Source organism: Psittacula echo (assembly GCF_963264785.1).
Source record: "Psittacula echo genome assembly, chromosome: 1".
NCBI classification, from domain to species: domain Eukaryota; kingdom Metazoa; phylum Chordata; class Aves; order Psittaciformes; family Psittacidae; genus Psittacula; species Psittacula echo.
Genome location: NC_137735.1, coordinates 112,679,230 through 112,823,408, shown reverse-complemented (window position 1 = coordinate 112,823,408; position 144,179 = coordinate 112,679,230). Strand labels below are relative to the sequence as shown.

Here is a 144,179-nt window from a genome sequence, read left to right as displayed (position 1 = left end):
CAGATTCAAGTGCATGAGGCAGAGACATGTGAACAGAGTCTGAGGAGATGAAGCCAAACCATCATACCTGTAGGAAACTTCATATATGGCAGCAGAAGTTGGGCTGCTGGGAGAATAAACAGTCTGTCCCTAAGAGAAGAAACAAGAATGAGTTAACTGACACACAGCATTTTCATTAGGGGTGCTTAGGCTGAGTTTCAGATTCACTAACCTGGCTATTTTTCATGCGAGTTTGAGTTTCAGAATGAAAGCTTGCATAATGGTAACAGGCCTGTGAGAATAAAGAAGGAACTTGCCTCTGCTGCAGGCTGTGAAGGGTTAGTACTTGAAGACTGCAAATTACTTACATGTGCATGATGTGTGTGAGTGGAGGATTTTTTTAATCTTAAAACCAAAACATGTATCTGGGTCCAGTCTGTTGGGCATGTAAGTACATCGTATCTAGGAAGTTTTTTCTCTTGGATGTTGCAGATGAGAGAAATCTGATAAACCTTGGAATGCATTTCCAAGCAAAACTTCCTAACTTTGAAGGGCCACAGTGATTCTATTTTGTGTTAGGGCCATGTGTTAAATATAGATCTTCTATTTCTAGTTCAAGCTCTCTTCTCACCACCCCAAATGAGTTCAGTATATTTTCAAGGAAAAGAGATGGGCTAAGCACAGTTCAGATCAAACATAGCATGGGTTTTATGCTTTTCCTCATCCTTTTTGGAAGGTTCAGACATTTCCAGAGGAGAGGGGTGGGAGACAGCTGCATTCCTCAGACAATTGAATCCTTCCCTTGCATGGCACGGGCTTGGGCTCAGCAATCTGTTCAATGCAACCCTCATGAAGACCATGTTTGAGGAGGCAGTAGAGCGTGGAGATGGACATCTACAATGTGGTGTGTCTCCTTGAGGTGAGAATCGTGTTCGTCCCACAAATCACACAGCAGACCTCAGAAACAGCAACTGACTCTCGTGTATGTTACCTTGACACCTTGGCATTCACACAGCTTTCATTCTGTGCCACCCCCCCTTCTCAAGGCTGCAGTCCTGTTAGCTCTTGTACACTAAGCATGTTTGGGCCTGAGTGGAAAACCAGCAGAGAGGAGACAGCACTGGAGGAAGCGGGGCTGATGACTCATTGGGTAGCATTCTTCCCTCTGAGTCAGTATTGAACCAAGCACCCACATGTGGTGCTAAGGGGGGCTGTTCTACTAAAGCTGCTGACTTTTGGACACGACTAAGAAACCAAAGTCCTAACCACTTATGGCTATTGAAACATCTGTGGTCCTTTCTCAGCAGCAGTGGCATTTATCCAGTATCTTGATCACATTCCAGTGTGGAAAATGTATTTCACTCACCTCCAGCTCCCTCTGTTACTTGAGTGAAACACTTCATTCTTCATTATTGCAGCACAATGCGTTAGTAAGAATATGTAGTATTCCATGTTGCTCTTTGGCTTTAATGCTGGCCAAAATGGCTTGGATACACATGACAAAACCTTTTTCATATGCCATTTTTCTTACATAAGGGGTATCCTGAGCATGCTGCCCATACATGCACAGTTTTCCCAAAAATATAATCAGAAGAAATATGCATAGGTAAAAAGAACATCACATTCCTCAAATCCCAGGTTGTCTCAGGACATAAATGCCAGGGGGGTAGCTCTTGACTTGATCATAGAGAGTCCCTTTGTCCCCGTCAGTTCACAGTGAAGTGCAAGTACTATTTAGCGTCACAGAGGCAACAGCCTTCACCACATGAAGCTTCTAACAAGGCAGCACGCCTGGTCTGAATAGGACCAGATTCTCCTCTGTGTCCTGTTGCCATTACCATTCACAGCAAAAGCAATCTTCAAAGGCAACCAACTCAGAAACGTTTGTGCTTGAACCCACTTTGTACCCGCTTTTCTCACTTGTCATGACTGACGTGCCTCACTACATGCCTCCCAGTGATGGAGGAAGAGGCCTTGTACGCCAGTATGGAAATGCACTTGCTGCCCAATACTTGCTTTGTTTGATATGTGATGACAGCTCTTTATAGGTGTCTGAGAAAAACAAATGAATGAAGAAGCAGTTCCTGGTGGCCTCTGCCAGCTGTTGACAATACTGAATCATTTGCTTTTCCTGAAACAGACCTGATGCCTCTTGTGGGTGATGTAGCGCGTAGGTGTTGTGTCAATCAATAAAAATTAAAAGTTGCTGAAGGGCAGGAACAGCAGCTGTGAGATTTCTTACTGCTTTTTGTTCACAGGGAAATGTATCAGACTCTGCCTAGCGGCTTGTGTGATTTACTGTTGCATTTATCTCACGCGCTTTAGCAAGGACTTTCACAAGCAGATTGATTTTAGACCACAGCTTTTAAAGGTGTAAGATAAATGGTTCATTCATAATAAACTTGTTTGTGAAACCTTGTTTAGCACCTAAGCAGGTGTCCTGATTTGTAAAAACTGCTAAGACAGTTCGCTCTGTGGGAACATTTTTATTGTTCAGTCCAGGTCAGTTTCCCTCATTATGAGATTTTTGCTTAGAAATCACATGGCTTCATAATTTTGAAATTCACAGGCATAGAGGATAAGGGATGAATGGATGAATGATTTCACTCCATTTGTGTCACAGGCAACTGCATCTTTTATAACAATAACAAGCTCTATATAACAGCGTAGATCTTTATAACAACATCAAGCTCATCTTAAAAGTAAGTAGGGTTTTTATCCATGTGACTCTGCTCAGAAGTCTGTGCCAGAACTTCATGGGTTTGATGATTGTGCATTTCTCCTCATATGCTTTAATTGATGTTTGGGGGTGTTTGGACTCTGTGCACCAAAGGGCTAAGAGTCTCTTACAGTAACAGGATGGACCAGATGTTCAGGTAAAGTATATTTCCAACAGTATCAAGAAACACTTGCTAGCATGGATGAATGTACAGTCTGGTGATGTACAGAAGCCGCAACTGCTCAGAGACCCTTCTCTGGGATCAGAGAACAATCAATGTGTTCATATTCCAACAGGACATCTAGCTGCTTGCACTGGCCAGAAACCCCATTCTTCTTCACTCCAGCACCTTCCCCTGAACCACAAGCAGCATGAGACTTGCAACATAATGCTGGGAAATAGAGTCAGAGGTAACCAGCAGTTCTGGAAGTCAAAGCTGGTGATGCAGTACTTCTATGTCTATGAGCCCCAAGCAGTCAGGAACTAATTTCTGCAGTCGGAGTGTCATTCATTGTCAAGGCCTGGGATTGGCAGCTTCTTCTGCAGCAGCTTCCTGCATCCAAAGGGGGCACAGACCCCTGCAGGAAGCAGTGGACACCAACCATGGGATGCCTCACAATTCTTATTTCTAAAGTTAAGCAAGCAGGGAGAGAGTAAAGCAGTGCTCCCCTCCTGCAATGCTTCAATGTTAATACAGCAGCACACCCCTTATGCATGAAAACAAATAGCTATATTTAAGTATTCGAAAGGTTAAAAAAGGCTTGAAGCCTCTTTACCATAAGGTCCAGTTAAAATATTTGTATTAAAAGTGTTCTTCAGCAGGAAGAAGCATTTCAGATAGAGCAGATCTAACAGAAGACTGAATTTGGTGAGAAAATATCTTCATGCCTCGGAATATTTAGACATTTCACTGGGAAACAGAAATGTCACTCAGAAAAGGACACATGCTATGCAACATGTTATTCTAACACAGCACAAGAACTTCTGCCATGGAGCCGCGGAGGTGATACCCCAAGTTGTCTAGCATTGCCATGTTGCTTTGTCTTTACAATAACTTCCCTAGAACCTCCATGCTCCAAAAAGTAGCCTAATGATGATCCACAGCCAGTAGGGTACAAGGGGCAAATGAGGCACCCAGGATTACACTGTCATAATCTGGCGTATCTACCTCATTTCATATTTCATTTATTGGGCAATGTAGCTGAGGTTTTGGCTTTCAGTCAAAAAAGAGGATTTTCCCAAGAGGAGAAATTAGATGAGGAATTAACGAAACCCCATAAAATGACCAAAACACCTCCCAAGCACTATTTTCCACTATTCATATTTTAAAGAATTAATCGCTGTTTTAGTGCAAGGAATAACTGTACTCTGGCCCTACGGTTATGAACTGCATAAGCTATTAGGAATTTTCCATTTCTAACTGATTGTGATCTCACATCAGTGTAACTCTGCTCACTTTAATGGAATTAGTTCAGAATTACTCTGATGTGAGAGCAGAACAAGGTCCTGTGATTCTATAACTATTTATACTACACATATGCCTCTGCAAGAAGCAGCTTTTAAGAGAATATAGTGGAATTTAGAGGCCATTTTTCATCAGTTCAGTTAATCATTTTACTCTGGCCTACTGATCACTTCTGCTGCTTTGCATGGGATTGGCCTTATAAGTGAGGCCAGCTTTACAGGGAAAGGAAATATCCTTTATAAATCCAGCTGGCATCAGTAAGAGAAAACAGGCAAGTTGGGCATCTATAGAGTTTTTTTCTAATATTTTTAAAGACAAAGTTTACCTGTAATGAAGCATTTCTTGTTCTATGATATAGTTTTTAAGAAAAGATGGATTGCAGTTTAAAGATCCTAAGTGGAGCTTGATTACTTCCACTTCTGTCAACAGGAAACTAGTGCTGAAGGTTTGTAGAAGCACCCTAAGGTCCTCACTTACAATAAGACATATGTTTCTCGTCTGACTTAAATACATAAGCCTGTGCTTAGCTTTAAGCATCATGAATAGTATCACTGAGACAATGAGCATGTTTGCATGGTCTGAGGCACTGTGGTCTGGTTGTGCATCCTCTTCCTCTATTGCAGATTCCCAGGAAGTGTCAAGATGATCCACTGCCTGGCTCTTCCCTTTTGCTTCAGCCTTATCGCCAAAGGAACTTCTTAAATGTTGTGTTAGCAGAGTTGTTAGGCTGAGAAGTGGTCTTCAGTGGTTTCTTAGCTGCATTGTAAGCATGGGGAGATGGGGCTAAAGGGGTAGGAAAGGCTAAAAGCTCCTTCTCACTAGGTCCTTCCTGAATGGTATGTCTAGCCTACATACGAATGGCAGAATGTAGGTCATACAGTCAGAAAGTCACAGAACAATTTAGATTGACAGACATCTCTGAAGTCCAATGTTTCACTTAAAGCAAAGCTAATTTCACTTCTATTAAAGGTTTTCGGTATCTTCTCTAGCCAAGTTCTGAATATCCCAATATTCATATGTAATACACCAGTAGGTGCAGGACCAGTTATCTGTAATGGAACAAAGTAGAAATAGGCTTGAGAGATGGAATGAGATGTGGTTCAGGGTTGGAATCAGATTCGAAATGTACTTAAGCTTCAGGGATTTTGTACTGTTGCCTTGGCCTTTTTCTTTAAGGGTCTCTTAAAATTACTTTAAATGGAGAGGAGCAGTTTAAGCAATCTAGTTCCATGGGGCTGAATCCAGCAGTTATCAATATCCCCAGAGGAAAAGAAGTAGCTTCTGCAGCCTCTTGATTAACTGAGCATAAAATGAGCCACCCTCCCCTTGCTGTTTTAATTAGATATGAATGAACTAGTTCAAACCACATAAAAATTGACATCTGACTCCTCTGTGTGTACATTAACCAGTAGGTCATGGTTTTCTTTTCTTCCCTGAGAAAACCAATTTTCTCAGAACGGGAATGGCATTTAGAAGTACTCCCACCATATTTTTCTCCATGCCGGCACTTCCTTATGTAAGGGACGTCCAAGAGGCGAGAAGACCGGTGTGGAAGCAGTGGACGCTTCTAGGTGGTCATCTGCCGCCCTGAGAGCTGCGAAGGAGCGGGAGAGGAGCCGGGCTCTCCCCATGCGGAGGCAGCGCGGGGTGGTTTTGGGGGGGCGGTGCGGGTGCGTTAGCGCGGGCACCGCTGCCCTCTGCTGGGGGGGGACACGTCCCGCCCGGCCACTCGCCTCCTCCATCCATCCGGGAACAGGCACCTTCGCTGACGGCTGAGCTCCAGCGGGGTCTCTGCAAGCTGCACGCTGCCTTTAGGTACCTCCAGTCCAGGGGCACAGCAGCGCGCGGCTTCTGCAGGAGTGAAAGAGCTTACAGAGAGTGCGAGCTTCCGTTGCACCAGCTTAGCAAGCACCCGTGTCCTGAATGATATCCCAGCATACCCTCCAGGATGGCAATGCAGCTTTGCTTCTTCCTCATAGAGGAATGAAAGAGTGTGTGTGTGTGGTTTTGCTGAGGAGGAAAAGTCATACTGCAAATTTATCCATCCCATGGTAACTTCTATGATTCGTACCACAGAAGTTTGTCTTGGAGGAGCTCTGATTTCAGTCATTCATAGAATCACAGCATGGTTTGGGTTGGAAAGGACCTTAAAGCTCATCCACTTCCAACCCCCCGCCATGGGCAGGGACACCTTCCACTAGACCATGTCACCCAAGGTTCTGTCCAGCTTGGCCATGAACACTGCCAGGGATTGGGCAGCCACAGCTTCTGTGGGCACCCTGTGCCAGTGTCTCAGCAGACTCACAGTGAAGAACTTCCTCATAGGCAATGCTTCAAAAGAGGTAGTTTCACAAAGAGGGAGGAAAATGAGGAGACAAGTCTAAATTTACCACTTAACTTCAGAGAAGTCAGTAAAAAACCCAAATGTGAATGAAAGCCGTGGGGGTTAAACTATCTTATTATTGATTATATCTAATCTAAATCTCCCCTCTGTCAGCTTAACGCCATTCCCCTTTTTTCCCGTCACTACATGCCCTTATAAAAAGTCCCTCTCCAGATTTCTTGTCGGCCCCTTTAGGTGCTGGAAGGCTGCGATAAGGTCTCCCCAGAGCCTTCTCTTCTCCAGGATGAACACTTCCATTTATTTGTGATAAATACCTAATGCCAATGTTCCTACTGATGCTCTTGCAGCAGTTGGAATATACGCTTGATCTGGTGCATCCTGCATTTGAGAGACATGCAGGCTGGAATCACATCCTACAGCATCTCATTTGACAGTACCCATCATATGGGTGAAATACTGAAGTAAGAAGAGAAAGAAAATGGTGCGGCAAACACCTTGAGACAGATCTGAAGACAAGCTTCCATAAAACCATTTTTCATGTTGTCTGAAGCAGAAAATATATGTAAATCCCTGTATCACCAGGATGTTGCCCGCAGAACTAAAATGCTGTATTTAGGAACTGCACAGGAAGAGTCAAGGTAATCCTCTTCACCCTAGACAAGGGAAATTGTGTTGGGGTGAAAGTTCTCTGTATTGTTAGTAAAAATCTCCCTGTGGAGAAGGGTATCTATTGAGATATTAGGCATCTTTGTAGAAATTCAGCCAGCCTTGATAGCAGTGCAAAGTGGATGGTCTTTTTAAAAAGATGAAATTACACCTGTATCTATACCAGATAGGTATAGAGCAGCCTGATGAAGAAAGGAGCATCTGTCATACAAATAGTGTGACACCTGTGACAGTTTGGCTCTGTCACAGGCCAAGGCCTGAACTTCGGTTTCATGCTAAGTTAGTAGTAAGACCCCATATGAAATCATCAGTCCTTTAGGCAGAGAGACCAAGGTGCCAGCAGCTACTTTTGGGAAGCTGATGAAGATTCTGTGAAGGGTAAACAAGACAAGGTGTCAAGAGTGTTTGACATTCAGAAGTTCATTCCTGGTGGTCTGCTAGCAGGCTCATTCAGTCTCCTGTGGTTAGGTCACTATTTCTTCTGTGTAAACTGTTGCTGGCTCCCTTCTGCAGTCAAATGCGAGATGCTCTGTCTGAGTCACTCACTATGCTGGGCTTGGAGCACGCAAACTGTACAAGGGTGTAGCTGGGACGTGCCAGAGACCTGTGGGGAGATGGGAGACACTCTGCTCCAGGAAAAGGAGCCAGAGACCTTGGGCCCCTTGGGACGTACAAACTCTCCCACAGGCTACCTGAAGCACAAGGGCTGCCAGATGTCCAGCACTGGACCAAGGGCTTGACCCCCTGCCCTCCAGTACTCAGGCATGCAATCACTTTGCAGGTCATAAAATGAGCTATGGTGCCTGACATGCATTCACATATGGAAAGGGAAAACTGACCTCGGTGTTGCCTGAAGGAAATGATGCAGGCTGCTCTTTTCTGAAGACCTCTTGAGTTTTGACCTCCCATTGTAAAGAGGCCAGGATGCTGTGGAGCTCTAGCACACTCTCTCTGTCTTGCTGCCTCTTCCAGTCTCTTCCAATGTGAAAAGTAAATTCAGCCTAGATGGGTAGTCAGATACATACAGGGAACTGAAGGTTGTTGCTCAAAGAGTAGTAATTAGAATGTACTGGAGTCAGATAGCAGTCAGAGACAGACTGCTGTGTCTGTACAGAGGTGTGTGTGTGGATGAGCAGTACTGCAAGGCTATGCCGGTGCCTCTCTGCAGTGCAGAATGGATATAGAAGGACAACTTGAGCTACTGAAACTTCCGCAAGCAATTGCTAGCTGATATGAGTAGGAAGATCAAAACTTTGGCAGATTATACAGCTGCACAGTGGAGGGACTGGGCAGACAGTACAGCAGGAACTGGAAATATGGTTAGTTGAAGAAAAGCTCTCACACATCTGGGAGAAAATATTTAACTACTCAGCGGGAGGGTGGAATTTGGAAAGCAGTCACTGCTGAGGGACTCCAGGGTGATAAGGGCAAAATAGACAGGAGCTTCTACTGGCAGAAGAAATAAATGCATTATGGGGCTTTACATGAAGAGTCAAGCAAGGAGATGAGGTAGAGGAGCTGGGCAGATCTGTGAAAGGCACCAGAGCACTGCATTGTAGTAGGGCTTGTGAGCAGCCATGAGTTCCTTATTTAGCCAGAGATTCATGTGTATCACAAACTTGAATTCTTAAGAGTTCAGGGGACTAGGGGCACATACGAAAAGCAGAGGATTTTGGAGGCATTTAGGCACATGTGGGTAACTGGAATACCTTTGCCCTGGGAGTTGTACTGCTGATGGAGAATGGCCATATATCTATTCTTTAAGATAAATACCACCAGGATTCCAACAGTGACAAAAAGATGGAATAATCTGAAGTGCTACTGTTTAATATCAACTGAGGAGAAGGAAGAGGAATGGGCCAAGTTCTGACTTCGGTTTTTGCACCAGAATGGTTTCCAATAAATCCCTGGAAGGCGGTGCTCTACTCGTGAGAAATGTGGCCATGGGAAGCAACTTGTCTATCAGTGGCAGCCTTTGGAGGGGTCTGAAGTTCCGCCTTGATATTACACCACAGCATTCCCAAGTACTAATGAGACATGCTACGTCTCCCAGTTCACCCAAGGGGAAAGTAAGGTATGGAAAGGTTAAGTGACTTTCTTTACGTTGCGCAAGTCTGGGGATGTGCTTGGTATGGAAATACCACTCAGCCCCTTTATTCTTAACAGCATTCAGCCAAGGGAACCTCTCCTAGGATCTCCAGGGATTTCCTCCTACGGCAAAAGGTTTCAGTTCCAGTAAAGCGGGAAGGCCTGGGAAGAACAACCAGAGGAATACCACACATTATTCACGTGCTTGCAAGCAGTGTGGAATGCAAAGGCTGAGATGCAGGAGGCAGCAGTGCCTGGCTAGGAAAGTGCAGGAGCAGTTCAGGTGGCAGGCTGGCAGGGATCCACACAGCAAACCATGGGTGACTCAACAGTATCAGGGGGCAGTTGGCAAAGCTGTGCTGTGCCTCCTGCCTTTCAACCAGCTGGTGTGGCTGGTGGAGAGCAATGTTGCGTTCCAAGGTCACCTCCGGGGACCTGAGTTTCTGAGCAAAGTGGAGGCACTGTTTCTTGAATGCTAAACCTCCCCAGATACGTGGCAGGAAACCTGAAACCCAGCTCACCCAGCAAACCATTTTATTTTGTGCTTAAGCCAAGTCCTGTATAAATACATATAAAATACAGTTTTGGGCTCAGCCACGCTAGAGGCATGGGGGTAGAAAAGTCTAACTAAGATGTTTAATTAAGATGGTGTTTGATGAGTTTTAGGAAGGAATTTGCCTGGAATTGCAATGAGCAAATTTATGCATCCATGAGATCCCTACCTGTCCTAAGTACTCTGTGTGTCTTACAGCAGTCATTTAACACTCCAAGGTGCTGGTAATCTTAACTACAAAATGTGAAAAATGTTCATTTTCCAGGTGCTGAATAATGAAACAGCTCTATAAATGGAAGATTCCATGAAAACATATTCTGTGACTATTATTATTATAAGTAGTAGGCAAAAATTCTTATTAATGGTGAATCAGGAGTAATTGCTCAGTGGCTTAAAGCCTCAGAAAAAGAGAAACCGACTACTTTTGCTGATGGATTTCAATTATTGTTAAAGAACAAGTGCCTGAGTAAATTCCCAAAGTCTAAATAACTTGAGTCCAGATTTTTAGCAACAGGAATGCTTGACTTCTATTGAAACTGATGGAATTAAGTAACTGCAAATTTGGCCCCACAGCTTTTCTTAATACCTGAAATATTTGTGGGCAGATAGGTGTAGGTTTCTCGGTAAGTCACCTTCTTCCATTCTCCTGAATCCTGCAGAATAGAATCTCGAAATGTGCTTAATATTGTCTTAACTCCACTCTTTTTTTCTGCTAGTGTTAATACAAGCCCAGTGGGACCTGCATTAGCATTGCACTAGTGGTATCAGCTGAATTTAGACTCCTAAGTGGCTTTTTAAAATTGGGCAAAAACTTGTGGGTTCTTACTGTGTGTGTCCTTCTATAACTCCAGATTCTTGCCTAAGTGCAACTTTGAAGTTGGTTAATACTGGAGAAACTGAAACACAGTCTCTAGGATATTCATTGAAAGCAAACACTCAGTAATACAGCTCTCCAAAATGCATTATTTTTTTTTCTCAGTAAATATTGTAAGAACTTACTTCAGTATTTATGTAGTGTTACCACCATCATTGCAAGAATCCCAAAAGTTTAAAGGGATAGTTGCACCAAATATGCTTTGAATCTAGGAAACAATTTGGTTTCTGTTAACTAGGTCATATGCACATTCTGAAGGCATTTCTGTTCTTTTTCACTGATTTAGTATGTCTAATTAATAAGTATTTAACAGATTGAAACAATTATTTAAGACTTTTTTCATCATATATGACTAGTGGTCAGCTGTTGAAGGCTAAAAATAACATGTATAAATAAGATAAATTACATTAAGTTATTCTGACAGTGATTATAATCAGGTGATGCAGCTACTGAATGTTTGAGGCTGATTATTATTTCATTTGCATTGTAAAGTATCGGAAAGCCATCTCAGAACGTGACCCTGCTGTGTGAAGCAGTGTCTAAAGACAATACAAAATAATTCCTGCTCTCAAGGACCAGCAATTTGAAGTGTCTTTTGCAGCTTATTGCTTTTCACCATTTCTTTGTTCCTCTCATGTTTTCTGTTTCTAAGCTATCCATGCTATCTTCTGTTATTTTTTCTGAAGCTTGAGGTTTTACTACTTCCTCTGTATTTATTTTCCTGGTAAGTTAGCATGTTTTATTCTTATTCTTTCACATTCAACCCACCTGAATGCGTCCATCTCTTCCTCTTGAAGGAGTCCTACTTTCCCTTATTCCTCCTCTGCTACTCTTCACTTTTTCTTCACTGAAGTCAGATGTTCAACAGGCTTGAATCAGCAGTTACCTTATGCCAGTTTACTTCTGCTGAGTCTGGTCACTTGTTCTTCTCTTTGATCTCAATGGCATTTTACGATCTCCCACCTCTGTTCTACAATACTTAGCAGCTGCATAACATCGTGCAGACACTATCCAAGGAAACATCACAGTGATGGGATAAGGTAGATAAATATTATGCTTATTACACAGATGGGTAAATATAGGCAAAAATGTAACAAGGATGACATGAGTTGATGTATGAGTTTATATTAATCCCCAAATCCTTTATTCTTAACTCTGATACATTAGCTTCATGTCATGCTAACGCACCACTGTTCTTCAAGGCCAATGGCCAGAATAGATTCTTACCAGAGCATCCAGACTAACGTTCATTAAGTCAGATCTGTCTTGGATGTCTGTCTCTGCTCTTCAGTGACTCCAGTAGACCCATAAGCTGCCTTCATTTCCAAAGACAGAGTAGTTCTGATACTGATTTCCATGTGGCTGAATGCAGTTTTGTTTCTGTGTAGAGATGCCCCTATTATTATCTAAATTGTTTCAAAGAGCCAAGGAGGCCCACAGTGCCGTGCTGTGGAGGGTGTCTGAACAGCAATCAGAAATCTGGTGGGAATCCTGCAAATCCACAGAACTGTTGCCAGTTGGACATGTGGGATGTGGTTTAGTATGAGCCACTCCCTGGGCTGCTATGGACAGAGGGAAAATTAAAGAAACAACTCTGTTGACTACCCTTCTCCCCCCCCGTCTTGGTTTGCTTTCCAAAATGATCATTTGCAATTGAAGTAGGTAGTTTCACGGGCATTCATGATGATGTAGGTTGTGCAGCACTGAGATGAGTTCCTGAGCTCTCCCAACGATTCTCCCATGGCAGGAAAGCTTTCCATGGGAAGAATAAAGGACATTTCCCTTTATGGATGGTCTTATAGCGATAGAGATAACTCATGGCACTGGATTCAGGAATCTTGTTCTCCTAGCAGCAAATTGCATGGGTACCTTTGAGAAAGAGAGGCATGTATTAGGAAGATATTATAACTGCACTCTGTTTGGCGTGGAAGGATAAGAAACTAAGAAAAAGGCCACTGAAGCCAGCAGGAGGATTTCATTGTTGACTTTAGGGAATGTAAAGCTCAGCTGAATAATGATGTAGGTAGATGTGAGCAAGTATTTTTAGAGAGTAAATGACCCTTTAGAAACTATTTTGAGCGATGAAGAGCAACACTAGGTATGACCAGCAAACGAAGTAGTGGAAGTGTTAGGTAAAGTATCTGGGAATGATTCCTTGTAGTGAGGTCTGAAACTGGAGCTGCTTCTCAAGGGAGAAATGAACTCTACACCACTTGGTGAGTTAGGAGTGCATGTTCCTTTCCTGCCCTCTTCCCAAGGGAGTGGGGCTTGTCTCACCGATCTAAAGTAGCCTTTCCATCTCTAATTTCTTCTTAGTTTGTTTGAATAGGTTATCTGATCTAATTATGTAACATTCAAGTGAACAAGTGCAGGAAGAAGTGATAAAATCAAGAACAGCTTTAATGAGGCCAAAAAAGGAAGAAAAATGGAGTCAGCTCAGGGGACCTCAGAGGTCCTTTTGGTGCTATTCAAGCAAAGAAATTGAAACATTGCTAAGACAGAGGAAGCTGGTTCGTGTCAGAAGGTTGATTTTGAACTAGTAGAGCATTCAGTAGTTTCAGTCTCCAGAAAGAAGTAGGTAGTCTTCAGATTAGACAGTGTCAGGAAGCATATCCCCTATGATATTTATAATTAAGACTGCAGTCATTCAGAGAAGTAGTCCTGCTGTGCAGACATGCATCCCTGCCTGCTGTAGGCTGATGTATCTCTTGCAGTGGGGTGGGACTGAATGGAGAGACTGATCAGGAGGAAGGATGGATGGCCACAGAGGAATGGCTGAACACAGACATTCACATACAGGTCTGGGAAAGACTGATGATGACAAGGAAGTGCTTAGAAACACACTTTCGTACAGAAAGTATCCATTTTCTTCATTCAGTTCTGTTAGCTTATCAGTTAAAATTAAACTTCATAGAAAGGTGGGAAAGGAGGGGAATTGCATCTTAAGTAAAGGGGGTGTGATAACATCCAGCTATTCCTCAGAGGATGGTGACGGGTTGTCATTGCCTGCTAGACAGAGATTTTGAAAAAGCCTGATGTACATAGTGGTTCAAGGTCACTAGAAGAGCTCTAGGGCCTGAGGGGGAAAGCTAGTCCCCGGCTGAGTAACCTGGGGTGTTGCTCCAGTTTGCTTCCTCCTTGGATGGTAGATAGTCTAAAGCTTCTCCCAGTGATTAGGTACTGACTAGAGGCCCCTTCTGATGCCCAAATGTGCTTCAAAGGACACACTGTGTAAGCAGTTTAGGAATTTGGCCACGATCCTATGGCTTGAGGCGCTGAATGAGGAATAAATGCAGGTGATGTTTTAAATGGTGGAGACTGCCATGGAAATGGAAAGAAGGTGGTGAATGAGGAATTACCTGAGCAGAAGCATAAATAAGAAATAAAGAGAAACAGCAGTGGGTATCAGATATACACAAGCCCCCAGGACAGGTGGAGGAATGGTTACATGGCTGCATTCCATTTCCAGCATAAGATAATACACTCAGGCCCACTCAAGATATCCCCATGCCTAACGGGAAAACAGCACATCTAAACATTCTGTCACCACAGCTCCTAAATTAATGAGGAGGTGATTCATGGTCTCGGAAACAGAGACATGATCACTGGAAAGCCACTTGGAACCTTTTTTTCTCAACAATGTTACCGGCAGTTTACCAGTGACCATGGTTTCCAGGACAGATTGGATACGACTTTGAGCAACCTGGTCTAGTGGAAGGTGTCTCTGCCCATAGCAGGGGGTTGGAACTGGATGATCCTTCAGGTCTCTTCCAATCCAAACAGTTCTATGACTGTATGATTCTATGGGTACATAGATTCAACCTGCTGTTACACTGAACAACAGACCTCATGTATTACATCAGGAAAATATATTGGAAATTAAAAAGAAACAGTAGGTCAGACTCAACATTTAGTTATACAACCATGAAGGAGGAGCAAGTGATGGGCTGGGCCCAGTTCTGTTGCTTTGAAGCTGGTCTGTGATGAGAATCAAGTCCTCATGGGTTGATTCATGGGTTAGTGCTCCCTGCCCTTCTGCTCCAGCACAGAAACTCAGGGAGGTTGAGGTGCTGTGTGGGATGGGCTGGGGAGAAACTGGTCATCTAATACCAGTGGATGCCAGTGAGAGGATCTGCACACAGGATATGGGAACAGGGCTCAGAAAAACATCCTTCCCCATTCATTGTTGTGAATCACTGACTCATTAAAAAAGGTGCACTTCTCATTCAGTGCAGAGTAATATCTAGGGCAAGCTTTGTTTGCTGTGGAGTCAAAGAACGAGATGAGTTTCTCTTGTATCACCAAAATGAGATACTTTCTTGGCTCAAGACTTGTTTTCCCAACACATTAGTGTGCAGATCTTCAAACAGAGGCACTGGCAAAGCAGGCTGTTACACAGGGCAGCAGGCTGGGATGTGCAAAGTGTGTGTGCAAAATATCAGTGCCCTTGCTGCCCGTTTCACTGATATGAAAGAGACATGATGGCCTCTGCTGCTGCTGTCACTGAGGGAAAGGACAAGGGAGCAGCTGCTGCTGTTGGAATTTGTCCCTTGTATCTTCCTTTCTGCCTCCCCTCTGCTCCTCTCTTTCCACTGTCAGAAGTGAGCATCCTTAGAGCAGCAAGGTCAAGCTGGGTCTCTGCAGCTGAGGAGTTCTGGTTATCTCCTTCCCTGCTGTCATGGACAAGGGGAAACCTGGCCAGCTTCTTTCCCTCCTTATTTGTACCTTATTTGAGGGGCTTCACCATGATGTGGTGAAGGAAGATCATATTTGAAAGTTCTTGCAATCTATTTATTATACAATTTACTGGTGGAATCTGTTATACAACACACACACATACATATATATAGCTCACAACTGTATACATAGCTAGATATTATTCTGACGTGAATGTCTTCCTAAAGTCTAGATGCAATTCGCAGTCAGCTTTTGAGTGATGATAAGGAAGCCCAGCCCTTTCCTGCAGACAGAAATGCTGCGCTTCAGTTTTGGTTGTGCCCATAAGGCATTACTCTACTCACACTTTTACCTGCCCGTAACCGAAGATAAGTAGCTAGAGCAACAGGTTAGGAGTCAGTACTGATACCTGGACTTGGCTGCTGGGTCCGTAACTCACTTCTTGAGGTCACATAACCTCTTTGCTCCTTTTCGTCCCTGGCTAAAGCAGGAATAATTTTTGCATCAGGCTACAGAGGTCATGGTCCTTCCTGTATTTTTCTCAACTATTTCTATTCATCCAAATTATTGTTGCAGCTTAGACCTCACAGGCAAGATATTATTGTTTCCAGCCAGAATAAACAAAAATAAGGAAAAAAGAAAAGAAATATGTGTAGCATTTACCTGCATAGAATATCAGGACAGGCATCTGCTTCCAAAACAAAGACAGTGTTTAATTTAGAGTGAGAACATTGGACATCAGAGTGCTGCCTAACCACTGTCAAAACAGATGTTAAACAAAGGTTTTCCTCACCAATATTTTCCCTCTGAGTAGAAAATGAGTAAAGGATAATATCCATGTAATGAACCCCAGTTATCACAACTGCACACTGTGCATAAGATTTGCAGCTGGAAAATTAATTTCATTTTTCCTGTGTTCAGCACCTACAATATTTTGGCTCAAACGTTTTTCTGCTCCAATTAAAAAATATTTTTCTATAAACCTAAGAAAGGTCTCACGCAATGCTGTTCCCTGTTATCCTACATAACAGGCCAGGTGTCACCCTTTTTACTGGTGTTTTGGTTCTGAAACTGACTTCATAAAAAAGCAGCCAAAATTCTTGGAGATACAATCAAAGCTTGGGCAAAAAAGAAAACATTCGGCTCATGTCCCCGTTAGTGACAACAATCGATCCCCAGAAAAGCATGGGTTAAAAAATGTGTCAAGAACCCACTTTATATTTTAAATAGGCCACGAAAGATATTCAAATTCTTCATCTGGAAGAAAAAACAGAGGGGGAGGAGACGCAGGGAGGGAGAGATTTCCTTCCACCAGGCAGTGAGAGATCACTTCACGCTTTCCTTTGCTGGGTTACAGGGGCAATTGTGAAGCCATCTCATGTGAACAGATGGAGGCAAAGGATCTCAGCTTTCACCGGGAGCGGGTTAAAGACCTGATGCCTGGGATGGTGGGTTAGACAGGGCCCAGCAGCGGGGGATTTCTGCCCCTTGACAGTCAAGCGTCTCCAGGGCCTGCTGGGGTGGCAGCAATCCTTGGGGAGCACCTCAGCAAGTTCTCAGCAGACCGGCACCAGCTAAGCCTTAGACTTGTATAGGCACTTCACATTTAAGAGCATGTCTAATCCAATCACTGGCAGATTGGAAGCTATCTATGTACCTCCCATATAGCATATTCTTGTCGGCTTGAAAGCAATCTTCTCCTTGTCAGCGTTCTCCCCTTGTCTTCCTATCAGTCTGTGCAAGCAGTGGCCTCCCCCCTTGGGCACACGGAGCTAATCCTATTTACTCAGCCCATCAATTTAACAGCTTTAAATATTCGCATGGGTTAGATGGATGCAGCTGAAAATGTTTGCAACATCTCTGGGCCAGCAAGTGAGGGGGGAGAGCAGTGTGGTGAGCAGTGGGAGGTAGCCTTCCCATGCTGGCAAATGCAGAAAAAAGTCATTCAAAATGATGAAGGCTGAGGCATGTCTCATGCTCACACATACACACACACATACGCACACAGAGCAGACTACACATGTGCAACTCATTACACACACGTGTATACACTAGCAGAGTGACCCTTTCACACACCGTGGTCCCTGCTTCTGCTAGTTAGCTGTAGACTCAGGTTTTGACACACTCTTACGCTTGCTTTACGTGCGCCCACTTGTACAGCCACATGTGGTGTTGGCCAAGTGCTGCCTGATCCTGCTTGCTGTGCTGTTTCTGATATTGGTCTGAGTGGCATGGTCTGGTGGGATTTAGTCCCTGCCTGTATTAGCTCAGGCATATGGTCTCAGACATGCTCATTTTTAACTCTTGTTTAAACTGGAAGATGTGCGTGGAAGATTCGATGCAAGGACAAGCACAGAGGGTACCCTCTGAAGAGAGCACTGACCATGTGTGCCTCCTACGTGAGCACAGACACGCATGCCAGTTGCAGAGAAGTTCAACCTGACACAAGCAGGCTTTACACTTGACTCCATTCTCAGCTGTTTACAGATTCCTGAACTGAAATTCTTCCCTTTAGTTTATCTGACCTGAGCATTCTTTAGCATCCTTTAGCTATACCTCCTGTGCTCTGGCTATAGATTAGAGCAGTCTTGAGGAGACAAGTCCTTTCACAAGTAGTCAAGAGGACAATTAAGGAACTCCTGAATGCTCCCAGCCTCTTGCCTCTGCTCAGAATGATAGTGGACTTCAGCAAGAACCAGCACCCACCTCTGAAAACCCAGTGGAGACCGTGGGGAGTTTTTGTTGTGCCCCTCCTCCAGCACTTGTGCTTTTACTAATCACTTTACTACAAGTGTGGAACAGCCCTTGGCTTGTGGTTTAACTCACCTGCATGAGTCACACCTGAATTCCTGTCTTTAACCACTGGAGGTTATATAGAATTGGGGTGGCTGTTGCCTTCTGGGTATTGCAGTCTTTGATGTGCAAAGGACGTGTATTTGTCTGACATTTTGACCTGGCACATTTTTTACTTTTAATCTGCTCTTTTCTTTTCTGTCTGGTTCTCAAACTCTTAGAAATGTTTGGGTTTTTTTGTGGTGGAGATCATGTATGCTAACAAAAATCTCAAGAGGTTTCTAGTGCAAGCAGGAGGCAAACTTGCAGATTGTCTTTGATGGGGCTCTTCCCCTAAACCAGGCAGACATATTTCCATCATTCTGAACTGAGGCTGAGGGCTGAAATGGAGTAAGAAGAGGATGTGCGGTGGATGCCCTCTTCCCTCATTCCCATTCTCAAGACCTAAAGGTACTTCTCTAAAGAGATCACTTTCTCTAAAGATGTTTTGATGTAATGAACGACATCATTTTTTCTCAGGCTAAGAGCGCTCTGGGCAAAACCTATGCAGTAACTTTATGATTCAAGAGGGGCATTCAAGGCTCACACCAATAGTAAATCAGATGAAGCGAAGGTCGTTTATTCATCCGATTAGCGATGGGAGGTTATGGCAAAGAAGAGCACTCAGAGTGTGCACTTTCCAGCTGCTGGCATGCTGCGAGCCTGACACGCCCCGAGGAATCCAGAAAAATTCTTGAAGCATGAGAATCGTTTTTCCCCTAACAACTCTGCCTTCCCTTCTCCTCCAGGGGCCAGGGCATTCAAGCAAGGTCCAAGAGGCCCTGAAATCATTGGCATTCCTTCTGGTGACTTTGCAGGGCTTTGGATCAGGCCCTGAGTGTTCAAAGACGGCAAACTTGTAAAAATGTTTGGAGAGTGAGAAAGCTGAAAGTTCCCATGTGCTGTTTAGGGCTACATCTTGATCTCCCTGTTGTGCTTATCAGCAGTATATGTCATCACTACATATTGACGGAGACACAGACATTATCTTTTTGCAGTAGACCTGTGTTTAGCCTGATATCCTGGGGGTTTGGTTGGTTTTTTGAGTCTTATCCTTCTCTTTCATTTCTTGGCATTAATTGCTTATACAGTCCTCTAGCTTGGTACAGTAGGACCAAGTATTCTTTTGTCCTTAAAGCATGGGGGTGCTTTTGGTAAAGAACAGCAGAAAATTTAGCCAGTGCAGCTTCAATTAATTATGTCAGCCATGGTGATACTCAACTGTCAGGGAGTAATTTCACTAGAAAGGATTGAGAAGAACCGTGCGTCAGAAGCCAAGATCTAAGGTTAGAAGGCAGAAGATTCAAACCCACAGGAGAGTGAGCTGTCTAGAGCAGCTGGATGAGAGGACAGACAGGAACCTGTGGAGAGTGGAAGCAGGATTCAGGATTTAGGGTGTTCAGAATGAAGGCCATAGCAAAGGACACAGTCTTCGCAGCTGAGATAGAACAGTTTTTAGCTAGGAAGCCATTAAATGTGGTGGTCCTCTCCTTCTTTCCCTTGGTTCTGGTTGCTTGTTCCCACTGCCCATGTTGTAGCTCTGCGAGAACTCAAGCTGTGACAGAGCCAGCTGAATGGGAGAACTATCCTGTCTGAACACAATTACCACCCCACGTTTATCTGTCAGTGGTCCCAGATTTGACCCACACAGCACTTCAAGCAAGGATGCTGGCGCAGCGCAGCACAGGGCTGTAGTCAGCCAGAGAGACAGGGCGACCCACATTTCACACACTCCCTCCCTGAAAGTGTCAGAGTAAACAGCTAAAGGATTAGCAAGAGGAGGCTGGTGCCCACCCTGGTGCATGTGCTTAAGGAGACTGTGTGAAGAAGCAAAATAAACTTTAAAGACTGAGCAGGCCTGGGCAAAACCAAGTAGTCATTTAACTACCACAAGCTGCTGCTCTTCAGAGGCTGTGGGCTGCGCAAGTCATTGCAGAGCCCTAGAGGAGCCCACACGGGCAGCCAGGTCAGAAGGAGCTGCAAAAGGTGGTCCACAGGACCCAGCCTCCTAACATCTGCTTTGGGCATCCACAGTCTGCACCCCCTGGCAGCTTCCCACCAGGTAGCAGCATGAGCACAAGCACACGTATTTCTACCTAGATATAGTTAAATTGATGAAAAAAAAAAATAAAATAAAAGGAAAGGACTATGGTTAGACCATAGCTTTAGATGGACGCAGAGATAGAGAGAACTATATCCCAGCAGGCAAGATTAGCGAGACAGATAGACAGATTAGAGGCGAGACAGAGATTTCATCCAGAAAGGGGGAACTCCTCAGGACATGCTTTATCAAATAGAGGCTATGTGGCTTTACTGAATGGATAGCACAGGAGGTGAGCCAAATCCTCACCTGGAGTGAAATGGGAAAGCCCTCCTGCCAGTGGGGCTAAGCACTCATCCCAGCTGAGAGCTGACCTGGTGTGCTGATAGCAACAGCCAGTCTTTCCATGTGTCTTCTGCACACTGCTGCTTCTGTCTGAGTCTCTGGCCACCCCCTACAGGGGGAGAGGTCAAGGAGCCATGCGCTTTGGAGGCCACACAATGATTTCATAGGAAGTTCAACCCCAAGACATCTTCCCTCAGCTGTGTTCAGTCGCCCTTGCCCTGGTCAGCTGTCTTTTGTTAGAAGCGCTTGCTCTCCGTAGGAGAGGCACTGGGGCACTGTTGAATTACCCTCCTGTATTCTCAGGATGCTGTTTTTTTCCTTAACAGCTTTGATGTGGAGAGGTAAGGGCCAAATGTCCCACACCCACCCTGCCGCTCATCAGCTGCTGCAGTGCCGTTCAGGGCTTCGCCGGGCTTCAAGCTGAGTTAATCTCCTCTTCACTCCCATTTCCTTCCACCCCTCCTCAGGCTGTGCTATCCGCCATGAGTTTAGCTGGAGCTAGATCACACACACGCCCCTGGACTCCCCTTCCCTGGAAGCAGAAACCGGAGTGACCCCGGCTAGCTGCGGGAGAAGAGAGACAATCTGCGAGCCCCTGGCGGCTGCGGTGGTTCTGCCTGCCGCTGTGCGCCAGCACGAGCAAGCAAATTCCAAGAAGATGCAGTCATCAGCAGCTCTGTGAAGACAGGAAAGTGGTTACAAATGCTCTCTGCCTCAAAGAGAGAGAAGAAACCGCAGTCTGGCTGCAGCCTCACCTCGTGCGTTCTGATAATCTGCTGTTTAGAAACATTCACTATGGTACCCATGGCTAGGCAGTGGCGAAACCAACCACGCCAGTGGATGCAGAGGAACTGGTTTATCCCTGGCCAGCTCAAACAAAGCCTACTTTCAGCATGCATACAATAGCCCTCGTACAAAAGGGAACAGAGACAGAGGTTTCTTGCTCCCAGCTATCTACATGGCATGTTTTGGGAGAGAAAAATTTGCTAGGGCATGCTGTGTGACTGTCCACTTCCAGTTGAGGCAGGACTGGTTTGCCCCAGCATAGGCTCTAGGGTTTTACATACTGAAGTTCTCAGTGATTCATGTGCAGTGTCTTTATATACTGATGGCTACTCAGCAGGCACGAACATCTTACCATCAGGTGGTTTTCCCCATTCTTCTGCCTAAACCGTCTCAATTTTGATAATCTGCTGCATTTGCATCTGTTTGCCTGAAAAGGAGGGAGCAAGTACCCCCAGGTATCCCTACCATGATCGTAAATGGCAGAATTAATAAAGTTGGAAGTTTTCTGAAATATTAATTAGGTGTTTAGGGACCAGATTCTCCATCCAGCCCACTGTCCATGTATTGTCCAGTTGGAAATTATTGGGTTGGGTGGGGTGGTGGTGCAAACAGAAAATATTATTGATTCCTCTCTGACCAATTTTTACCAGTCCTCCATGAGCTATTTTACCAGCTGAAGTTACATGTTCCCATCACATCTCTGTACCTCCCCAGTGAGCTCCTTGTTTTGGTAGCTGTAAGGAAGGGCACATCCCTGAGCTTTTCTCCCACCACTCCGTTGCTGCAAAGCTGCATGGCTTCTTTTCTGCCCCAGTCTGAAAGGCCACAACAAAATGCAGAATCTGGCCTCCATTATCGATATCTGACATTTCATATTTTCATTATCAAAAGGTTTTACTGAAGCCTTGAATTTGCCACAGTGGGTGTCCTTTCAAAATCTGCCAAGTTTGCTTTAGAAAAAACAGATAACATTACCTTGGTATTTGCAGCATTCCTTGTGCTGCTCTTCCCACTTCAGTGGAAGGCTGCTGAGGATGTTTAGGGAAAGGCTAAGATAAATGTACTTCAATATCAAAATAAATAATAGAGGCTAATGTGCAGCTTGTATTATTCATGTTCATACTGGATTCCAGTTTGGGTTTAAAGAGAGCTGCCCCAGAGCTTTTAGGCTGCCACTCCCAAGTCTGGAAGAATCAAGGGAGCTCTGTTGTGTATAACATCTGGTCTTGTCCCTGTGGCACACATGGTTTTGAGCACAGTACTCTGAAATTACAGCAGGCGTAATCTGAAGCCTGTGCTGGTAAGAGCTGTTCCACTTCCCACCCTTCCCCATGTTGGTTTCCAAGTGTTGTGGGACTGTTGCATCTCCTCAGAGAGAGGTGCACAAGGGGATTGCCATTGTTCTTGGCATGAGGCTGGAGATGGGCAGAGTGGCCACATCTGGCATGCAGTCAGCCATGACTGCACAAAATGTGGCTCCTGTTTGGGCTGCTCCGCGCAGCTGGAGGAGGCAGATCTGATGAGTTTCTCCCACATGAGAGCACTCATTCCAGAAGACAGACACGTTCTTGATCAAGTCCATACACACCGTGTTGGCCTGTCACTCCATTCAGGCACCACTCCTCTAGGGGCACTTCATGAAGAAACAGAGAAGCAAGACTCACTAGAATTTGAGGTAGAAGTGAGGGCATATTCATGTATGTATTTATGTACACATGCAGATAAAGAAGTTTCCCCTGTAAAGTAAAGCCTCTTTCAAGATAGAAGCATGTTGCCAGCTCTCAGCAAATAATAAATAATAGTAACAGCACAAGAATTCTTCCACAGAATAATTCATCAGCCACAAAAATTACCATAACTATTCACCATCCTCTGGTCTGGCAGGGCAAAAGCCAGAAGCTTAACATGCTGCATAAGGGGAAAAGATAAATTCTCCAGGGCAGTCCTTTGGTGATCTGGAGGGATAGTGGTTTTCCTGCTTTGAACTGTATGCAATGCAGACAGTGAAGTTCAGAGTAAACCAACTGATTATTCAGGCCTGATGTCTGAAAAGGCCAGATATTAAATCATTGATATTTAGTCTCTTATGCTAGGTTATTCTTGCTCCCGTGTATTTGTTGCATCAGGAAATGATGAGTATAGGATACAATCCTTGCATAAACCACATGGGGTGTGACAGTCTAGGAGAATAAGGTTAAGGCAAATGACTGCTAATTCAAGCCAAAATTTGGTGGAGCGAGTCACCATTTCACAGCAAACTGAACAGACAGAACATAAAATGCTATTGTTCCTTTACGACATATAGCATTAACTGCTCTATAGCCTAATCCTGCAACTTCCACGGGATACACTTTGATGCCTCAAATATCCTACTCCTATTGAAAAGGCCTCCAAGAAGCATCTGATGTGAGACACTCATCATGCAATCTGGAGCAAAACAAAGAAGAAAGAGCTGCAGAGCACTGGAAGCACTGTTGCAAAACACAGCTGTGCAAAACACGTTCACATTTAATCTCTTTCTAAGAAGATATTACCTTAGAAACATCTCAGTGCATAAGGCACTAGGTTGATAGCTTGCTGCTCATGCAGTGCCTGAAAGACTGAGTTGCTGAAGACTTCATCACAGGCATTATCTTTGAGACATGCTGTTTTTCTCCATTGCCAAATCAAAATACTTGGGTTTAGTTCCAGCATGGCTGCTATTGCCCCTGCAATGCTTACCTGTGGTCCTGCAGAGAAAGCAGGAGACTGGGAGTGTCGTACTGCCCTGGGGGAGCACAAGTGTCCATGTTCAGTGGTATTGTGGGAGATTCTGGACTTTTCCGGACACTGTCAAGGAGCTTATGATTTTCCTGCCTGTTGCTATAACACACGACCTAGTTTATAACATATATGAAAATTAGGGCTTTGTTAATAACATGATCCAATTTCTGTTTGCCAGAAATTGAATCTGGTCTCTTTTGTATATTCAGGATTATCAGCAGAGATCCCTGATAACCTAAGGAGAACTTCACTTGCCCATTTTGCCTCATTTCTGAAGTCCCAGATGTGTTTATCCTTAACCATAATTCTTTCCCCAGCCTTGCTCCTACCCCTAGCCCTGACCTTATCCCAGGCTGTCAGAATAAAAGTTTAAAAACAAATATGCAGCCAGTTTCCTTTCTTTGTTTTGTTTTGATTTGTTTTTGAACACAGCTTGATAGGTTTAAAATGTGCAACACAGGTCTTCCAGTTATCACAGACTTCCGTGATTGCCTATCTGCTTTGCATGATTTTATGCAGATGTCCATACACACATTCTAATCTAAGAGGAAAAAGGTGACTTTCTTCTATTTGCAGAGCAGACATGGTAAAAGCACAGGTAGGCTGGGATTTACTCATAGCCTTCAGACATGGGATAGCCAAATGTTAGAGAATGATAAAACATTAACATCCTTGTTGTTGTTATCATTTATTGTAATGGCTGTATTGCAAGTGGTGGTACAATGACTGTAGTAATTGCTACACGGTTGTAGTAGGTCTTACATGAGTTCTTGGGAAGCTCAGGGTGGGGAGAAGGACAAGGAACAAAGGTGTAAATGAGCTACATATTGTCCCATGAGCTGCTGAAGTCATAGAGCTTTAACTGAGGAACAGAGGATAGAAATTTTCAGAATCAGCCACTTTACCCTGGAGCTCAATTACCAGTTTCACATGTGACTCAGGTTATTAGAAGCCTACATTTCACAGACCTCACATGGACCAAGACTGTTCAGAAGCAAGGACAAAAGAGTTTTGCTCTTAACCTGAACGGAGAGAAAATCTGGCCATATCTGCAATCAGTTCTGAGGTACTGTGAGGGCGGTGAGGTCTTGCCACAGGTTTCCCAGAGAAGTTGTGGCTGCTCCATCCCTGGCAGTGTTCAAGCCAGGCTGGACGGGTCTTTGAGCACCCTGGTCTATTGGAAGGTGTCCCTGCCTGTGGCAGGGGGCTGTAACTGGGTGATTTTTAAGGTCCCTTCTAACCCAAACCGTTTTATGATTCTGTGATTCTATGGTGGTGAAGCAGAGGCTAAGAAGGACTCAGAAGCAGAGAAATTCCAACTCTGCTTCCTCTGTGGTGGGAACTGCCTGTTGGCTCCTATTGGTATGAGCGAGGAGCTGACTGGATGGGCCAGACTTTGGCTGCATGGTTAAAAGCTGGTTATGCTGCTTTTTCACACACTTGTGCTAGGATGCGAAATTGGATTGAACACAGTGCTGTTATTCACACCACATATGAACGGATGGAAAAATTCTGTCTAATGTATCTGGCAGTAAAGCTCATCACAGCCTATATGGCACTCAGGGAGTCCTGAGGGCAGCAACCTTGGAAAAAGGATGGTAGAACTTCTACCCAGGAGTATTTGTGCTAAAGACTCTTTTGAGGACTTCTGTGCCATTGGAGTTGCTTTTGTCTACAGAGCTGAAGTAGTGCACAGCGTGTGCTGAGGTACTGAGGAGAATCATGGCTCTTTTTGTGCTGAAAGCAATGTTGCAGGCAGAAGGCCCTGCCTAGGCTTCCACTTCGGTGCTGGGGCTGTGGTCTCTACTTTGGCTGTGTAGCACAGCCCTGCTGTAAGCTGTGCCTCCCTGGAGGTAAAAATTGGCCTAACAGCTGGACTCCGCAAAGTCTGGATGGAGAGTTTGTGGGGAATAATTTGGAGAGCCCTGGCTGGATGCCCGAGCAGTGCAAACCAGGGGAGCGGGACAGCAACCAGTTTCATCAGCAGGCTGTGGAGCATAACAAAGCAGGGAAGGTGCCTGGTAGCTGCATCCGTGACCACTGACAGTGACAACAGGATGGCTGGTACAAGATGCTAGAGCATGTTGTGCTGGTGGTACAGGGCTAGGGCTGACAGTTAGCTAACATAGCAGTGGCTCATTCAGCTCTTTCGAGGTTGCTTTTTTGTTTTCCTGTCAGGTAGTTTTGTTTCATCCCTCTGCTTTGCATTTAAAAGTGGGAATTGCATCAGAACACAGCTGGGGATATGGGGGTTGATTTGTTGTTATTTTTAAGGTTGTGACAGGGAGGGGAAAAAAGGATTTTGAAGGTGACTCGGTTGCCATTTTCTGTTCTGTATTTATCTTGTGTCAGTCACGTGCTTCATGCTTCTGCTGGCTGCCTGAGGACTAGGAAGAAATTGTCTTCATAACTGCTATGATTTATCTCCTGCACTGTAGAGTTTAATTTTACTTTTGAAGCGCCGGTGTTGCCCTGGCTGAATAAGAGGAGGCTGGACAAGCATGCTTATGCTTGTAGTGGTATTGGAAAATCTCTCAAGTACCTGTGGACAGGTGTGGCTCACATACTTGGGTTAAACCAACCGCCAGATCTAGGGTCAGGAAGGAATTTTGCCCTAGGTCACATTGGCAGGGACATGTGTTAGTTTTGTTTCCTTTGCTTTGCAGTGTGGGTTGTAGTTGGCTTCCTTAGATTATCTACTGCCATCTTAAGAAATGCTAAAGACCCAGGTTTTAGGCTCACAAGTGGAAAAGTAGATCCAGCCTTTTAGGTCTCAGGCCTGCCTCATGATTGTGCAGCCAGTTTGTGACAGTGTGCAGAGATTCCAGTCTCAGAAGCGTACAAGACGTCCTCAGGGCTGCCAGCATCCTTCAGATTGCCCTGTCATCTGGGTACCTTCATCTAATAAAATCCCATTTGTATGTGATTTGGAAATCTGGAATTCTTTCCCTATGACACAGCAGGTCTGGTGGCAAAAGTTTTCAGACTCTTTTGGGTGATGGAGCATTTTGTGACACATGCTGTGGGAGAACAGGGCACAGATGTTCCCTTGAACTTGTCAGGCTGCAGGATGCTTGTGACTGTGATATCCTGGACTTGTTGATGTGGATGATCTTGCCTTGAGTGCCACAGAGCTGCCATTTGGTTTCTTGTGTTGCTGAAGTGGGGGTGTGTTGGTACTATTCACTTTCAAAGTGTGATCTCGTATAAATTACTAGAAGGTTTATATTTAACAATTACTATTTCTCTACCACTTATGCGGGGTGACTGGAATCACATTAGGAGCACCATTGCATGATCCCAGAAAACCAGAATGAGAGACGTCAGTCTCATGAGCAGGCACTCTTCTCTGTTAATCAAAGCACTCCAGGCGTAACTGCACTGTTAATTCATTTCAAATATGTTGCTGCATCTAAATTTCCTAACTAACCAGTGATTAAAACAACATGCTTGTTAGAAGTCTCTTGGGGAGTGGCATGTGTGATGTTGGTATTAATAGGATGAAAACAATCAGAAAGTTAGGGCATTCTTCTGAGGTATTGAAAACCCTTAATGAGGCCCTTAGTTATGCAATAATTTCTTTGCAAGCAAACACATGCCTATTATCATTATTATTGTGCCGATTGTTGATATCCCACTGACATGAACAATTTAGAGAATTCCAAGTATTATGCAGCTCTCCTGCCAGCTCCCAATAGCCTGACACAGCTACAGCTACCTATTTAAGAAGATTAGCCTGATTTTATTTGCATAAGAATTTAAAGCGACAAAACCACTTACCACACCCAGGAAACGATCATTAAAAATGAATTACTGCACATTCCTTTATTAGCTGTGTGGTTAACTTCTGAATGCTACAGTAAATACCAAATCCAAAGGGGGATGCCCTGGAATATCTTCTCCTAGGTTCTTGGACCTGCAGAGAAAATGTCTCTTTATCCATTTTTGCAAAAAGGGATCTTGTGCACAACATACATAAGTGTCCTTAAGTGGTCATTCCCTAGCTAAGATGACAAGTAAATCATTGCATGCCTTGTGTTACTCATATGCATGCCAAGGTTGGCCTGAATGTAATGCCAGCCAATACCCTGAGATATCAGACTAAAGTAGTCATAAACCAGTGGGCTTCATTCTCTATTAAAGCTCCCTCAGCCCTGCTGGCAGCAGAAAGGAGCCCTTCAGGAAAGGTAAGCCATTTTATGCCTTGGTCTTCTGCTGGAGGGAGGCTGGTTGCAGAAGAGAATCTGCCTCAGCAGCTCAGGTTTCAGCAGGTAAGTGAAAGCAGAGAAGGAGCAAAAGCAGATGGAAAAAAGAACATAGAAAAATTGGCTCTCTAAGAGTTCTCAGCTGTAGGCTGCTCTCCTCGCTGTTATTTTTTGGTACTAGAGAAGGAACCAGAGGCCCGGGCTGAGGCCAGTTCTCTGCTGCTCTAGGAATGAGATTCAAATAACTATTCTCCTTTTTCAGCTGAGAAGTCCCCAGAGGGGCTTTGCCCAGGGACAAAGATAGGTAGCTTAAACCCCTAGATCCCAATGTCAATGGTGAGCATCTATCTCCGGCCGCAGGCCCTTACACCTGAAAACACAGAATCATAGAATCACAGTCTGGTTTGGGTTTGAAGGGACCTTAAAGCTCATTCAGTTCCAACCCGCTGCCATGGGCAGGGACACCTTCCACTACACCAAGTTGCTCCAAGCCCCGTCCATCCTGGCCTTGTAAGACCCCCGAGGTTTAGCAGGAACGGGAAGCAGAGGTGAGGAGTTCTCGATAACCCGGACCCCGCCGGGGCCGGGCAGCGGCAGCTGCGGCAGCCGCGGCTCCATCCCTCGGTACCGGCGGGTCGCGCCCGCCCTCTACCGGCACCGGTAGCGCGAGAGAGCCGAGCTCCTGGGGAAGCTGCTGGATCACATAGACTCATACAATTAGTTTGGTTGGAAAAGACCTTCAAGATCATAAAGTCCAACCTTTACCCCAGCACTGCCAAGGCCATCACTAAACCATATCACTGAGGGCCTCATCTACACGGTTTGTGAACACTTCCAGGGATGGTGATTCCACCACCTCCCTCAGCAGCCTGTTCCAATGCCTGAGCACCCCCTCTATGAAGAAATTGTTCCTAATATCCAATCTAAACCTCCCCTCGTGCAGCTTGAGGCTGTTTCCTGTCATCCTATCACTTGTCAGTTGGGAGAAGAGACCGATCCCCACCTCACTACAGCCTCCTTTCAGGCAGTTGTAGAAAGTGATAAGGTCCTCCCTGAACCTTCTCTTCTCCAGACAAAACAACCCCAGTTCCCTCAGCTGTTCCTCATCAGACTTGTGCTCCAGACCCTTCACCAGCTTCATTGCCCTTCTCTGGACTCATCCAGCACCTCAATGTCTCTCCTGTAGTGAGTGGCCCAGAACTGAGCACAGGATTTGATCTCACCAGTGCCCAGTACAGGGGGATGATCACTGCCCTGGCCCTGCTGGCCACACCAGTGCTGATACAGGCCAGAATGATGTTGTCCTTCTTGGTTGCCTGGGCACAAGCTGGCTCATGTTCAGCTCTGTCAATCAGCACTTCCAGGTCCTTCTCCACCAAGCAGATTTCCAGCCACTCTTCCCCAAGCCCGTGGCGTTGCATGGGGCTGTTGTGGCACAAATACAGGACCCAGCACTTTGCCTTGTTGAACCCCATGCCATTGGCCATAGCCCATCAACCCAGCCTGTCCAGATCCCTCTGCAGAGACTTCCTATCCTTCAGCAGATCAACACTACCACCCAACTTTGGGTTGTCCACAGATTTACTGAGGGTGCAATTGATCCCCGCATCCGGATCGTCAGTGAAGATATTAAACAACACTGGCCCTAACATCAAAATGATGCTGGTCGAGTTTATAACATAATGGTGCTACTTATTATTAGTCATGAACAGAATGATATTTTTTATTTCTTTTTCTCCTTTTCCTCAAGAATTTAATTCGAGCTATTTTCATGTGTGTTGAAATGACTGGAAATATCTTTGTTTTGAAACCTTTATAGTTTTAAAAGCCTTTTCAGTAATCAATTGGAAAATATTTTCCAAAAATAAGAAAGGATGCCTGAAAAAGATGTCATCCCCGCCAGCCAAAGGGGCAGAAGCAGCATTCCAGCCTAACTTCTAGCAATGAAAGAGCAGGTAACAAAACGCAAAATGCCCACCAAGAGTCAGTAACAGCAGTGAGACACTTTTTTCCAATAGGCCGTGTGGTACTTGCATAGCTGTGTCAGAGGAACGAGGCTGAAAAGTGTCTAGAAAGGAAATTGCACCTGACATGGCCCCTGCTCACAGTGACAGCACTATCTGGCCGTAGTCTTAACTACATCTTTGTGGTGAATGGTGCCTCAAGAGTTTCCAGCCTTACCCAGCCAGGAACTGCATACCAAAATCTGCACATGACTGAAAGCAGTATGACAGCTAACCACATCTCAAAGAGCCAGGGAAGAGGTGCCCTGGAATGAAATCAGGCACAGAGGGATGCAAGGGATGCCCATGGGTCCCAGGCTGAGGCAGGCCTGAGCCTGTGGCTCCTCCAAAGGTGATCTGGGAATGGTTGCTCTCACCTCTCTCATCTTATTTCCTCCCAGACCTAGGGATTCAGATGGCTCAGCTGTTCCTGCGTAATCACAACCTTGCTGCTGCAGAGCTTGTGAGCCAGACTCCCAGAGAGTGGCAGGGACTGGCAAGAGATGGCTGTGGGACTCCCAGGATACTAGCAGGTATGTCATTGAACTGCCAATGCATTCAGCATGTCTTCTTGCCACTCTCATGGCAGTTAAGGGACCTGAAAGCAATTAGGTGTCTCACCTGAACTGACTTCCAGGGGAGCAGAGCACCAGCATCTGTCTGAATTCTTCAAAAACACACTCCTGAATGGCCAGGGAAAGTAAAACTGTACCATTATCCAGGGACAGCTTCCACCCCAAGCCCAGGAATCAGTGGGATGTTCACATGAGGAGCATTTGTATTTCTGTCCTCATGTCTACACCTCTTACATGTGGCTAGATGTCTGCTCTCAAGGCTGTCAAGTTTAGCATTTATATAGACCCTAAATTCACCACAGAAAACCTTTTTGTCAGCTTGAGCTTCTCAGTCTGTGTAATGAGAATGGGAAAACACTGCACAGCAGTAGGAAGAGTGACACTGGAAGACCACAGAGTGTCCTGCTACCACTGAAGCCCTCAAGTGGAAATGCTCTTCTTGTCAGCGACACTGGCACAAGGTCTGTATAAGGAGGGACGCACTTGTGGTGTTACAAGGCAGGACAGACATTAAGGAATTTAGGGTTCATACTTGCCTTACCAGAGCAGTCTGCCATGAAGTTAGAGAAGTCACTTAATATGAAATCTTGTTCTCATAGTAGCTGATGGGAGTCTTGCTGTGGAATTCAGTCCTTTAATAAACAAAAATGAAAATTGCCCCCTGTTTGACATCAGAGAGGAAGCGCTTTGGGGCCAAGACTATCTCTCATTTTGATGATTGGTGGCCCTTTAGTCCATCAGTTACACATAGAACAAAGAATTAGAGCTATATAATTGAATGAGAAAGAGAATTTAAGACTATGATTATGGGAAAAGAATAAAAAATTACCTTTGCAAAGACAACTGGTACACACCTTCAACTCAGCTTTTTCAAAGTCAGAGGAGAGAAACAGAAGTGCAGATCCTGGCAAACCAAGGGGCCAGATTGGTGGCAGATAGGGCAGACTGACTTAATGTTGCAAGGAGGTCAAAACAGAAACTTTAGCATCAAAGAAAGGAGAAGTGCTGCGAAAGCCCAGTGCTCAGAAGTAGCACTTATCAGAGGTATCATATAAACTTAACCCTGCTGTCATTATTCCTTTTGGAAAGAAAGGAGGTGAAGGCCACGACCTGTGAAGCAGAGGTCAGATGTTACAGACCATCAGACATAGGAAGTGACAATGGGGAAAGGATCTTCTTTGAAGCATTACCAGATGGTAGCTAATCTCAGTCAGAGGAGAAGGCATGGTCACCAAATCTACACAGGCTCTCTGAACCTGACACTTAGGCATTATCAAGGGAAAAGAATATTCTTCCAACTGTTACAGGACAGACTATACAGTGCAACCATGCAGTTAATCACAGCACTGTGCTGATTTGGGATAGAATTTGCCAAGATCAAATGCATAACATGTATTTGCTTGTTAATTGCTTCTGCATAAAAGCTGGAATTTAAGATAGCCTGAAAATATCTGCCTTAATGGAAATTTTTGCTCCTGACCCTCCTTCTTATTTGTGAAAATGACTTTGTTTTCTGACTTAGAGGAAAGCACAGTCAGTCACATCAAGAGCTGGTATGAAGCGGCAGAGCTCTGTGATCAGCATTGTGATCTGTCCCAGTAGCTTCTTTTATGATAGTAGTGGTGGAAATGCTGCTGCTTTGCATTCAGCTGCAAATCTGCTCACAGGTTTACTGAGAAATCTCTCCTAGCTGTGCTCAGGTAAGACTTCAGCATATTTCCATATCTGTAAGGGGATGGGGAACACACAATTGGGCATACAGGTGGAGGTGAGCTTCAGTAGTCCCAGAGTGGCATCTACTCAAGTCAGCAGGGCACAGACCTGAGAATGGAAACATAAATGCTTCTTGTGGAGTTCATCACTACATGGCTTGCACTGAATCTTGTCTGAATAGCTTATGTTTTCACCATGCTTCTGTTTTCCTGCCTATGTGAGGACTAGCAGGTTTAATAATCCATCCTACAGAAAGGATGCAATTAAGCACCTTCATGAAATTCAGTGGGTGCTTAGGGGCTAAGTCAGGTCTTTCATGGTCAGAGCTCTTTAGCATTATACACATGAGCATTATCACACATATTTTTTTAGTACAACCAGGAAAATCAGTGAAGACATACCTTACATGCTTGCTGCTCATTGCCTTAATACCTGGAAATGCTATGATCTGATTTGAGGTCCTCCCTGCTTCTGGTCCTCTTGCTAACAGGGTGCATAGCAACACACACTTCTTCAAACGATCCACTGTGCAGTGCCTGCATGTTTGTATCTACCAGCAATATAATTTTGCATGCCTGCCATGTGGGATGCCCAGCTCTGAACCATGGAATTGGGACCTGCAACACAGACGAGGGAAGTGCAGGGATGAAGTTCAAAGCCATGAGGTAACAAAACCCTTCTGAGCCCATTGTGGTATACCCCTGAGTGATCCTGCCATATGCTAGGAGACGTCTTCCCAACCCAACTTCTGGATACCTCATGTAACCTTCATTAAAGAATAAAGGAAGGTTACGAATACAGCTGAAAAACAGGTTTTAACCACGATATGAGTTGTAAAACCTCCCCCAGACTTGCACTGCTTTTGCTGTTGTTACCTTCTGAGAAGTTCTGCTTCATCTTTTGAGTGCCGCTAATGACATTTCAGTGTTTTTCCTGTGCCAAATGTACATAGGTACCACAGGAAACAGAATACATACTGCTTGCAAAGAGCCTTGCTTTGCCTGTTGACAGAGTTTACCACTCTTCAAATTCCCTTCAAAATTTGGGTCTGTTGAACCTGGGGCATTGTTCTGGTTTCTTTTAGACATCTTGTTAATGTGTGAGGAGGGTTCTGCAGGACAGGCAATCCTTTTAAAGACAATGGACAATTTTCCCCCCAAAGTGGCACCTATTTATTAGGAAATGGCCACAAAGTGACATGATTTTAGAACTGCAGCAGTGGAGCAGAGCTGGCTGGAACTCAAAGCTTCAGTGAAAACTTTCAGCATGATTTCAGATTTTGTTGGACAGCAGAGTTGGAGGTTTTGACTAAAATGTGTCTGAAAATAGCAAGAGTCTCACCCACTCAGAGAGCTGAATGTGAAACCTCAAATTTTGATCTGAGCGATGACATTTTCCTTCCAATTTTGGATCAGCCCCAACAATAAACTTTGCTTTATATAGGAAACAAATAGATGTAATAGGAATTAAACTGTACATAGATCATAAATAGAAAATACAAGGGATGAATACAAGTATCAGATATTCACTAGCTAGAAAGTTGAAGAACAGCAGAGAAGAAAATGAAATAAAGGACAAAGATGTAGTTTATATGTTGTAAAATGAGACTAGAGTAGAGATGGAAGCACAGATGTAAGCAAGTTGCCATGGTGCAGCGGGGAATGCTCTCACCCCAGCAATGGAGAGCTTGCAGTCATGGACAAGGCACGCAGTCAGTTTGCACTCACCCACAGTCACACCAGCGTACATGCAAAGTAACCACCACAGTGCCCAAAATACCAGTGCGTGCTACATGGAGGGAGTTACAGGGCAAGAGAAAAGGAGGACTGGTGATGCAGAGAGGTGAGATAATGCCAGGGAAGGTGCAGGAGTTAGGAAGTGGGAAAGGAGGAGCACTTAGTGCAATCAACACCGCCGAGCAGGTGCAGGAGAGGAGGGCAGCCACCTGCTCAGGTTGAGTTGGAGAGTCTGACTGCACTGTGCAAACTGGTGGCAAACGGCAGCTGACTTGACCCGGCTAGGAACTGGAGATGCACCCATGCTCTCCTTGAGGGGGACCTGGTGGCTGCTCTGGACACACAGAACTGTTCCTCCAGAGGACTGGCCCTGCCTGCAGCCGTTGGGCAGATACCTGCCTTCGCCGGGCTGAGGGGATTTCAGGGAGCTGCCAGAGGTGGCTGGCACCCGCTGCGAAGAGCCTTGTGCGGCAGCCGACCTCCCGCAGACTTGTCTACCAGCCAGGCCTGGGGCCCTGCGAAGTGCTAACAGGGAGTAGCAGCCACACACTGGAGATGCAGGAGCTGTTTCATGAGAGACCGATGATTCCTTCGGCCAGCAGAGCTGGCTGGGACCTACAAGCTCCGGGCTCAGCTCCTGGGCCTGTTTTGTGGGTACCTTTGGTGCCACTACCTGCGGGTCTTGCTTCTCTGACTGCAAAATGGGAATCACAAGTATCACCTCCCTCTTGTTTATCTGCTCAAGCAGTTTGTGAGTGGCTCGCAGCTTGGGCTGGGTTTTGCTCCCTGCCTCTCTGCACTCTGTGCAGGGGATCCCAGGGGCACCGCCGCGGGACAAAACAGCCAGAACAACAATAACTGCGCGGCCGTGGCGCAGGAGGGGGGAGGATTGTTTTCAGTCTTTGCAGCCCAGAAGTGTTGGTACAAATGACAGATACAATCGGGCCTCAGGGGTTTTTTTACATTTATATGTCTGGGGAAGGGTGTCAGCGGCTGTTCTCAGCCACTCTGTCGAACTGAAGCTAAAGATTTGGGCAGGTGGAGGGGGAGGAGAGAGAGAAAAGCATTGAATTGCTATCGAAGAAACATGCATAATTCCTAGCAATGCTTTGTGTCAACTTCAAAGATCCTACTGGGAGTGCAGCTTATTCTCTGACTAACATATTTCCTTTGCAAAAGGCAGCAACTGATGTCTTTTTTCTTTTTTCAGTCCCCAGCAGCAGTCAGCACCTATGTTTTCTTCATCTGAAATCAGCTGAAATGGCTTAATAGCAGTAGGGGATGGAGCAAGTTCACATATCGTGCTAATAGGACCTTGAGACAAAACTTGACCTCACTGATGTAACTGAAGGTTTTGCTTCAGATCTCTGCTGATCTGTGAAGGATGAGGCAGGAAAGAAGGAAATACTTAACCCACCTTGTAGAAAACACCACGGGAAGCAGAGAAACTAAGACAGCATTCCTCTAAAGCCCCATCACAGAGTTGTGGCTAAATCTGAATAAAGTTCTTTCTCCACCCACTGCCTTTATAAGAGCACAAAAATGGCATTTCTGAAGTTTTGCTGGTGTTGGACTTGAGAAAGAACAAACAAACAAACAAAAACCAAAATCCCTGCCACAGTTAAGCCGTGTCACTCAATAGAGCCTTAAAAGCTAACCAGAATCTAAACCAGTGTGAAAGTACCAACATTTGAAAAGTCTTTTCTGACCATGTTTAAGTCTAAGGTTTAACCTCAACCAGTGATTTTTTTTGCTTAAGCCTTGATGTGTTTATGGCATAGTGCTTGTGGTGACAATCTTGCTTTCGATAGCAGTATCTGTGCTTCAGAGTTCAAAGCTGGGTCTGTGTTTTCCTATCACGGAACTCAACACTCTCCAGAAAAACAATCTGTTGATTAAAAAATAAAAAAAGGGGGAAAAAGAAAGTAAAAACAAGTTGTTTTAAAAAGCAGCCAAGAAACAAACATATTTCTGAAATGTTTTAAATATTAGTAAAAGGAAGATACATATTTTTTGTCTTTATCCCAGCATTTTACACATCAGTGTCATCGCTTCATGGCCTCAACTGAGCCAGACAGGCTGCGAAACCTAACGCCTTTATCCATCTTCTCTCTAATGAACACGCAGTGCCTGTTTTCTGAATTTTGTTTCATTTTCTCACTGAGGGAAGTGCCAGCACCAGGGTCCCCGGGGAGATGCTCTGTTTGTGGCCCGGCTCTCTGGTGCCTCCTGCTTGCTGTCGCTCCGCATCGCTCCTGCTCCATGCAGGAGGTCTCAGAAACGCTCCAGCTATTTTTTCTCCACTTCCTTCTTCACCTAACAGGCTTTGGTGAACCGGGCACACAGGTAAGACAGGCACACAGCTGGCTTTCAGACCCCACCTGGAGCACTGTGTGCAGTTCTGTGTCCTCAACATAAGAAGGACATGGAACTGTTGGAACAAGTCCAGAGGAGGGCCACGAGGATGATCAGGGGACTGGAGCACCTCCCGTATGGAGACAGGCTGAGAAAGTTGGGGCTGTTCAGCCTGGAGAAGAGAAGGCTGCGTGGAGACCTCATAGCAGCCTTCCAGTATCTGAAGGGGGCCTGTAAGGATACCAGAGAGGGACTCTTCATCAGGGACTGTAGTGACAGGACAAGGAGTAATGGGTTAAAACTATAACAGGGGAAGTTCAGGTTAGATATAAGGAAGAAGTTCTTTACTGTAAGGGTGGTGAGGCACTAGAACAGGTTGCCCAAAGAAGTGGTGAATGCTTCATCCCTGGCAGCATTCAAGGCCAGGTTGGACAGAGCCCTGAGTGACATGTGTAGGGATTGGCTCACGGAAGATCACGCGATGTGACGGCAAGTTGCCAGGAGGGGCAGGATCCAGGTGACCCTAGGGAGGCGCTTAGGCAACGTATATAAGGAATTGTAACTGCGCAATAAACTGTTGTTGATCTGCATTCTGTGAATGCTCTGTGTCTTAACCCTAGTTTGGAGGGAACTAGTGCTTCCGTCCCTCACCACACGAGTAACGAGAAACTACAGAAATGGTCTAGTGTGAGGTGTTCCTGCCCAGGAGTTTGGAACTAGATGATCTTAAGGTCCTTTCCGATCCAAACCATTCTATGATTCTATGTGACTAGATTTGCTGAATTCTGTGCAAACAGCCCAGCACCTATAGTGCAAGGGCATCAAAAGCAAGTTTAACAAGTTTAAGGACTGCCTACTCTTTAAGGACAGGGCAGTGTTTCTCCAGCATTACTGAGATGAAGAAGACATTCCAGGCAATTAAAAAAACTCCAGTACAGTTTGGTGCTGAGGCTAAAAAGATTAATGAAGATATTTTGTGATAGAGCAAGGGATAATGGCTTTAAATAAAAAAAAAAAAATAAAAGGTAGATTCAGACTAGGTATAAGGAAGAATTTTTTTATGATGAGGGTGGTGACACACTGGAACAAGTTGCCCTGAGAGGTGGCAGATGCCCCATCCTTGGAAACATTCAAGGTCAGGCTGGATGGGGCTCTGAGCAAACTGGTCTACTTGAAGATGTCCCTGTCCATCACAAGTGGGATGGATTAGATGACCTTTAAAAGTCCCTTCCAACCCAAAATGTTCTATGAGTCAATGGTTCTATGATTCTATGATCTGTTGACCAGCTTTACAGTAGCCACATAAAGAGGCAATATGACTTGAATTCTAATGTCCAGGTCCTGTATAAAGAGATTTTGTCTGCCCAGGAGGTCACTGAGTTCAAAGGGAGAAGGCAGAAAAAGACCGGGATGGAAAATAGCAGCAAAACCAACATTCGGAGTAGGAAACAGGTATCAGTCTGGGACAACATAACCAAACCCTTTTCCTGTAGACCTCACAGAAAGATTTGAATAAGTAAAGAACTGTGGAGACAGGGAGTCACAGTGACAAACAATGTTGTTTGTTTGTTTTTTTAATTTTCAGTCTAAGATATACCCTTGTAACTGGAAATTATTGCAGTCATTAGTTCTGGAAATTACTACAGAAACCAGATTCACAAGCTTGTAGGGAAGCTGAAAGTAGAAGAGTGTGTTACGTACCATTCCTGTTTCTGTCATATCCCTCATACTTTTTTAAAAAATAACAAACATTTATTTAAAAAGAATGCATACAAGAGTATGCATATTCATATGAAATTGTCAAAACTTTGACTCCGAAAGATCATAATATAGATATTTTAATAATTTCAAGTGTTTTACTAGGTATATTTACTCTGTATTTTATGGCTTGTAATAAATCAAGAGATAATTAAATCCTTATTTTACATTAAAACCTAAACATAAACACCTGTTACATTTTGAGGACATTCTCCCATTTGAATCTCCAGATTTCTTAAGATGGGGTCATTAAGTTTTTGTGTGGATCCAAAATGAAATTATTCCCCCTTGGGGTTCAAAAGCAGTTTTTAAAGTGGAAATGTCAAAATAAACTTAATCTGATGAGGTTTTGTACTCTGGGGTGGCAAAGTCACTCAATTCTGATTTAATGTGTCATCTAAAGAAAAGGAGCACAAACTTTCTACTGCAAATGATCATGCTGCAAGTCTCTCTGATGCTCTGTACTGACTTGAATGCTAGTGACTGCCAATCCCTGCATTGGCAAATGCCATTCTGAGGCATTTCCAGGAACGAGGCCTAATAGTTGTGTGGTTGAACAAGGTATATGACGTCTTGCTTTTGAGCTGAATTTCATGTCTGATCTAAGTATGTACCCACATTTGGAATACTTAAGACATGAAACTGGACAATTCACGTTCAAGCTTTGCCTTCTTGCCAATTTTGTCAATATTTTGAATGCTGCTTTGGGAAATTTTAAAGAACCATAACACTTGATGACAGTTAGCAAAATTCAGTATTAATAATTTGAAACAGATGCCAGACCTACCTACATTCAGATTTATGTGCTATTCTTGGAGGGAATGGTGACGGCACCTGCCAGTTATCAGGAAAATGGTATGACATTCAATTTTCAGAGCCATTTCTTCAGTGCAGTCTGAGACACTGCTCAGTGCTTCTTCCAGCCTCATCTTCAATGTACTGTGGAGCACATTGTACTTAGGAATACGACGGCCCTGGGCAGATGGAGCGATGATGTCATCGAGCTTTTCCATTTCTACTTCCTATGAACATTTGCCTTATTCTTACATCCCATCTCTTTCTCGACATGTTTTAGACTAGAAACATTTTTCTTTTTTCGGGTGCAGAGAAGGAATCACTTCTTTTTGATTTCAGACAAGATCTGGCAAGTGAGCTGTTGTTGCTAGTCAAAGAAAAAGCTTCAAAAAAATTAACACAGAATCTGTGTTTAGCAAAGTGATTTGCATAAGCTGTACACTTGGTTCTTAGAGTTGGAACAGTTCTAACCTATGACAAATTCCTCTGTCTGGGCTGTCTTCCAAAATCATTTTCATCTACCCTGGCAAAAGAACTGAAGTCTGCGTTCTGCACTAATTAAAGGCCTTCAGGAGAAGGGCCCCAGTTGAAATGCTGACACACTTTGTACACGCTTTATTTGTGAAAGGGAATACTGAGCCCATTTGATGGCGCCTCCTGCTCCGTCATGCTGTGCAAAATTTTAAGTGGGGAAACAAAATAGATGCAGTTATGTCTTGTTAAGATTCTGAGTTACTAAACCTCTGCCATTTTCCCTATTAAAAAGCACAATATTGGGATTTTTTTTAATCTTCGAATAACATTAATAAACAGTAAAAAGACTCAAACCATGGCATTTCCTTGGTGACTATGAACTGACATTCACATTTTTTGTGAAGCATTATGGCTTAATGCAGCTGAGTCTCTGTCTCACTAAATGTCTTAATTTTGGAAACAGCAGAATATACACCCAATGTCCCTTTTACATAAAACTGTAAACTGCTGAAAAGGGAAGGCAGGGAGAACAGCTGTCCCAATAACTCTGTGGAGTTCTTCTAGCAGGTCTACCCAGCCCATAAGGAAGCTTTCTGTGCTAGATCCATAAAAGGATGCATAGCTTTTAGGCACACAAGACGTTCAATGTAATTTAGAGTCCTTGACTGAGCAAGATGGCACCCAGAAAATAACACATGTGGAGAGTCAGGCATATCAAAACATGGCATCCTAAAAACCTAGAGGAAACACCTATGTAGACACCAATAAATAGAAGATGGCGTAGTTAGTCTTCTGTAGGAGAGCATCTACCCTGTTTGGGCCTCCCACCAATAAGCTCTCTTCTGGATGTTTGTGCTTGGCGTAAGAAAGCTCCTGCTTGCAACGTACAACCTTCTACAAGAGGAACAGCCTATGCCAGTAATCATAGCACATAATCAGTGCTCTGTGTGCTACGATTACCACCTTTGAGCTAAAAATCCAGCAACAGAGCTATCTGTGGAAGGGAGGCTGGAGGCTGTCTTAGTCTCTTTTTCTGAAGCTGACCTGAGTATTCACCATCTGCTTTGGAGACATGAGTACACATGTGCTGGGGCTGAAGAGAGATTTGACCCTGGACGTTAACTATTTCATCCAAGTGCCCAGCACGAGGCAAGGAAAGAAACTCGTTTTCTGGCTTCTGTGTGTGAAGCCTCACCTACGAAGCGTGCTCTGAAAACACTGATTAGACTCAACTCTGCATATGAGCTACATGAAGTGCTCCTGTGGAGACTAATAGATCTTAGCTAGGGTTCAGTGCACTCACCCTGGTCAGAGGACATCTATCCAGCAGCAGATATTCAGATGCTTAGTGACCTGTGGGAATACACTTGGTAGAGGCACGGGCATTTAGGCAGCTGCATGGTGTTTTAAGAATTTAAGGAATCCCATGTCTTAGGCTTTTCTCTTTGCTCCTTTGTGATGAATGCAGAAAATAATCATAATAATAAAAAGAAACAACAGGAGGATTTCTCTGTCAGATCTTCTTGCAGCCTTTCCTCACATTTTACCCTGCTTGCCTGCTGCAGCCCTCAATAAACTATGTAATTGTGAAGCAGGAATGCATCAATTCTGTAATCACTGAGACAGGTCCAGGGGTTTCTGCTAGCAAATAAACTAGCAAACAAAATCAGCATTATTTGTGAAACCTCATCATTGCCTTAGGAGGAGGAATTTCAAGTCTATTTTCTATGAACCTTAAATGTGAAGCTTCTGCAAGCACAAATGCTCCAATATTTTCCCTTCTTCTTGGGTACAGAGAACAATTCTGTCTTGTTTTTGTCGCTAAAAGTATTGACTGTGTTAAACACTAGGCACGTGCTTTCAAAAGAAAAGCACCATGAATGCTTACATGTCCCTGTATTATCAGCCACGTGCTCCATCACTGGGAGACAAACGGTCCACTGAAATGCGGCTGGCCTGGACGTTCCACATACCAAGCAGATGCAAGCAGAATGCCATAGGGAAATAAGAAACACATTGTATGTGATTTAAAAGGCTTACAGCTATGGAATATCCTTCTGAAAGCCTAATGAATATCTCCAACACATACGCAATCGAAATACAAAACGCGCCCTGCACCAGAATACAAAACCACGGAACTGGAGATAATCTCTGAAGAGACCCACAAAATAAATCTACTGACAGCAGCACCCATAATCATACAACCCCAGTATTTGGCTTGTCAAAATGTCTCCAAGCTCAGGATTTTCTGTGGAGAGGAAACCGCCCATGGAGATTCTTTCTTAATTTTATGCCTTCTGTTTGCCACTCAAATAAGCTTGTGCTGGGTTTGGGGTTTTACTTTGTTTTGCTTTCTTAGATGCTAATACAGCTCAGACTGACTTTGACGAAGTTACTGATTATAAATTCAGCTTTCTTTCCCCAGGGCTGGAAAAGGACCATTTAAACAAGCGCTTGTTCAAGTGACTGAAAATACAGGCTTTGTGTTTTACCTAGTGACTGTTGAAGTGATAACACCCTACATTTAGAGCCAGTGAGGAGAACATTTAGGAAAAAGGAGGGGGGATCATGGAAAATCTCTCAGGATTAGTTTTGGTGCTTTTTTGCATGGACATTCCTGGTTATTTCACATATGACCTCTCAGAAGTACCCCTGCAGAGTTTCTAGCAAAAGCTGAGGTGGCAAAGGTGACAAAGGCAAGGTGAAAGAAGTTAAGAAGATCATTTCATCCCTTGTTCTCCAAGAGAAACACAGCTCTGAAGCCATTTATCCTAGATATGTGTTAATTCCCAATCTTTCCCAGTTGCTGTAGCAAGCGGAGGAATGGCAAGTGTTATAACTGTACTGTGAGGTGAGAAGCCGGGTTAAGCAAGCCAGGCTCAGTGACTTTCTATGCACAACACTGGCTGTAACAAGGGCTCAGAATGTCTACTCTGTAGTTAAGCAAGCTGAACCCAAGGTATATAAATAGCATAGGTTGTGTTGTTTCTCCTTATCCCTGTGCTATATGTGTTACATAAAGGAGCTATGACACACTTCAAGGAGCAGAAAGCATTCAGACTCTTCTCCAGAGAGTGTTTAAAGCTTACAAGCATGCTTGAAAAGAAGTGGACAAGTTTGGCTTTGAGAACAGGCTCAGGTTTGCTCACAAGTGTGTCAAGGCTTTGGAGCAAAGACAGATGCAGAATTGCACTTCTATATGCAAATCCCAGGAGATCCCTCAACTTTGGGGACAAAGTTCTGAGTGAAAGTCTGGGAAGACAACACCATACAATAATAATGCAAAAACTCTGCCTACCATTCCCTAGGTTGGTTCTGCATGGACAGATGATGAAGACAGTCAAAATATGTACCAAAATATGTACTTTCACACACAAAAAAAGAGTAAGAAAAGTAATATATAACAGACAGGGACTAGGTTGAGACTCAGGAGACCAAGCTAACCTTCAGCACTAATTTCTGCTCTGCCACTCACCTGCTGTAGGACCTTGGAAAACTCATTTTGCTTCTTTTTCCTTGTCCACTGATAGTATAAACTTTTCTGGATGGGGACTGTCTCTTGCTATACATTTAAACTGTAAAGTGGGAGCCCAGTCTTGGTTCAGGCCTGTTGGTGCTACTGTAGTTGAAATAATAACATGTAAATAAATAGGCTATAACAAACAACCAAATTGATTGCTGGAAGAGTGCAGATGGGAGTGAAAAAAGATATGGGTGAAATAAGTGGAGGAGCAGAAAAGACAGGGAGAAACAGTGGCCTGAAAGGAAGAAAGTGAGAAAAGGGAGTGAACAAATGGTAGAAGAGAAATTGAACACAGATAGACACTGGTCATTCTGAGATCAGCTGATGCATGCATTTTCACACTGTCCAGAGAGAGATTTGCAAGTGCCCTTAAACACAGAGTGATGAACAGGCTAAGCAAAGCTTTCCCTTGATCCCAGTAAGAGAACTAGTGCTAATATCATTCTGTCCTTCACCAGCTCTCTGCCAGCCCTAGCTCCCTGTTTGTGAACTCCTAAAAAGCATTCAGCCATCCGAACCTGTAAGGTACTCAGTTACAGGCAGTAGAATCTCTCTTTAAAGACCCAGCACAATCATACCCCCAGCAAACTATTATGCCAGCATTTATTAGTCCTGCAGGGGTCATCTTTGACCTGTGCTAATGTGCCTGCAGCCTGACTGTCTTTAGCAGTACTGCTGTGTGAAATATTTATGGATTAAGATTAAATTAAAACACAATTTTCAGGCGCTTTTGGAGGAAGTCTTTAATTTTACTAGTGGATATGTGATAGACTCTGAAAGGTTTCACGTAACAGCTATGTGGCTCAGAATATTGTGATAGAGGTGAAGTCTATGGAGGCAACCCAAGCTAATGCTTTTTGAAGTTGATGGAAAGATTTCTCTGTCTGAGTGCTGAATTGGTCCGTGAGAGACTGGAGGAGATCCAATTGGGGCCCATAGTTACCAGAAGTTGCTACCAACCAATGGCTATTCAGTAAGTCACATTAAGCAAAAAGATGGTTGCAGTAACGTGCTAAGTGACCAATAGCTGCAAAATATTTCTCATTCTTCATAGTGGTCTGGAGTTAAACAACCAGGAAGGAAAGGGCATGAGGGCAATAATAATGAATTTATCAGCCAACACATGCCCCCCTCTGAGAGATCTGGAGGAACAGCCAGATGAATGTAAATCCCACTATGTCTTCCAAAAGGTATTTGGTCCAGAGGGCTACAGGCTGAAGTCACTGTGCCTGTCAGGCTGACTCCCTTTATCAGCAGTGAACTGCTGCTTCAACATAAAATTCCCAGGACTGACCTACAACCACTACATTGCCAAATACCACTGAGATTTCTTAGAATCTGCTCTCACTATGTCTTTTGTATAAAATGTTTCCTAAGATGCCTTTGTGTGTTAAACTTTCTTTAAATGGCAAGTCAAAGGCTGCCTTGAGAACTCTTCTTAAATCCTCTTTTGTTACAGACTACTCCCAAGTTAAACCTGGAAAACAAACAAAAAAATATAATAACGAGACTGTTCCTTAACAGTATTTCAGTCTAAGTCTTTCAGTTCCTTAACAGTCTAAGGAAGTCTTAATATTCCTTTTTTCACCCTTGCTGAAAATTACTCAGAAGCATATCTTTAAGCGGACATGGATTTCAGGTCAACTTGCAAGAAGACACTGGAATGAAAACTGGTTGAGATGAAGGATCAAAGTGATTATTCAGTGACTGCAGATCTTTCAGGGAAGAGTTAAACTATTGGTAAGGTTGGTTTAATAGAATAGGACAGAATACATTGCCTAGAGATACAATGGAATTTTTAATTTGGGAGACTTTTAAGCAGAGACCAGGCAAACGTTTGCTGGGAAAAATTTAGATAGTGCTGATGTTATGGCAGAGCAAGAGAATACACCAGGAGACCTCTTCAGGTCTCCTGCAAATTTATCTTCTTTGATTCTGTGCCTACAAACAGAAAGGATAGTTAGCCAAGAACATGCTAAACTTGGGAAGGTGTGCAGTAATGTTTTAAATCCATTTATATACAAACTAAAGTTTAAGAAAATATACATATGAGATGAAGAACTGCAAATGAAAGATGACAGAGAAATAACATACAGGCATTTGAAACGTGGGCTGAAAATAAAACAGGATTCAGCTTGGAAAATGCATGCTAACATACTTGGGGAAATATAATCTGAAATAATATCCTCAGTGGGAAAGTGAAACCTGGAAATCATTTATGTTACAAAGGAGTCTTCTGGGTGATTGAGGACTGCAGCATTAGATAGATGTGTTTAAAGCACCACTGTAAAGGATGGAGCTCAGCTGGGACTTTCAAATTCAGGTTTGCTGCTGCTGCAAATGAGGCACACAAATAAATCCCCCAGCACTCACAGTAACAGTCTACCAGCTGATTTATACCTCCATTGAAAATTTGGCTGGAAGTGTTTAGAAATTCATGCTATTTTATCATGCAAAATTAAACTGACCACCTGCCCTGGGATATAGCTTTGATGTTGAGTCCCCGAAGCTTCATCTGGAGACTAACAGTCAGCTCTGGAGATACGGCCTTATGGCAGTCTGGCTGAACACTGTTTTCCAACAGAGTGAGTGAGGTAACAGGCACCCTTCCATCCCTCCCCCATTTATGTGTAGTAAGGCAGTCTGGGCAAGGTTCTGGTTCACTAACATTAGCAAACATCAAGATTCCCTTTGCTGGCTTCTGTGGACACAGAATTGCACCAATACTGGATATTCAAAATTTCTGAGATTACCTAGGAGAAAAAACTAGGCAAGGAGGTGGGGAAGAATTCAGGTGATGAGACAAATCATAGAAAGCAGCATGAAGAACTGCTAAAAACCCTACAAACGCAGATATTCACCATCTGGTAGTTTTGCAATTATTTCAAATTATTAGACCTGCACTGGCTACCAGCTGTGTTCCCCACATGTCTGTTCACAGGGAGATCTCAAGCCATTGAGGAAAATTCCTTCTCCATCTGATAAGAGCAATCAATACGAACTCCAGACCCTTGCTTATGCAAGGAACTTTAAAATGTGGGTAGATGGAAATGACAGAAATACTACACCCCACCCAGTGTACTGTTAGCAGCACTTTTTTACCTAGTTACAGGGAAAAACAACGTATTAATTTCAGAGACTTTTATTTCCTCAGCATCCAGAAGCAATGTTTTAGATGTTTTAACACGAAGTTTTCTGTTCTGTCAGTGGCACACTCAGCAGCTCCTGTCATAAGCACAAGGCCAAGCACAGTACAACTTCATGAAAGGCCTTACATCAGCTGATGGCAGCAATAGGAAAGTCTATGTTTGCTCCGAGTGAGATTTATAGACTCCCATTGTGAACCTATTTGTACTTACATGCAGGAGTTAGATGCCCTGTTACCAAATATAGAAATTAACTTGGTTCCCTTTGCCCTGACTACTCACTTCGTGATTGTTGTGTCCTTTTCTAAATACTCCAGTTGGATGTTCCCACAGGCTCTTGACAGCTCTTACTTGTCCATTTGTAAGGAAACAGAAAGTAATGTTTCCAAAGGAACTAACTTACAATCTGAGAAGTCTGCCTCCTAGCTCTGTTAAGACGATAACCACAGAATAAGCCAGTCCTTCCACTTCTCCCTGCTCTTGATATTATTTCACCATCCAAAGCAAGCTTTAATTAGACCTCCCTGTTTTAACTACATCATGCACTGAAATGAGATCATTGCTATACTCTGGCAAATGAGGTTGATCTGTGTGGTCCTCCAGCTGTGCAGACTGCTATTCTCCAAGAAACTTTTCCTGTTCACTGTGAAAGGAATTTTGTTATCTGATATTTTTTCTTTCTATCACTGTATCTTATGAACATATGGAAGGGGTCTGATGTTGGGCTTTACTAGATTGAGCACAGAGAAGCTGTGTTGGACAAAATCATTTACTGAGTTTATTGTGCATGATCCTGTTTGAGGCCCTTCAGTGGTGGCAAATACAATATGACTACTGGCACAAGCTGTGCCAGTTTCTTGCTGAGAAACACTGGATTGTCAAAATCTGCCATGCAGGGAGCTGAGCCATTTGGGAAGATACAGCCCAGGTCACCCAAGACTCATGCTGTCTCCCCAGTACAGTCCTAGTTCTGTGGCAAGAGTCCTTTAGGTTACAGAGGGTCAGTTTATTTACTGAACTCAACAGAGTCATTTCAGATTTAATGCTAGTGCAAACACGATCAAACTTGGGCAAAAATGCAAATAGGCTGCAAGAAACAGAAATGAGTGAGTTCTCAATTCACTGACCTTCTTTGTAACCTTAATGTATATCTACTGGCTATGTAAGTACTTATGAAGTAGCAGAAATAATTAGCCAGGATCAGCTATGAAGTACGCAGTTATAAATCTTAATGAAGGGTTGTGATTACTTACTAGTATTTACTTTACCTGTTATTTTAGTTATGCCTTCTAGTACATTGGTAAGTAAGTTCCCTTCTTGCTTTAATTTTTCAAGATCTCTTGCACAAGCAGACATCATCTTATACATCTATTGACATGAAATCTTATAACCCACATATATATATTTAATTATTCAAAAAAATCACATTTTGTAGCCCATTATTAATTTTCTGTCCTTTAAGTTTGCTCCATTATTTCAGTATTTTTCTATTAAAGTAGAGTCTTGGACTAGATTTACTGTTGAAGGAGCAATCTTTTGGTGGTGTACAACTGAGGACTATGGTATACTTGTATTCTGTTAAGTCAGATCTTAACATTATTTCATTATAGTCTCTCTGCCTCTCTATAATAGTGTATTGAAAACACATCTCAACTGATCTTCACTGCCACTCCTTGGTCTCTTTTGATGCTGTTTCCCTGGCTAATGCTTTCCACTGTGTATTTGTATTTCAGGTTTGTTTCTTTTTTACAGCTGCCTTACATTTCTCTAAATTCTGTCTTTCCTGATATCACTTTTAACCTCCAGTCCCTAAATTTGTGTCACAACATGCTCTTCCTGCATCTCTGTGATTTTTCTCATGTCACTAGCACATTTCTAAGGAACAGACTATGTATTACAGAGCAAAAACCGTGGTTGTTTAGACACCTGTCTCAAACTTGCAAATGCTTTCATGTGGACAAATAGCAAAGTCTGAGGAATGCTAAAACCATAGCACTTGCTGAGGGACAAGGATTGGCCAGGGTGTGTGAGTGACAGGCTGGTTTGCTGCAAACCCTGAGTCGCTCCAGAGAGCAAGGAGCTTGCCTTTCCTTGGATGCTCTCACTTTCACATTCTATTCATGAAGAGTTATCTACCAAAGAGAGTGAGAATCAAGCTGTATTGCACTCAGTGTGTACAGAGGAGAAACAAACATGGTAATGGCTCAGCATCTGGCTTGACTCCAAGCACACTGAAAACTCAAGGTAAAGTGCCTCTCTACTTGGACAAACTCTGCCTGAAGAAAGATACTCAGGAAGAATAGGAACTCTGTGATGGAGGCAGCCAAGAAAAGCAGACAAAATTTTCTTCAAGGAGGAAGGTAATGTTAGATTTTGTGGTGGACATTTTTTCAGACAGGTTTCCCCAGCTATTTTGCATGGTTTTTTTTTTTTTTTTAATTCATAAATTTGCCAAGTAGAGGTAGTATAACTAATACCAACTTTATAAATCACTGCTATACAAACGAGTCCGAGATGATGGAGTTCAGCTAAGTGCTTGGCTAACACCAACATGCAGTGCTTTGCTGGCCCAGCATCATGCTGCTGGTGAGGACACGACAGGCGATTATCCTGCTCACAAGATATTAAGCAGTCAGTTCAAGACTGGCAACTGAACAGGGTTAGGCATCATACTGACTTTCCTTTCAGCATTGCTTGTAAAATTTCTCCTATATTGTATCCCTTCTCCACTTCTACTCTGACATTTTCTGAAGCTGCAGAAAACAAGGAATACAAACAGAAGTGTGTTATATACCAGAAGCTATATACAGATATGATATACCAGGTGTACTGATAAAGTCAATTAATAAAAGGGGAACTGAAGAGGCTGTGCACATGCATGTGTCTGTGTATGTGAGTGAGTGTGATGCAGCAGTTGCATCTCAGCTCTCTACCTCCACCCTGCTGTTGGAGGCTTGCATTCTCCATGGCTGCATTCTGCAAGAGGCAGCCAAACGAAATGATTATAAGAGATGAAGAGCTGCTGTTTGCTAAGTCATTAGTAATGGGGAGAAGACTCCAAAAAAACCCTCATACTCCTCTTCATGATCCAAGCTGAAATAATCATAATACAGAGTGAAAAATAATTTGGGATTCTGAATTATTTGGATACTCAGAATCCATAGGAATTCAGTATCATGGGTAAAAATGTTTGTGGACAATTCATGATGTTTATAATGTAACTATTTCCTTATAACATTGCCTTTAGAACATTTCTGAATGTAAACATTTTAGTTTATGTAATAAATATGGAAAGCAAATGTATTTATAACCTTTAAAATTAGACCCACTGAATTTGTGGGAATTAAAGCATATAGATAATTATGCATCACCTTCATGCTCAGCTAAAGGTACATATTTTTCTGTGTCTTTGATTTCTTAAATGAGAAATGTCTAGAAAAGGCTTTTGTGAGAAAAAAAGAGAAAATTTTCCCATAAGGCAGCAAGACTGGGGGAACTAACCAGTCAACTAAGTCCGACTGCGTTCTAATTTCTACCTTGCTTATTCATGAACTCATCGTCTTTGAGAAGTACAGTGCAGACATGTCTGCCTAAGAGGCAGTCTTCCACTGCAAGATGGCTCAGAGCTGTCACACACATTTTCAGAAGGATTCTGGTTCACCACTACCACCCTGTGTCCTGATACAGTACCCTTCCTGGATCCAGTCAGAGAGTCAGCAGTTCCCATGCCCTTAGAGCCTACTGATCCTCCCTGCTCCCTGACTGCCAGAAGTGACTCAGGGCTGCTCTATTTAACTATCATAAGACACAGCTTTAGCACTGTATCCACCAGACTACCAGTAAATTGCGGATTGCTGCTGCCTTCTCTTCTCAGATCTTGTTGATCAGGAAGCATTTTAGTCAGTCCAGATATGGCCTCTTCATATGATTGCTCAGTGTCTGAGAGGCCAACAGGTCCCTTAGTGGTTTTGCCAGTATTTTGTTTTGTTTATCAACAACTGGATTTCTAGGTTGACATTCTACTTTGCAAACAAACTCCCTCTTCCATTTATGTTTCTTAACTTCTGGATTAGCATTAACTGGACATATCATTTTTGGGCTTCTGCCTTCCAGTGTCTGACTTGTGTGAATCTGGTTTGTCAGCTTCTTTAGACAGATCCTGACATCTTTCTGAAAATGTTTGGAAGGTGGGGTCATGACACCCCTGTAATAACAACCCAAAGGCAGTGGGACCTGTGTTGCTAGCATTGCCACTTTCTGTTGCTTTCTTGTTGGCATTTTTCTGATAGATTAGATGACAATCTATGGACAATAATAGAATCACAATCAAGCCCATGAATTTGACAAGATTTGGCAACCCTTGCTTAATAATGTGGTCACTCACTGCATCCATACAGGTAATTTCCTTTTCTTTTGGCAATATTTCAGTCCTTGTTGCTGCAGACCTCAATTCCGAGCCTTTGCATCTGTTCTTGAACCTGTCTTCACAGAGCAAATGCTAGATGTTGTCTCCTCCAGGTTTTTGAATCATTTTCATTCCACCTTGATAGTGCAATGTGGCTTGTACAGTTTTTGCAGCCTTATGACTGGCTCGGATGAATGATTTAGCTTTGTTTTGATGAAACAAAATTGGAATTAGTCAAAAGCTTGCCTGCTGTGTCACATACATTTTTCATACACAAGTGTATTAAGCCTGAAACTGAGGCATTCAGTAACAAGTTTTCAGCATAATACAAACTATATTTGAGTAATTTGCCTGACCTTCCATGGTTTTCATAACTGAGACCACCACGACTTAAACCGTATTGTTTGCATAAATTAGGTTCTCTTTGCTTAAAATACTTGCAAATTCATCCTGGCCAAAATGTTTTTGTGATGGCTTTTTCCTTCTCCTGGTGTGCTACCCTTCTCTTTTGGGTAAATTAATTTATATTGGAAGACTGGTTTATTGTTTTATAAAAAAATGTCATCTTGGAAGGTGGACCCTCTTCATATTTAGGGTTTTTTTTTTTGTATTGACAAGGGTAACATTTGCTGATGGATTATTTTTATCTTTATTTGTACCCACTCCAACAGATTTATGACTAGGCTTTCCAAGAACAGCAAAACAGGGGTCAGGGTCATCTCGCTTTTCATTAATCTCTTTATGTGCCATTGCAATGGCAAGGTTAGAGAGTCTGTCAGCATAAAAGGAAGCCTCTTCTAGCTCTCACTTGCCTTCAAGCAGTGGCTTCACCCTCTATGCCCTCTGGCTCCGTTGGATTTGGACTGGTTTTCATGTTCAAGCAAAAATCTTTCAGTAGAAAAAACATTATTTGTCCATGGCCTCTTCTTCTTTCTACCCATTTTTCCTCTCACCTGTTCTTTATTTTTCAATTTCTAGAATTCTTAGAAATGGGATTTTCCAATTATCCCATATCTGTTTTCTCTTTAAAGCTATTGCAAACAACCCACAACATGCAGTTTTGCTTTTTTTTCTCTATCAATCTTTGTGTCAGCATTTGTAAGTTAAACAAAATTCAAACATTCTGTTAAAATCAGGGTATGCAGCCACTTGAATTTGAAGAGATATTAGTGTCAAAGAATGTTCAGTCAAAATTCTAAATTTATGCAGAGATCATTATGCAGAGAATGCAGACTGAACTATATATGCTTCTAGAACCAGTCCCCATTGACATCCAAGTCCTCATATACAGGAAATGAACCTTTATAGTTACCCTAAGAAACCAGAGCACCTTTGCTGAGCAGTTTGAAAGAGCTAGTCCAAAACTACCCAGGCTTAGCGTTAACTCAAAATTACTTGGTTTGAATTTACACAGTGAACCTCAATTCAAATACTCCTTGCTTATGCCAAGGATAATGTTATTTAGCACTGAGGAACACAGTCTGAAAAAGTATGCAACAGTTTACTTTGGCTGATAAGAAAATATATGTGTAAGATGAGGAATTCTATGCCTCAGTTCTCTGCATGTGCTTACCCACTTTACAGTAAAAGACACTGAAGAATTGTGCTTTCCCTTATTTAGACACCAAATTCCTTACTGCAAAGCAGCAGTAACTACTGTTATGTAAGCATCAGCGACAGTCCTACATTCAAGGGATGGCAGTCCCAGATTTAAGCAGTGAGAAGAATCCGAAGTTGCGATGCAATCGTACAAACATTTGGTATTTTGTAGTACAGAGTGTTCTTCCTATTAGCAAATTTAACAAGGCAGAGGTGTAACTTTCTTAAAAATACTTAATCAGACACAATCCTCTTTCTTGCTTCTTTGGTTGCTTTTTCTACCTGCAGATGCATTTACAAAATAATTAGAAGAAACATGTTTCTTACTGTCCAATTCTGTCCTGTCTTACCACCAAGAATATAATGATCCACCTCACAGCGCTCTTTGGCTCTGCAGCTAGTCAATATTATCAGATATCAGTGAGTTAAAAAAATAAAAACCCAAGAAAGGCATGTATATGGAAAAAAAGAGAAGCGTTTTGTTGGCATGTAGTGAATAGTGGAAATACAAAGTTTTCAATTTTTCACTAGAGAAAAGTCAGAATTTAATGTGGTAGTTTTATATTTTATTTGCATTTATGGACAGACTCAAACACTGAAAATGGGATTTTCAGTAAAAGAAGAGCAAAGGAAGGTGTTACAAAAATCTTCATCTGAATGAAAATACAAGTATCAAAAATAAAAGAAGCTTTTGTAGCTTGAGCTTGACTTTTTTTAATTCATGCAAGTGAGTATATTACACGCAGATTTATAATGGAGTAAAAAGTTGTAATCTAATGCTTTTGCTCCAGAAAATGCCTCTTGACTCTTCTGGAGATGAGCTGTATTTAAATGAAGTTTTTGAAATAACTTATCTTTTTGTGCTTGTAACAGGCTGGAAGATTGTGATGTTCCTCAGCTTTTCCACAAAAAGCTTCTGTAAGCAGTCATATATAATTAGACTATTAAATGGACAAAAATTGTTTTTAAGATATCTTTGTGGATGGCAGCACTAGCACTCTGCTTTTGCTAATTTATATCTCTACTGGGGGTGTCACAATGCATTCAAGAGCCACATATATCAAATGCAGCAATATTATTAGTATTTGGAAAATCTTGTTAGCTGCTGAAATAGTAACTGAATAGTGTGAAAAAGAGAAAGGGAGCAAAACAAGAACCTATCAAATTCTTCCTTGTTTTCATTTGGTAAAAAGTGACATTTTAGATAATCTGCTGGGTTTAACTGGGCTCTCATTTAGTCCATGGGTATGAATTTGCTAAAGCAACGAAGTCTGTAAGTCTAGCCTTGTACACACTGAGGTATCTACCTACCTTCGTAGGTGCATGAGCAGTAGCTCTGATATGTGCTGCTTGAAAATCAGTATTTGCAGAGAGAACATCCACTTTGTTAAATGTTATGATAGTCTCTTCCTCTTGTAGCATACATAATTCAAATGCCAATCCTTTCATGCTATGTAAAATATCTTTGTCCCAATATCCTATGTTCATCTTTCTCCAAAGGATTTTTTTTTTTTCCATTTTCTATATAAACTAGTTTGTAACAACTGCATTTATGGCAAAGTATTAACCAAAATATAATTCACTGAACAGACATTATATGACTAGCTTTATCCAACAGTGTTGACAAAGAGTCAGGCTCCAAAGTTTAAATGCTCCAGATCCTTCCAAGTCTTATGCAGATGGTTAATTTTACAGTTTTGAGGATTTCTGTTGATTTCAGAGAGCCTGTCCACCAAGGGCACTTTGGCAAATGTCCATGTTTGAAAGAGAATGCATTCACATAACACAAGCTGTCCTGTCCTATTGCAATTAATGAAATCTCAGTTTTAAAAAATACCACAAAATGCCCTAGAAATTCTAGTGTGCAGCACTATTGCTTCTGAATTTGGATTAATTCTATTGGAATGGCTTGGCTATCAATATAGTGAAATAGAGGAATGTTGATAACTGCAGAGTTCTTCTCTTTCCCATGGATATTTTTCATTTATATAATGTTAGAAAAAACACCCAGTATTACCAATAGGAGCCATGAGGGGTATTTGAATTTTCTATCAAGTATTTTGTGCATTTGACATATAGCTGGATTGCCTTTTCAATCGTATCATCTTCTCATACAATTTCCTACTTTGAGTGTTTCATATTGCTAGAGGAGGGACAAAATGCTTCCATCTTGGATTACAAAATCCTGATACGGAAATCTCAAGAACAGATACAGTGGCAGTCATTCTTTTTATTAATTTTACTTTGGAAATGACTAATTTTCAAGTTGATTGTGTAATTTTAAATTAGAAAAAAAACCCAGCTCAATTAATTCCACCCAGCTTACCTTCAGCATCCTACCTTGCTGAAAAGCAAAGGGGACCAAGAATAACAGTTCTGTCAGTGCAGTTCAGCAAGAGGATAAATGGGAAGCCTCAGGGATATCTTCCTGTCATTGAACCTAACTGTAAAGGAAGATTCATTCACCCCAATCTATCTAGAAAGTGAATCTCTCACCAGATAAGGCAATTGGTGCTGGCTGAGGAAGAGCGGCTGTAAATTAAGACTTATGGATTACAGACAACATAAAGAGATGCATGTTGATGACTGAGGTAATCAGTCACAGATCCTGGGTGTGACTGATCACTGAGCCCCTACAATGAAAAAAGCCTCTGAAGGGAGGCGTGCTTTCCAGGGCAGTGTGTTCATGAAGCTCAGGGAAGAATGCATGGGGTGAAGGACCCGTTGCATAGGAACCTGAACTTCCCTTGACATAAAGGGGACCCAAGGGTGGCTGTTGAATAACACATCAGGTGTGTGAATCAACCCCTATAGAACTGCTCATCCCTGAATTAAACAAGAGTTGCAAATGTCTTCCCTCCTGCCTTAGCCAGACCAGGATGAGGAGTGTATACATGAGAAACCTCTTTGAAATAGTTCTGGACTAGTCACTTCTGAGACTTCTAACCAAAATCTTCCTTGTCCTGTGCCTAAGATGGCTTCGAATCTCATATTACTTCCCAGCAGCAGAGGATGCCCACCATTATGATAGCGAGCATATTACAGAGACATGATGAGAAATATGTTTGTATTGTGAGTCAGCTGTCTACTGCACTTACTATAGTCTGTGAAGTGTAATTTGCATTCTGATTTACATACATCGCTATGTCATTCTGCTTAATCAAAACCCTATGTAATGTCAAATAATTTCAGGTAAGTAAATCTGGTATTAAACATTAACAACCCTCACTACACCCACCACCAAGTGTGGAATATCTAAAAGCACCTAACTAGGGAGTATCGGACTCTGACACTGGGTCAGATATGCCGAGTAGGATCCAGGACAGTGCAAGGATTAGCTTACACCCAAGATTTAGTGGAAGGACAAAGGAAGTAGGTGCTCACTGCTTTCCCTGGGGTTACCACCGGAGTAAAAAGTAGCCACAAATTCACACTGGTGGCATGTAATGTATGTGTGCTGTAAGCACCACCTTTTCCCTCTGCACCATGGTGCGAGTTCCAGGAGATGTGGTTGCTGTGTGCCCTCACCTTCTTCTTCCTATGACATATCTGTCCCAGAGGCCCCACATGTAGGTTTAACATCAATTTCAACTGAGGCTGAATTTAACCCACTGTAGCTTTTAGTTTATCTAAACCCAAGCTTTTATTGTCAGCACTAAAATATTTTGTTTATGTAGGTCTTAACATGAGATGGTCACATCTGTTTTTCTCAGTTTGTCACTGTTGTACACTATGAGAAAGACAATTTGTAGGGAGACTGGAATAACTTAGGATACCATTATTAGAAGAATAAAGAAAACAATATCAGATAAAGAAAACAATAACTCAGAAACAATTAAAAATCCCCAAACACAATGGGTTTTATAAAAGTTATAATTCTATATAAACTCTATTATATATATTATATAATGTATTAGCATATATTATATTATTATCATATATATAATATACATAATTCTATAGATTCAGAGGAAGCTTGGGCTATGTATAAAAATATGCTGCCTCTAGGAAACAAAGTTAACCAATAACAATATTATCAGTACTTTATTCTAACATAGTGCTTTCCATTAGTATATTTCTAAGTAAGCGTTTCACAAAGCAGGCATCATTATTCCACTTTATGGGTGGGGAAGCTGAGGTGTGACAGTGTGATGTGACTTCTTTTATCATGGAAGCTGAGGTGTGACAGTGTGATGTGACTTCTTTTATCATGGAGCAGATGAGCAGCAAAACTGGGAACATGCCCTTGGTCTCCTGAGGGCTAACCCTGTGCTTGATCCACCAGCAATGCTGTGATCCCCTTCTGCCATCTACAGTATATAGTCTAGCTTCATCTAAGTCAAATTCATAAGTAGCATCACAGGAAACAGCCTATTATGCAGAGATCTCTGCAGCATATGTCTGTTTTCCTCCGCTTAGAAATGGCTTTCATTCTGATTTATGGGGTGCCTCAATTGCAGCATGAGAAGTTAACACCTTGGGGAAATTACCTAATATTTTACAAACCAAACACTGCTCAGGAGTTAGCAAATGAAACAGATGCAAGGTATGATGAAGTAGATGCAATACTGCAAGCACAGAGCAGAGCTACTTCCTGCCTTTCACCCTGCACCCCTCCTGGCTGCTGGCCTAAGCCAGCCAAACACCTCGGCAGAGAAACCCAGTGGAAAAGGAAGAAATTTTCAGAGGAAGAAGAGTATCTGCTGTACCCTCACAAACCTCCTGAAGAAGCCACATTATGGACAAAGCAGACTATGGCAAGCAGAAGTTTCAGAAGCAAACAGTCTAGAGACATTTCTTAAACCTCTGAAACAGCCAGATGAATTCAAAGAATGGTGAAATCAGACAGCAAATGGGGTCTTCCAGGCATGAACTCACGCTCTTATTTATCCTGTACATGCACTGAATCATCTGAAGAATCGACTGGACTTTCCTATCTCAGTAGCACCAGTGTGTTTGTTGGGCCCAGAGGTTCTCAATGGATGGGTTGTTTGAGTTGTTCCTACCAGACAGGCTCTTTGGTCTCCTGCTTATCTTGCTCCAGCCAGAAAGCAGAGTGACATCAGTATTTCCATAACAACAGTAAGGCCACAAGGAGACCAAGGGTACAGGCAGGGTTGTGTGGAAACTGAGGCATGCCATTCATACCTGCCAGCCCTTAAAGTCAACATTTGTAACTAAGCTTGCTGTTCCTGGATGTGGGAGATGTGAGAGATGCCAGAAACACTCAGCATGGGACTCTTAATAAATCCTCACACATTTTAGGTGATCATTAGCCCTGAGGCTGCTTTTAGACGTTTGGCTCTAACTTCCCTGGGATTCAAATACAGTGAGATAGTCCTTAATCAGCAATACGATGTTCCAAATTGTTCCAAATCAAATTCACCTCCCTGTGTATTGCACATTTAACCCAGTTAACTTGTAATTGGAGCCATAACAAGTTGAATGTGTCCATTATCTTACTGAGTTTTTTTATGATTACATCACCATAAGACATAAGCATCTCTGGTCAACTAGCACATCTTATCCCTACAATAGCACTGCTGAAAAAGGAAGATATTATTTTAGAAATAGAGAGTGGAAGCCACAGAGCTCTGGTTCATCTCTCCTAAAATCAGTGGGTGACAAGCATAGCAGACACATCTCCTAATTTATGGTCCTTTGCCTTATTCATCCTTCTCCTTCTAGTCCAAGCTTAGAATTTGCTATAAAAGCACTTTCCATGGATGCTTATGCCACTGTAAAGAACAATTAAGGGTCAAGACCCCACAGCAACAGGCTCTGACTTGGATCAAGGTGTGCGTATGAGATGCAGGAATTGGAGAGCCACTTTCACATACCTGTGTGCTATCAGCTTTTTTGTTCTGTATCTAAGTATAGCCATACAAACTGGACTCCCTGAAGGCGCTGAGGCAGCCTGGGCTGCTCAGAAAAGCTCTGGTGAGACCATCAGGCATGATGAAGGTACAGAGAGAAAGCGTGGGTAGGTAGTTTGGGGGTGGGAGAGAGGGGGCCTGCTGCTGTGGTTCTCAGCTACTAGCAAAAAGAGATGAGGACGTCTGCTTTGGTGTGCATCTGGCTTGCACACTAAAAAAGTGTGTTGGGGCTAAGAACTGGAGGTCAGAGTTTACAGAGCACCTGGACTTTTGCCCTAAACCCCAAACCACCTGCTGAGCCACAGCTCTGGCAGAACTGCCACTTGTATTTGTGTCAGAAGTTGAGTTAAAATAGCGTATTTTGGCATCTGTTCAAATTGCCAGAAATCTTCCCTGACTGTTCTGCCTTTTACTGTGCTGATGTTTTAAAAACTTTTTGGTGAACATGAGTACCAGCCACAACGGAGTAAGCCAGGTTACAAAGGAATGGCCATTTGTATTCCACGCAGACCAAAAAAAGCAATGGGAACCCATGGGAAAAACAAGGCTATAATAGTGCGAGTGGCAGATTTAGAGTGGCCTGTGTGTGAGCATGATGCAACATTCACAGCAACACTCGCTTCAGGGAGGAAGTCCCCGTGAAACGTTGGAGACCCAGGATGACAGAGGGAGTTAAGGAATTTCTAGAGCGGTTGCGTGGCTGTAATCGTAAAATTGCTTAATCCCTCCTTAAGGCAAATTTAATGAGGCCAGGTAATTCAAGGCACAAGTTATTGGAAGCGTTTTCAACCAGTGCGGCTCAGTAATGGCCAAAGTTACTGTCATTTACTTGTAGGGGTTGGCTCGTTTCCCACTTAGACGGGCAATCAGGAGGTGCAAGGACCTGTGAAACAGCAGTTTCCCTAGACATTAATCACTATTTCACTCAGGGGGGTTCAAATGCACCTGCAAGCTTTTCGGGTCATCCTCCCCCGAAATCCCTCTCTCGGTTGCTTCCATCCCATCCTCCAGAGCAGTCTACCTCAAGCATCTCTCTCCAGCCGGGCTCACACTGCACTCACCACACCACATCCCGCCCCCGAGCAACCCGCCCCGTCCCTGACGAGCCGGCTTAGCCCCAGCCCAGCACTCGGGGATACGACTGACCGCAGCCCTGCTCAGCCCTGCTCAGCGTATCCTGCCGGGAACCTCAGGGCTCCGCCTCAACAGGGAAACCCAGCACCCCCCGTCACACGCAAGTGCGCTGCGGCGGACGTGCCCGCGCAAGCGCGCTCTCGCCTCCCAGAATGCTGCAGGCGCGCTGGTGAGGTTTGTCCCTATCCTTGTGCCGTCCGGCGCAAGGGGAGGTGGGTAAAGCAAGATGGCTGTTGTGTCTTTCTGCTCTCGGGCTCCCCGCGGCCTCTTGTTGCCAAGGGCAGGTGAGTGTCACCGCTGCCGAGGGCCTGTGATGGGGTCCAGGCTGCTTTTGCACTCCATGCTGGGGCCTGCGTGTCACTACGCCAGCCGCCTGCCCGCTCTACACCTCTGCTCTCTGTGTAGAGCGGGGCGAGGAGCTTCCAGGGCAGCGTCTGAAAGGCAGCTGGCTGATGTAACTGTTTGCTTCAGAAAGGTCGGGTTTCTGCCTTCCTTGTCTTTAGGGAACTGGGGTTTACAGCCCAAAGGTGGGATTGGCTCAAGCTGTACAGTGCAGGCTGTACAGTAAGTTGTGTCATTGGAACTGTTATATTTCAGCAAATGAAATGCCCCATAGGTTATAAGATTGGATTCCTTTTACGATTTTTTTAGGTGACCTTGACATTTTGGCCATGGTCTATAAGCATGCTCAAGTACCAGACTTACATTAAATCTTATATTTTGGTTTTTGATGCCAAAACAACTTTCCTGTGAGGGTGGTGAGGCACTGGAACAGGTTGCCCAAAGAAGTGGTGAATGCTCCATCCCTGGCAGTGTTCAAGGCCAGGTTAGACAGAGCCTTGGATGACATGGTCTAGGGTGAGGCATCTCTGCAAACAGCAGAGGGGTTGGAAGTTGATGATCTTAAGGTCTTTTCCAACCCAAACTATTCTATAATTCTATGATTTTTAGTTAAATTGATTCAGCACATGCTCCTCTGTTGAACAAAGCGGGAGATGGCAAACAGGTTTTGTAGGTTGATAAAGGTGAGGAAGGACTCTAACATACTTTAAATGGGAGAGATGTGTCTTTTCAAGAAAAAGATTTTTCTGGTTTACTGTGGATATTTGAGATTTAATTTAAACAAGTGTTCATAAGCTTCAAATATGGATTGTAAAAGTAAACTTTCAGTGACAAATAGATTCTGTTTTGTGAAGAAATCCTGCTATTCTGGGAAAGAATCCTGGTATCCTGGTACAAGTCTGTGTTATACAGGAGCTTTAAGTGGTGCTGCTCAGTCTGGAGGTGTCAACATGGGCTGTGAAAGCTGCATGGCTCTGTTAAGCCCTTAATTTTTGTGCATTTTGCTAGGGCTCCACACCATGTGGAAGGTCCTTTACTCATGAATCAGTGTGAAGATTTCTAGCCTGCTTTCTTTGAGTCTCATGGATACCCTTAAACCTAATTTTTTAATATAAACTAGTAGTAATTTGGCACGTCACCCTAGATTGTGGTGACAATTTGTGACAGATCTTGTACAGTTTTGGAACAAGAAGAGGTGTACACCATTAAAATTCTTAAAGTATAAAGCAAGCAACAACAGGTATATACAAAAAGGTGGAAGAATACAAAACTAATTGAGTGTTATTTGTTCATGTGGCAGTGATAGCATCATGAAGAGCCAGTAACCAATATTATTTTGCAGAAATAACAACAAAAAAGCTGCAAAGTAATTGAAAGACATTATATTTTTTTTTTCAGATTAACTTTTTAATCATTCTCATGTGGGCTGATTTGTTTAATAACGCTTTTTTTCAACAGGTATTCACAGTGGACTGAAATCTTGTTGCTTTTAGGTTTGATATTGTGAGGACTGAAATATATTCCTATCTAGAAGTAATTATCATTGTTACTTCTAGATAGGAATATATTTCAGTCCTCACAATATCAAACCTAAAAGCAACTATCACTGTGTTATTTCTGTAAATATAAGTATTGATATCAATATTGTGTAATTTATTTTTTAATTTTTATTTTTTTTACAAATCTTTAGAAAGAGAAGTGTATGTAAATGAAGTACTGAGGAGTATGGGTCATCAAACTCGCTTCTTCAGTATCTCAGCATACCATGTAGCTTTTTGCATACTTGAAGGAATGCCTTGAAGGCTGTAAAGAACTGAGTCATTTTTCCACGAATCTGCTTTTCCTAAAAAAAATAACAAAATCCTAGTTGTCAGAACACTACAAGAATGAAGGTAACAAGACCATTCAACTGTCTTCCTCAGTATTATCCTTTATGCTTGTGCTTGTACTGAGCTTGGTTAATCATCACTCACCAGGTACCTGTTACATAGCTACAGGCTTTATTCTGTACAGAGCATTCAGTATACACTAATGATTTAATTTAAATTCATTTTCTGTTGTCATTTAAAAAAATTAAAAAGCAACTCTCCTCGCCAGGAGTTTTGAACTGGTGAAAACCTAGGGTATGGGCTCTATGTTTTTGTAGCCTGTGTCAGATTACATAGTGAGCATAGTGTGATAATGTGTTTTAACATGTGCTGTATTGGAAATCCAGTGAAATGACTGGCTTCATCTTCACTGCAGTTCCTCAGAATTATACACAAGGATTTTTGAGGGCAGTGTTAAGTTAATGATAGATGATGATAGATAAAGCAGAGTGTGAAGATATGTGGTGAATGTGTCAGTGATGTGTTGGCATGTTCCTTAAAATTTCACTTTGAGGTATTGTAAAGTTTAATATGAACGTACTGTGTCACTTTTAAAACTGCATGTTAGGTTTTCAGACATTAATTCGATGCCACAGGAGTGTGTACTTCTTTTAGACTCCAGCAGATCTTTGACAAATGGTGTGATTTGATTTTTTTTTCTTAATGGGTGCTTATCATAGTGTATATTTTGCTTTTTTTTCTCATAGTTAATCTCAAGGTCTCTGCTTCAGTAATGGATAGAACTGCATATCTGCCACTTTTAAGACAGATACCATGCCCAGTTTAACTGTTCCTGAGCTTAGCTCTGTTTTGTAGGAGTTGCTCTTAGGAAGTCAAATACCTACTTGAAGTTTGCATAGGTAATATTGGAGTATATTTTCTAGGCATAGTATATTAATTTGCTAAGTACAATATTTGTGATTGCTGTAGTTAAGTGAATGTCAAACTACCTTTCAGGACAAAATTGGGATGTGGTTTCTTTTATTATTCTAATTCGTGAGTTATAGAGAGAAGAGGGATAGACAGACTTTTAGATGGAGAAACACCTCCTTCAGGCACTGAAATCTTGCTGAATTTTCTGGTTTGAATTATATCAGCTGATCTAATGAACTATAATTTATGTGCAAACATCACTGGTCCTTTTCATCATGGCTACATCAGTGCCACAGTGCAACTGGTAACACCTAACCATATTGGAATAAAACATACTCCTTCAGTGTACAGGTGGGATTTTGTTTTGTTCCTTAATGCATCCATCATTCTGATATCAAACACTAATCTTGTTTTCATTATGATTCTTGCTTGGATTTCTGTGAGATTAAACTTGCTTATCTTTCTCCAAAAAATGCTTATGACGATGACTTACTAAGAATTGGAAGGTCAGTTACTTGATTTCTGTTATATCCTCAGGCTGGTTTTCCAGTGATGGCTCTTATGATCTGCTCTTGTCAACAGTCAGATGTCTGTAGTGTGTTCATGCATTCTGTATTTCATCTGTTCCTTTCTTCCTATGAGCATGCACTTGTAATTACACTAAAACACTTCTAATTTCTGAGATCTTTTACGAGCAGTTTATTTCTTGCTTTTAGCTAATGTGGTTGGAGAGGACATATGTTTCTTCCTTTCAAAATCCTTATTGGAGCCACCTTGTCAATATTTGTGAATATTCTAGTGATGTCATATTTTCATGGCTTTCAAGTTTTCATAGCTCCTTGAGAAAAGGAGCAGCTTTAAGGCAGTACTCTTTGCATCATGAATCTGTCTCTTTGAGTCTCTTAATTTCTCTTCATTTCCCTTCACTCAGAGCTATGATATAGGAGCGTTGCTGCTTCTTCCAGCATTTGGGTCTGATATATTTAGACTGAGGTAAAAAGTCTGGTTAACTGCATCTGGAGTGATTCTGAGGTTTTTTTCTTGCAGTTCCGAGATCTGGGAGTAGGATGTGGATGTACTTGGGTGGGACCTGCCTGTAGCAAGTATTCTTTATTTGCTTAACCTCTGTGCTTCACCTTGTACATCAAATGCTAATGCTAGCTAGTAAAGCTTTACTTGCTGTTTAGGAACCAATAACCTTAGTCTGCTCCTTTCGTATCTTATCAACAGCTCCCTCAAGGCTGCTGTCCTCTGACCTATCCAGATGTCTCTGAAATAGCCTCTCAGGAGTCTTGACATGGGAAATTTTGCTGAGGGAGACTAGGGAAAATGGATCTGTAACAAGAAAAATAACAGTAACTGTGGTTTGACACTGCTAACTTTTAGCTTATGTCACATGCTCTCTCCTGTTTTGTGTTGTAGGCCCTGGCATTTCTGTGCTAGCTGCAGCGCCATCTGTGCTGCAGCAGAACCGCCAAGTTCATCATGCATTGATCCCTCATGGAAGAAGCGGACGATCATCTGTTAGTGGCATTGTGGCCACTGTCTTTGGGGCTACAGGTTTCCTAGGACGATATGTTGTCAATCGTTTAGGTAATGTTCCCCAGGAGTACTAATTAAAAACAAAATAAATTAATAAAACTCTATTTTTAACTCACGTTGCAGGGTAATCTAGAAATCTGTGGCACTTTGGATCTTAAGAGTGTGATGCTTCTGTGGTGTTTGGTCTGTTAAAGTGTCAAGATACGGCAATTAGTAAAAACTGTTTTAATCTAGGAAAGCTAGAAGCTTTAGAAGACCGTTAACGTTGTTAAAATAAGTTATTCTCCTTCAAGTACTGTTTCTGAGTCAATTGTTTCTGAGGAGAGGTACAACACATATTTGACTTTTTCTGTTTTGGTCTTATCACAACATTCTGGGAATTCGGGATTCTTTGAAATTACCCTTTGGAATTCAAGTTTTAGATAACAATTCTTGCTTTTTTTCTTTCACCTTTCCTTACAACTTAGAAAACGCAAACACCCTTAGATGTGACACATTTTTAAGTATTGTAATATGTTCATAGCACATGCTGTGATTTTTGTTGTTGTTAACGAGCTTAATGCACGCTTCTGTATTTTGTCTTACAAGCCCAAGTACTCAAGTGTGTCCCTGCTTAAGAATTCCAGTGATGTAGGTTCAAACATTTACTTCTATTCTTCTTTTAGCTGTGCAGATAGCTAGTCAAGATATCTATGTTGTGTTTTACTGCCAGCGAAAAAAGGAAGTTTTGTATATTCAGAAGTTCATCTACTTAAAGTTATGCAGTAGTTTAGGATAAGTCAAACTTTGTTTTGTGAATGCTTAGGTCGCATTGGATCTCAAGTAATCATCCCCTATCGCTGTGATCAGTATGACCTCATGTATCTGCGGCCCATGGGTGACCTGGGGCAACTTCTCTTCTTGGTGAGTCTTTTGCTTTGGCTTTAGATCAAATACAATGCCATTGCTATAGAAGGAAGTCTGTTAATCATTCTCAAAGTCAGAACTCCAGCTATTGTTTAGCCTCTAAATGGAAATAGTGTGAAAGAGCTTTCTTTGGTTATGCCTATTTACACATTATCTCATCTTTTTCCCATTTGATGCTCTGGTTACAGGAGTGGGACTGTAAGGACAAAGACTCTATCCGAAGAGCCGTGGAACACAGCAATGTGGTCATTAATCTTATTGGAAAGGAATGGGAAACAAAGTAATTTTCCTTTTTTTTTTTTCCCCGCCCTATATAGATAGATTTACACCAGGTATTGGACATTGTTGCCACATTTTGCAGCATGTGTACAGTATGCCGTGACTCTGACATTATTCTTAGCTTCTATGGAAAGGCAAAACTGCAAATTTTTATATAAAAGTTCTTCCATTTCTTTAAATTACTAACTAAAGTCCTAGTTATGATCTGCTTTTGAAAAGTGCATTCTTTCTGTGATTTTCTAGCCTACAGCTTTTGTTCTGCCAGAGAGTTCTATGTGCTGTTTTCATACACCTTACAGACATTTAATGGGTGCCTTCCTATAGCAGACAGAGGCTCACTAGTTTCTGTCAGCTCGTATTTGCATTATTACAGAAGTGGACTTTCATCCTGTCACTTTGGCATAGTGAAGAATTGTAGCCTACTAGAATAAGCTGTGATCAAGCTTTTCCTATTCGCTGGCAAATGTTAATAAACAGGAATAGCTAATTGAGAGTCCCTAAGATTAATAACATAATTCCTTGCTAGAATTTTGGCACAAACACTATTAGCTACGTAAGCATTTTTTTGGAAATAATTTTTTAAAATAGTTCCTTTTTGAGATCCATAAAAAAATCTTGTATTTGTTTTAGGTTGAAAATACCTGTAATAGCCTCATGTGCATTTGGGTTTTTTCTTGTATGCGTGCAATTATATCCACTTTGTGTAAAGCCTTGTGCAGAACTGCCAGACAAAACCTCATTAGTTGTGTGATTTTTCCTTTATAGGGTACATAATTTTGCTGTTGTAGTAGACAGAAACAAATGCAGATATCAGTTTCATCTACATTTACAAGTCTAATGCCTTTGTTGCTCCTTTTTTTTTTTTTTGTGAAGTCATTTGATGTTATAATTGTAGAATTAATAGTCAAATTGTATTAATAAAATAGAATTAGTAGTCTCATAGTGTACAGTTATTTTTCTTAAAATATGCGCTTGCCAACAGACTCGCAGTTTCAGCTGTTTCTCATCTAGTCAAATATCATACATAATTCTGAGAGACACTGTGATTTTGCATTCAAGTTTGTAGAACTGTTTTGTTTTTCTGATAGTCACTTAGCTCCTTGTCCCACTGTTGGAGTCTATAACAAAGCTTATTTGGGGAGAAGCCCACCAAACCTAAATTAACTTAAGTCTTGTGTATCTGACAAGTTTTTTGGAACTTTTGGTATCTTCTTCTTTGAGATAAAGGTAAAAATGTACAAACCGGCTTGCCAAGATTGTTTGCAGTGTTGCTGAATTACAAATGTAAGGGTTCAAATGCTAATTGCTGTCAAAACAGGAGGCATTTCTTTGTAATGTGGAAGTGAGGAAAGAAAAGAAAGCATGTTCAGTTGGCCCAAGGACACTGTGGTAGCTATTTATCTTTTAGCTAAATATTTCTTGTGTACTGGCCCCTTTAAAATGTCTGGACTTGCGTAAAAAGTATGATTTATGTAAGGGAGGTTTTCTTTGTCATTGAAAGGGAATGTGGTGACAATAGCAAAAAGTTTCATTCTGGTTAAAAATCCTCCGAATTTGTCACTCTGGTCAGTTTCAATAGATTCAAAAGCAGAGGAATCTTTGTACATGTTAAAGGCTTTTGGATGTTCCAAACCTCATCACTGTATTGCACATATGTTCTTAAGTTATTTTATATATCTTGCTATCAGTGGTGGTGCTGGAACCCTGATACAAATTCTGTGCTCTGTTAAACAAAAGGTCAGACTAAACATTGTAATCATCCCAAAGTCTATGAAAAAAGGTAAGATTAGAAGTAGAGATCAGTCAAAAAAAGTAAAGTATGCCATTAAATACTTTCCTCCTTGCCTAGTATTAGTTTGCAGTCTCATCTGTGTATACTATGTTGTTTGAAAACTCCATAGTTACAGGAGGGATGTTGGTTGTTCTTGTATGTTTCTAAAGTCTATTTTTGTGTGTGGAACAGGAGTGATGGTTCCCAGGATCAGATTAGTTATTGAAGGGTCAAAAATAACTTTTTATTTTTAAGGCTTTCTTTAGACTCCAGTGGGATCTGAAAAGCTGTGGGAGTAGATAAGGACAGAGAGAGAGGCATTTGGACAAGATGTTTGTTACCCAAAGCAAATGGAAAAGATAGAACAGGGTGCTTACAAGGACAATATAAAGACACGAGAAGTTAATTCTCTTTCTTGCAGTCTTGGGATAGTTGGAAACAATTTTAGGATTGTTGCCAGCCTATAGTGTTAGTTCTGCTTAGAGACAGAGCTTCTGTATTGTTCTTGATCAGATGCCAAGCTAGATTATAGTTGAACCCCCCACTTTAGGCCCCTTGAATGCCATAAAGTTGGTGAAGTTGTTCTTTCTTCATGTTTCTCCTTGAAGTCCCTTACAGTTGCTATGAAATGGTTCTAACTGTTCTGTCAGTGTAAAACTTTCAATTTACATAAGCACCTGTGTATTCTGTGGTCTGACTTTGTCTAGTTCTGCAGTGCATCTGACCAAACTAAGGCTGCTAAGAACTTTTGAGCTCCTTTGTAGTGTAATTGAGTGCATCAGATCAAGTCAAATTTTGAACAGAGCAGGTGTAAAAAGACAGCTTTGCTTAGATTTCAAGATGCAGCACTTCTCTTTACTAAAAAAAAAAAAAAACAAACCTGCTTTCACTTGGAAAGAGTTTTCTGTTTGTTGCAATTCACTTGTCTCTAATTTTTTTACCTGAAGAGTCCCTCGTGAAAGGAAACTTCCTTAGAAACAATGAGCATCAAGATAGGTTTTTTGAAATATATTCAAGTAATACCTAACAATTATGATTAAAGTAAAATTTTGGTTTTGTCTTGATTTAGAAACTTCCGTTTTGAAGATGAATTTGTAAATATTCCTAGAACTATTGCACAGATAAGTAGGGAAGCTGGTGTGAAGACGTTTATTCATATCTCTCACCTGAATGCTAGCATGAAGAGTCCTTCCAAATACCTCAGGAATAAAGTAAGTCTGGAATCCTTTTGAATATATTTTCCAAAAGATGCCTTTTTTTTTTTTTTTTTTTTTTTTTCTGGTGGTGTCCCCTCCTGATCCACATCTGCTGGGTCTGTTCAAAGGAAATTGGGGTATGAATTTACTATGGAATGTTTTCTGCAGCTGAGGAATTTCTGAGTTACTGTGCTTATCGGAGCTAGAAATCCCCCTTAGTACTTCATGTACTTGGAAGGGAAATGGATCGTGTATTACTGAAAACCCTTTCTTCTATCCTTGAATATCTTTGCATCTAAAGTTGCCGTCATTAAGAAAGAGGAACTAGTTTGATGGTTTGGGATCTGATATCAGGCCTAAACATCTAAGGCTGGAATGACCTAGCGAAGTAAGTAGTTGATGCCAAAAAGAATGCTGCAAAGACAGATGGATATCATGATTTTAGTTTTGGTATCTTTTTTTTTTTTCTTATTAGGAAGTGTAATTTTTTATTACTGATTTTTCTTTTTTAATAGAGCTGTTGTCCCACATTTCTTATTTTGCTTAAGCTTATTGTATTCTGCCTTGTCTCCAATATAAACATTTTTAAAACCACAGTTAAAATTTGGTAGCTCTCAACATGTAACGACTCTATAGTTTAGGTAGGCCTTAGTGTATTTGCCAGACCTATTGGAAAGTAGATAGGTGCCACTGAAATTTCGTACTGTACTTAAGCAATTCTTGGAGTGTTCTTACAGTATAGTAGAGCTTATGTAAACCTTCTGTTTTCTTCTAAGCTCTGGTCTAATATAAGCAAGAGAAGTATTTAGGTTAGGCTTCTTCCTTTTTTAATTTAAATTTGTGTCACTTCACTAGTGAGGCTGTGTTATATTTCAAATACAAGAAATGATCTACAGGTTGATGGGACTTTTGGGGTGTTCTGTGAGACCTTTAGCGTAGCATCTCAAAGATCAAATGGCCAGATAAAAATAATTTTTGTGCTACTGATGGTATCATTTCTTTCAGTGCTGTAGTCAGGATGCATTATGTTCTGAAAAGGCATTCTTGTCTGTTCAGAATGGATCTAATAAATATGTTTATTTTAATTGCATGATAGGCTGTTGGAGAGAAAGCAGTGAGGGAAGAATTTCCAGATGCTATAATTTTGAAACCCTCCGAGATGTTTGGGAGAGAGGACCGATTTCTCAATCATTACGCAAGTATGTACTCTTGAAATCATAAAACCATGTACAATTTGTATACCTGCTTATAGAGTACAGAGGGAAAATGTGATTTCCTTTTGAGAAGCAGAGGGGTATGTTTTTATCAGAAATATACTGCATTTATTAGCTGAAGGTGTGTAATGGGAAGCATAATAAATTTTTATCTCATGACTGAATTCTTTCTGAATCTAGTTAGTCTTTGCTATTTGGTTGTTGGGTGGTTTTTCTTAGTTTTGTTTTCTATTTTTGGTCTCAGCTAAGATCTGGTCATCTTAACCCTCAAAATAGTTACCCCTAAAAGTAGTTTTTCAAGATGGTATAATGCTTAATGTAAAAATCAACCTGAGCTGTTCTTGGCTCTGATGTATCACCAACAAAATTGCTAGACAGGATAGAGTGGAATCTGCTTCTATCTTGCAAAGTTGAGATATGTCTGAATCACTGTAAGTAAACAGTAAATGCAACCTTCCCATTGTTGTTGAGAAAACTGTGTTGAAAACAGTGCTACTGGAATTGCATGGTAATTCTTCCCAATTTTATTTTTTTAAAACAGCTAAGTCAGTGTTCAGAATAGATGCACACACAGTGTAGTGCAAAATGTATTGGTTATTTACCTGAAAGGGTTCAGATTTTGTTCTCAAGTTATGTATGTGTCTTTCTGTCAGACATGCGCTGGTTTGGTGGTGTGCCTCTTATTTCTCTGGGAAAAAAAACAGTGAAGCAACCAGTATATGTAAGTTTTGAATAAACCAAAACAATCCCAAATATTTTGTGTGTGCATGTGTGTTGGGTTTTTTAACTTTTCCCCCTGTAAATCATTTCTGAAAGAGGAGTGTGTGCATGCATTTCTGTTTTCTATTGGTAATTGTCTGAATTTGTTTCTTACAGGTGGTTGATGTAGCAAAGGCAATTATTAACACAATTAAGGATCCTGATGCTAAAGGAAAAACATATGCCTTGGCTGGGTAGGCTACTTTTCTGATTCTAATTAACTGAAGTACTTCTTTTTGGTGTCATTTTTTGGCATGCTGCACAGTACATTTAATTTCTCCATCCATGCACACAGTTTGAGCTACAATAAATTCCACCTCCTTTTTGGGAGGAAAAATGACTCAAGCTGTTATTGTGAGTACTCTGAAAATCCTAGTTTGGGCCCCATTGCATTTAATGTTATGTACATGCACACGAAGAAATAGGCAGTCTTGGGAAACATGCTAGACAGCATGGATTTGGAGAAAATTATGCTAAAGCTGTGTGGAAGCCACCTGGAATTAGAACAGATAGAGACAGTGGATCTCTTGGAATATTTTTGTGTACACAAGCTCCAGGTCAGAATAGGTCATTAGCATTAAGAATAAACAACATGGCGGATGCCAAGGTAATGGGTCCATGTTTTGATGCTCTAACATAAGCACCGGGACTGGTCTTCATCTAACATATGTGGTAAAAGGAACATTAGCTTTATTGATATTCAGTTTTGCTAATTAGTCAAGGTATAAATGATGCTGAACTCTTTTTTTTTTTTCTATTGCGTGCGTATCTCTGTCTTCCCCCTCTTATACACTGAAAATGTGCCTAGTATCTGATTTTGCAAAAGGCTTATCTGAGATTGCGTTGTTTTTTCTGTTTGTTTTGTCACACTGTTGCAGTGACAGCTCTTTATTTCTGTAAAGCAGAGATCATTGCTGGTCTGTCTTTTTGCTCGTGTGATTTCACTTTCTTCAGTGCTGTCACTGAGCTGTTGGGGAAGATGTTATTCTGATAGCTATGCTAGGTGTGCTGTATGCTCTGGAAGAGGCAGCAAGCAGGTCTTTAAATTCTTTTGGATCGTGCTGAGGAACTTCTGCTTAGAAACTAGCAAAATAAGAGGAAGAAGCTACCAGTGGTCTGGAAGGGACTATTAATGGTAACAACAAGGTTAAGGAACTTGAGGTTGCTTTCAAATCACAGGGGTAATATGAAATGTCATGTTAAAGGACAGGTGGAAACAAGTGGAATGCTACAGCTGTTCAAACCTAATTTTTTATCAAAGAGAATACATACATAGGTGTCAGACACAACTAAGGCAAAACTGCAAACTGTGATGAAAATACTTATTTGAGTGACTATGATATCTCTTGGGGGCAACTTGAAGATGGGTCAATATGTATCCGGAGCCACCTGCCACAAAAGGAAGGAGAGGCTCTTGCTTTTAGGTTCATCATTATCTCGCAAAAGCAACTGCACCAACTGCAGGAGAAATTGAGAATTGCACACGAAACAAAACACTATTTGCAGCCAAGTGGGAGGGCAGTTGGCTAAACTTTGAATGTATTCTTGCAGTTTTCAAGTCTCATTTTTTGGCAATTTACTGAAGGCCAGGAGTTCAGTTACCAGGTTTCGAAGGCAGGAATTCAAACGAGGATGCCAGACTCTCACTGCAAGGAATACAGTTTCAGGCACATAATAGTGACTGAAAAAACTTTGGTCTAAACCAAAGATCCAAATCAGTGTTGGAAAACCAAAGGAACTCTGCAGCATAACCCTTGACTAAATCTGTATGTTCTGGGTTTTTTTTTCCTTCCTGCTATGTGGTGGAATAAGAGTTTTAAGTGTGGCAGCTAGTGGGTTTTTACCTGTTCCCCTCTTTCCTCTGTGGCATTGGCTTTGCTTCCTCCACTCATTAAATCTTCTGCCTTGAATGCTAATGCTCTCTAGAGCTTGTTGTCTGCTAGTACTGTGGTTAATGTAATGAAACTTCAATGTGAAGTTCTGTTCTTGGTGAAGTTGTATTGTTGATGTTTGCTAATTTGTAAAGGAACAAACAGTATTTATGTTTATTTTCACATTTTTTAAGTTTGGCTCTACTGTATATTCTTATATCTCAGGCAGTAATCCAGCCACCTGGATGAAGCTCGTACAAAGTTTCAAGCGTTGAATTCTTCTGAATTCTGCCAAATATGCTGAGCTACCTTTAAGTGTATCCATTAGAAAGCTTTTTCCTAATTTGCTTTTACAAACTAAAGTAGCAATAATTTGGGCTTCTGGTTTTTTTCAGTATTTATCAACAAATTTTGTTTGTGGTTATTAGTATTGCTGTTCTTTCTGAAGTACATGTCAATTTTCAGGCATGCAACCTCAGACCTTGATATCTCTGAGATCTTGGGTTTATCAAACTGTAATTCATGTTCTTTGCATCATAGTCTTGGATTTTTGGACTGTGTGAACTTTTGCATATGTAAGTCTTACTCTAGCATAGTCTTGCACTTGGGCCACAACAGCCCCATGCAACGCTGCAGGCTTGGGGAAGAGTGACGGGAAAGCTGCTTGGTGGAAAAGGACCTGGGAGTGCTGATTGATGGCCACTGAACATGAACCAGCTTGTGCCCCGGCAGCCAAGAAGGCCAGTGGCATTCTGGCCTGTATCAGCACTGGTGTGGCCAGCAGGGCCATGGGCAGTGAGCATCTCCCTGTACTGGGCACTGGTGAGGCCACACCTCGAATCCTGTGTTCTGTTCTGGGCCACTCACTACAAGAGACATTGAGGTGCTGGAGTGGCTCCAGAGAACAGCAGCAAAGCTGGTGAAGGGTCTGGAGCACAAGTCTGATGAAGAACAGCTGAGGGAACTGGGGTTGTTTTGTCTGGAGAAGAGAATGCTCAGGGAGGACCCTGTTGCTCTCCACAACTACCTGAAAGGTTGTAGTGAGGTGGGGGTTGGTCTCTTCTCCCAAGTAACAAGTGATAGGACAAAAGGTAACAGCCTCAAGCTGCACAAGGGGAGGTTTAGCTTGGATATTAGGAACAATTTCTTCATAGAGAGGGTGCTCAGGCATTGGAACAGGCTGCTGAGGGAGGTGGTGGAATCACCATCCCTGGAAGTGTTCACAAACCGTGTAGATGAGGCCCTCAGTGAAATGGTTTAGTGGTGGCCTTGACAGTACTGGGGTGATGGTTGGACTTGATATTAAAGGTCTTTTCCAACCTAGCTGATTCTACAATTCTCTTATTCTTAGTTTTGACTAAGAACACACTTTACTCAGTGTAACTGTGGTGGGTTAGCCTTGGCCAGCAGCCAGATGCCCACTCAGCTACTCACTCCTCCTCCTAAACAGCACAGTGGGGAAAAAACTGCATGAAAGATGTATGGGTTGAGATAAAGAAAGGAGGAGGTTGCTTACCACTTATGTCATGGGCCGAACACACTCAAGTTGAGAAAACTTAATTTTATCTACTGTCAATTTAAATAGATTTGAATAGTGTAAAATAAATAAATAATAATAAAAAAGACTAAACCAACACTACCTCCCTTCCTAGATCCTTTCCCCAGGCTAAACTTCAGTCCTTCACTCTTGAATCTTCTACCCCCTCTCCCTGTGGCATTTTTGTCCTTCGTTGAATACATTTTCCCAGAGGCGCCACTTCTTGTCTGAGGGGCTCAGCTGTGCCCTCTGGTGGGTCTGTTGGAGCTGGCTGTCCCCAGCATGGAGCAGCCCCAACCTCTCCACATAAGCTGCCCTTGCAGCTCCCCTTCCCAGTGCCTGCTGGGTACCAGCATTTCAGACCTAACCGATACCTCTTGTATGACATAGTAGAATACATAGAATCATAGAATGGTTTGGGTTAGAAAGGACCTTAAGATCATCTGGTTCCAACCCCCCTGCCATGGGCAGGGACACCACACCCTAGACCGTGTCACCCAGGGCTCTGTCCAACCTGGCCTTGAACACTGCCAGGGATGCGGCATTTACCACTTCCATGGGCAACCTGTTCCAGTGCCTCACCACCCTGACAGGGAAGAACTTCTTCCTTATATGTAACCTGAACTTCTGCTGTTTAAGTTTAAACTCATTGCTCCTTATCCTGTCACTACAGTCCCTGATGGAGTCCATCCCCAGCATCCTTGTCGGCTCCCTTCAGATAGTGAAGGCTGCTATGAGGTCTCCATGCAGCCTTTTCTTCTCCAGGCTGAGCAGCCCCAACTTTCTCAGCCTGTCTTCATACAGGAGGTGCTCGAGTCCCCTTATCATCTCTGTGGCCTCCTCTGGACTCGCTTCGACAGCTCCATCTCCTATACTGGGGACACCAGAACTGCACACAGTACTGCAAGTGGGGTCTCATGAGAGCAGAGTAGAGGGGCAGGATCACCTCCTTTGACCTCTGTGCAGTTTGCTTTCAAACCCAGTGATAAAACAATTTTGCAGTTTGTGACTTACACTGTTACCATTGCTGATGTCAGATTATATGTTTTTCTAACTTAATCGTTCTTTATTTCAAACAGTACAGAATCTGGAGAGCCAAAATCTGTCCTCCGCTTGTGAGGAAAATGACAAATCTGTCAAATCGTTTAGATTGAAGGAAACAGGCCCTTGGTAGGCTTGGGGGTGGAGGGCTTTAAAATTTTTGTCTGTTGCTGCAAGTATTCAAATACATCTCAATTGCCTATAATTTTTATTGCTTTTTCTTTAAGACCTAACCGGTATTTCCTGTACGACATGGTAGAATACATCTACGCAGTTTCCTTTCGGACCTTTATTCCATATCCGCTTCCACGTCCTCTCTACCAGTAAGTGGGACCCTTCTTTCTCTAAGAACTTGGGATCCACCAGGCACCATGGAAGCATAAATGACTGTTTCATTGGTTAATTAATATTGCCAGTTGTTATTTAACATGGTAGGATTGTAGAAACTGGCTTTCTCTAGATACTTGTTAGCTAGCTTTGAGTCTTCAGCTCTGGCACAGGCCTGTGTTTGATGAGCTAGTGTGTGAAAGGTGTACTTGTAATAAGCTTATTTATTCCAGAGTTATTGAATGGCTTTGCTGAGTCAACAAGTAGAAAAAGGTCCTAAGTTGGGACAACCAGTAGCAAACTAAACAAATTGATAGTAATACCATAGGGAAAATCTGTGTGTGTGTTACTGACCATAGGCCCTGACAGATTTTTCAGCAGCAGCTTAAGGTATTGCTCCTGTCAGCTGTTCTTCCAGTCTAGTGAGCATTGCTGCCCTGGAAGCAGAGTTGGGGTAAGGGTGGGTATGGATATTGATTGACCATCTAGTTCAGTCCTTTGTAGTGATTTGAGCCCAGGTTGGAGGTAAGTTTGTACTGAGATCTTGGCCTGGAAATTTGAGCAGTGCAGTTGTGAGCAAGCATTTCTTTGTCTGTTTGTCATATAAGGTCAGTAACATCTTTAGAAGATGGTAGTGAATTGGGAGATAAGAAGGGAAAGGTGTAGCATCACTTCAGTTGACTGCAGTGGATGGACTGTGAAGGCTGTGTTCACATGCACTGAGCTTCTTCTGCAGCTGTACATTTTGGCCTCAGAGGCCACATAGAAGCTTATTTGCTCGATTGCAGCTACTGAGCACATGAAGATGTGCAGTATAAATCAGCCTGGGTATAGTCCTTAAGGCATAATCATATACTTTTGAAGAGCTACCTCAGACAGTAAATGCCATTTCAGAAGTTGACTTCAGCATGGTCGAGATGTGTTAATATTTGGGGTGCTGGTCCTCCTTAGTTTTAGTACAATGCGAACTAATAAGCTAAAAAAGTCACCATCTAAAAAAGAACCCTCCTACCAGTCCACTAACAGGACTCATTCCTGTAATATAATTCATGTAACTGATGATGAATAATGCTAGAACATCTGAAACTGTTGTGTCTGATCTGAATTGGCTGTACAGGCATCAGCTCAGCGTGGCTAAGCTGACACAGAGCAGCTTATTAAAAAGTTACTGTTTAGGTGCTTATTAGTTTTATTCGCATTTGCTGAAGTTCATGTTAATGGGCTAAGCTAGGTAGTGTTTCGTATTTTTGAGAAAAGAGTGCATCTGAAAGCCTAGTTTTGTACAGTAGCTTAGTAACCCTAATCTGCCAGGAGACCACTTCAGAAAGAGATTCTGTCTCAAATGAATACTGTTGGTCCCAAGACACTGGGAAGGAGCTGTAGCATTATTTTACTTTCTCTGCCAAATTCTCTTTCTTTCAAGAGAAACTTAATTTCTCTAAACTGCAGATGTACTAATCCTCATCATTTTTAATAGATGCAGATTGCTCCTGATTCCATCATCTTGTTTGTGCGGCTGTTAACTTACTTAGTTGTCAGCAAGCATGTTTTCTCATGGAGGCATTGACTCAAACTTTGTGACTAGTTGGATTACTGCCTACACTACTAGGGAACAGAGTTTGGATGAAAGGCAGGGGCAAGACTGAACCCTCTGGTGTGTGGGGAATTGGATGTGGAGGTTTACTTTCCCTACCCAGTAGCACTCATTTTTACTTAAATATCTGCTCCTCCATTCCCTTCCAAAGGAAAAGGAGACTGAATAATTCAGTAGCAAACAGCTGAAGTTACCAGAAGCACAACTAAGAACTTGCTGGCTGGCATGTTCAGTACTCTAATGAATTAATAGCCTGTGAGAACAGCTACAGAATAAGCTCTTGCTCACAGTCTATTAAGTGTGAAATATTTTTACAAGTTCTTGTTTTCTTTTGTGCATCTGGATAATGACTGTGCTTGTGTAATACTCTTTCTAATGACAGTTTAATTGCAAGATTCTTTGAGATGAATCCGTTTGAACCATGGTTAACACGAGACAAAGTGGACCGGGTAAGTGTAGGACAATCCACAAATTCTTCTTGGAAGATGTTTTGTGTGTTTGTAATTTGCACTTGTAGTTTTGCATTCAAGGAGTGCTGAAATGTGTGTACATCATGTGGTGTTGAATTTCAGTTCAATGGCTAGAATTTGATTATAAAGACTTTCAGACTGTTTGGATATTATGAAATCTATGTATGAATATACTCCCCACTTTTATGTAGTGAGTTTATGTACCTCTAGATGCATTAAAATAATTTACACCATCCAGATAATGATGTTTTTAGCAAGCTGAATTGACAGTGCTGGATACAGCTCAAATTCTAGAGTGCATTTCTTGTGAACATGTTGCAGCTTTATGTTTATTCCTAACTTCTCGGAGTGTCTAGGTGGGAGTGGAGGAATAACTTGCAAAAAACAAATGCAAGTGAGGAAAAAGTAGGATTTAGCAAGTATTAATGTCAAAACTGTTGGCATATGTGTAAGTTAGCAAAGATAGTCATGTACTCTCACAGTGTCTAAGCTTGCTGCTCTCTGAAGGTTGCAAGTACTCTCCCAACTATTTTGCAGAGTTGGAACTCTAATGTCTTTGTTATGCTGCAGTATTAATAACTTATTTTGACCTGATTTTCCCCAAATTAATTTGAGATAGGGTACTACCATGAATCTTGGGGAACTGGGTCCTATACTTAGTGCTGCTTACTGAATAGCTATAAGCAGTTAATTCCTATGTTATATTTCTCCATCTGTGAAATAAACTGGTTTCCTATTCTGTTTGGAAATAATTGTGAAAAACTGTGGATAGTATGTGTAATAAAGGAGGTAAACTTACAGTCTAGTGCAATTTCCTGCCCCCCAAACCACTGACTCATCCTCCATACTTGAAAGAGTTGGCATCGTAGTTGTCTGTATTTACCCAGGGTGTAGATCTAACATCTCGTTCCTTCTAGCTGCCCTTGTAGTTTCTAGAGATATATTTCATCCAAATCATTAAAACTACCGCAGTTCAGCTATAGCATGGGTAGTGTAAGAGGTGGAGTTTCTCCATGTCTCTTCTGTGTCTTGATTGTTCCTCTTTCACAGCTTTTCATCCTTAAGTAATCTACACAAAATTAGATGTGGTTGACTTTTGAACACCTTTCAAGGAATAACAGCTTAAGAGAAATCCCCATTTTCTAATACATAGGTCATATGTGTTGTGAATATGGTAATGGACTTAAATATTTGTTCTGTACAGGACCCTGTTCTAAACCATGAACAGAAAAAAACAACCTACCAAAGGTGATAATTCAAAGTACGTTTTCTTGACAAAGCAGAATATATATAATTGCAGTTCAAATATGCACTTACAAGTTTGGCGTGATTCTGTGGTTGCAATGCAGTGATCTTCCTGATAGTGTGCACCTAATGGAAAGAAAATGAAGACACTTTCTGGATATCTCACTGCTATTTATTCTTGAATCTAAATCTGAAGCCTGAAAGACTTTTTGCCGGATGCGGAACATCTGTGTCTCCTGTCAAATTACATTTGGTACTCAATACCTTGTATAATTATGCCATAGTTCTGTAGGGCCACAATGAATCTTTTCGTATTTCCAGAGGAAGACACCGAGCCAAAATCAGTCAAGGAACTGGGACTGACACACAGTTGGCTGAGTCCACATTTGTGTTTGAATAGGTCATTAGATCTGTTACAATATGCAGCACTGTATTGTATTGCAGCGTTCTTTCTTGGGGGAAACATTCTTAAATCAGCAGCCTTAAAACTGTAGTAGAATCTCCAAAGAGCTGCCATTTGTAGAAAATTGTTTTGAGGCATACTAAAATGTTTCTAGTACTATGGATTTATACTACTTTGTTTCCATAAAAGAAAAAAGGTGACAGGTGTAAGTACACAATACTTTTTTTAGTGTGCCCATGATTGCATTGGGTGTAATGCTGTTCATTCCATCAAGTCAGTTACTTTTTTGTCTTCTTTCCTCCCTCCTCCCCCCCCTTTCTTCTTAAAGTTTCACACAACAGACATGAAATTTCCTGACCTTCCTGGTTTGGAAGACCTGGGTATTGTACCAACGCCTCTAGAACAAAAAGCCATTGAAGTTCTGCGCCGTCACCGCAGATTCCGCTGGTTGGACACTGAGCTAGAGGAAGCAAAACCAGCTAAGACCTGTTCAGTGTAACAGCTGATAAGGTGGTTTCTTGACACTTGTTAAACTGCCTTTGTATGACCCAATTTGTTTGGAGAACTATGTACATACTGAATAAAATACATTAATCATATAAACTATATTTCACTAGTGTTGTCTTTTCAATTATGGAAGTCTGTCATTGAAATGCAGTTTTTCTCTTTAAAAGGTCATGAAAATAAATTGCATATTGTTGCTTAGCTGCTGAACACTAAAATATTTTGAAGATTGAGACTAGAGGGAATGTGTCTTAACACTAGCCAGTTTCTCCTTTGGCTCTCAAAGTAAACATGTCACTCTTCTTCAGTAGGTGCTCAAGTGATTTGCAGAATGTTGTAGTTCAGGACTATGTCACCTAGAATATGGCCTTTCCAACAGGGATTGCTGGTACTGCCACCTGTTCAGTTTATGAGCTCTCAGATAAAGACCGGTTTTAAGTTCTTGAATCTACTGAGCTTTGTTTTCTGAACTGAGCACAACCATTGTAGAATATACCAACCAAAAAGGCAAAAGCTGTTTTTAAGGTCAAGAAGTGTCATCAGACATGTAAACAAGTTATTACGTGTCATTTGATCTCTAGTGATAATTATATGTGTTGCCTGTCATAGACATGAGAAAATGTAATTTCTTCCTTTTTTTTGTGAGGAAATCTGGTTTTTATATGCCTAAGTCTTTAATGTGCTGGGACATCATCTTTCTTTCGGTAAGAGAGTGAAGCATTGCTCTCTATTTTCAATCACTTAAGATCAAAGGAAGATCTCTGCCTGAATTTGATCAAATCTTGTGTTTCTATACCCAAAATGTTGCTGGAGTTGTTTTTCACATTCAAAGCATAGCTTTTCTAGTGGCTTAATTTGCACCACAGACTAAGATCTTAATTCAGGTAGGCATTAGAACATGCAGGTGATGAACACCCATGAAAAGTTTGCTTTATGCAGCCTGCTCCCTATCAGGTAGGAATACAGGTAAAACGGAGTGTTGCATTAGTGCTCAGCTGCCTCAAGTTTGGTTTTCCACAATATTTGGCTTTACACAGCATTTCTGCTTCCTACCTTGTAGAAACTGCAGTGTAGTTTCTCATTATTTATCCTTCCAATGCGATTTCTTTAGGGGTCTTGAATGTAATAATTAAATAAAATCACTTGTAATACAGTCTAGCAAAACTACTGTAGTACAGCTTCACCAGTGATTCTTATTCTACTTGTTTTATCAATGAGATCTTCCTTCTTATAGTTTCTCGGATTGCAGTAATTCTTCAGACAATCTACAATTTGTGAAGTACTGAAGGTCCTTAAATGTGTGGACTCGAGGTTTGTGCTGAAGACCCTTGGGTGTCAAGCAAAGTGTATGGAAGAGGGGAAAAGGGGGCTGTTGTTTTCCACCCTCCCCACAAGAGGTCACTGGTAGAGCAGAAAGTGGCAATGGTCTTTTAAGTGCAGTGGGTCCTGGGGCTTTTTGCAGCCTGTCCCCTGCTGAGGCTTTGCAATCTCTCATCTCTCTTTCTTGCCTGCTCGAAGACAGAAGACTGTCCAGTTCTTCAGGGCAGGCCCAAAATTGTATATTGGCAAACTTAGGTACAGTGGCATAATAATCCATGGCTTTAGTACCATCTCTGGCTGAAATAAAACCTGCTCTGGTCCTTTCCCAGCACATAGTATAATAATCTATTGCCCACCTTCAACCTGCTTTAGAGGGTCTTGTGAGAAAGAAGATCCTTGGCAGCATCTGTTTATGGAGCAGATGAAATTTTTGCATGGCTTCGTGAGTGTGCGTGTGCACTTAGGAGACAGATGGTTTAGGACCAATAAGGGCTGAAGAATTGGTGAAGGTCATGTTAGATATATATGTTTGTGTGTGTGTATATCTGTATATCAGCCTTCCAATATCTGAAGGGGGCCTGCAAGGATACAGGAGAGGGACTCTTCATCAGGGACTGTAGTGATAGGACAAGAGGTAATGGGTTCAAACTTGAACAGCGGAAGTTCAGGTTAGATATAAGGAAGTTCTTTACTGTGAGGGTGGTGAGGCACAATGGGTTGCCCAAAGAAGTGGTAAATGATGCATCCCTGGCAGTGTTCAAGGCCAGATTGGACAGAACCTTAGGAAACATGGTCGAGGGTGAGGTGTCCCTTCCTGTTACAGGGGGCTTGGAACTAGATGATTTTAAGATCCAACCCAAACCATTCTATGATTTTGTGTGTGCATCTACATATGTATGTATGTATGCACACCCCACCCAACCTTGGACAGTCTGATGGAAAGCAAAAAGGAAACCGTGCATAGGTGTCACTAAAACATCACTTCTCACTTCTAGCACTCAGCTAGCCTGAGAGGAAAAAGTGACACTTCTGCTCAGTGTAGTTAACTTCACTCATACACTGCCTTCAGATGCCAGTATATTGTGGCTGATGTGAAGAGAAATTGTAAGGAGTAGTAGAATATCATGAGATTGTTCTAATGGTAATGGTGGTCTTCATAGAAATGATAGAGTGCCTCTATATTTTGAGTTCCTCTGGGAAATATCACTAGCCTTTATCCTTTATTGGGAAAGTAACTGCAAGTGTGATTTTTCAGTATGGAGAAAGGTATGGAGGAAGGAGTTAGCAAAAGCAGGAAACTTAACCCACCTCACTTTTTGAGATTCCCCTGCATGTAGGACTGGAGGATACTTGCATTTTGGGAACTGCTTGTTTGGGTGGGAATAGTATCTGCATTTAAGGTGGAGAGGATTTGGACCTTATGTTTCTTCAAAGACTGTATGTATCCTGAGCAGTTAGGACTCTGGTTTGGACTTACTGCTAATTATGTGAATATTTATGATGAAATTATGATAACACTAAAATTATGCTTTTCATAGTATATCGCTCCAAGATCGAACAGGTGAGTTGCATACAATTAAGTCTTCCTGTCTGTATACTTCTTACTTGGAAGGCCTTAAAGCTTTCTTCAGATGGTTAATGATTGGCAACAATTATCCTGTAGTTACCTCTCCCTGCTGTTTTGTCTTCTTCTCTTCCCCCTGCCCTAAGTGATATGCAGGGTATGCATTACACGAAATGAGATCATAGGAGTGCTATATTTAAAGTCATTCAAAGTGTGGTGAGAACTCAGGAGTTATTAATGATGGTGTTAATGTAGCCTCTTTGAGGTATGGAGGCAGAAGGTGAAGTATGCTGATGAGATAGCAAAGGAAAGTTGGTGCAGAGCTGAGAATAGAGTGGCAGGGTGATGCTATAGCTTCCTTCTATCCTTCTAATGACTAGACATAGCCTGGGACTCACTCATCCTAATCCCCATTCTTTCTTGGAAAAGCTTGCAAGGGTGATAGCATCAAAATTTTTGTAGTAAACAAACAAGGCCTTTTGGAGAAAATTGTGAATGAAGCTCGTTATGGATTCCTGTGAATCTCCTACTTCTGCTTTCCTTTGTGCTTTCTTAGGCCTGTTTTGACACACATTTCCATTTTGCTTGTATGCGAATCAGCAACAGTAAGTCACAGCTGATCTACTTCCAAGGCTTTGGAGAGAGGTTTAATGTTAATGCACAAAGCTTGTTAGACTATGGATTGTTTGGGGGATTTTTTTGGAGGGTGTGAGGTGATAAAAACTAGAAGATGGGTCTCAGGATAGTAAAGGGTCACACTTTTTATGCAACCCAGGATACAGTAGGGCTTTTATACTATGGGGCTTTTCATGAAGCCCAGGAATGTGAACAGAATCATGGGCACCCAAATATTTCTGTTCCAGTTGAAAGGTGAAAACCTTTCATAAAAACAATTAAATAAATTTTTTTAATCAGCTGTGGTGAAAACTGTAGGGTTGGGAATAAGCTGGAAACCACATTGTTCAGTTTTTAGCTATGGAGAGCAACTCAATTAAGTTTGAGCAGTTTTCAGTTTGTGTTACTTTAAAACCTGGCTGTATAAATACGGATAATTATGAAATGCAAGATGAAAGAACCTCAATGTATGCAGAATATTTGGGGGATACATATGGCAATATCCTCAAATTTAATTACAAAATTAGTGAATCCTGGCAGTGTTCCATTTCTTTGTGTGCAGAACATCCATATATATTTCTTCCAACAGGAAAAAAGGATTCAGATTGAAGGGGTTTAAATGCTAATGTGGATTTAAATGCAGCTGCAGAGCCTTAAGGAGTACAACCCAAATACAGAGATGGTAACAGTGTGCACATCCACAGTGTGGTGATTGAGAGAGAAGGAACCACTGACAGTTTTGTCTGAAGGCTGTTTTTCCCTGTAATATGCAGGAGGAGTCAGGTTGTGCATTAATGACACTTGTAGATGTTTCTGAATCAGAAAGTTTGGCAAAGACCGGTGAGGATAAAGGCAAGTGAATGGACGTTGAAGATGTTATAAATGTGGACAGGAAAGAATAAAAATATGTCAGGAAAATATACAGGCCAGTGCATTTTCGGGTGGAAAATCACCAGGTATCAAGTGAGGGGGAGCTTCTTGGAAAGAAACATGCTGAACAACTCTCAGTGTTGTAGTGCATGGTACACACAGGACTGCTTCACAGTAGATGTTGGAAGCATGTCTTGAGATAGTCATGAAGGGCAGAATTCTGTTTATGGCAATGACCACTTAAAGTCAGTTCATGATCTTTTCTCCAGAGTTAACATATGTGAAACCTATGGGTTCAAATGGTTTCAGAACCAATAGAAATATAAAGTGGTTCACAGCATCCCTTCTTGGCTGATGCAGGATTTTTCCTTGGTGCGGACCATCTACTCCAGTTCCAACGCACTGTCTTTTCTTGTACTGGAAGGCAACTGATGCCCCTAGGAGCCTGCTCTGGGCAGTGCACCAGATATTCTGCAGCTTAGACAGTGTTTCCCCTCCCTCCCTTTCTTCAGTGTATCAAAGTGGTGTCTTAGCTATGACACACGACCAGTGAAGGATCATGCTCTGATCCTGAAAGTGAGTGGAGTGGTACAGCTCTCCTTCCTGTTCATGCCAGTATACCCAAATCATGCAGAAAGCATTCATATTAAAAAAGAAGTATTTTGTTGGTACTTTTAACCAAACACTGAATATTTTAAAAGTAGGTATTTTAAAATGCACAGTATTTAAATACTATTGTACTACACTTGTACTACTAAGGTACTCCTATTTAGAGTGCATATGCATAGTACAGTACTTGTGGTTTAACTCTGATGTGTACAGTACAAGGTGCTTTTTGCTCCCTCTGATTCTTTTTTCTTTCTCCTTAGTGGCTCTGAAATGGTCTGTGCAATTTTACCAGTATAGTATTTCAGCTGTGATCTGAAGAGTTTACAGTTGATGAACTTTCCTTGCTGCGTGTGATGGCATGCAAATCCTGAACTGCCCTACCTTTTCTTCCAAGCATTTCACTCTAGTGTAGTTAATTCATTTCCCGTTACACTGTTTACTGGATTTCATAATGCTATGTTCTTGCTAGCTTATTTTTTTTTTTTTTCCTAGCCTTGTTTCTGTCCAAAGGTCTTTTATTTTTTCCTGGATTTCCATAAAGTTTCAACAGAAGCATAATCTGTTTGTTTCATGAAAATACTTTTGTCTTCTCTTTGTAAGTGTTCATGAAGAAACTGAAATTATATCTTTTCACAGAATCATTAGGGTTGGAAGGGACCTCTGGAGATCATCTGGTCCGACCCCCTGCCAAAGCAGGGTCACTTACAGCGGGTTACACAGGAATGTGTCCAGACGGGTTTTGAATGTCTCCAGAGAGGGAGGCTCCACAACCTCCCTGGGCAGCATGTTCCAGTGCTCTGCACCCTCAATGTAAAGAAGTTCTTCCTCATGTTGAGGTGAAACTTCTTGTGTTTCAGTTTGTGGCCATTGCTCCTCGTCCTGTCGCTGGGCACCACTGAAAAGAGTCTGGCACCATCCTCCTGGCGCTCACCTTTGAGATACTGACCTGCACTAATGAGATCCCTGCTCAATCTGCTCTTCTCTAGGCTAAACAGGCTCAGCTCCTGCAGTCTCTCCTTGTAAGAGAGATGCTTCAGACCCCTGATCATCCCTGTGGCTACTGGACCCTCTCCAGCAGCTCCTTGTCTTTCTTGTACTGAGGAGCCCAGAACTGGACACAATACTCCAGATGTGGCCTCACCAGGGTCAGTAGAGGGAGAGGATCACCTCCCTTAACCTGCTGGCCACACTCCTCCCAGTGCACCCCAGGATACTACTGGCCCTCCTGGCTGCAAGGGCACACTGCTGGCTCATAGTCAACTTACCATCTACTGAGACTCCCAGGTCCTTCTCAGCTGAACGACTCTCTAGTAGGTTAGCCCTCAACCTGTAGTGGTACTTGGGGTTCTTCTTTCCTAGGTGCAGGACCCTACACTTGCCTTTGTTGAACCTCATCAGGTTTCTCCCCACCCAGTTCTCCAGCCTATCAAGGCCCCGCTGAATGGCAGCACAGCCTCCACTCAAAACAACCAACCCAGTACGTTGCTGTGATTCATCTTTACATTTCCACTTCCCTGTTCCTCCCTCTTCTCCCCACCGCCCAAAAGAAAATAAAAAAGGGTTCTGAAAGTCCAAAAGAAGCAGGAGTATCTTAGCACAGGTAAGCACACTTCTATCCATCAGGGGAAATAATCAGACCAGCTACCATTATTTATTTCCATTTGAAGGTCAGCTTTTTGGCATTTATGAATCAAACAATCTATTGGCATATCTATGGTGTGTCTTCTTGGAGCTGTCAAAAATCTAACTAAACCAAATTTTTCCTTTGCATATTTTTTTCCTTATTCGTTTGTATCATTTATGAAATAGAGGGCATCTAATTTTCTGGCTTGGCCAGTGTCATTGAGGAGAAGGAGGTACGGTGTTTTGTGGATGGAGTTACTTCCGTGCTCTCATGAAAGACGAATTGAAGGATTGTTTTTTGTCCTTGGAAGTAAGTGTAAACTAAGTAAAGTGTAAACTAAGCTGTTTCTGGAGTACTGTATTGGGTTTGTTTGGCAAGGTTTTGGTAGCATGTGGGCTGCTAGAAGCTTCCCCATGTCCAGTACAGCCAATGCCAGCTGGTTCCAAGACAGGCTCATGGCTGGCCAAGGCTAAGCCCATCAGCAATGGTGGTAGTGCATCTGGGATAACATAGTTAAGAAGGGGGAAAAAACCTCAGTGCAACAGCAGCTGGAAGAGAGGAGTGAGAACATGTGAGATAAGCAGCCTTATAAAACAAAGGCCAATGCAGAAGGAGGGGAGGAGGTGGCTCAGGAGCCAGAGTAGAAATTCCTCTGCAGCCCATGAAGGTCCATGGTGGAGCAGATACCCACCGGCAGCCCATGGAGGAGCCCACACTGGAGCAGGATGTGGACCTCTTGGAGCAAGTCCAGAGGAGGACCATGAAGGTGATCAGGGAGCTGGAGCACCTCTCCTATGAAGATAGGCTGAGAGAGCTGAGTTAAGCCTGGGGAAGAGAAGCTTCTGGGGAGACCTTAGAGCAGAAAGCTGGAGTGGGACTTTTTATAAGGGCATGTAGTAACAGGACAGAAGAGAGATTAAGATTGGATATTGGGAAGAAGTTTTTTACTGTGAGGGTGATGAAGCACTGGCACAGGTTGCCCAGAGAAGTCATAAATGCCACATCCCTGGAAGTGTTCAAGGCCAGGCTGGATGGGCCTTTGAGCAATCTGGTCTAGTGGAAGGTGTCCCTGTCCATGGCAGAAGATTGAAACTAGATGATCTTTAAGATCCCTTCCAACCCAAACCAGCCTGTGATTGTATGATTTTGGTAATAGGGGTGAGTGTTCCTTGCTTTAAAACTATTGAATTCACTCATCTCAGGATCATCCCTGAATCTGACTACTGCAAGCTGACTCTGCCTTTTGACTCTTTACTGTATAAAAATCTGCCAGGGGTGTTACAGAAGCAGGAAGGTTCTCCAAGCTTCCTTGGCCCGGAGTGGTTTGTAAACAGGAGCTTCAGTGAACGGTTGGAAGGATTCTCAATTAAAAAAATCTAGTTTCCTCTGGATTTGTATCTGGTTTCTCATGTCTAAAAGGGTATCAACACTTCATTTTGTCCCTGTTATAGCATTTGTGATGTCTGTCTGCCATTTAATTAACTGGTATGTGAGGCTTAAACTTATGCTGTAGTGTTTCTGCAAGTAGGTAAATACCAGGGTCTCTACTCTATGAAGTTGCCTACTGTCTTGAGCCAACAAGACGAAGACTTATTAGGGGGGGAGTGGATTAACAGGAACAGATACATGTTCTATAAATAGCATTTTCTTAGGAACTCCACCTCAAGCAGACACTGCTGTCACTTAAAGCTGAGGATGGTCCTGCATGTGGTGAGGCTGTCCTGGGCAAAGTACAGCTCCAGGAAAGTGTTAAAACAGAGCAGTAACTTAGCATGGTGATAACACTGAGTGAAAAAGAAAACAAAAGATGTTTGCCTGTTTCCTTGTGCCTTTATGATCCTTACCTGTTTATCATGTACATTCCTATACTTTATAGCCTTAAGTTGGTTTTGGATATGAAAGACAGTTTAAGCTATCAGTTTGTGATAAAATCTGGGTCACCAGTGCCTTTGCCAAGACTTGGTTTCACTCACTCTGGTCACTCCAGTTGCTGGCACCACAGGCACACAAGTTCATAGAACCATAGAATAGTTAGGGTTGGAAAGGACCTTAAGATCATCTAGTTCCAACCCCCCTGCCATGGGCAGGGACACCTCCCACTAAACCATGTCACCCAAGGCCTCATCCAACCTGGCCTTGAACACCGCCAGGGATGGAGCATTCACAACTTCCCTGGGCAACCCATTCCAGTGCCTCACCACCCTCACAGTAAAGAATTTCTTCCTTACATCCAATCTAAACTTCCCCTGTTTAAGTTTGAACCCGTTACCCCTTGTCCTGTCACTACAGTCCCTGATGAAGAGTCCCTCCCCAGCATCCCTGTAGGCTCCCTTCAGATACTGGAAGGCTGCTATGAGGTCTCCACACAGCCTTCTCTTCTCCAGGCTGAACAGCCCCAACTTTCTCAGCCTGTCTCCATATGGGAGGTGCTCCAGTCCCCTGATCATCCTCGTGGCCCTCCTCTGGACTTGTTCCAACAGTTCCATGTCCTTTTTATGTTGAGGACACCAGAACTGCACACAATACTCCAAGTGAGGTCTCACGAGAGCAGAGTAGAGGGGCAGGATCACCTCCTTCGACCTGCTGGTCACGCTCCTCTTGATGCAGCCCAGGATACGGTTGGCTTTCTGGGCTGCGAGCGCACACTGCAGCCGGCTCATGTTCATTTTCTCATTGACCAACACCCCCAAGTCCTTCTCTGCAGGGCTGCTCTGAATCTCTTCTCTGCCCAGCTTGTAGCCGTGCCTGGGATTGCTCCGACTCAGGTGTAGGACCTTGCACTTGGCATGGTTAAACTTCATAAGGTTGGCATCAGCCCACCTCACAAGCGTGTCAAGGTCCCTCTGGATGGCATCCCTTCCCTCCAGCGTATCAACTGAACCACACAGCTTGGTGTCATCGGCAAACTTGCTGAGGGCGCACTCAATCCCACTGTCCATGTCACCGACAAAGATGTTGAACAAGACCGGTCCCAACACCGATCCCTGAGGGACACCACTCGTTACTCGTTCCTCTGACATGTGATCTCCAGTTGCTGGCACTTAGACCTCCAAGCACACAAATGTGCACAGAATAGTCACTCAACCAGGAATATGCTTAGAAAGAGTTTAGTAAGAAGACAGGACAGATGAGGTGCAGGGCAGAGCCAGAGAAGCATACTGACCAGCCACTCTTCTATGTTTGCTCCTCCCCAAATCACCTTGTTCCCTTGTACAATCCTCAAATGCTCTTCCTAGTATGCCCATACCTCCTAAGAAGTAACTGATCTGTGACTCAGACAGCATCTGGACTTCAGGAAGCACTTACTGTGAGGGTGACTGTTCACTGGCCCAAGTTGCCCAGAGACATGGACTAGTCTCCATTCATGGGGATATTCAAAAGCCGTCTGGACATGGTCCTGGGCAGCCAGCTCTAGGTGTTCCTACTTGAGCAGGGGGGCTGGACCAGATGGCTTTCACAGATGCCTTCCAGCCTCAGCCTTTTTGTGATTCTGAGCAGGAGGGCTTGCCAGGTGAATAGTCACACTGCTTAGGAGCACTTGCAGCATTCAGGTCTTGGGAAGGTCTGTGAGGACAAAGAAATGCAAGAAAATGGCAAGGAGGGACATAGTTCCACATGTCCTGCCCTTTCTTGCTTGAGGAAGGATCTCGGTCTTGTTCCTTGATTTTTTAACACTCTTCCAACCCTCCCCCCTTCTTGTTCCATCAGCAATTAACATAGTAGAGGGATGTACTGGGTTTGTGTGGCAAGGTTTTGGCTCCAGGGGTGGCTTCTGTGAGAAGCTGCTAGAAGCTTCCCCCATCTGAGCCTGTCAGTGATGGTGGTGGCACCTCTGGCATGACGTATATAAGAAGAGGAAAAAGTAACTGCGCAAAAGCACTTGCAGCCAGAGAGAGGAGTGAGAATACATGGGAGAAGTAGCTCTGCAGATGCCAAGGTCCATGCAGGAAGAGAGGGAGGAGGTGCTCCAGGCTTCAGAGCAGAGATTACTCTGCAGCCTGTGGTGAAGACCATGGTGGAGCAGATGTCCCCCTGCAGGCTATGGATGTCCATGGTGGAGCAGTGGGAGACACTCAGAGAGGACTGCTGAGAAGGTGGCATAGGGCTGCCAATAGAAGTTTGGAAGGAGCTACTTCTGAAGGGACTGTGCTCCATGGGGTGCACATGCCAGGGCAGGGATGGCCCTGACAGAATTTGGCCAGCAGAGTATCCATACTAGGACAGCGATGCTGGGAAGTGTGAGGAAGCCTGGTATTTTTATGGAAAGGAAAGCTCTGTATGTCGGTAATTGCTGTGAGGGCTACCTCAAATTCACATACGTGTACTATGTGAATTTGCCAGGTAGAGCTGGCAGGGGTAGGTGGGCTGCAGGAGTGGCCTATGTGGCAGAGGGCCATTGAAGTGCCCTAAGTGCCCTATACCAGTTACAATTACTTACAGCCAGCTCAAAACCTGATGGAGAATCCATTTTAATGTATTTTCATGTTTTGCTTAGTTAGATTCACAATTCCCCAGCTGCTAATGACCAGGAAACTGAATTGGCTTGCTTTTTATTCCAGCTGTGTTCATGCTTACATGTGTTTTGTTGCACGGCAGGTTTTTTGACATCTACCCCACACTTCCTACAGTGTCACCCCAGGTTCTCACTCAGTTCACGTGACTCATTACACAAGCCAGTGGGAGCTGCGTATGTTCTCTGGCACCAATAACTTGCACAGATACATGTAAGTATGCAAGAGAAATCACCTGTAAGCTGTACCTTATCATCATCATTACTATGACTCATTAGACTGCTAATTACTCCATCAGAGCAGTCTTAGCTCTCAACCAAGTAGAGGCTATTTGAAGCAGTACGGTTGGAAAGAAGATTGAGTGGAGACCCAGAACCACAGGTAAACTCCAGCCAGCAGCACAACGCTGAGTTTCTTTAAATTCACAATGGCACCCTGGAAGAGATCGCGTAAGCTTGCACTGTTAATCGTGAACACATGGTTTGTGTGTTATCTTGTGCACTTACTGCAAGATCAAAGAAAGAGACAACCTGATTCCTTGGAAGTAAATCCTCAATCTCTGAAGCAAGAAAACGCCATCCTTCAGAGACTGGACCATTTGGACTGGAACATTCATAACCTCTGTAAGTAAAATGCCATGCTGTTTAACTTTCTGAGGACTAAGCATCTAGATTTCCTGAAGGACTGAATAATAGATAGCAGCAATAACCGCTGGGTTTCCCTGGACACTTTAGATCATTTGTTTGTTTTTTTTCTTGTAAGCTTGAAAAAGATCTGATAGCTTCTCTGCTTACACCCAAAACAATGAAATCTTGCACAGTCATCATGGTGTTTTTTTTGCATATTAGGCAGCTCCTGACCCTGAACTCTTTTAGAAGTGTTCAGCAATTGTACCAGCATACGAATCTCAGTGGTTATTATTCCTGTCATTACTTTGTTTGCCATCTCTTTTTGAGAGAAACTGGAAATGCCCCATTTCCTTGGCTTCTGCTGTGTGGGTGAGCAGAATGAGGAACTGTGAATCTTCATGTACCTTCAGCACAGACACAATGGGGTTGCTGTGGGGAAAAGACCTTGATGAACTCTGCATCACTGCTTGATTGGACTGTGTTCCCAAGCAGCATTACCTGAAATCTGCTGGCAGGACTGTTTCTGTCTTATCCCACCACAGTGAACATCCAGCTGCGTCTCAGCAGATGTGCTTGTGTATGAGCAGTGTTAATTTGGAAAGGGCCTTTTCATTCTCTAAATGGGGTTTGTGAATTTTGACTTTGTTCCCAGGTATCTGTTGTAGGTTGGACTTTTGGGAAGTGGGCACAATAGAGCCGTCTGCATAAGGGCTGAAGAATCCATCTCTCTTTTCCTTTGGACCCGCTTGATTTCCAATTTTTTTTCTGTTACTTGAATCTCATCACCTCATGGTAGCTGTAGGAGGCCTAAAGCAGCCAGAACCCTGCTGGCTGATACTGCTTTAACTGCCACATTGTCCAGATCTCTAGCATTACAGCTACATGCATGCTATGTAGAACAGAAAAAGAAACTTAGAATGTCTTGATCATCCAAGCTGGAAACCAGCTGTTTAAAATGCCACTTGCACCCTTGAATTTGGTGAGAAATTTTCCCTGTACATCTTGATCAGATTTAATATTCCCTATCCTAAGCATCAGTATCCCATAATGTCATTGTTATTGCTGCCAGTGTCTTCACTGGCACCTGTTCTCATGGGCATCGGTAGTGGGGCATATTTCTGTAGGTTATTTTAGAGCCATTTGAAAGAAAGCTGAAGCCTTCAATACTTAGTCATGGAACCACCTAGTAGTAGAGATTGGAAGGCACCTCTGGGGATGGTCTATTCTACTAATTCCTCTGGTTGAAGCATGAATATCTAGAGTAGGCTGTCCAGGGTATCGTCCAGCTGGGGTTTGGATATCTCCAGGGTGGGGACTTAATAACCTACCTGGAACAACCTGTTTCATTTTTTTTTGCCACACCAGCAGTTACGAAAAACCACAACACGAACCAAACACCCTTCGGAAGATATGGGGAGAACTGGCTACCCTGGATTTAGAGAAGGCTGAGGTTCTTAATGACTTCTTTGCCTCGGTCTTCACTGGCAAAGGCTCTGACTGCACCAAGTCTTCCAAGTCTTGGAAGGCAGACACAGGGACTGTGAGAATGAAGACCCTAGGCCCACTGTAGGAGAGGATCTGGTTCGAGACCATCTTAAAAACCTAAACGTACACAAGTCCATGGGACCTGACGAAATCCATCCGCGGGTCCTGAAGGAGCTGGCGAATGAAGTTGCTAAGCCACTGACCATCATATTTGAAAAATCATGGCAGTCAGGTGAAGTTCCCGATGACTGAAAAAAGGGAAATATAACCCCCATTTTCAAGAAGGGGGAAATGGATGACCCGGGGCATTACAGACCAGTCAGTCTCACCTCTGTACCTGGCAAAATCTTGGAGCAGATTCTCCTGGAAGGCATGCTAAGGCACATGAAAAACAGCAAGGTGGTTGGTGACAGCCAGCATGGCTTCACTAAGGGGAAATCCTGCCTGACCAATTTGGTGGCCTTCTATGATGGGGCTACGAAACTGATGGACAGGGGTAGAGCAGTTGATGTCATCTACCTGGACTTGTGCAATGCGTTTGACACTGTCCCACAGGACATCCTTGTCTCTAAATTGGAGAGACACCAATTTGATGGGTGGACCACTCAGTGGATAAAGAACTGGCTGGATGGCGGCACGCAAATAGTTGTGGTCAATGGCTTGATGTCCGGCCAGGAATGAGTGGTGTCCCTCAGGAATCAGTGTTGGGACCAGTCTTGTTCGACATCTTTGTTGGTGACATGGACAGTGGGATTGAGTGCGCCCTCAGCAAGTTTGCCGATGACACCAAGCTGTGTGGTTCAGTTGATACACCGGAGGGAAGGGATGCCATCCAGAGGGACATCGACACGCTTGTGAGGTGGGCTGATGCCAACCTTATGAAGTTTAACCATGCCAAGTGCAAGGTCCTACACCTGAGTCGGAGCAATCCCAGGCACAGCTACAAACTGGGCAAAGAAGAGATTCAGAGCAGCCCTGCGGAGAAGGACTTGGGGGTGTTGGTCAATGAGAAAATGAACATGAGCTGGCTTCAGTGTGCGCTCGCAGCCCAGAAAGCCAACCGTATCCTGGGCTGCATCAAGAGGAGCGTGACCAGCAGGTCGAAGGAGGTGATCCTGCCCCTCTACTCTGCTCTCGTGAGACCTCACTTGGAGTATTGTGTGCATTTCTGGTGTCCTCAACATAAAAAGGACATGGAACTGTTGGAACAAGTCCAGAGGAGGGCCACGAGGATGATCAGGGGACTGGAGCACCTCCTGCATGAAGACAGGCTGAGAAAGTTGGGGCTGTTCATCCTGGAGAAGAGAAGGCTGCATGGAGACCTCATAGCAGCCTTCCAGTATCTGAAGGGGGCCTACAAGGATGCTGGGGAGGGACTCTTCATCAAGGACTGGAGCGATAGGACAAGGGGTAACGGGTTCAAACTTAAACAGGGGAAGTTTAGATTGGATGTAAGGAAGAAATTCTTTACTGTGAGGGTGGTGAGGCACTGGAATGGGTTGCCCAGGGAGGCTGTGAATGCTCCATCCTTGGTGGTGTTCAAGGCCAGGTTGGATGAGGCCTTGGATGGCATGGTTTAGTGTGGGGTGTCCCTGCCCATTGCAGGGGGGCTGGGACTAGATGATCTTAAGGTCCTTTCCAACCCTAACTATTCTATGATTCTATGATTCTATGATTCTATAACTAACAACCACCACCCCCATCTTATGTTTAAATGGAATTCCCTGTATTTCAGTTTGAGACCCCGCCTCTTGTCCTTTCACAGGACACCAGGAAGAGACTCTTTGTTAGTGCCTTTCGTAAGATATTTATATTCATCAATAAGTCCCCTGCACCCCCAAAACTTCTCAGGCTTCTTAGCTTCCCCTTGCATTACAGGTAGCCCAGTCTCAAAATAAACTTAGTGGCATTTTGTAGGATTTGCTCTAGTATGTATGTCTAGGCAAGGTGGCAGAGTTGCTCTTTATGTGCGAGAGCATCTACAATGTATTGAGTTCTGTCCAGGGACAGATGACGAGCGAGTTGAGAGTCTGTGGGTGAGAATTAAGGGGCAGGCTGGCAGGGGTGATACTGTTGTGGGTGTCTGTTACAGGCCACCAGATCAGGGTGAGGAGGTTGACGAGGCCTTCTACAGGCAGCTGAGAGCGGCCTCACAGTCACAGGCCGTGGTTGTCGTGGGGGATTTTAACTTCCCTGATGTTTGCTGGAAGGACTACTCAGCAACCCAGCCACAGTCCAGGAGGTTCCTCCAGTGTATGGATAATAACTTCCTCATGCAAATGGTGGATGAGCCAACCAGGAGAGGAGCGCTGCTGGATCTCATCCTCACTAACAAGGAGGGTCTGGTCAAAGCAGTAAAGGTTGAGGGTTGCCCCGATTGTAGCGACCACGAAATGGTGGAGTTTAGGATCTCGTGCAGCATGAACAGAACAGCAAGCAGAATTGCAACCCTGTACTTCAGCAGGGCAAACTTTGGCCTTTTCAAACAATTGCTGGGGGAAATCCCATGGGCAAGGCTGTTCAAAGGTAAAGGGGCCCAAAATAGTTGGCTAGCATTCAAGGACTGCTTCTACCAAGCTCAAGATCAAAGCATCCCGACATGTAGGAAATCAAGGAAGGGAGCCAGGAAGACCCGCGTGGTTAGACAAGGAACTGCTGGGTAAGCTCAAATGGAAGAGGAGAGTTTGTAGATCATGGAAGGAGGGGCTGGCCACTTGGGAAGAATATAAGGCTGTTGTCAGAGGATGTAGGGAGGAAATTAGGAAAGCTAAGGCCTCCTTAGAATTAAACCTGGCGAGAGGGGTCAAGGACAGCAGAAAGAGTTTTTTCAAATATATATATACCAGAGGCAAGGTAGACCCACTGATGAACGGGGTGGGTGCCCTGGTGACAGAAGATACAGAGAAGGCAGAGTTGCTGAATGCCTTCTTTGTCTCTGTCTACTCTGCTGGAGGATGTCCTGAGGAGCCCCATACCCCTGAGGACCCAGAGGAAGTCGGGAGATTGGAGGAGTTTGCCTTAGTTGATGAAGACTGGGTTAGGGAGCAATTGAGCAATCTGGACATCCATAAATCCATGGGTCCCGATGGGATGCACCCCCGGGTACTGCGGGAGCTGGCTGAAGTCATTGCTGGACCACTCTCTATCATCTTTGCCAAGTCATGGGAAACGGGAGAGGTGCCTGAGGACTGGAGGAAAGCAAATGTCACTCCAGTCTTCAAAAAGGGCAAGAAGGAGGACCCGGGTAACTATAGACCGGTCAGCCTCACCTCCATCCCTGGAAAAGTGATGGAACACCTTATCCTTGATGCCATCTTAAGGCATGTCAAGGATAAGAGGGTTATGAGGGGCAGTCAACATGGCTTCACCAAGGGGAAGTCATGCTTGACCAACCTCATAGCTTTTTATGAAGACATAACAAGGTGGTTGGATTATGGCAGAGCAGTGGATGTGATCTACCTTGAGTTCAATAAAGCATTTGACACAGTCTCCCACAGCATCCTCACAGCTAAACTGAGGAAGTGTGGACTGGATGGTCGGGTGGTGAGGTGGACTGAGAACTGGCTGAAGGAGAGAAGCCAGAGAGTTGTGGTCACTGAGGCGGAGTCTAGTTGGAGGCCTGTATCTAGTGGGGTGCCTCAGGGGTCAGTGCTGGAGCCAGTATTATTCAATATCTTCATCAATGACCTGGATGAGGGAATTGAGTGTACTGTCAGCAAGTTTGCTGATGACACTAAGCTGGGAGGAGTGGTTGACACACCAGAAGGCTGTGCTGCCATCCAGCGAGACCTGGGCTGTATTAGAAGGGAGGTGATCAGTAGGTCAAGAGAGGTTCTCCTTCCTCTCTACTCTGCCCTGGTGAGACCACATCTGGAATATTGTGTCCAGTTCTGGGCCCCTCAGTTCAAGAAGGACAGGGACCTGCTGGAGAGAGTCCAGCGCAGAGCAACTAAGACGATTAAGGGAGTGGAGCATCTCCCTTATGAGGAAAGGCTGAGGGAGCTGGGTCTCTATAGTTTGGAGAAGAGGAGACTGCGGGGGGACCTTATTAGTGTATATAAATATATAAAGGGGGAGTGTCACGAGGATGGAGCCAGGCTCTTCTCGGTGACAACCAATGGTAAGACAAGGGGTAATGGGTACAAACTGGAACACAAGAGGTTCCACTTAAACTTGAGAAGAAACTTCTTCTCAGTGAGGGTGACAGAACACTGGAACAGGCTGCCCAGGGGGGTTGTGGAGTCTCCTTCTCTGGAGACATTCAAAACCCGCCTGGACACATTCCTGTGTAACCTCATCTAGGTGTTCCTGCTCTGGCAGGGGGATTGGACTAGATGATCTTTTGAGGTCCCTTCCAATTCCTGATGTTCTGTGATTCTATGATTCTGTGATGTCCATGTCTGTCTCGTACTGAGGAGCCCAGACATGGATATGGTACTCCAATATGTGGCCTCACCAGTGCTGAGTAAAGGGGAAGGACCCTTGGCCTGCTGGCAGTGCTCTTCCTAATTCAGCCCAGGGTACTGATGGCTCATGTTCAACTTAGTGTCCAGCAGGTCCTTTTCTGCAAAGTTGGTGATTGCTGGTCCATGGGGTTGTTCCTCCCCAGATGCATGGGACTTTGCATCTGCACATGTTGAACTTCATGAGGCTCCTGTTGGCCTATTCCTGCGGTCTCTTCAGGTCCCTCTGAATGGCAGCAGGACACTGGTGTATCAGCCACTCCTTGCAGTTTGGTATTCTGCACAGAATCAATGAGGGCGCACTCTGCCCCATTTTCAAGGCCATTAATGACCATATTAAAACAGTATTGGAACTAGTCTAGGCCCCTGGGGTGCAGCACTGGTGACTGGCCTCCATTCGGATTTTGTGCAGTTGCAACCTTCTGATCCTGGCAGTTCAATCCCCCTTGCTATCCACTTATCTAGCACTTACTTCCTTATCTTGTGAACGAGGATGTTTTGAGAAGCAGTATTGGGATCCTTACTTGAGCTTAAATAATGTCCGTTCCTCTCCCCTCATTCACCAGGACAGTAATTTCAGTGCAGAAAGCTTTGGCTCCCGCATGTTTTCTGTGCCTTTTTATATGGCACAGTCAAATATTGTGAACTTAACAAGACCTAAAGAGATTAGGATTTACCATTTTCAAAGCAGAAATTCAGTGCTACAAAGGGCTCTTTTATTGTGTTTACCTTCAAGAACAATCTCACATGGGCTCTCTGTGACTTTTCTTTGTGGCACAATATTGCGAACCTAAAAGAGCCCTGAGAGATTAGGGTTCATCCTGTTCATATATTTCCGATCATAAGTGAAAAGATTCCAGTAAGCTTACTAAAGGAGAGGGCAAAGCAGCTCATTTACTGCATTTACTTTCAAGATAAATGTGGTACCAACAACCTGACTTTGGTGGCAATCCTGCTGCGCATCATTAATACATTAATGTAACTCAAGCATAACATCATGGGAATGATTTGGGCCTGATTTAACAATTTGTGTGTTGCCTCCTAGATTTCTCCACTGATGCCAGTGCAGTGTCCCTTGCTCTGTGCTCTTGCAATTGAGGGCAGAATCTGATGCAGGGTGCTGTGAAATGTGATGTTTAAAAACTGTTCATGTGTCGGAGGGAGGGTCTGATCCTACTCTCATGTGAATAATTAGTTTAGCTGTAACTTTGTGCATCTCTTGACGTTACAAGTAGAATTTGGCTCAATTATGATGATTGAGAGTGTTCTCAACTGCTGTTATAATCAATCCTCTTTTATTTTCAATCAGCAAAATCAATGGAAGCATTCCGTGAAAATCTAAAACAAATAGAACATGATCTGAAGCTGCAAGATAACTCCAAGACTGAAGTCCGCAAAGCTGATAATGCAAAGGAGCAAAAGAAGGTTGCACACCATTTGCTGTACCCAGACTCAGTTTTGTTCAAACGCTGGGGTGCAGATTTAAGTGAAGAGGAGCAAACTGTTGCACAGAATCTCTTCTTAAATTATGGGTATAATGTTTATCTCAGTGATCAACTACCTCTGGATCGACCTATCAGAGACACCAGATCTCCCAGGTGCAGTATAAGCCGTGCCTACCTTCGCAAGGGAGACATGAAATTAAAGGGAAAGGGATCTAGATTGCTTTAGACTAAGTTAAAATCATTTGCTAACAGATCTCAATTTGTGCTCTGTTTGTTTAGGGTTTTTTTTTCAATCATTTTCTTCCAAATCTCACTCAGACTTTAATACTGCAAAGACTGTGAAAAGAAGTCAGAGTGTAGAGAAAACACATAAGGAAAAGAATGTAATGTTAACATTATAATTGATATAGGACTTCTAACTGTCAGTAAAGAGAGGAAAAACTGACCATAGAGTTCAGAAGATATGAGACCTTCTGGTCTGTTTACATTCTATTCAAGCCTGAAGGCAGAACATCTGAAGCATGCTTTTTCTTTTCTCTTACATTGTCTTTTATGTAAGCCTGTTAGATGCCACCCCAAGTGGTGTTTTTTAACCCCCTTGCCCTTATTTGGAAATTCCCCAAAATATAATCAATGAAGAAGGAAACCATTTTTTTGTAAAATGGTTTCATAAAATGGCTTTCATTGTAAAATTCTGTCCTTTTTAACGAAATGCTTGTTTTTCTTAGCTATGTTGCAGAAAGTAAGTGGGGAATACCTATACTGCTTATTTAAAGATGATTAGAAATCAATCAGGAGAGTTGGCTGGAACTTATTATTAGTCAGTGAGTTCAATGAAGGGTAACAGAAGATTCAGCACATGAGCTGGATGTCTGGCACTCTTATCTTTAGTACTGTAGGCACAGCCATAATGAACCAGTGACCTAGTGAGTTTTCTTTGTAGCCTCATTTTCTCATTCTGTTTCCTTCTTAAGTTATCAAAGAGTCTGAGGTTTAATTACACAGAAAATATAGTGGGGTAAACATCTAAAGGATTAAAATGTAGGTAAGCAGTCCTTTCCAACCCTAACCATTCTGTGATTCTAACTAGTTGGTTCTTGAAGCCAATAGATGATACATTTTTTTAAGCAGACCAGTGGTACTATGGAAGCTGGCGTAAGTAACCATTAAAAGCCTCATTAAGAACAAGCATCTCTTAAAAAAAAGCAAGCACTTTTTTTCCTATAAGGTACATGATTTATTGCAACAGATAATAGTAAGCTTTCCAGAAATTAACTACTGTAAACATGGAGGAATATCACACTTATACTACAAGCCTAAACCTTTGTACCTATAGTCACTGGTACTAATTCTGATAGAGTATTTCAGAAAAGGACTTGGGGGCCAGAGAGCGTTGCACACTGGGCATGGATTAACAGTGTCAAACTTGGAAAAGGGGAGTTGTCTTACTGGCAGCCCTCCAGAAGATGTAAAAAGGAGCTTTATGTGACTGGGTCCTCATCATCCTGCTCCAGGTGGCCCTGGTTCCAATTAGGGCAGGCAGTAATAAGTTGCCCTTGACTGTGTGTGTCTGTGGGGTAGTGTTGCAGAGGAGAAGGTCAAGGGAGAAGGGCCTTGTGCAGTAGTGAGCCAGCCTCTGATTGTTCTGAGGTAGCCCGAAGCTCAACAGTCTCAGCTCTGCTGGGGGATTGCTTTGGAGGCCTCTCTGGAGCAGCCACCATGGAGGTGGCTGGAAGAAGAAGCACATGATAAGTCTACATGGTCCCAAAGAATGGGTGCGCTGCCTGGTGCTCTTTTGCTTGGCATCATAAAGAAATACGAATAAATCATGAGGAGGTGTTTGCAGAGACCATGTTTTGCAGATACTCCCTCAGGCTTTTGTGCTAATGAGTAGGAAAGCTAGTGGAGAAATTCCAACAAAAATACATTCCACTTGTGCAAATGCTGACACTGTAGAGGTCTACCTGGAGCATGAGGCTGTCTTGCAGAGAGCTGCAGTATGTAGCTACACAACTTAAGCAGTCTAAGTATTTTCATGAACATGTTTCTAAGGGGAGGGAGTGATCACCCAGAGAATCCAGCTATGCTCTGTTGTCTGTTCTAGAGTTAGTGCTTAGCACCATGAGGAAAGCCCAGTCCTCACCATCTGCCCAGTGGCCAGGATGATAATTAGCAGAGCTGACAAACATCCCAAATATATGCTTAAAATAAATAAATGTATCTTTTGACAGTAAGCAAGAAGACCAGAAGTGTTCAAATAGCACAAAACAAGTTTGTATCAGTACGGGGAACAACTTATTCTGCGGTAGCATGAAGTTCCACAAGGAGTGGTTTGCTCTGTAAGAAGGGCTTTCGAAGCTCTTTCAAGCATTTCTAAAGAGATCCCTTGTACAAGGGAATCCTTCTCACAAGCATAACTAGTCCTACCTTGTTGTTCCTTATTGCACATACAGAGGGATAATTACCTAATTCGCTTTTGTTTGCTGTCAAGTTTGGTCATTGTGATTTCCTTTTGTAAATGCAAAATGCCAAATTTTATTCACATGTCCACTGCCTTGTAAGGTAATAATTGCTGGCTGAGTTAACTGTATTCTTCAGGTTCAATATTTTACAATTATTTTGGATTGAGAAACAGTAATTTTTCTTTTTAACAGAAATTTTAAATTCATCCTGGTGATTCATATACATACATCACACAACCCAAATGCATAATGAAACTTGGATTTGGGAATTCCTTTTTTTCCTTCGCACTTATGCTGATTTTCACTGTGTTTTAAGCCCAGCATCCCAATTCTCCTTTCCTGCAGCTGCCTTGCTTTCTGTCTTTCTTTAGAAACTGTGCTAAAGTCATTTGTCTTCTGTTACAGCTGTAAAATGAAAACATACCCGAAAGACCTTCCAACACTTAGCGTTGTACTTATATTTATGAACGAAGGACTGTCGATCATTTTACGTGCAATCACTAGTATAATTAACAGAACACCTGCTCATTTACTGAAAGAAATCATCCTGGTAGATGATTACAGTTCAAATGGTAAGTGACCCAGGGAAAGCAGGAGTCTTGCTAATTTATGCCACTATTGTGTGAAATGAATGTTGGTGGCCTTTTGGGTGCACACAGAGTAGACCTCTCAAAATTAAGAAGTAAATTAAGTGAATTTCCAAAATGATGCTAAGAGATCCTGACTTTCTGTTCCTTTTCTCTGGCACTATATTCTTCTTTGGTGAGGGAGATGGTATGCCTACATCTCTTACAGGAGCATTTCACATTTTCAGGGCTTGTATATTTTCTCTTTCCTTTCCACATGGTAGAAGATACATAGAGAAATTACTGCACTAAGACAAATAATTGGTTGCTGCTATGGCACACGTCTGAAGTCTCTATACACTCATATATATGTATACGGTTTAGAAGCCATATGATAGCGCTATATGTAAATGAAATACAGGAACTGCTGAAAGGAAGGAAACTGGTTGTTAAAATAAGCCTCTTGAATTCATAAGTACCTGAATAATTCTGTTTTATCGCAAACGGCAAATCAGGTTTCAGTCTGGATCTGAAAAATGTTAGAAAGGCATTGCCTACATAATCTTTTCCATTTCTTAATATTGATGAACTCTTTTACTTCTTTGGTTTTTTTTTTTTAATGACTAAAATTTGGGGGCTGGTTCTAGATGATCTGAAAGGACCTTTGGAAACACAAGTCAAATATTACAATGCAAAGCATTCAGAACTGCTGAAGATCATCAGACATCAGAAAAGACAAGGCCTAACACAAGCCCGGATTTCTGGCTGGGAGGCATCAACTGCAGATGTTGTTGCAATTTTGGATGCCCATATTGAGGTGAACATGGCATGGTAAGTCTATGAAGACTGGGGAGTTTCTGAAGTGGGGAGAGGGGGACAAGGAGTACAACTGTATTAACTGAGACAGGCATCCCACATATGGTTCTCCTTTTCTGGCTTGCATATGTTAATAAACAGCAACCAGTCATTTATTTCTGAGAGGAAAAGGGATACAATTGTTTGAAATATATAGCAAAGACAGGTAACAGAGTAAAGTTAGTAAAGAGGAAAGGAGAAATGCCTACCTTCTCTGTAGACTTATTACATTTCTAGGATAAAAGACTTTATGCAGTGAAATAAGATAAGAACAATGAAGGTCATTTAGTTCCACTGCGAGCAGCTTTGACCCTTTATAAGTAAATTAAACAGCCATAATGCCCAATGACTTGAAATTGGCTTGATTCTTATTCCAGCTTTTGCTATGCTTGTTTGCTCTTGCCTGTTGGTTTAATAGTGCACCATAGTTCTGTAGGACTCTATTTGCAAAGAGAGACAAAACAAGTGGCTGATGATGGATGTTTATATTTGGTTAGGTAGTGATGTCTATGGTGCTTTTTTGTGTGCAATCTCTACATTCTTTCCTCCTGGGTTGTTGAATTCACTGGGTGACTGTTGTCCATGTTTCACTTTCTGGGATCAAAATTCTTATCCCAGCCCTTTTGCAGGCCAAAATGGCTCTATGTGCTCCATATCTCTCTTTCAATAACACTGGCACTTCCTAGTTGTTACAACCTTAAAGGTAACGCTGAAGTCATGGCTTTCAGGACTCATTGGGTGTCCTGGGTTCAGCAGTAGCAGTCATTTTTCTCCTTCTTAGTAGCTGGTGCAGTGCTATGTGTTTGACTTTCAGCCTGGGAATAGTGCTGATAGCACCTATGTTTTTAGTTGTTGCCAAGTAATGTTTACGCCAACCAAGGTCTTTGAGTCTCATGCTCTGCTGGTGAGGAGGGGCACAAGAAGCCAGGAGAGAGCAAAGACAGGACACTTGACTCAAACTAGCCAAAGAGGTATTCCATAGCACAGCGCATCATGCCCAGTATGGAAACTGGGGGGAATTACCCAGAAGGCCAGATCGCTTGGGCTGGATATCGGGGGGTGGGTGGTGAGTGGTTGTATTTTCTTCCCTTGTTATTTCCCCTATTGTTATTATTACTGGTGGTGGTGGTAGTAGTAGTTTTGTATTATACCTTAGTTACTGGACTCTTCTTATCTCAACCCATGGGCTTAAACCACGACATCGGGATAGGTTGGGCTGTCAAGAATTATGTAAGGAGTACTGAGGTCAGTTCTATTAGGGCTAACAACAAGTGGGGTCCAGCAAAAAGACTCCCTCTGTCAGAATCCAATACTCTCTGACCAGGTTCTTTTATATATTCTATATGAGGAGAGTTTAATGTTTTAATACTAAATTTACTTATTTGAAGATACATGAGATTTTGGTTTAAAAAAGTGATACAGCAGTATACTGAAATCACAGCACAAGCACAATATAGCAATTGTAATATTCAATACAATGCTTTACAAATGAGATTTACATTACTACTCTTTATATGCTCACCATCGAAATGCTGGGCATCCCCAGTTGCTTGGAAAGAATACATGGGTTGAAGCCAACTCCAACACGTTGCTCTCTTTAATGTTCATTTTCCTGGATGTTCAGTTTTTATACACTGTGTTGGCTGAGCCACGTATACAGTTCTCCCATGTTGGTCTGTCTAACTTAGAAAGATAATACTTTCTATTGATTATTTTAGGAAGGTCACATACATAACCAGTAGACCCACTCAACTGATACTGCCATTTACCTGCAGCAAAGGCCCCCTTGGTGTTGGGATAAGTTTAGCTTCCTTTATGATAGCTGCGATCATTCCCTACATTCTCCTCTGAGCTTTATGAGCACATCATCCTTGCCTTTCTTCTCTGAGCCTTCTTCCACCATTGATCATAGGGGTCCACTGGTCGGTCACACCCTTTCCCTTCATACATCAAATGTGCCATCAAGGCACAGGGGAAAGATGGTGAATGATCAACCTGAGGACTTACAGCACCCCCTGGGGTATCTTTCCTTTCCTTTTCCCTTTTTGTCTCTTCATGGAGATATTGAGGACAGTTTGGAGCCTGAAGGAAGCAGGCCCAGTGTCGTGGTTTAAGCCCAGCTATGCAGCCTCTTTCTCACTCCCCCCCCCTTCCTCCCCCTGCTCCCGGAGGGATGGGGAGGAGAATCAAAAGAATGTAACTCCCATGAGTTGAGATAAGAGCAGTCCAGTAACTAAGGTATAACACAAACCACTACTGCTACCACCAACAATAAAAATGGTAAGGGAAATAACAAGGGAAGAGAATACAACCGCTCACCACCCACCGACCAATACCCAGCCTGACTGAGCAGCGATCTAACCCTTTCAGATAACTGCCCCCAGTTCTACATCCTGGGCATGATGTGCTGTGCTATGGAATACCTCTTTGGCTAGTCTGGGTCAGGTGTCCTGTCTCTGCTTCCTCCTGGCTTCCCCTCCTCCCTGACAAAGCATGAGACTCAGAAAGTCCTTGGTCAGACTAAGCATTACTTAGCAACAACTAAAAACATTGGTGTTATCGGCGCTGTTCCCAGGCTGAAAGTCAAAACCACAGCACTGCACCAGCTACTAAGAAGGAGAAAAATGACTGCTACTGCTGAACCCAGGACACCCAGGTAACAATAAACTCAGACATTTTAAAGTGAAATTTACTGTTGTTTTGATTAGTGACAGTTAAAATGCAGAAGCAGTCTAATAGAAGAGAGAATTGTGCTATGGCATTAACAATTTGGGCTATTAGTACTCCAAGACTGGCATATAACTTTTTGTAGAGGCTGCAGTAAATAGCTTACATAAAGTAGCTAACCCAGTTTTAGAAACAGGCTGTAAAGTTAGTACTGTTCATTAGATTTCCATTTTTTTCAAGCTGAATATACTCTGCTTGTTAATTTTGGTAGGGCTGAACCTATTCTGTCTCGACTAAAAGAAGATCGCACTATTATAATATCACCAGTATTTGACAATATTCGTTTTGATGACTTTGAGCTTCTTCAGTATTCAGTGGCTGCAGATGGATTTGACTGGGCACTCTGGTGCCTTTATGAACCTGTACCAGCTGAATGGTATGCTCTGAAAGATGAAACAGCTCCAGTCCAGTAAGTATGAATAGCATTTGAGAGAGTGAGCCAAGATACATGATACCAACGTAGAGCAAGCAGAGGGAAGAAGATTTTTCGTAGGTGGTGGGATAGATACCTGTGAAGCACATTATATCTTAATATTTGATTTGGAAATGTGGGCTCTTTAGCAGCCCTGAAAATCTCAGTACACCAGTTGCAGGATTGTTGAATCAGCCCTGAGCTGATTCTGCTGTCAGATTTTCAGGCAATCCCCAAGTCATTAATTCTTCTGTATTATGTTCCTTCGCTAGGAGTGTGGTAGCAATATTTATTGACTGTCCAAGATGAAGTGTAGCCCTTCTCCACACTTGCCCAACAATATGGAGTGAATCTCACAACTCATGTCTGATCTGTGAGGACTCAGATGGGTTCAAATTGTGCAGTTATTTCTTTGGAGATGTTGGAGTGACATATGATTGCAGTGATCTTGGGCAGCTTTTTTCAACCCTTACCACTTGTGTGTGTCACATAGAAGCAAGAAGAAAACATGAACACATACACCAGCTGTTACACCTAAAATTACCCCTTATTGCTAGGCTTAAGAGCCAATATATTTGCTTCTGTTACTGATACCTTCCTTAACTGCTCAGATTAGTTTATGTATCCAACACTGAATGGTTGCTGGTACTATGATACCAGCAGCCATCTCATGCTGAGTATATAAACCCATTTGCTTCCTTGTTCTACAAGGATGTCAGGTGTTGTTGACTGTCCCTCATCTGTTAACAGCCACTTAGCAAGCAATACTAAACCCCCCTATGAGATAAGGTATAGTAATCAGATTTGTGTAGCCCTGTCTTATTTTATTGCATTTATGTGTCAAGGTTTTGGTAGTGGAAAAGGCTAAAGGATTGATTTCTGTGAGAAGAGGTGAGGGGCTGCCCCCATGTTGAACACAGCCTGTTCCAGCTGGCTCCAAAACATACATCGTGCTGGCCAGAGCTTAGCCAATCAGCAGTGCTGGTGGTGCCTCTGCAATAATGTATGTAAAATGGAGTAAAAAATGCTGCACAGCAGCTGTGAGAGAGAGGAGTGAGGAAGAAATATGAGATAAACAAGTTGCCCTGCAAACACCAAGGTCAGCGAAGCAGGAAGTGGAAGAGACGCTCCAGGTGCTGGAGCAGTTTCCCTGCAGCCTGTGGGGAAAACCATGGTGAAACAGCTTGCATCCCTGCAACATGTGGAGGATTCACCCTAGGAAGGATCATGCTGGAGCAGGTATCCATAGGGCAGTTGTGAAGGACCCCACTGGAGCAGATATCCACATAGCAGTCCGTGGAGGACCCCGTCAGAGGAGATATTCATATGCTAGCCCATGGAGGACCCCACTGGAGCAGATATCCACACAGCAGCCCATGGAGGAACATGCTGAAGCAGATAAACAACACGGCAGCATGTGGAGGACCCCATGCCGGAGCAGGTGGATATGCCCTGAAGGAAGATGCTCTTTTCCTTCCATATGGAAAGCCCATGCTGGAGTAGGATCCTGGCAGGTACTGCCACCTGTGAGGAAGTGCTCAGGTGGGAACAGGTTTTCTGTCAAGAACTGCAGCCTGTGTGGGACCTGCGCTGGAATAGTCTTCTCCTGAGTAACTGTACCCTGCAGAAAAGGACCCAATCTGGAGCTCTTGAAGAACTACAGTCCATGAGAAGGACCCATGTTGGAGCAGCTCATGGAGGATTGTAGCCCAAGGGAGGACCCCACACTGTGGCAAAGGAAAAGTGTGAGGAGAAAAGAGTGGCAGTGATGAAGTGTTGTGAATTGACTAGAACCCCCATTTTTCATCCCCATGCACTGCTTGGGGTAGGGAGAGGAGGTAGAAGAACCAGGAGTGAAGCTGAACCTGGAAAGAAGGAAGGGTGGTGGGAAGGTGGTTTAGTTTTGGTTTTGTCTTTCTTACTATAGTCCTTTTTTTAATTGGCAATAAATTAAATTAGCATTCCCCAGGTTGAATCTATTTTGCTGGTGATGGTAACTGGTGAACAGCCTCGTTATCCGTATCTCAACCCATGAGCTATTTTATCTTATTATCGTCCCCTGTCATGCAGAGGAGAAATGGGAGAGCAGCTTCTTGGGCACCTGGTAGAAGCCAGCCAAGGTTAATCCACCACATTTATTTATATGAAGGGCTTTAAAAATTACTGTATAGATCTGAGGAGGAAAGGCACTGAGAAAACATTTGAAGATCATGTCCTGCGTTTGTCAGATAAGGTGGCAGATTTCTTCATTCGTATACTACGACACTTGAGAGCAAAGCATTGGAGATAAGGCTGCTCAGATACCTATAGAAAGAACTATGGGTGAAATTGGCACACTTCTCTCTCTGCTATAAACATATAGTAAGCATTAATCATTCAGGCAGGAGAATGGAATAAAAGCAAGCCAAATTGTAGGTTAAGGAATGTTTCATGGGGGATGTCCACAGTTCTTGGACCAGAGAAAATGGAAATGGGTTTGGTCATAGAGAATGGAGATATCAAAAGAGTACCAAATCCCCTTTCAGTCCTCTTTCACCCCCATGTAGGATGGATTCATCTACAGGGTAATTGGTACTGCCAATCATCTCATCGGTCTTTCAAAACTTCAGTTGACAGTGATTCCACAGTCCCCCTTTGCAATGGGCTTTAGTGTTTAAGTTTCCTTAATGTTAGGTAAAATTCCATAATGTCCAACCCAATTCTTCTGTGCAACTGTTTGTTCTGATTTCTTTCTTCTTGTTTTAAATACGTTAAAACTGTTGTGACATCACTCGAAATAGATCTAATTCTTTAAAAGATACTATATCATGCTTTTTAGACCATTGATCAAGTTTATTTGCTGTCTTCAGGACTCTTTAATGTTGATCCTGAAACATGTTGCTCTGAAATAAATCTGTTGCTCCTTCTTGGATACAGCTAGAATCCTTCTGGAAGTTCAAGCTGTGATTGATGGCTAACTGACTTTATTTCCATAATTATTACTTCTTTCTTATTTTGCTTGTTTGGTTCTCCAGAAGCCCATCTATAATGGGGATTATTGCTGCAGATAGGAAATTTTTGGGTGAGATTGGTGTACTGGACAGTGGAATGCACATATATGGAGGAGAAAATGTGGAACTTGGCCTGAGGGTAAGCCTAGTTTTTCATCTTTTTTAGAAAGACAGTGACAATTAGTATGCAATTTTTTTTTGAAAGCATGCAGGTCACTGGCTATTGTCCAAAGCATGGGTTAGTATTTCAGAACAATTCGGTTTTATTTTGGGTACTAAATGGAAGTGATAGATTTCCAAAAGCATCAGCAGGCATTTGTTGATATTTCTCAAAGATTTTGACTCCTAACACAAGATCCTAATTCAGTGAGGGAATGCTGAATCTTTCAAGATGTGGTTCTTTCAGAAATTTATTTTCTCTTTGCTCAGTGGAAGAATAAGATAAGATCAAGTTAAATTAAGTATTAGGGGAAAAAACCCCAAAACATCCCCCTCAAAAAAATCCAAACCAGAAATAGGTCTATCTGCCCTTGAAAGTAGTGTTTTCTTCAAATTTGGGTGTCTTCAAATCAAGAATGGAGGCTTCCCTCCAGTCCCCCTGAATAATTTCATTTGGAGTGTCTTTAGTTATTAGGGAACAAATAAAAGCACTAAAAGTTCTATTGATGAGTATTTTTTAAAAGTATTGGTGGCTGGAGATATTCTGGAAGACCTGAGAAGAAAAAAAATGAACATAATGCTTATCCCTATAAAGAAGAGAAAAGATGATAGGACATGAGATTTATAAACCTTTTAGCAAGACTTACATGTCTAGGAAAAAAGGGTTTGATTATTCTCTTTGTTAAGTATGAAAAAAAGGGGGCTTTGAAAGAAGTCAGTAACCAGTTTCAAAACAAACATGAGAATGAGGTACTTAATTCTTCCAGTAGCAGACCAGTCCAATGGACCAGGAACAGAGCTCCTTCCAAAGGATATTGCGGGTCTTAAAAACTTGCAGTCATTTGTGGGGAGGCTGAACAGTTATGGAAGAAAAACCTACTCAGAGTTACTAAACAAAAAAAAGAATAATGGGAATATGCACAAAATCCCCTCACCTGAAAATAACTGGGGGCTGTGAGAGGTAACACACATACTTGTATCATTCTCAGCCTTCCCTAGAAATAAGTTTGCAGTCACTGTGGGATACAGAATACTAGGCTAGATGGACCTTTGTGCTTTTGGAGCTTCTGTACTTTTGAAGCACTGGTTTTGTCCTGCCTGGGCATCTCTTTGAATTCCATGAAGACATTTTCCAGGAATCCACTGGATTTTTTTCTTACTCTTGAATCGTTCCTAGTGTGTCAGATTTTGCAGGACCAGTTTTGCTCTTGGCTAATTCTGGGCAATGTCACTACTTCTGAAGGATTCAGGCTCATAGCCGCTACACTATTTAGCAGTCTAGCTTCTAGTGAGATCACTTGGAGGTATGAAACAGTTTGCCTTAGTGCATCTATGCCAACTGACTAAAATCCCTTGTCACAGGAAATTGATGAGTAGTTTTGTAAATGGTAATGGCAAAGAAAAAGAAAGAACATGCCTTTACTCTCCTGGACCTCTGATAGGGCTACCCATAGTAGAAATGAAGGGTATTGGAAAATTCATTTCACTCACTCTAGCCAGGAAATAGAGTTTTGAATGTTGAGGGCATGTCAGTTTATTTGATGAAAGAGTGAGGGGAGCAGAAATGGAAGCACTTTCTGGGGAGAGGCTTTTTAGCAAGGCCTGTTGCTGTAGGATGAGAGGCGATGGTTTTAAAGAAAGAGTGATGGCATTTTTCAAGAGAGATTCAGGCTGGATGTGAGGAAAACAATTTTTACAGTGAAGGTGGTAAAATCCTGGCACAGGTTGCCCAGAGAGGTGGTGATTGCGTCATCCCTGAGACATTCAAGGCCAGGCTGGATGTGATTCTGAGCAACCTGATCTAAATGAAGATGTCCTTGCTCATTGCAGGGGAATTGGACTAGATGACCTTTGAAGGTCCCTTCCAACCCGAAGTATTCTATGATTCTTTGATTCTGAAAAGTGCAAAGGATAGGCAACTTTACCTCAAATTCTCTCTTCTTGACCTAGGCCTGGCAGTGTGGAGGTAAAGTAGAAGTGCTGCCCTGTTCAAGAATTGCTCATTTGGAAAGAGCTCACAAGCCTTACTTGCCAGACTTGAGCATTGCAGTAAAACGCAATGCCTTGCGGGTAGCGGAAGTGTGGATGGATGATTACAAGTACATGGTCTACTTTGCATGGAATCTTCCAATTGAGGTAACAGCATTTCTCTGTTTTTCAAATTGGAATCCAGAGTCTAAAAATGGTTAAATAAGAGCATGTGAAAAAAAAAATTAATATTGATATATTAATAATTGTTGAAATAGTTGGCATCCAAAAGGCATGATCATAGACATGTTCCACTTAGGCTCAAAGCAAGAGCTGATGCCTAGCTTAGAATGAAATTGTTTAACATATATTTTAACTTCTTTAGGGAATGTAGGGAATATTTTACCTGAAATATTATTAATTTTACATGAAAGAGCATGTCTCTAGTGATGGGTGTCCCTGGATATCTTTTAAATGAGCAAATTTGAACTTTAAATAGAGAATTCAATTATTCTTCATCACATAACTGATTACTTTTATTAAGTGAGTTCTCCTCTTTGCAGCCCAAAGTTCTGCTTTTGTTTTCCTGGAAGAAAAAGGGGAAAGTTTTATAGCACCCTTGGAAAGCTGAAATATGGTAATACCAGGAAATTAAAATAATAATAATGCACTAAATTACAGTTGTTTGGGGTTTTTTGTCCTTTTGATTAACTCTGGTACTTCTCAAAACAGTTTTAACTTTTGTCCTGAGCAAACTGTTGAAGATACTGGAAATGTCAAGACCAGGTCTTTTGAGTATTGATAACTTCGGTTAATAAAAAAATCCCCATGAATTTTCCCAGCCTGCACTTCAGTGGGTTTATGAATCTTTAAAAAAGGAATCGACTCCCACCTCCTTATGTTTTCTTGAATAGATATTAAAGAAGCAAATTAAAATATATAGTGATATAGCATAAATTAAAACTTATTTAATTAATTTCTACCATAAATATTTGGATTTTTTCACCTGAAAATGTCAGTCATCAAAAAGTGGTTCAAGTCTACTTGAAATTCCTAACCTAACTTATCTAGGCCACAGGCTGCATTTTACACAAATGCTTAAAGACAGGGTATAAGTTCCTGTTGGACTGATCTATACCAAACTTCCCTGCTGGAACTTTCCACTTTGTATAAGAATTTACACAGTTTTGTAAACAATAGTTTGGATCTTGACTGCTCCCATATGAGATGAGTATCACAGTCAAGAGATTATTGATCGTATTAAAGTTGTTAACAAGCTCTGTCTTATTTTTCACTTTGAGCTAGGTTTTGTTTTTTTTGGTATGAAATAAAGAAAATACTTCCTAGTCAAATCTAGCTCTGATAGTCTTTATATTTATGAAATTATAATGTTAATTTTTCACTAATTGATTGGCATTTATAGGCAAAGCATGTTCTGAAATTCTGAAGTTTAAATAAATACACATTTTTTTACAAATGAAATTTTAGCTATAGTTTTAATGTTATAAATAGACAATATGGAGAAATAAATTTGTATTTTCCCTAGTTTCCCAGGCCACCCTAATGTCCTGAAATTAAACACGGTGTTCTTGCAGAATCCTGGAATAGACTTTGGAGATGTTTCTTCCAGAAAAGACCTAAGGAAAAAACTGAATTGTAAAGGTTTTGACTGGTACATAAAGAATATTTACCCTAATTTAATATTTCTTCCCAACATTGTTGGTTATGGAACAGTAAGTATGGAGTCTATTTATTTGAAATATAGAACAAATCATTAGCTCTACTGGTAGGAAGAGTTGTGAACACTGTTTTGCTGGTTATGTTTTCCTAGAAACTTTAAAAATACTTTGATTTTTTTTTTTTTTTTTTTGCACTAAAGCTTTCTAAATTCTTTTTCATATTAGTTGTTGGTCTAGAATTTCTAAACGGTGTTTATCATGTGTGTGCTGATGAGAGCACAACAGTAGTTTGGGAAAGTGCTTAATGTGTGGTTTTCGACTGTGTACAGCACTCTTCTATTGACCAACAAGAATGGATCAATATCTTCTTGCAAGAACCTGAATTTTTCAACGGAGTAGTATGGATTCTTTTCTGCAGAGATTACCAGGATAATCTGGAAAGCATGCACATATGAATCAAGATAGCATTTTCTATACCCAAGCTTGCATGCATTGCTAGAGCTGGGCAGTGGTACTTACCTGTCTGGAGCTGCTTGGTGACTTCTGACATGGTGCTACATGGCACAATGTTGATGAGTCTTTGAAGGACCTTACGGTTGCTTTTTTTTTTTGTTTTCATTACAGTGTGTTATTTCTATAGATGTAATCTGAGATTTATTTTCTAAACCCATATTGTATCTTCCACTTCAGGATTCAGTGCAGAGCTCTAAATAAAGTAGCCTTGCTCTCAGGACAGTTTCTAAAGTCACTGGTGAGGAGTTGCAAACAGGATTGCTGTTCCTCACAGTAAATTTCCTGGTTTATTCTGCAGATGAAAAACACATTGAAAGAAGACATCTGTATTGATCAAGGCCCTGTCCCTGGAAACACACCAATTATGTATCCCTGTCATGCATACTCACCACAGGTAATACAAGCAACTGACCAGATCTTCACATAAAAGCCGTTGCTAACTGTTCCTTTCAAGCCTCCACGGGGCCATGCAATCAGCACTTCAAAGCTATTATCTCTGTGCTATCTAAAGTGAAATATTAACCTTTATTTCATTAAATTGTGCTACCCAATGTAACTGGAAGCAGAGCAGGTTCCCATGGAAATCTATGTGCATTAAACTAAGGCTTTTGGTTTAGCCTTGTCAAAAAACTGTGAGACCTCATGTTGGTACTGATTGATCTAGTTGATTAACAGAAGATCACTGGGATAAAATGGGAGAGAGGCGGATCTCTTCCTCACACCACCCTGTGGGTGCCCTCAGAAGGAGGGAAGCTAAGGGTTACCATTCAATCGTAAGCATCTTGATTTTGTTTTTCATTGGAAAGAAGAAGGATTTTGTATAGGGTCAAATTCATCCTGGTTTAATTACTGAGAGCTCAATGAATGCTGGTGCTGTACAGCTGATACTTCTCAATATCAGTTATGGAACTGTCTGCTATCACCTGCTTATGAGATTTCCCTTGTATCCTAATGTACTGACAGCAATGTCACCTTCCCTTTCAGCACATCTTTTATCACAGCACTGGAGAAATGTACGTAGGAGGTTTACAAGCCCGACGGAATACAGGCGATAGATGCCTAACAGACCCTGGGAATGGGGACCTGCCTGTTTTAGAGAAATGTGACATAGCTCTGAATAAAAGTCTGAACTTGCACTGGGATTTTAGTCAGGTAGGTGGATTTCTGTATCCCCTCTTTTCAATCAGCTCTCCCATTATAATGAATCTTTGGACTCTTCCTTGCAAAGCAAATTTGTTTCTGAATAACTTTCCATTAATTTTCAGGTCTTGCAGGTGCCACTGCAAGAGCTGTGGTGAAGATGGCTGAGTCTTCAGGGGTGTGTGGTTTTAAAAACAAGGGGATAGTCACAGAGCTGAAACTGAGTTACCAGAATTTAACCAGTTTCCATTTGTGCAGGATTTATGCCAACTGATGCTGACATGCTTAAGATCCCAAGTGATACTTTCAGTGCCTCTGAATACAGAATATGATAATACCAGCTTAGTCAGCTAGTCAAAGACAGCTACTGTCGTGCTGCTGGGGCAGGATAAACAGGCAGCAGTGATAACAATGGAAGGAGAGGTGGGAAAGCAAGCCATGCAGCTCCTCCCCTCTCAGGCAGTCCAAACCTTATTAGCTTTATGTAATTAATAATTAATTAGTTTTACACACAATATATGGGCCTGTTCATTGCATCTCTCAGTGAAAACCTAAGCAGGAGACAAATCTTGTGAGCAAATGGTAGAGAATATTGGAGTTGAATTTGTGAAAGATAAAGGTTTCAGTGACCCAAATAGGATAGACCTACATAGTCTCCAGAAATTCTGCTGACATGGGCTTTATCTTTAGTCTGGTCTGTAATCATGAAACTTAGAAAAAGGTGCATATATATTTTCTGGAGGGTTTAGACCCACCTTAAAAATAAATCTTCAGTTCCTTGTATGCATCAAGAATTATTATATTGAAAGAACTGGCTGCCTGAAGGAGCCAGCTAACATCCTGTTTGCTCTGGAGCACAGCCCCTTAGAAAAAGCCTTATTTCTGGTGTGATGAGTTGACTTAATTACACTCCACCTCATTCACAGTAATGGGTATTGAAATATTGACTTAGGGATAAGATATTAATATTTTTACCTGTTATTAGCTCTCTTCTTTCAAAGTGGGATAGAGTATTAAAGTCTACTAAAGTTATTCCAGCTGTAAAAACCCCACAAACCCACAAAAAATACCCCCAGCTCCAAATGGCCTCATAGAGTTCCATAAGCTGTCAGGAAAGCCTGAGGAAAACACAACTCTTTTTTCCCAGGTCTATGACCTACTAGTGTTTCTCAGACACATTTGTAAAGGTCAAGAGAATTGCTTCCTGACTGAGCACTAATTTTATAAGCCCTCAGCTTCTCTCATCTTTCATTTCCTTTTGTAGGGATCGGCTGTAATCAACAGGAGCACTAAAAGATGCCTCGAAATCACAGCAGACAATCCAGTTTCATATAGACTTGTAATGAAGACCTGCACAGGACAAAGGTGGAATATCCAACACACGGTTAAGGACTGGGGAAAGACAAAAGACCTGCAACAGAAGGCACAGCATTGATTGGAGGATGTTCTTCCTTGAAAACTGCTATGCTCATAATGCAGCACTGAAAGCAGTGCTGCTTTCAAGAGTTTATTTACACATGATTTTCCAATGTAGTAGTTACTGCAGGAACTACTTGCACTCTTGGGGCATCACCCCCTGAGTTTCCTCAGTTAGGAAGGGGAATGTCTTTGCTCTTTTTTTGTCACTGGAAAGCAGTAGTTACGTCTAAGAGTCTTTCAACCCACCTGAGTGCCTTATGTTGTCCTTTGGAAGTTCCTGACTACTCATTAATGAAAGACTGGTGTAAGGTCTCTAACTTTCTACCTTTGGCATTTTGGTTAGATATGAAAATTTAGAAGAAATGAAAGTAGGTCTGACTTCCTCTTGTATACGGTTTATCTCAGGCTGAATTAGACCATTTTTGGGTCATATAGATAATGCAAAACTTCTTGTCAAGAGGTAGTCATGTGAATGGGTAAAATGAAATACATCCTTGTTCGCCTGTCTGTATATTTTTCCTGGACATGATTCAGTTTCTCAGTAAAGTTTATTAGATTCAGCAGTGTGACACACTAAGGCTGTATTATGTTTACCTATGTGAAATTAGTTTGTGCCAGCCACATGACAACATGGATAAAATCCAGTCAAGTGCTTGGAAACAAGGAAATTGAACTCAGTAGCTGCCACAAACCAATAGGAGTCCCATAAAGTAACACATCTCTATCAAAGAAACAGTAAAATACAGCATGAGTTGCTAACGGAAGGCAACTTCCAAGTAGACAGGGTATGAGTTCTTGTAGAAATAAGTTTAGGTGGAACTGGTTGTCTTAATTAGAGTAACCACTCCTAGGACTTACACTTATTTGTTAAAGGGAGTTCCTGTAAACTCATTGAAGCCATATAGAGTTTCAGCCTAAAGTAATTTTGTTATCAAAAAGGTGCCAAACATTTTATCCAAATAGAAAGCATATTCAGAGTTTGTTCGACTATTTGTTTGAGTCTAACCCAATATTATTTGTTTTTTATCTAATTTCTCTGTAAACTAAATGTGAACAATCTGGCCCTGATATTCAGGATCGGAAATGGACAAGCTCATAAAAGAAGGTCCTTAGGATCTGTATTTTTTTTGCTCCAGAAACTCATTCTTAAAAATGTCGCATTTTAACCAGATTGGATTTAAATTTCTAAAATCCACTTTTATTCCCTGTCCTGAATCAAAGCCAAAGACACTGAAGGAAGAGGAATATGAGCTCTGATTGTGTTCTGCATCTTCAGTACTGTGTCTTACTGAAATCAAAGGACTACCATTTTGACAAGCACAATGAAGACAGTCAGAATTTTGCCAGTACAACTGAAATAATAATCTGGCCTAGTGGTGATGATTAATAAAAAAATGTTTATATATGATTTTTCCATCTTAATATGCCACTTCAATAGAATGTAATAGACAGTTGTTTTGAAAAATTTTGGTTTGAACATAGGCTTTGAAAAAACATCAAAATGTTCCAGAATGTCTAGGTTTGCTGGTGCTTAATGTGTGGCCTCTAGTTATACACAGGGGTCAACACTGAAACAAAATGCTTCAAATATTTTGATTTATCTCAAGTATAAGTCTTATTAATTTCCTGAACCCCCCTCACAAATGTGACTTTTTGGCCAGTTTTTGTAATGAGGAAACATAGTAGCCATAAGAGAAGGACTTCAATTTTCTGGTGATGCATAATGGGACATAAATAGTAACTCCATGTTTTTTGTGCTACAGTAGTAATCTATTACTGTCACTAGTAACACTTTTGAACTTGAAAGTTCACTGTGTGATGAAGCAATTGTGTGATTCCTCAGCAAGGAAGCAATGGATGTAGGACTCTACTGCCATGCTATATTACAAGCAGGCTTCTAGGGCTGTGGCATAGTATAGAATGGGATCTATTCTTGCCCTGAAAACCAGTCACTGGCCAAACTTTCAGAACTGCAGAAAATCACCTCAGCTCCTGCAAAATGACACCAGAGTGCTGAAGATGGGTAGTAAAAATAACATAATAGGCAGGAGTTTTAATGGGTGTGTGGCTGCAAAGGAGTGGGACAGTTTAGCTCAGAGCAAATATAAACAAAAGCACCAAGGTACCTACTACCATGCAGGTAAGCCTTAGTGGAATGTGTAGAACAGTAGTGCTTTCCTCCTTGGTTTTGTCCTCAAGAAGTTTGGCTTTACTGCATGTGCAACAGGAATCCACCTTGGGAGGAAGAATTAGAAGAGCTAAAAAGGATTTCTTCTTTAATGTCTGATGGAATGAGGAGAAGGGTCAGTCTGCAGACAGTAACTATTTAAGGGACTATAAATTGTCAATCTCTTTAAGGGGAAACTAAACCAGAGAACAGACAGAATCATTTAATCTGTCACCAGGGGATTTAGTTCTGGCCAAACTAAACCCCCTGGTGATGGATTAAATGTGTGGTGGAACTGTGATAATCAATAATAAGATAATTTAAGCACCCACTGCTTTCATTCACATTTTTTATTTGACTGACTTCTCTAAACTCAAGCGGCAAATTTAGATTGACCTCCTCATTTTCTTCCCTCTTTGTGAAACTACCTGTTTTGAAAAATTAACCATTAGGAAGAAGTTCTTCATTATGAGGGTGGTGAGACACTGGCACAGGTTGCCCAGAGAAGCTGGGGCTGCCCCATCCCTGGCAGTGTTCAAGGCCAGGTTGGACAGGGCTTGGAGCAACCTGGCCTAGTGGAAGGTGTCCCTGCCCATGGTAGGGGGTTGGAACTGGATGAGCTTTAAGGTCCTTTCCAATCCAAACCATTCTATGATTCTATTATTAAGCATAAGTGTTATCAGTGCGGTATAGCACTCTGCTTGCATTGAGAACAATCCAGTCAGGATCAGTGGGCAACTGAATCAGTGGGAACTAAAGGGTAGAGCTGCTCACAGTCAGCCACCCAGAAGCCCTCAGTACACCATGCAAGCCTGAGGACTACCAATGAGATAAGGGGTCCATCAATCACCCAGGTTAGAGCAGGGTCATACCCTGTCTCTCATGTCTGGGAAGTATGGCACTGGGGCTTTGCTTTAAAGCTTTGTGCTTGAAACTGTACGCTAAGAGCACTCCAGTATTCAGCTCAACTCCCTGTAGCAAATGTGAGTTCAGCAATGGTTTTGTATTTCCTCAACCCTGGTAAATTCTGTCTACTCAGATATGGTAGTTATAGTCATGTTTGTAACCTCAGATTAGATTTCAAACTGGGTTTTTTTCTCTAATTTTTGGGAGAGTTGCTGTTACTTCAGAGCATGTTTTTCCATCTGTTCACTGTAAATTTACTTGCAGTCCTTAGTTTTCCCAAAATTTCCTCCCAGAAAAGGCAAAATGGTACCTTATAGTGTGTGTTTGCCTGCAAAATCCACCAATATGTGCCATCTGTTGCTAAGTGCCTGAAGCAACAACGATAATGGCAGCAGCTTTGAAGCAAAACCATGCTTACTTGTGCCCTACTGTGGTGGATGCACAGAGCTCTGAGTTCAGTATCATGATTACTGTTTGCTTCTAATGCCGTATGTGTATCTGTTGCAGTAGTTCAAAGAAGATTTGCAAATGTAAGTCACTTTTGTGTGGATAATTAGACAGAAATTCTCACTGTAAACATTACGTATGCAAGTGTGAGAATTCAAATCTAGAATTGTGTGGTTAGATGGCACATATCCCAAACCTATTAATTTTAGGAGGAGAGGAGTTTGTTAAAGGGAAAATATTTGTCTTACACAGACAGCTTTGAAAAGGTATTGTCAATTCACCATATTTCAAAGAAAGTGTTAGAGCTCTACACTGACAGCCACATCTAAAAAAGACTGAGACAGATATGTATGAATTTATGATGTAAGGGAACTGTGATAGCTGCCACACTACAGGGTTTGCTTCTGCATCTCATTTAAACCTTGAATTCCTGTGTGCCTGCCATCTTTTTTTTGTGGGATGCACGCAGATGCCATTAGCCTGTATTAACTGAGCCTGCCTTATTCTTCACCCCCACTGGAAATGGTCACTCATGTGTTCAGCTCAGTCTGCCTTGAGTGCCATGGTTCATGGTTCTCAGACTGCCATGCTTCTGGCATGCAAATCAGTTGGTTTAACTAATAGCATACTGTGCTGCAATCTGCTGTATAATTACACACTTAATTAGATTCACAGTTTGTTACCTGTGTCACACTGTGACAGGGCTTGTTGCTCTTTAGGGGAAAAAAAATCTGGTTATAACTTAGAAAAGCATCATGAGGGTTGATTTTTCTCCCTGAAGGTGTGAGTTCCTTTTAGAAGAACCTACAGATTAAAGCTCAAGTAGTCACTGTTTATTAAATGTCTGCGGTTAACACCCCCCCAGTTAGAAGTATGCCTTTGGGCTTGCAAAGAAAAAGCCCTGAGTACAAGATGACAATGGTGGCATGCACACTTCCTGCTGTGGGATTAGGCAAAGGGAGGAGATTTCAGTGTGTGAGCTCTGGGGTAGCTGCCTGGTTGTGCGATCTTGCACTACACTGTGATATAGCTTGTCTACTCAGGGCTCCGTTGCCTTCTACTTCATATGAGATAAATATGCTGTTAATTGCTATTTTACAGTACACTTCAAAGTACTTCCTTATATACCTTAAATCTGCCTTAAAATTGTGTGTGCAATGAGAACTGCTTGTGTGTGTAAGTGAACATTTAATAGCCTTAATTTATTCTTCTTATTATCGTTCTTCTAAAACTGTAGTATGTTTTGGAATTGGAAGTATTGATTCCTGAAACTTTATAGTTATTTTACTGATACTTGTTGGATGGCCTTTAAAGCCTATGGAAGAAGTTCAAAAGAGGGCAAGGCTCTCTAGAACAAGGAAACAAGATTTGCCCTACTTCATTTACCTTGTGCTGGCAGCTACTTCTAGTGGTAGAGGTTCAAGAAAGTGAAGGCAATATGAATGTTCATTGTCATTATTTGCCTGGTAATGTTAGACAAAAGATAAACTATTACTTTCATAATTTGGCAGTTCTCCAGTGCTTGAAATTCAAATAAGCCTATGTTCATGTAGGAAGTTGGTGATTGTCTGACAAATATGAAAATACATGATTATCTAAAGAAAATGAGTCACCAAATCAAGCTATTTGCTTTGAATATAGATCTGTCCACATAAAAAGTCAGAGTAGCAGTTTCAGATAAGCAATATACAGTTGTTAGCAGCCATATTGGCAGACTTTCTGAGGGATGCCTGGCTTGGCCTAGCTCTGCTGTATGCATCAGACAAGTGGGTTGCAGTGAGATTATAAAATCCATCAATATGAATTTTATTTGATCTGGGGTAGGACTGCAAAGATCCAAGGGAATCTGGGAGGTAACTCCCAAATTGGGAGTTACCAAACTGGGAGGTAGCCCTCCCCGCCCCCCCGCAGTGATTGGGAAGATACTGAACTGAAATTATTCTGAAAGTTGGACACTTTGACCTATTGATGGACTAGAAGAGAAGAACATGCTTAGTTTGCTGTGTTTTACACCTTGCAGGCTCATAGCATGCATTCTTGAATGTGAGGAATGGTAGAATCGGATGTGCTACTCAGCAGCTTCCCATTCGTTATCCCAGCCCTGAAATACTGAGATCCTGCAATGTGATTGTCACACTTTTATCCAATTAATTTGCGAGTCCCAAGAGCTCAGTACATTACCAGAAGGGTGTGTAAGGTGAACTGAAGGGAGTCAAGCTTAACATTTCTTGAAGAAAGAAGGCATTGTGCAGGGGTGAAACATCATCTGAAGGTGGCTTCCTTGGCTACCCACTGGCATGTGTACGTTCATGAAGAACAAGAAGCTAGTCCATATTCATAGCTTGCCTTTGCCTTCCACTGTCCCCAGCCATCCTACCCTCAAAGCCTCAGCAGACACTGTCCTACCAGTTCTTTTACTTAATAGTCCAACAAGGACAGTTGATAGTGCTCTAAGGTGCAGGTCACAAACTAACTTCCACCTTCTATTCTTTTCCTTTATTTCCTTCTTTTTCTATTCTTGATCCTTTATAGAGAAATACTTTCACCCTTGTCTTTGAAACAAGATGAACAAATGGACATAATTTTTTCTCATATTTTTTTTCTGCTTCCTTCTATATAGAAACTGTAAAAATGGCCAACTGCTTGAAGCTTTCAAAATTGGGTGTTTCCAAAAGCATGATGCTGTAATGAGCAGTATTTCAAGGACAGTGTTAAATTGTTCAGAGTTTTAAACATATCAGAAACATAAGCCAATGTTTCTCACTGTAAGGGAAGAATCCTTCACAGCATCTTGCTGGGGCAAATATAGTAGACTGCATTTGTACAGACCCTGCTATGATACTGCAAAGATAAGTATTGCACGTTTCACCAAGAAACATCAGTACTTAAGAGCGTATGCTGTTAAATGTGCTGCTGCTCAAGGTCAGTGTGTCAGGAAAGGATGATCTACAACTGAAGGAATGAGCAAAACCGAAGAAAATGAGCATGATCTCACTGTAGAAATGAGCAAAACTGGAAAGAATGGAAGGGGGAGGGAATTTAGCTGACGGACAGGAATCTGTGTCAAAGCATCTCTTTAATGAAACTGAGCAGTGGCTGCCATTAGGTATGGGAACTGGCCCTATCTATTGAGACTCTTCAGTTAAGAGACTTCACTAAGCACAAAAGTGAAGGAGGCAAAATGGAGCTGCAAGCAGAACTACAAAAGGGTTGCCATAGAAAAGTCAGAATTTGTTAGTAGAAGCCTGTTTAACCCATGCTGACCCTTGATTTTCTGGTAACTTTATTTTGAGAGGCTAAGTACCTGTGGGCCTGGTGCTGCTGGTACCACTTATCTAACAGACAACAATTATTTAATGTCCCTTCCCCTCTCTGGGAATGCACAAGTTATTTTGAAAGAAGTAAAATGACTGCTTATTTAAAAAGTAAATATACCTGTGAGAGGAAAACAAATTTATAGTCAGTCCCTGCAATTTTCCTTGTTTCCTGAAGTCAGGCTGTATGTCACCTTACAGCGGATCTAACCTAGAGGAACAGAGGTGTTGCAGTGAAAAGCCCTCAAGTTCTGTGAAAGCAGACAGTCAGGTAGAGAACAAGAGAGAGCTGTGCCTCAAATGAAGGTTTCACCTACCAAAAGCAACACAAAGGAGAGGATGCTTGCCACAAGGAAAACTTCAGCCTGGTTTAAACCTCTTAAGTGTTAAGGAGTCAGCCTACTGTTAAATTTGAACACTGTTTCTGCATGCTAATATTAATGGAAATAGCTTTGTTTATTTTTATATTTACACTCTTCTGTACTTTTAACTTAGACCACTTTTTATTTATTTATATATCAGTATGCTGAAATAGATTGAAATCCATATCCATGCTAATCTTTCTCAGGCTCTTCATGCTTTAATTGTGGGACTTTATTATTTGGTCATGGTCTGCTTTCAGTTGAGGGTCCTTTCTGTTTATATGCTTTTGATTAAATTCTGGTTAACACCATTTGTTTTAGAAACCATTAGGAAGAATATTGAGGGAGGAAAAAAGTAAGAAAAATAGAAAACAGTGAAAACAAAACATATTGTCAGAGAGATGTAGTGGACAAAGTGGAAAAGACCAGCTGTCCTCTGTGACATATCTAGGCTGCTTTTAATTAGTCTAGACACTGTCTTAGATACAATTGGTGGTGGGCAGAAAATAGTTATTCTTCACTTCAAGACACTATAGGGTTTTTTCCAACAGGAAAGGGGAATTAGAAGGTAAAAATGACAAAAAGAATTATTGCAAGCTTGGCATTTTAAGATTTTCTGCAAAAGAAAAAATTGAAAAATATTGTGTCATTCATTCAAAATGTTTCAGTCTAAATTTAATCTAAAACAAATAAAACTATTAAAAACTTCAAAATAAGATGAAACATTTTGTCCCAATATATCAAATCAGGCATTTTCAATTTGCTGGAATTCTCTTCTCTTTTTCTCCTAAAAAAAGAAGATAAAAATGGGTGGATGCAAGAAGTCCTCTCATTTCAATATACTTTCAGATCAGAAGTTTTTGTTTTAATAAAACCTCAAATCCAAAGCCAACACCTTTGATAAAATTCTTCCAACCAGCTCAAGTGCAAAACAGAATATTACCTTGGGGAAAACAATCAAAACTTGCTTAAGTGTGGTACAGTAAATGCCAGACCATAATTTTTATGACACCTCTATGTTTTAGGTGTTTATTATCATTCATCTCTTCTGAATTCTTTCTAGAATTCCAGTTCTGCTGCCTAGGGTAGTATTCATCCATATGTACGTCTGCATATCTTGTGCTCCTATACAGACAAAAGTACAACATTAGAGTTTTTAGCAAAAAAAAATTCCTAAGGAAGCTTTTTAATTGTTAATCACATCAATTTCCATGGCAACACTGAGCTAATTGTTAAATATTTTAGCTACTGGCTCCATCAACCAATGTCTAGAGAAATACCTGTAAGATTAATTCCATCAAGTGGCCTGCTTATCCATCTCTAAATCCTTTAGTTCTTTACTCCATTCTCTTTTCCACATAATTCCATGTAATTTTTCCATAACTCTCCCTACATTAAAAAGGAAAAGAAGTCATTCTGTGAGAATTGTAAAAAGCTGCTGAAGTTGCTGAAAATGACATGAGCTTTAATTTTCTATTGCTACTATATTAAAGTGGGAAATTATATAAATATATGAAAAATATATATAAAAATGTAGCTATCTAAAAATGGGAAATAGGGCTTGGAGGGCTGTGATGAGTTTTATTTAGCTTGAAAACTGACAATTTTTATTTGTCTAGGATGTGATGGTATGAAATTCCACTGACACACAAAGCATGTGTTTTTCTGGTTACTCAGGCAAGAAGGTAATGAAAATTCTGCCATGCTCATTCACTGTACCTAGGATGATATTAGACAATAACATTTTTTGTCATCTTTCACTGATCGTATTTTGTGAAGGAAAATTCTTTTGACTTGCTAGAGCAATAGAGTGAGCATGAGTATAAATGATACTGTAATGTAAGTACAAAGAAAGTTCAATAGACCTAACAGAATATATTACAAGAATATATCCCAAGATGGGGATACTGTATATGTACTCTACCTAGTTAGTTAAGGAATAGGACAATCAAATGACACATTAATAATGAGGGTGTTAAATATGAAAGTTGATTCTGCAAACTGATGATTTGATGAACTATTGCTTGTTTCTTTCAAGTTAGGGTTTTGTGTGTAAAAGAACGCATGCATTTTAACATTACAGAATCACAGAATCACAGAACATCAGGAATTGGAAGGGACCTCAAAAGATCATCTAGTCCAATCCCCCCGCCGGAGCAGGAACACCTAGATAAGGTTACACAGGAATGTGTCCAGGCGGGTTTTGAATGTCTCCAGAGAAGGAGACTCCACAACCTCCCTGGGCAGCCTGTTCCAGTGTTCCGTCACCCTCACTGAGAAGAAGTTTCTTCTCAAGTTTAAGTGGAACCTCTTGTGTTCCAGTTTATACCCATTACCCCTTGTCCTATCATTGTTTGCCACTGAGAAGAGCCTGGCTCCATCCTCATGACACTCCCCCTTTATATATTTATATACACTAATAAGGTCACCCCTCAGTCTCCTCTTCTCCAAACTATAGAGACCCAGCTCCCTCAGCCTTTCCTCATAAGGGAGATGCTCCACTCCCTTAATCATCTTAGTTGCCCTGCGCTGGACTCTCTCCAGCAGGTCCCTGTCCTTGAACTGAGGGGCCCAGAACTGGACACAATATTCCAGATGCGGTCTCACCAGGGCAGAGTAGAGGGGAAGGAGGACCTCTCTCGACCTACTGACCACCCCCCTTCTAATACACCCCAGGATGCCATTGGCCTTCCTGGCCACAAGGGCACAGTGGTGGCTCATGGTCATCCTGCCATCCACTAGGACCCCCAGGTCCCTCTCCCCTACACTGCTCTCTAATAGGTTACTCCCCAACCTGTACTGGCACTCTGCCAAGACTTGGCAAAGATGATGGAGAGTGGTCCAGCAATGACTTCAGCCAGCTCCCGCAGTACCCGGGGGTGCATCCCATCGGGACCCATGGATTTATGGATGTCCAGATTGCTCAATTGCTCCCTAACCCAGTCTTCATCAACTAAGGCAAACTCCTCCAATCTCCCGACTTCCTCTGGGTCCTCAGGGGTACGGGGCTCCTCAGGACATCCTCCAGCAGAGTAGACAGAGACAAAGAAGGCATTCAGCAACTCTGCCTTCTCTGTATCTTCTGTCACCAGGGCACCCACCCCGTTCATCAGTGGGCCTACCTTGCCTCTGGTGTTGGTTTTATCTGCTATATATTTGAAAAAACTTTCTGCTGTCCTTGACCCCTCTCGCCAGGTTTAAATCTAAGGAGGCCTTAGCTTTCCTTGTTGCCTCCCTACATCCTCTGACAACAGCCTTATATTCTTCCCAAGTGGCCAGCCTCTCCTTCCATGATCTATAAACTCTCCTCTTCCATTTGAGCTTACCCAGCAGTTCCTTGTCTAACCACGCGGGTCTCCTGGCTCCCTTCCTTGATTTCCTACATGTTGGGATGCTTTGATCTTGAGCTTGGTAGAAGCAGTCCTTGAATGCTAGCCAACTATTTTGGGCCCCTTTACCTTCAAACAGCCTTGCCCATGGGATTTCCCCCAGCAATTGTTTGAAAAGGCCAAAGTTTGCCCTGCTGAAGTCCAGGGTTGCAATTCTGCTTGCTATTCTGTTCATGCTGCACGAGATCCTAAACTCCACCATTTCATGGTCACTACAACCGGGGCAACCCTCAACCTTTACTGCTTCAACTAGACCCTCCTTGTTAGTGAGGATGAGATCCAGCAGCGCTCCTCTCCTGGTTGGCTCATCCACCATTTGCATGAGGAAGTTATCATCCATACACTGGAGGAACCTCCTGGACTGTGGCTGGGTTGCTGTGTAGTCCTTCCAGCAAACATCAGGGAAGTTAAAATCCCCCACGACAACCACGGCCTGTGACTGTGAGGCCGCTCTCAGCTGCCTGTAGAAGGCCTCGTCAACCTCCTCACCCTGATCTGGTGGCCTGTAACAGACACCCACAACAGTATCACCCCTGCCAGCCTGCCCCTTAATTCTCACCCATGGACTCTCAACCTGCTCCTCGTCTGTGCCAGGACAGTACTCAGTACATTGTAGATGCTCTCTCACGTAAAAAGCAACTCCGCCACCTCGCCTGGCTGGCCTGTCTTTCCTGAAAAGGACATAGCCATCTATGAGCACGTTCCAGTCATGTGAGCTGTCCCACCACATCTCTGTAATTGCCACCAGGTCATAATCTACTGACCGAACACAGGTTTCTAACTCCTCCTGCTTATTCCCCATACTGCACGCATTGGTGTACTGGCATTTCAGGGCACGAGCTGAGCACACCAATTTCACCCTACGGGGATGGGAGGCCTCCCAGTCCTTGTAATATTAATTATAGTATATATTATATAGTTATAGTAATATTAATTATAGTTATGACTCTGGCTTACGACAATTTAAACACATTTCCCAACAGTAACCACAATGTTTAAAGACGTAAACTTAAGGGAAGAAATAGAAACTGTTTGGGTTTTTTTAATGTTTACAGATTATAAAGTCTGTTTTCTCAGTGGGTGTCCTGACAAAGCCCTTCCTGATGATTTATAGGAAGGATGCATGAACTTAATTATAATAGAAACCTTTAAATATGTATCAGACTAAGCTGGAGATGTCCATGGGTCCATATGCAATTGGAAAGAACGATGGAGCATGTAGATGCCTGCATTAATGTTCAGGTGGAATGTGCATCTGTCAGTCTTGTTCCTGAAGAAACTACTCCACAAAAAACTCTATACCTTTGACATTTTTTCTTTCTTTTGTTGCAAAGTATTTCTTTAATTTCCCATGCAAATTTGTGTCCAGCAGTTCCACTTTCAGACAGCTCTTTTCAAACCTACATTTATATTTCAGCAATTTGGTTTTAATTGAACAAAACTGAAAATATTTCTAAACAGACTTTTCAGTTCAGTCTACCCAGAGACATTAGGGACCAGATCTCTTGATTTTACTAGGAATCATGTAACAGTTTTTCCCAGCTCTTTGGCTAATACCAGGTCTTGCAACAAAATTATAAACTTTTGTTCAAGTAAAGAAATGAGGTGAAATGCTAGAGAGGATGATGCTAGTGTGAATTAAAAGTTCACAGCTTTAATTCCACAAGGAAAATGAGTCCAGATACACCTTTAAACCAGAAGGAAAATGAGTCCAGATAAAGAAAACCTTGAAGGACTCTAGAATTGCCTAAACTAGTCTTCAGGTTTACCTCTTTGTGAGGTCTGACTTGTGGTTTATGAAGCTCCAGGCTTAACCCTCAGCTGCTCAACTTTTTGTTCCCTCTCCTTAGTTCTCAGTTACTGTAAGCACTAGAGTATTGTAATAAAATCCCCTTCTGGTGGTCTGCCTTTGGTGGGTCTTCTGATTTTCTTCTGATTTGACTCATAAGATCCCAACGTGGAAGCTGACACCTGTGATGGAGAAAGGGGCTGCTTTATTGCATTGTAGATGGGAAGAGAGATTAAGCTGGGGCTTTGACCAATGCAGGAATCTCAAGCTGCAGCTGGCAGTGTATAATGTCACAACCGTTCATCTTTGGCCAGTATGGCAACCATGGCTAGTTTGCAGACCACAAAGCTGTGGACTCGTTGTGCCTTTCACAGGGTGGAAAAGAGTCAGTGACAGTTCTTCACTGTGTATCAAGTATGGGTGTAGCTCTGGAGAGGAAGAAGTGGAGGTATTTGTTTGACTTTACACACCTTTGGATTGTAGAACTTTCCAGACATTTGTTGGACTTTTGGACAGTTGCTCTCATTATTCATACAACTATCCCTAATGCAATTAAACCATTCAGTTCAGACAGCTGAATAAATAAGATCTATTCAGCACGGCCTGTTGCAATTGTTCCAGGAAACAAAGGTAAAACTTTCAAACTGTAATTGCTAGTTAAAATACAACTCTTAATCACTGGAGTCCAGGGCACATTTCACCTTGCCAGGAGGTTAAGTAAAGTACAGCATTTGATGTTCCCTGGTCTACAGCAGTGCTTCTGGGTTTAATGAGATTTACCCACTTAAATTAAAAGCACAGCCATTTAATTCTTAAACCCTTTCACAGCATTAAGTATCTTCGTGTAGCTATTTATTTTATCAGTTTGTTTCAGCAACTGCTCCTTTCATCGCTCAGCCTCTGACTTGTCTACCCAGACTTTCCAAAGTTATCCTTCATGCTGCTCTAGGGTGCCTGCTGATTCAGAAAGCACCTTGTTTCTTTTGTTGTTCTTGATCTCTGTAAGAGCTTTGATGTTGCTCTCATTATGCAATGGACCATGCCTTGTTCCTGCATTCTCCTGTGACAGTTTCCCCAGCAGCTTTCTAAAAGCCTCAATACCCTGACTGTTCAAACCGCCGTGGTCTTGTGATACACTAAGGGGCATCTAAAAAGCAGCCTATTATGAAAGGAAACATTAAGACTGCTTGGCCTTTCCATCCTTTTTCAGGTTGTATCCCCATGGCCACCTGAGTTCACTGGCAGACATTTCATGGTACATTGTGTCTGATACCAGCTCCAGAAGTTCTGCACCCCTGATAGGATCCCAGTCTTTTCTCTCTTGCCCTGCTTTGTGTTGCCACATCACCAGCAGGGAATTAAAAATCACAGAACAGCTGAGTTTGAAAGTGACTTTGGAGACTGTCCAGCTCAATCCTCCTCAAAGCAGCTTCATCTACATCAGGTTGTTCAGGACCGTGTTCAGTTGAGTTTTGAGTTCTAGTGATGGAGACTCCACAAACTCTTTGGACAATCTGTCTCAGTGTTTGCCCACCCTCATAGTAAAGAAGTTTTTTCTCACCTTCAGATAGAATTTAATCCCTTTGCCTCTTGTCCTCATGTGTCATCACTAAGAAGAGTCTGGCTCCATCTTCTTCCTGTCCTTCTACTATTTATATACAGTGATCAGACACCCCAAGCTGGGCTGTCCCTTAACCATCTTCATGACCTGGTGTTCTACTTTCTCCATTAAGTCTATTACTGTCTTGTATGGGGGAGCCAGAGCACAGCAGATATGTTTTCTCCAGCTCTGCAACAGGAGGTGCTTTTTTTTTTTTTTTTTTGTGATTCCAGTAAGAAAGGCACTTGGACTTTGTAAATTATAATTTAAAACACTATTTATTAGATCTATTGCTATAGAGAAATTATAGGTAATCTTAAATTCCTTCAGATGCTGGGAACCACAGGTTACACAGCATCAAATGGGTTTCCATCCATAGAAATAGTTGCCCCATTTTGGTCATTAGAGTTACTATAGGATTTTCTTAAAAGAAGAGAACTCTATTCAGCAGTTTGTTGGCAAAGATATTTTTCCCCACTTAGTCACATGGATCTTGTCCTTTCCAAGTTATCATCAGTTTTCAAGAGACCATCCCATGGTCATAGAATTCAGAACCTTGTTGCCAACACCAGTTGTGCAAACAGTTGTTGACCTGCAGGATCCATTTACTCCCCCTCAAGCCCTTCCATCTCACTTGCAGGATCAAGGGAGACAAGACCTGGGCCCCAACAACCTTGATCCTTACCCTCTGAGCCATGTGGTCACACTTGATATGCTTCAGGTTTCCCTCAGCATCATCGGTGCTCACATGGATGACGGGGGTTAATAGCCTGACGACTGGAAAAGCCTTGGCAGCCTCTCTACAATAAGAAGGGTTTTAGCTCCTTCTCAGGAACTCCTCTTACTTCTTGAATATTGTTATTTCTCAGTCCTTTGGGTTATTTAACTTGATGTGAAAAGTAGCCTTTGTATTCTCTAGTCAAAGAAATAATTGTTCAGGTCCACAGAAAACCTGCTTCTGGGAATAATATCCTACTATATTTGTGCTGCCTCTCTGATATTCCGCACCCAACACACTTGTACAAGTAATATAATATCAATTAGCTGACCTGGGATGTGTCTAGCTGCAGCTGCTACTATGTGTTTAAATAATGTGTACACATTCTTGGTCAATTGAGATCAGTGGTAGTGTACAAAATTTCTTGCTTTTCATGTTCGAAGTGCCATACTATGTAGAATGCTAACTAAATGTCACACACATACTAAATGATAGGAGAACTATGTTAACCTACATTTAGATTGAATAACGACTTCACCTGCTTCCTAGTATGTTTTCAGTAAAAATGCAGCAGTTCTGGTAAAGGGCCTGGCTTACCTTTCTTTAGCTCCTTTAATCATCATATCTGTATTCCCAGTATTGCAAGAGGTCTCTTAAATACTGCAATTGAAGGATCAGACAAGCTCTGTATCAAAAATAGCTCCTTTGACCCACACTCCTGGAAGTCTGTTCCAGAACTTCATAGTTCTGATTGTTACAAACTTCTCCCAAATTTTCATCCTACATCCTTCTTCAGGGAGTATAAATAAACAGACCATATGCTCTTCTGCCAACATTGTCTTTTAGCTTAGAAGTTCCTCCTCCTTTGTATTTTCTCTCCTGGGAAAATAAAGAAGCAATCATATCCCATTTTCAACTTCAGGTTTTTTTAGGCTAAATAAATAAAGTAAGGATTTTTTAAAGTTTCTTTTCGTATGATCTCCTTCCTGGATCATCCTATTTGTGTTTGCATCTGTTGCAGTTATAATGTATCCTCCTCAAACACTGAGATTAGATTGATAGACACACTGTTGTAAAGGAAGACTCATCAATACCTAGCGCAAAGTAACTTGCATTTTACTCATTGCTGGAAATACCTTTCTTGATGTATTTTCAGACTTTCTTAACTGCTTTCATAGTCTTGTCTTATTGATGTCTTGTAATCATCCTGTAATTAAGCAGTATGCGGAGTCTTTAGCTTAATTCTTTTCCTGTCCATGAACACCTAGTAGAGAGGACAAATTCTTATTGATCTCTAAATACATGCTGTTGTATACAATTTATTTAATTTCATTTCTATAATTCTAGTCCTCCTGTTCACACAATTTTTCTATCGATTTCCAAAACTTTCTAAAGAAGCCTGTTTAATCAACTAATGTTGTGGCTCTTCATTATCAGAGCCAAACAAGCAGTCCTTCTATAAGTGACAGTTTCTGCTTTCAACTCCAGATTTTTTTTGGCAATGAGAAAAAAAACGCAGCATAAAGCAACCAGATCCCTTTGTCCTCTTCACCTAAAGAAACAAAGTTTTATCCAAGACATTGTCTGTAAAAAAGCTGAAAAGGTACGTTAAGTGCTCAAAGAAGAAAAAGGGCAGGAAAAAGTTTGGCTTTGTTTGAAGTGGGAATATTGGGTGGTCATCAGCTTTGAAAATAAGGTTACAGGGCAGGAAAGTGAGAGAATGTACAAATCTACCTGTGCCAGTTTTGGAATATAAGGAGACTTTGTTTCTGCTAGGTTGAAGGAAATGCCTATTGAGTCGACAGGCAAGGACATTACAATTGATTGTTGATAGGGCTGAGAAACTGTAGAAGGAATTATTGATTTTTGCAATATTAGTTTTTACCTATTTAAACACTTGAGCCTGCATTCCTGTCAGTCAGTCCTGTGCCAGTGTAGCTAGAGTTTCTTGAGGGATACAAGGTTGACCTTTGTAGAAGAAATAGCCAGAAAGCTGCCTTATTATTTTCCAAAGAACCATGCTTTCACAGGAAAATACTGGGTTTGAAAATACAGCACCTGATGGCATACTGTTTTCAGAAAACTTCTGCAAAAACATGGGCAGAACTTGGCCTCAATTCTACCCAGTCCCAAGGCTTACGGTTCTCTGAGTCCTACAGCCCATGGCTCTAGGGCAAATTTTATGGCCTATCTCAAAGGGAAAGGTGGAGGGTTTCCTCATTACTTACTGGCAACTATCCACAGCTTGATCCCTAGAAGGTTTTGGATCATTTCTTCATGGTACCAAAAATCTGTGCTGTGTTTGAACATGTGAGGCACTTCAGAGATGGGTAAAGCTCAGGATTCACTGAAATATTTAATTTCAAAACTAAAAATTCTACACAAAATATCAACATTTCCCAGATGGAGGATTTTGGGTTGTGAAAAACTGCAGTGAAGAAATCTGCTCCCTAGAGACTTCACTTAGCATATCCTTTAAAAAACTCTCCCTTATTTCTTCCATTATTGACACAACTTCCATTATTGGTACCGCTGCTACCGACTCCTCCTTGCTGCAGGATCAGCTAACATTGCCACTGAAGGGAGACGGTAAATAGCTGTGTCCTATCACATGGATGCTGCACAGCAGAGTGACCATCCTCAAGTCAGCTATCAATGGTGGAAGATCCCATGGAAAAAGAAGGTAAATCCTTTCCTTAGCACTAACAGGTATAACAAGTATGTATAGACTGATGTGTCAAGTTGCCAAAAGGGACATAAATGTTAGAAGGTCACTGTAAGTTAAAGTCAGGCAACAGTTCAGACAGGTTGGCCAAGTGCAGGTGGAGTTAACACAAAGCAAAACACTCAAATATTTGCAAGACTTGAGGAAACATTCAGATAATGGAGGCCTTGATGCTTTGCATCTACAGCAGTTTTGCATTGCCTAAACTCTTGGGTAACCTGGAGATTTGTCTTTTTCTTCCTTGAATGGTTCCCCTGTGTTCTTGGCAGCTTTAAAGTTGATATTATCAGACATATGAAACAATACAAATAAAAAACCTTCAAAAGGCAGTTCTCAGGTTGCACATTTTATCTATGATCCACAACATCTTTGGCTGACGATGTGTGTTAGCAGAACAACAGAAAATACGTATTTCATTGCATCAAAATATTCTGCAGGCCCATAATCACAACCTGTTTGGTTAGAAGTTCTAGCAGCTTCTAATGAGCATGGTTAGCTCACAAGGTTGACACAAGGTTGCCTGAAGTTTTGTATCTGTGCCCTTACCAGGGAGGGTTGAGCACCCTTTCAGCTGGTGGGAGGGAGAGACCTATATGAAAGTCAGGTTTAGAGCACAGCCAACAAACAAGCTGCTTCGAAAGGTGGCAAGAAGAACTCATCATCTGAGTTCAGATCAGCTTTAACACTTTGAGGTATGGTGATGATGTGCCACGGGGCACTTTCCCTAGCAGGTGAGGGAGCAGCTGCCTCTGCCAGGGCAGAGGCCTCTACCAAGATGGACGTTTGGATCATGAATGCAGCCCAGCAAGTCCCAGGCTGCAGGCAGTGCCTGCAGCTTCTCTGAGACTAGAAGAGATAGCCTTCTGTACTGCAGGAGGTGTTGCTGTTGTTGAAGAGCTGCGTCACCAAGTGGAGGAGGGATAGGAGGAAATCAGCAGGTTCTGAGGCATCAGAAAGGATGACAGAGAGAAACAGAGATAACAAGGAGCATGGGGGTACGGTGTGTCAACAAGTTGCAGGGCTGGACTCAGCGACAGGGTTTTGGTTTGGCCCATGAGACCCTGTTTGAGGATCAACATCTACCTGAGAAAGACAGGATCCACCCCGCTAAGTGGGGCAAAGGCTGAGTTGGAAAGAAAGTCTTAAATTAGGAATTATGTGGGAGGGATGGTTAACAGCAGCCCTGTGAGAGAGTGTTCACGAGGGATGATGAGCAAAGGGGCTGGGGTGATGTGTGCAAAATGGAATGCAAAATACGTATATCAAGGTTTAAGTGAGGTCACCTCCAACATTTGCATGTAAACAAGGAAGTTTCCACAGGTACTACTGAAGCAGGAGATAAGGGAACAGACCATTTTCCGGGAAATGACATGCTGGGGGGCCCCTCTGAAGTGCCTGTGCACCCATGCAGGCAGATAGGGAATAGACATAATGGAATTGAGATGTGTGTCCATCAGGAGTCTTTGGTGCTTTTACAGGTCAGTAATTAGGATGCAGTGTGCAGATACTTTTTCAGTATGCAAGTAAGTCATGGCCTTAGCAGAGACGAAAAATATCTTTAAAAATCAAGTTTAAAATGAGTAAGGCAGCTACTGTGCAGGTTTATGGGACTAAGACAAATGATATACGTCTTGGTGCTAACAACACACAGAAATGGCTGGTGACTATGCTTAGGCTAGAAGTGTCATAGAATCATAGAATTGTTTAGGTTGGAAAAATACAAGATAGTCAAGTCCAGCTGTTAACCTAGCACTGCCAAGTCTACCATGAAGACTACATGACCGTTCTCATGTGCTTCCATGGTTTCTAGCACATCAGCCTAGCACATCAATCACCCTTGCATGCATCTTTGCTGCTGCATGTGTCTCCATCCCCTTCCTCCTCTGAAATAGCAGATCAAGGAGCCTCACTAGCGCATCATCCCTCAAACACTGGAATGACTCCCCTAGGCTTATTTCTAGTGAGCTGGTTTTATCCCTTTCTCCCTTCAAGTCTAATTCAAAGCTCTTTCAATGAGCCTTGCTAACTCCAGTGCAAAGATCCTTTTCCCCCTTTAAGACTCTCTGTTGCCAGCAGGCCTGCTGTTGTGCAAACTGATCCATGGTCAAATCCCCCCAAATTCTGCTAGTGACACCAGTCTCAGAGCCAGGTATTGATCTCCTGAGTCTTCCTGTTTCTTCCCTCATCATTCCCTTCAACTGAAAGGGTAGAGGAGAGCGCTGCTTGTATTCCTGATCTCAAGGACCTGAAGTCTCTACTGATTGTTCTCAGACTTCTTGTAAGAACTTTATCACTGCCTACCTGAAGAACCAATAATGGGGGCTGTACCAGGGTAGGAATATTTTTCTTCACATCTTTAACAATGGGAGGTTGTTAAAGATGTAAACTCCCAGCTAGGAGTCAGAGTTCCTTAAGAAATGCATATCAGGCCTTCTGTTCCCCTCAGGAAAGTCTTCTATGACAACGGCCCATCTTTGTATCTTTATGGAATCAGTTTCTATGCAGGGTGAACATAACCTATCTAGGTGAACCATCTTCTGATCATTGTTTGGTTCCGCTTGCAGAGCTTCATATTTATTGTGCAAGGGCACTTGGGAAGGTGGGGTATTCACAGAGGAGACACAGCTGGTACTCAGGAGCTTCTCGCCATTCCACCCTATCCCCCAATTCACCTTGGCAACTGACCACACACCCCAATGTTATTTAACATACTATCAGGCAAACTTGACTGTGGATGGCTTTGTTGCTGTCTTCACACTCAGCTGAAATTACAGATGCATTTTCCTTTCTGGTCTTGCTAAAGGAACATCTATCCTTTTGGTTGTAAAAGCTCAACAAGGAAATGGCTAGTTCCGTGCAGTCTAACTTTACAGTGTAAACATTTACACTCCCTGCTCATAAATATGCAAAGTCTTTTCTCCTGAGAGTATTGCCAGCATTATATGGAGTTTCAAAAAAATTTATCAGTTCTGATAATATTTCTCACTGAGGACTATAAAATTACAGTACAAGTAATGCAGCATGTTTATCTTAAGGGCCAAGAACAGCTGATAGGATTTTATTTGGTCTGAATGGGATGTTAAGAGGTAGTCAGCAAACTACATGTGGATATTCACTTTCTCGTTTATGGACAGTGTTCAGGAAATTTTGTTTATTTGGGGGTTTAATTTTTATTTACAAACCCTAGCATGCTGTCTTCAGGCAGAAGTTTGTGTATTTTAAACATTTGCAGTAGGAGAGGGTCTTAATGTGGATTTGAAACTAGAGAGGATATTCTTGATTTTAGATTTCTGTCCAAGTATGCTGTTGTGCGTAGCTCTAGTCTAAATCTTCTGTTTGAGAAGTAAAAAGTTCTAAGCCTGCAATTTCCTATTTGTAATGATGACCCCTGTATATTCTCTCATGTGATGTAAGGAAAAACATTTTCACCATGAGTGTGGTTCAGTGCTGGCAAAGCTCCGAGAGGCAGCAAAACCTCCATTGTTGGAGAGTTTCAGAACTAGGTACGTTTTGAGAGGGCTGATCCAAATTTGAAGCTACAGCCTAAGAAATTGGCCTAGGTGAACTTCAAAAGTCCTCCCTCATCTTAATTCCCACAGTAGGACTAAGTGATTTTACGGTATAACCTTTGCTTCTTGCTTAGGCCTCTCCCTTGACTGTGTTGTGACCTGCCCTGTAAGGGGTGCTCTTACAGGAAGGAAAGGACCTTCAGAAGTCCTTCCTCATCTTAATTCCCACAGAAATACTAAGTGATTTTACGGTATAACCACTGCTTGCTTAGGCCTCTCCCTTGACTGTGTTGTCATTTGCCCTGTAAGGTGTGCTCTTACAGGAAGGAAAAGTACAACCCTGATTACTTGCTTCCTTCGAGAAAGGTTAATTTGAATCAAACCACTGTGATGCACTGAGTGATTGTGTGGTTACTGTGACTACCAAGGAGATAGGTTTCAGACAATGGCATCTACCTCTGTGTCTGCAGTGGATGGTAGTCACCCAGAGCTGATAACAGTTTAAACAGCCTAAAGATACTTCTAGACCACAACTCAGACAGCTTTTGCAGGTTTTCAGTGTACAGTTGTGAGGCAGCCTGATGGATGAACGTGTGAGGGCAGAAGAGGTGCAGGCTTTAAACTGGAGTGTAGTCTAATACAGTTCTTCACTGGTGCTGGAAGAGGAGAGGAAACTGGCTCTCTGAACCCATTTTTCGTCTTAGACTTTCCAGTGGAGGCTGCTACCAGATAACAAAGCACTTCTGCCATGTGCAGTGTCCTTCTTTAAGAGAGGCAGCACAACGGAGTTAAAACTGAAGTGTCTAAAGACCTGAAATGGGGAAAAAAATCAAAGCAATACTTCATCCGGGAGCCGGCGTTCCCGTACCAGCTGTGCCACCCCGAGGCCAGGTTAGGCACTGCGCTCTGCCGATCTGCTCCGGGGCTCACCCGCCGTCCTTTTCATTCTCTTTTCTCCCTAGCTGTCCGTGCTCCTGTTTAATCACTTCAAACCCCTCCTGGGACCGCTCTGCCTCAGCTGCTGCTTATCTTCAGGTTTCTGAGGGATCAGCTGTGTATTAGAAGTGATCCGTGTTGAAGTGCTTTTTTATCCCTGTGGTTCAGTGCACCTAGCTGAGCGTGCAGACAAATTTTAGTTCCAGCACTATGGCTTACTGTAGATACCAAAGAGATGCACTTACTCCAGAAATTCTAGCTGACCTTCGCAATTTATTGACGGTAGGGTTGCCTTCATTGTTTTCTTTTTCCGTGTAGAAGTGCCTTCTTTTTTTTTTTTTTTCTTTCTTTCTTTTTTTTTTTTTTTTTTTTTCTGTTTTCCATGAATTTGTGTGTTTGCTTGTTTTTGTTTTGTTTTGGTTTTAACTTTTTCAAATCCCACTTGGACAATTTTAAAATAAAGTGGGTTTTTTCTTCTTTTATTTTATTTTTTTTTCCCTCTCCCCTTAAAGAATCTTTTAGGTGAAAAAATAAGCTGAGTACCACATAAAAATTAAATTGCCCAAGTGTTATCCGTGTGCTTCAGGAGTCATTCCTACAGCTTTGAAATCAGTGCCTGTCTGTCTCTGTGTGTAGGGATTTTATCCGGTCTTCCCAAAGCCTTAGGTCTCTTCAGGTTGAGAAATACAACTCCCACTCATTCCTTGTAAGTACTTTTTGGAAATGATGAAGGAAATCTATATAATTGATCAGAAAAAAAGTTCTTGTTTCCAAATAGTTGAGTTCTATCTCCTTCACCCCTAGTTCTGTCTATATTCACCCACTGAGTAAAGCCAGGGACATGCAGTGAAATAGGCGGGCAGGGATTTAGCCCCATATGTGTCTCCCTAGCTTTCAAAAACATAATCAGATCAAGCACTTACACAAACTCACAGCAAGCTTAAAATGTGGCCACCCAGCAGGAAAACACTTTGCTGAATTTCTTAAATACAGATCAAAATGCAGGTTCTGTGTGTTGCTTTTCATGCTTGCTGGCTACTAGTCTGACCACTACAAACTCTACATTTTATTAAAGAACACAAATGCAAACACCCCACTACACACACCAGGAGCAATATGAGCACTGAGATAACCAAATCTTGTTTCCTATGCCTGCATTCAAGGATGAATTGTGGAAGGATTCTTCTATGTTAATAAATGTGAGATTTCTCCCTCAGAAGGGAAATTTTCAGGTTTTCTCTCCTCTGTGGAAAATGTGGAAACTTGCTATATCAGAGATTTATTGTGGTGGCAGTGATGGCTGCTAGACAGACAAGGGCAGCCATGTGGTCAGAGAGAAATCAGGTGGCACTTGAATAAAACACAATTCCTGGACGTTTTTAGCACAGCTCCTGCTCTGAGGCCATGGTTTATGACCTGTTTGTAGACATGCTGACATGAGAGCCACCAGAAAGTGAGCTAATGAGTTTCTAAGACTGATTTTGTTCAGATGCTTTTTGGCATCTTTTGGAAGCCTCTTGCATCCTGTGTAGGAGTATCAGTGCTCATGGGGAGTCATTCTCATCTCACAGATATGAAAAGTTATTTGAGTTTGGCTATAAGTGTTTGGTGTCTGTAGATTCTCAATAATGTCATGTATCCTCCTATTAAGTTTGGGAGACTGGTCTAAAAGTGTCAATGTAGACAGGCTCAATTATTGTAAAATACAGTTCATGCTGACAATAAGGTATGCCAGACTGAAAGCTGAACCTATTTTCTCCTAAAGCTATGGTATTTAGAATAAACTTTAAGTATCTGTGGCTTCTTGGATCATCTTCACTTCAGTCTTGATGCACAATTTCCAGGACTACCAAGTCTCAGTTACCAAATAAATAAGAAGGTCTCTCAGTGGAGTATGTTACTTAGTGTAGAAGGCCATGAACATATCTGTGCAGTAAATGATAGTTTTTGAACAAATTTGGAAGCCAACATAGAAACCCTTCATGTTGCATTAGCAGATTATTATCAAAATAGCCAAAATTTGAGGAATAGATACTCAGATAACAGATAATATATCTGAAATGGATTTTTCTTCCATCCCAAGTAAGAAATCCAGCTCCATAATGATAGTGCTCAGACTGAAGCTATGAGTCTGCAAACATGCACTTGTATAGTTCCCTTCTTGTAGGTGGGAAGAGCTCCAGGCTTTTGTGAAGTAAAACTTTGTAATAGAGTTCTTATTATAAATCTTTGGTTTTAAGGTTTTCTGCCTTGATTAGGAAAGGTCCTTCAAGGCTGGCAGCTGGCACAAAAAGGTTGGTCTGATCTCATGATCAAACTTTTTATTTTTGATATAACTGTTAGGAGCAAAACTTGACTGGTTGTGCACTTCTCATCAGCAGACAACTTTCAACATCGGAGTATAACAGATCTCAGCTGCACAGGATTTAAATCTGAATGACTGGTTTGTACAGGAACAATTTCTGTCAGTATTTGTACAGCAGTGGAGAATAATATAGACTGTATGTTGCTTAGGACAATTGGGCAATATTTTTATATGGACTTGATGTGCCTACTCACTTTCTTTTCACAGATGTCATAGAACAGTACATCTAGTTTAACATGTTTAATGATGGTGGGTATGACACTTCATCTAGTTCTTCCTGTATTAAGCCTAGGAACTTACTGAACCATGAATATAATTTAGACTTTCATGAGCTGATAGATTGGTTAAACCACAACCTCATTAATTTCAACAAAGACAAATGTGAAGCTTAGGATGGAATGTCCCCATGTGCCTGTACAGGCTGTGCATTGACTGGCAAGCAGCTCTGCAGAGAAGTCTGTGATTCCTGCTGAACACCAAGTTGAATGTGAGTTAGCAGTGCCAGGTTTTGAGCCTCCCCATGCAAGAGAGGTATTCACTAACTGTAGTGAGTCCAATGAAGAGCAATTAAAAGGGTTGGGGGCTGGAGGACATGATGAGATGCTGAGGGTGAACAGCCTGAAGTAGGGAAGATTTGTGGGAGATTTAGTTGCAGTTCTCTACCAAATGGAAAGGAAGGGACTTACAGAGAAGACAGATCCAGGTTCTGCAGACATGCACAGTGAAAGGAAAAGAAGCATTGGGCACAAGCTGCAGTAAAGGAAATTCTTACCAGACAGAAGGACCCTCCTTCTACCTGTCTGTATTTCGCAAAGTTGTGCAGCACTGGAACAGGTACAGTGGTACAGGGGATCCCATAGCCCAGAGATGTTGTGGGATCCTCTGCCCTAGCTTTGAAATTGATCCTGCTGTTAGTAGTGTGTTGCAATACAGACTTTTAGAAGTCCTTTTCAACCTAAATCTTTCCAGGGCATCTGAGTCTTTAGGAAGTTACTAAGAACTTGGAAGAGGATAGTGTCATTACAGAAACAGCTCAGAGTGCTAACACTTGTGGAATCACAGTGTCCCAGCAGAACTTCGGTAGAGGCTGTGACTCCCAGGGCATGAAGAAACAGTTTTTAGGACACTGCCACACAGCACAATATATTCTCCTTCGAGGTGGCCATAAAAGCTTACCAGTACAAAATGGCTGTGCATTTCCTAACCTCTCTAAAATTACATGAAGTCCTATGTACAAAGCAGGTTGCCTTCTACAAGATGGACTGATGGAGCAGACAGAACAGAAAATAGAAGAAAAAATATCAAACTACAGATAGAAAAGAACCAAGAATGTCGTTGTAATTAATGGGGCATTATTCACATGACTACATGGAAGGGGAGGAAATGTAGGTATGTCCTACATGCGAGGATGGGACTTTATGCCTCCATTAGCAGTGACAGCACAATGCATCACTTGAGTCCTGCTTGAACAGTACAAGCCTATTCCCTTCTCTCCTATTCAGTCTATTCCTGGCAGTGATTTGCAGGACTGTGACAATGTCAGCCAGGCTATCTCCAGTTAGATATAATCATCACAATAAAGAACACTGAGAGAGAACAAATTTATCCATGTGAAGAACAGGATATAAATGCAGATTTTTCTTTTGCAGTGAAACTACTAAATCATGTCTTCCCATCCTGAACACTCAGTTGTTTGCACATGAAATTGGAGAGAAGAGGATATTTACTCTACCTGATCCCTTTGGCTCCCTACTTAAAAAATGAAGAGCTTTGATCTGAAACTAATGAAAGAGATGCATAATCTGTTTTACACAGATGCACCCAGGAGACTTTTCAAATAGCACTTTTTTTTTTTTTTTTTTTTAATTGAAGGCAAGGAAACTTAGGAAAAAGAGGACCTTTCTGCAAGCTGACATGCACAGCAACTTTTCTGACTCTTTAACAGAGACTGAATGAGGAAATATCAGTCCCTTGACTCCAGAATTTATGCTTGTCCATACAGATTTGATTCCCCATCTTATCAGCCAACACTAGGGACAGTCATGGCTTTTCCTGTCTGAATCTTTAAGACTTTCGAAGATGGAGTTTCTGTGACACAGGAGCCCTTAAAAATTATACTCTGTCATCTGTGTTAACTCATCATCCCACAATCGGTAGCATGAAGTCGCTTTGCAGGAATTCACAACTAAAGAAGAGAATGTGCCTAGAGCTGCAGAAATAAAGATTAATTGGTTTGTGGCTTTTAGAATGAATTAGCATATTATAGTTTAATAGTTTAAGCCAGATCTATATTTGGCACCTATACTTCTAGACAAGTTTAAAAGGCTTTTATTCCACTGATCCTTAGGATAATCAGGCCTCAAACTGGAGATCAGAACATGCAGACGGGTTATGGGAGTTAATTGTTTCAGAAACTGAGTGGCCCAGATCTTTTTCCTGTCTTTTGAAAGCCCTAAAACCTAATTGGTTTGCCTGAAAATGTGAATATTCCACTATGGATGCATTCCTTTAAGGAAAAGCCTCATGTTCTTCTTCTCTCGTTGTGTCCTTTGTGTTTCCAGGTGATTGTTTTGGAGCCAGAGAGCCATATACTGTTCGTTATTAGTTTCCATATATTTGTACAAAACACAAAACAATTCATTACAGCACAGGCCTCTAAGCAGCTTCCATTTTCTGTCATGATTCAGGGTCATAGCTTAGCCATCACAGAATGATTTGAGTTGGGAAGGATTTCTAGATGTCAGTAGAACAACCTGCTGCTCAAAGCAGGACTATGAAGTCAGACCAGGTTGTGCAGAACCCTAAGCTGGGTCTTGAAAACCTTTAAGGGCATAGACTGCACAACTCTGGGCAACCTGTTGCTGTGTTTTGTTATATTGATGTGCATTTTTCTCCACCCTTACATCTAGTAAGAACATCTCCTGCTTCAATTTATGACCATTATCTGTTATTCTTCTGTAAATGGGAACCCAAGACCCTGTCTCCTTATTCTTAGTAACAGCCTATCAGGAACTGGAAGGTGGTTTCAAGGTATCTCCAAAGCTTTATCTATCTCCTTCAGTATAATCAAGCTCCATTCCCTCAGTTTCTCCTCACAGGACAAATTCTCTAGCCCCTGGACAGTCTTGGTGCCCCACCACTGAACTCATTCCAGTTTGTCAATATCTATCTTTCTTGTACTGAAGGATCCAAACCTGAAAACAGTTGAGGTCTCATGAGTATCTGTTAAAGGAAATAATGATTTTCCTCTATCTACTGACTATGCTTCTATTAATACAGCATAGGCAGTATATCATTAGCCTTCCCCATGGTTATGGTGCACTGCTGATTCCTGCTTAGTCTGTTGTTCACTAGGACCTTCAGTGAAGGTCCTAGTGATGGGTCCTGGGATGAGAAGGAGAATCAGAAACAGGTAAATCTCATGGGCTGAGATAAGAACAGTTTAATCATTGAAGTAAATAATAATAGCAATAATAATGATAATTGTAATGAAAGGAAAAAGAGGGAGAGAGGAATAAATCCCAATAAATAAAAGAGATGCACAATACAATTGCTCACTACCTGCTGACTGATACCCAGCCTGACCCGACCAGGGATCGGTCACCTCTGGGTAACTCCCCCCAGTTGCTATACTGGCCATGACATGTTGTGGCATGGAATACTCCCTTGGCTAGTTTGGGTCAGGTGTATCGTCTTCTCCCTCCAGCTTCCTGTGCCTCACTGGCAGAGCATGAGACTGAAAAGTCCTTGATGGGGGTAAGTGCTACTTAGCAATAACTAAAACATGAGTGAGTTATCAGCATTGTTCCCAGACTAAAGCTAAAACACAGCACTGCACCAGCTACCAGGAAGAAACCAGCTATCCCAGTTGAAACCAGGATGGTCTAGTTAGAGACTTTCGGAGAGTGCAGCTCCTCACAGAGATGTTATACCTGTCCCATTTCCAATTCTGAAGAGCAGCTCCACCTGGGGAGTTTCAGATTGACTACACAATACAAATCCATGTTGTGAACTTCAGTCTCTTGCTACTGTGAGCCTGGCATAATACCTGTTAGCAAAAATACAGTCTGTGTAGCAGGATGATCCTATCTACACTGCAGCAGAACAACACATCTTCTGGGCAATTGATAAAAAGTACATCCACAGGTATTGCTTCCTGATGAACATTAATCTATTTTTAAAAGATTCCTGAAATAACTGTTTATGCTTTAGGAGTTCTTTATGTTTTATCTAAAAGTATGAGTAATCATGGCTAAAACGTTTTGACTGGATTTCCTATAGGCCTATATTCAAATATATGAGCACAGCATCTATTTCACATTTCCTTGACATCCTGTCCGGGTCATCTTGTTATTTTTTGTGTCTCCCCCCATGACACCCAGGAGTCCTATTCTGTTTCCATGGCGAAAACACAGAGGTTTTGACGTGAAATTAAATGAAGCTCCCCCAAGATATGTTCTTTAAGATTTTGTCCTACTCCTGGTGCTTATGTTATTAACTAGGCAAAACAGTAAAGAAGTGCTGCTTAGAAACGCACATCTGTGTTTTGTCAGGTAGGAAAACAACCTGGGTATCTCTGTATATGTCTTATCATCATGTTAAGTGTTAAACAAGTCATTTACGTTAATAATGCAACTGAATTAGCTTTCCTGTCAATTCAACAGAGCACATTATGTATAAAGTTCAATTTTCTCCCACGCACACCACTACAAAAGAATGTTCCTTCCCTTCTCAGACTTGGTCAAGAAAATTACTT

General features: G+C 42.1%; 3 protein-coding genes across 4 annotated transcripts; 2 read left to right on the top strand and 1 right to left on the bottom strand.

Annotated features, from left to right (window-relative positions):
* Nucleotides 1-49,968: 49,968 nt before the first annotated feature.
* Nucleotides 49,969-53,907, bottom strand: AKAP3 (A-kinase anchoring protein 3; the record flags this gene model as incomplete). The annotated part of the gene is given in 4 exon segments (XM_080609941.1): nt 49,969-50,202; nt 50,206-50,373; nt 51,436-51,621; nt 53,731-53,907. Coding segments are annotated over 4 exon segments (765 nt in total).
* Nucleotides 53,908-59,589: 5,682 nt separating this feature from the next.
* NDUFA9 (NADH:ubiquinone oxidoreductase subunit A9) lies at nt 59,590-79,204 on the top strand. 2 transcript variants are annotated; one of them, XM_080612808.1, is made up of 11 exons: nt 59,590-59,713; nt 63,935-64,105; nt 64,860-64,957; nt 65,149-65,240; nt 68,080-68,221; nt 69,303-69,405; nt 70,074-70,141; nt 70,297-70,373; nt 74,856-74,951; nt 76,932-76,998; nt 78,996-79,204. In XM_080612808.1, exons 1-11 carry the CDS (start codon nt 59,656-59,658, stop codon nt 79,164-79,166), a joined length of 1,143 nt encoding a protein of 380 aa, XP_080468934.1. In that variant the 5' UTR covers nt 59,590-59,655; the 3' UTR covers nt 79,167-79,204. The 2 variants fall into 2 exon arrangements, with proteins under 2 accessions (XP_080468934.1, XP_080468935.1); XM_080612809.1 differs by lacking the exon at nt 74,856-74,951.
* An 11,507-nt stretch (nt 79,205-90,711) lies between these two features.
* On the top strand, nt 90,712-115,212 carry GALNT8 (polypeptide N-acetylgalactosaminyltransferase 8; the record flags this gene model as incomplete). Its single annotated transcript, XM_080609925.1, has 11 exons — nt 90,712-90,907; nt 98,171-98,459; nt 101,174-101,340; nt 101,982-102,165; nt 105,128-105,325; nt 108,343-108,457; nt 110,428-110,613; nt 112,041-112,178; nt 112,936-113,031; nt 113,622-113,789; nt 115,042-115,212. 11 exons carry the CDS (start codon nt 90,712-90,714, stop codon nt 115,210-115,212), a joined length of 1,908 nt encoding a protein of 635 aa, XP_080466051.1.
* Nucleotides 115,213-144,179: the final 28,967 nt, after the last annotated feature.

What these genes read in the sequence shown, in the direction of transcription:
- NDUFA9 (XM_080612808.1), top strand. Translation starts at nt 59,656, where the DNA reads ATGGCTGTTGTGTCTTTCTGCTCTCGGGCTCCCCGCGGCCTCTTGTTG. An exon ending in TGGGGCAACTTCTCTTCTTG is followed by an intron (nt 64,958 to 65,148) that starts GTGAGTCTTTTG and finishes CTCTGGTTACAG; the next exon opens with GAGTGGGACTGTAAGGACAA. An exon ending in AAAACATATGCCTTGGCTGG is followed by an intron (nt 70,374 to 74,855) that starts GTAGGCTACTTT and finishes TTTTTCTTTAAG; the next exon opens with ACCTAACCGGTATTTCCTGT.